At 50.4% G+C, this 144,179-nt stretch overlaps 2 protein-coding genes across 6 annotated transcripts; both read left to right on the top strand.

Moving 5' to 3' along the window:
• Positions 1-4,776: 4,776 nt before the first annotated feature.
• Positions 4,777-73,846, top strand: ANO7 (anoctamin 7). Of its 3 annotated transcripts, XM_069742048.1 has the most exons (25): positions 4,777-4,905; positions 16,691-16,839; positions 16,922-17,030; positions 27,926-28,101; positions 28,184-28,291; positions 28,534-28,670; positions 39,403-39,460; positions 39,551-39,661; positions 40,843-41,008; positions 41,307-41,397; positions 41,483-41,579; positions 41,655-41,798; positions 41,952-42,089; positions 42,285-42,383; positions 42,567-42,669; positions 58,140-58,251; positions 58,500-58,554; positions 58,775-58,872; positions 64,016-64,152; positions 65,987-66,192; positions 66,266-66,408; positions 67,874-67,964; positions 68,499-68,658; positions 69,711-69,731; positions 72,823-73,846. In XM_069742048.1, exons 2-25 carry the CDS (start codon positions 16,714-16,716, stop codon positions 72,861-72,863), a joined length of 2,727 nt encoding a protein of 908 aa, XP_069598149.1. In that variant the 5' UTR covers positions 4,777-4,905; positions 16,691-16,713; the 3' UTR covers positions 72,864-73,846. The 3 variants fall into 3 exon arrangements, with proteins under 3 accessions (XP_069598149.1, XP_069598151.1, XP_069598150.1); XM_069742050.1 differs by lacking the exon at positions 69,711-69,731 and having other exon boundaries at positions 68,499-68,633; XM_069742049.1 differs by lacking the exon at positions 69,711-69,731.
• A 23,150-nt stretch (positions 73,847-96,996) lies between these two features.
• ARHGEF19 (Rho guanine nucleotide exchange factor 19) lies at positions 96,997-142,106 on the top strand. 3 transcript variants are annotated; one of them, XM_069742052.1, is made up of 16 exons: positions 96,997-97,362; positions 113,544-114,034; positions 118,846-119,091; positions 120,867-120,960; positions 122,838-123,004; positions 127,164-127,411; positions 131,816-131,976; positions 132,697-132,849; positions 133,101-133,230; positions 133,629-133,703; positions 135,959-136,048; positions 136,176-136,339; positions 137,905-138,063; positions 138,190-138,269; positions 138,386-138,490; positions 141,472-142,106. In XM_069742052.1, exons 1-16 carry the CDS (start codon positions 97,358-97,360, stop codon positions 141,627-141,629), a joined length of 2,526 nt encoding a protein of 841 aa, XP_069598153.1. In that variant the 5' UTR covers positions 96,997-97,357; the 3' UTR covers positions 141,630-142,106. The 3 variants fall into 3 exon arrangements, with proteins under 3 accessions (XP_069598153.1, XP_069598152.1, XP_069598154.1); XM_069742051.1 differs by having other exon boundaries at positions 97,109-97,362; positions 118,789-119,091; XM_069742053.1 differs by lacking the exon at positions 133,629-133,703 and having other exon boundaries at positions 97,109-97,362; positions 118,789-119,091.
• Positions 142,107-144,179: the final 2,073 nt, after the last annotated feature.

Below are 144,179 nucleotides of genomic sequence, written 5' to 3'. Positions count from 1 at the left end.
CAGCAGACAGTATCACACAGGAGAGGATTAGATACACGGCTCAGCAGTCAGTATCACACAGGAGAGGATGAGATACACGGCTCAGCAGTCAGTATCACACAGGAGAGGATTAGATACACGGCTCAGCAGACAGTATCACACAGGAGAGGATTAGATATACGGCTCAGCAAACAGTATCACACAGGAGAGGATTAGATACACGGCTCAGCAGTCAGTATCACACAGGAGAGGATTAGATACACGGCTCAGCAGACAGTATCACACAGGAGAGGATTAGATACACGGCTCAGCAGTCAGTATCACACAGGAGAGGATTAGATACACGGCTCAGCAGACAGTATCACACAGGAGAGGATTAGATACACGGCTCAGCAAACAGTATCACACAGGAGAGGATTAGATACACAGCTCAGCAGTCAGTATCACACAGGAGAGGATTAGATACACGGCTCAGCAGTCAGTATCACACAGGAGAGGATTAGATACACGGCTCAGCAGCCAGTATCACACAGGAGAGGATTAGATACACGGCTCAGCAGTCAGTATCACACAGGAGAGGATTAGATACACGGCTCAGCAGTCAGTATCACACAGGAGAGGATTAGATACACGGCTCAGCAGTCAGTATCACACAGGAGAGGATTAGATACACGGCTCAGCAGATAGTATCACACAGGAGAGGATTAGATACACGGCTCAGCAGTCAGTATCACACAGGAGAGGATTAGATACACGGCTCAGCAGATAGTATCACACAGGATAGGATTAGATACACGGCTCAGCAGTCAGTATCACACAGGATAGGATTAGATACACGGCTCAGCAGTCAGTATCACACAGGAGAGGATTAGATACACGGCTCAGCAGTCAGTATCACACAGGATAGGATTAGATACACAGCTCAGCAGTCAGTATCACACAGGAGAGGATTAGATACACGGCTCAGCAGTCAGTATCACACAGGAGAGGATTAGATACACGGCTCAGCAGTCAGTATCACACAGGAGAGGATTAGATACACGGCTCAGCAGTCAGTATCACACAGGAGAGGATTAGATACACAGTTCAGCAGTCAGTATCACACAGGATAGGATTAGATACACGGCTCAGCAGTCAGTATCACACAGGAGAGGATTAGATACACGGCTCAGCAGTCAGTATCACACAGGAGAGGATTAGATACACGGCTCAGCAGTCAGTATCACACAGGATAGGATTAGATACACGGCTCAGCAGTCAGTATCACACAGGAGAGGATTAGATACACGGCTCAGCAGACAGTATCACACAGGGGAGGATTAGATACAGCTCAGCAGTCAGTATCACACAGGAGAGGATTAGATACACGGCTCAGCAGTCAGTATCACACAGGATAGGATTAGATACACGGCTCAGCAGACAGTATCACACAGAAGAGGATTAGATACACGGCTCAGCAGACAGTATCACACAGGAGAGGATTAGATACACGGATCAGCAGTCAGTATCACACAGGAGAGGATTAGATACAGCTCAGCAGTCAGTATCACACAGGAGAGGATTAGATACAGCTCAGCAGTCAGTATCACACAGGAGAGGATTAGATACACGGCTCAGCAGTCAGTATCACACAGGAGAGGATTAGATACAGCTCAGCAGTCAGTATCACACAGGAGAGGATTAGATACACGGCTCAGCAGTCAGTATCACACAGGAGAGGATTAGATACACGGCTCAGCAGTCAGTATCACACAGGACAGGATTAGATACACGGCTCAGCAGACAGTATCACACAGGAGAGGATTAGATACACGGCTCAGCAGTCAGTATCACACAGGAGAGGATTAGATACACGGCTCAGCAGACAGTATCACACAGGATAGGATTAGATACACGGCTCAGCAGACAGTATCACACAGGAGAGGATTAGATACACGGCTCAGCAGTCAGTATCACACAGGAGAGGATTAGATACACGGCTCAGCAGTCAGTATCACACAGGATAGGATTAGATACACGGCTCAGCAGACAGTATCACACAGGAGAGGATTAGATACAGCTCAGCAGACAGTATCACACAGGAGAGGATTAGATACACGGCTCAGCAGTCAGTTTCACACAGGAGAGGATTAGATACACGGCTCAGCAGTCAGTATCACACAGGAGAGGATTAGATACACGGCTCAGCAGACAGTATCACACAGGAGAGGATTAGATACACGGCTCAGCAGTCAGTATCACACAGGAGAGGATTAGATACAGCTCAGCAGACAGTATCACACAGGAGAGGATTAGATACACGGCTCAGCAGTCAGTTTCACACAGGAGAGGATTAGATACACGGCTCAGCAGTCAGTATCACACAGGAGAGGATTAGATACACGGCTCAGCAGTCAGTATCACACAGGAGAGGATTAGATACACGGCTCAGCAGTCAGTATCACACAGGAGAGGATTAGATACACGGCTCAGCAGTCAGTATCACACAGGAGAGGATTAGATACAGTTCAGCAGACAGTATCACACAGGAGAGGATTAGATACACGGCTCAGCAGTCAGTATCACACAGGAGAGGATTAGATACAGCTCAGCAGTCAGTATCACACAGGAGAGGATTAGATACACGGCTCAGCAGTCAGTATCACACAGGAGAGGATTAGATACAGCTCAGCAGACAGTATCACACAGGAGAGGATTAGATACACGGCTCAGCAGTCAGTATCACACAGGAGAGGATTAGATACAGCTCAGCAGACAGTATCACACAGGAGAGGATTAGATACACGGCTCAGCAGTCAGTATCACACAGGAGAGGATTAGATACAGCTCAGCAGTCAGTATCACACAGGAGAGGATTAGATACACGGCTCAGCAGACCGTATCACACAGGGGAGGATTAGATACACGGCTCAGCAGTCAGTATCACACAGGAGAGGATTAGATACACGGCTCAGCAGACAGTATCACACAGGAGAGGATTAGATACAGCTCAGCAGTCAGTATCACACAGGAGAGGATTAGATACACGGCTCAGCAGTCAGTATCACACAGGAGAGGATTAGATACACGGCTCAGCAGACAGTATCACACAGGAGAGGATTAGATACACGGCTCAGCAGTCAGTATCACACAGGGGAGGATTAGATACACAGCTCAGCAGTCAGTATCACACAGGAGAGGATTAGATACACGGCTCAGCAGTCAGTATCACACAGGAGAGGATTAGATACACGGCTCAGCAGTCAGTATCACACAGGAGAGGATTAGATACACGGCTCAGCAGTCAGTATCACACAGGAGAGGATTAGATACAGCTCAGCAGACAGTATCACACAGGAGAGGATTAGATACACGGCTCAGCAGACAGTATCACACAGGAGAGGATTAGATACACGGCTCAGCAGACAGTATCACACACGAGAGGATTAGATACACGGCTCAGCAGTCAGTATCACACAGGAGAGGATTAGATACACGGCTCAGCAGACAGTATCACACAGGAGAGGATTAGATACACGGCTCAGCAAACAGTATCACACAGGAGAGGATTAGATACACAGCTCAGCAGTCAGTATCACACAGGAGAGGATTAGATACACGGCTCAGCAGTCAGTATCACACAGGAGAGGATTAGATATACGGCTCAGCAGCCAGTATCACACAGGAGAGGATTAGATACACGGCTCAGCAGTCAGTATCACACAGGAGAGGATTAGATACACGGCTAAGCAGTCAGTATCACACAGGAGAGGATTAGATACACGGCTCAGCAGTCAGTATCACACAGGAGAGGATTAGATACACGGCTCAGCAGATGGTATCACACAGGAGAGGATTAGATACAGCTCAGCAGTCAGTATCACACAGGAGAGGATTAGATACAGCTCAGCAGTCAGTATCACACAGGGGAGGATTAGATACAGCTCAGCAGTCAGTATCACACAGGGGAGGATTAGATACACGGCTCAGCAGTCAGTATCACACAGGAGAGGATTAGATACAGCTCAGCAGACAGTATCACACAGGAGAGGATTAGATACACGGCTCAGCAGTCAGTATCACACAGGAGAGGATTAGATACACGGCTCAGCAGTCAGTATCACACAGGAGAGGATTAGATACACGGCTCAGCAGTCAGTATCACACAGGATAGGATTAGATACACGGCTCAGCAGTCAGTATCACACAGGAGAGGATTAGATACACGGCTCAGCAGTCAGTATCACACAAGAGAGGATTAGATACAGCTCAGCAGTCAGTATCACACAGGAGAGGATTAGATACAGCTCAGCAGTCAGTATCACACAGGAGAGGATTAGATACACGGCTCAGCAGACCGTATCACACAGGGGAGGATTAGATACACGGCTCAGCAGTCAGTATCACACAGGAGAGGATTAGATACACGGCTCAGCAGACAGTATCACACAGGAGAGGATTAGATACAGCTCAGCAGTCAGTATCACACAGGAGAGGATTAGATACACGGCTCAGCAGTCAGTATCACACAGGAGAGGATTAGATACACGGCTCAGCAGACAGTATCACACAGGAGAGGATTAGATACACGGCTCAGCAGACAGTATCACACAGGACAGGATTAGATACACAGCTCAGCAGTCAGTATCACACAGGATAGGATTAGATACACGGCTCAGCAGACAGTATCACACAGGAGAGGATTAGATACACGGCTCAGTAGACAGTATCACACAGGAGAGGATTAGATACACGGCTCAGCGGATGGAATCACATAATAGGCTTGGATACAGTGTCCATATGATGGGGGTGGTACATGTAGCTCAGCATCCTGTGCTGCAGGGAGGAGGTAATGGCCTCTCAGTCTCCGCACTCTTCTCTCCTCCTCCTCATCTTTCCCTGGAGACAGAGTTGCCGCATCTCACAGCCATCAATGCCGGAGCCCAGGTGAGAGGACGCCGCTCCCATCCTCACCCCAGCAGCACCCGGGGGTCTCTATCCCCCCCATACAGCACCGGTCACAGGACCCCTCTATACAGCACCGGTCACAGGACCCCTCTATACAGCACCGGTCACAGGACCCCTCTATACAGCACCGGTCACAGGACCCCTCTATACAGCACCGGTCACAGGACCCCTCTATACTGCACCGGTCACAGGGCCCCTCTATACAGCACCGGTCACAGGGCCCCTCTATACAGCACCGGTCACAGGACCCCTCTATACTGCACCGGTCACAGGACCCCTCTATACAGCACCGGTCACAGGACCCCTCTATACAGCACCGGTCACAGGACCCCTCTATACAGCACCGGTCACAGGGCCCCTCTATACAGCACCGGTCACAGGGACCCTCTATACAGCACCGGTCACAGGACCCCTCTATACAGCACCGGTCACAGGGCCCCTCTATACAGCACCGGTCACAGGGCCCCTCTATACTGCACCGGTCACAGGACCCCTCTATACTGCACCGGTCACAGGACCCCTCTATACTGCACCGGTCACAGGACCCCTCTATACAGCACCGGTCACAGGGCCCCTCTATACAGCACCGGTCACAGGACCCCTCTATACAGCACCGGTCACAGGACCCCTCTATACTGCACCGGTCACAGGACCCCTCTATACAGCACCGGTCACAGGACCCCTCTATACAGCACCGGTCACAGGACCCCTCTATACAGCACCGGTCACAGGACCCCTCTATACTGCACCGGTCACAGGGCCCCTCTATACAGCACCGGTCACAGGACCCCTCTATACTGCACCGGTCACAGGACCCCTCTATACAGCACCGGTCACAGGACCCCTCTATACTGCACCGGTCACAGGACCCCTCTATACAGCACCGGTCACAGGACCCCTCTATACTGCACCGGTCACAGGACCCCTCTATACAGCACCGGTCACAGGGCCCCTCTATACAGCACCGGTCACAGGGCCCCTCTATACAGCACCGGTCACAGGACCCCTCTATACAGCACCGGTCACAGGGCCCCTCTATACTGCACCGGTCACAGGGCCCCTCTATACAGCACCGGTCACAGGACCCCTCTATACAGCACCGGTCACAGGACCCCTCTATACAGCACCGGTCACAGGACCCCTCTATACAGCACCGGTCACAGGGCCCCTCTGTACTGCACCAGTCACAGGGCCCCTCTATACAGCACCGGTCACAGGACCCCTCTATACAGCACCGGTCACAGGACCCCTCTATACAGCACCGGTCACAGGACCCCTCTATACTGCACCGGTCACAGGGCCCCTCTATACAGCACCGGTCACAGGGCCCCTCTATACAGCACCGGTCACAGGACCCCTCTATACAGCACCGGTCACAGGACCCCTCTATACAGCACCGGTCACAGGACCCCTCTATACAGCACCGGTCACAGGGCCCCTCTGTACTGCACCAGTCACAGGGCCCCTCTATACAGCACCGGTCACAGGACCCCTCTATACAGCACCGGTCACAGGACCCCTCTATACAGCACCGGTCACAGGACCCCTCTATACTGCACCGGTCACAGGGCCCCTCTATACAGCACCGGTCACAGGACCCCTCTATACAGCACCGGTCACAGGGCCCCTCTGTACTGCACCAGTCACAGGGCCCCTCTATACAGCACCGGTCACAGGGCCCCTCTATACTGCACCGGTCACAGGACCCCTCTATACAGCACCGGTCACAGGGCCCCTCTATACAGCACCGGTCACAGGGCCCCTCTATACAGCACCGGTCACAGGACCCCTCTATACTGCACCGGTCACAGGGCCCCTCTATACTGCACCGGTCACAGGGCCCCTCTATACAGCACCGGTCACAGGACCCCTCTATACTGCACCGGTCACAGGACCCCTCTATACTGCACCGGTCACAGGACCCCTCTATACAGCACCGGTCACAGGACCCCTCTGTACTGCACCGGTCACAGGGCCCCTCTATACAGCACCGGTCACAGGACCCCTCTATACAGCACCGGTCACAGGACCCCTCTGTACTGCACCGGTCACAGGGCCCCTCTATACAGCACCGGTCACAGGACCCCTCTATACTGCACCGGTCACAGGACCCCTCTATACAGCACCGGTCACAGGACCCCTCTATACAGCACCGGTCACAGGACCCCTCTATACAGCACCGGTCACAGGACCCCTCTATACAGCACCGGTCACAGGACCCCTCTATACAGCACCGGTCACAGGGCCCCTCTATACAGCACCGGTCACAGGGCCCCTCTATACAGCACCGGTCACAGGGCCCCTCTATACAGCACCGGTCACAGGACCCCTCTATACAGCACCGGTCACAGGACCCCCTCTATACAGCACCGGTCACAGGACCCCTCTATACTGCACCGGTCACAGGACCCCTCTATACTGCACCGGTCACAGGACCCCTCTATACTGCACCGGTCACAGGGCCCCTCTGTACTGCACCAGTCACAGGGCCCCTCTATACAGCACCGGTCACAGGACCCCTCTATACAGCACCGGTCACAGGACCCCTCTATACTGCACCGGTCACAGGGCCCCTCTATACTGCACCGGTCACAGGACCCCTCTATACTGCACCGGTCACAGGGCCCCTCTATACAGCACCGGTCACAGGACCCCTCTATACAGCACCGGTCACAGGACCCCTCTATACAGCACCGGTCACAGGGCCCCTCTATACTGCACCGGTCACAGGACCCCTCTATACTGCACCGGTCACAGGACCCCTCTATACTGCACCGGTCACAGGGCCCCTCTATACAGCACCGGTCACAGGACCCCTCTATACTGCACCGGTCACAGGACCCCTCTATACAGCACCGGTCACAGGGCCCCTCTATACTGCACCGGTCACAGGACCCCTCTATACAGCACCGGTCACAGGGCCCCTCTATACAGCACCGGTCACAGGACCCCTCTATACTGCACCGGTCACAGGACCCCTCTATACTGCACCGGTCACAGGGCCCCTCTATACTGCACCGGTCACAGGACCCCTCTACACTGCACCGGTCACAGGGCCCCTCTATACAGCACCGGTCACAGGACCCCTCTATACAGCACCGGTCACAGGACCCCTCTATACAGCAGCGGTCACAGGACCCCTCTATACAGCACCGGTCACAGGGCCCCTCTATACAGCACCGGTCACAGGACCCCTCTGTACAGCACCGGTCACAGGGCCCCTCTGTACAGCACCGGTCACAGGACCCCTCTATACTGCACCGGTCACAGGACCCCTCTATACAGCACCGGTCACAGGACCCCTCTATACAGCACCGGTCACAGGACCCCTCTATACAGCACCGGTCACAGGACCCCTCTATACAGCACCGGTCACAGGACCCCTCTATACTGCACCGGTCACAGGACCCCTCTATACTGCACCGGTCACAGGACCCCTCTATACAGCACCGGTCACAGGACCCCTCTATACAGCACCGGTCACAGGGCCCCTCTATACAGCACCGGTCACAGGACCCCTCTATACTGCACCGGTCACAGGGCCCCTCTATACAGCACCGGTCACAGGACCCCTCTATACAGCAGCGGTCACAGGGCCCCTCTATACAGCACCGGTCACAGGGCCCCTCTATACAGCACCGGTCACAGGGCCCCTCTATACAGCACCGGTCACAGGGCCCCTCTATACAGCACCGGTCACAGGACCCCTCTATACAGCACCGGTCACAGGACCCCTCTATACAGCAGCGGTCACAGGGCCCCTCTATACAGCACCGGTCACAGGGCCCCTCTATACAGCACCGGTCACAGGGCCCCTCTATACAGCACCGGTCACAGGGCCCCTCTGTACAGCACCGGTCACAGGGCCCCTCTGTACAGCACCGGTCACAGGGCCCCTCTATACAGCACCGGTCACAGGGCCCCTCTATACAGCACCGGTCACAGGACCCCTCTATACAGCATCGGTCACAGGACCCCTCTATACAGCACCGGTCACAGGACCCCTCTATACAGCATCGGTCACAGGACCCCTCTATACAGCACCGGTCACAGGACCCCTCTATACAGCACCGGTCACAGGACCCCTCTATACAGCACCGGTCACAGGGCCCCTCTATACAGCACCGGTCACAGGGCCCCTCTATACAGCATCGGTCACAGGACCCCTCTATACAGCACCGGTCACAGGGCCCCTCTATACAGCACCGGTCACAGGGCCCCTCTATACTGCATCGGTCACAGGACCCCTCTATACTGCACCGGTCACAGGACCCCTCTATACAGCACCGGTCACAGGACCCCTCTATACAGCACCGGTCACAGGACCCCTCTATACAGCACCGGTCACAGGACCCCTCTATACAGCACCGGTCACAGGGCCCCTCTATACAGCACCGGTCACAGGGCCCCTCTATACAGCACCGGTCACAGGGCCCCTCTATACAGCACCGGTCACAGGGCCCCTCTATACAGCACCGGTCACAGGGCCCCTCTATACAGCACCGGTCACAGGACCCCTCTATACAGCACCGGTCACAGGACCCCTCTATACAGCACCGGTCACAGGGCCCCTCTATACAGCACCGGTCACAGGACCCCTCTATACTGCACCGGTCACAGGACCCCTCTATACAGCACCGGTCACAGGACCCCTCTATACAGCACCGGTCACAGGACCCCTCTATACAGCACCGGTCACAGGACCCCTCTATACAGCACCGGTCACAGGACCCCTCTATACAGCACCGGTCACAGGGCCCCTCTATACAGCACCGGTCACAGGGCCCCTCTATACAGCACCGGTCACAGGGCCCCTCTATACAGCACCGGTCACAGGACCCCTCTATACAGCACCGGTCACAGGACCCCTCTATACAGCACCGGTCACAGGACCCCTCTATACAGCACCGGTCACAGGGCCCCTCTATACTGCACCGGTCACAGGGCCCCTCTATACAGCACCGGTCACAGGGCCCCTCTATACAGCACCGGTCACAGGACCCCTCTATACAGCACCGGTCACAGGGCCCCTCTATACAGCACCGGTCACAGGACCCCTCTATACAGCACCGGTCACAGGGCCCCTCTATACAGCACCGGTCACAGGACCCCTCTATACTGCACCGGTCACAGGACCCCTCTATACAGCACCGGTCACAGGACCCCTCTATACAGCACCGGTCACAGGGCCCCTCTATACAGCACCGGTCACAGGACCCCTCTATACAGCACCGGTCACAGGGCCCCTCTATACTGCACCGGTCACAGGACCCCTCTATACAGCACCGGTCACAGGACCCCTCTATACAGCACCGGTCACAGGGCCCCTCTATACAGCACCGGTCACAGGACCCCTCTATACAGCATCGGTCACAGGGCCCCTCTATACAGCACCGGTCACAGGACCCCTCTATACAGCATCGGTCACAGGGCCCCTCTATACAGCACCGGTCACAGGACCCCTCTATACTGCACCGGTCACAGGGCCCCTCTATACAGCACCGGTCACAGGACCCCTCTATACTGCACCGGTCACAGGGCCCCTCTATACAGCACCGGTCACAGGACCCCTCTATACAGCACCGGTCACAGGACCCCTCTATACAGCATCGGTCACAGGGCCCCTCTATACAGCACCGGTCACAGGACCCCTCTATACAGCACCGGTCACAGGACCCCTCTATACAGCACCGGTCACAGGGCCCCTCTATACTGCACCGGTCACAGGACCCCTCTATACTGCACCGGTCACAGGATCCCTCTATACAGCACCGGTCACAGGGCCCCTCTATACAGCATCGGTCACAGGGCCCCTCTATACAGCACCGGTCACAGGACCCCTCTATACAGCACCGGTCACAGGACCCCTCTATACAGCACCGGTCACAGGACCCCTCTATACAGCACCGGTCACAGGGCCCCTCTATACTGCACCGGTCACAGGACCCCTCTATACAGCACCGGTCACAGGACCCCTCTATACAGCACCGGTCACAGGACCCCTCTATACTGCATCGGTCACAGGACCCCTCTATACAGCACCGGTCACAGGACCCCTCTATACAGCACCGGTCACAGGACCCCTCTATACTGCACCTGTCACAGGGCCCCTCTATACAGCACCGGTCACAGGACCCCTCTATACTGCACCGGTCACAGGACCCCTCTATACAGCACCGGTCACAGGACCCCTCTATACAGCACCGGTCACAGGGCCCCTCTATACAGCACCGGTCACAGGACCCCTCTATACAGCACCGGTCACAGGACCCCTCTATACAGCACCGGTCACAGGACCCCTCTATACTGCACCGGTCACAGGACCCCTCTATACAGCACCGGTCACAGGACCCCTCTATACTGCATCGGTCACAGGACCCCTCTATACAGCACCGGTCACAGGACCCCTCTATACAGCACCGGTCACAGGACCCCTCTATACTGCACCTGTCACAGGACCCCTCTATACAGCACCGGTCACAGGACCCCTCTATACAGCACCGGTCACAGGGCCCCTCTATACAGCACCGGTCACAGGACCCCTCTATACAGCACCGGTCACAGGGCCCCTCTATACAGCACCGGTCACAGGACCCCTCTATACAGCACCGGTCACAGGGCCCCTCTATACAGCACCGGTCACAGGACCCCTCTATACAGCACCGGTCACAAGGCCCCTCTATACAGCACCGGTCACAGGACCCCTCTATACTGCACCGGTCACAGGGCCCCTCTATACAGCACCGGTCACAGGACCCCTCTATACTGCACCGGTCACAGGGCCCCTCTATACAGCACCGGTCACAGGACCCCTCTATACAGCACCGGTCACAGGACCCCTCTATACAGCACCGGTCACAGGACCCCTCTATACAGCACCGGTCACAGGACCCCTCTATACAGCACCGGTCACAGGACCCCTCTATACAGCACCGGTCACAGGGCCCCTCTATACAGCACCGGTCACAGGACCCCTCTATACTGCAGCGGTCACAGGGCCCCTCTATACAGCACCGGTCACAGGGCCCCTCTATACAGCACCGGTCACAGGACCCCTCTATACAGCACCGGTCACAGGACCCCTCTATACAGCACCGGTCACAGGACCCCTCTATACAGCACCGGTCACAGGGCCCCTCTATACTGCACCGGTCACAGGACCCCTCTATACTGCACCGGTCACAGGACCCCTCTATACTGCACCGGTCACAGGGCCCCTCTATACAGCACCGGTCACAGGGCCCCTCTATACTGCACCGGTCACAGGACCCCTCTATACTGCACCGGTCACAGGACCCCTCTATACAGCACCGGTCACAGGACCCCTCTATACAGCACCGGTCACAGGACCCCTCTATACTGCACCGGTCACAGGACCCCTCTATACAGCACCGGTCACAGGACCCCTCTATACAGCACCGGTCACAGGACCCCTCTATACAGCACCGGTCACAGGGCCCCTCTATACAGCACCGGTCACAGGACCCCTCTATACTGCACCGGTCACAGGACCCCTCTATACAGCACCGGTCACAGGACCCCTCTATACAGCACCGGTCACAGTGCCCCTCTATACAGCACCGGTCACAGGGCCCCTCTATACAGCACCGGTCACAGGACCCCTCTATACAGCACCGGTCACAGGACCCCTCTATACTGCACCGGTCACAGGACCCCTCTATACAGCACCGGTCACAGGACCCCTCTATACAGCACCGGTCACAGTGCCCCTCTATACAGCACCGGTCACAGGGCCCCTCTATACAGCACCGGTCACAGGGCCCCTCTATACAGCACCGGTCACAGGACCCCTCTATACAGCACCGGTCACAGGACCCCTCTATACAGCACCGGTCACAGGACCCCTCTATACAGCACCGGTCACAGGGCCCCTCTATACTGCACCGGTCACAGGGCCCCTCTATACAGCACCGGTCACAGGACCCCTCTATACTGCACCGGTCACAGGGCCCCTCTATACTGCACCGGTCACAGGACCCCTCTATACAGCACCGGTCACAGGACCCCTCTATACTGCACCGGTCACAGGACCCCTCTATACAGCACCGGTCACAGGGCCCCTCTATACTGCACCGGTCACAGGGCCCCTCTATACAGCACCGGTCACAGGACCCCTCTATACTGCATCGGTCACAGGACCCCTCTATACTGCACCGGTCACAGGACCCCTCTATACAGCACCGGTCACAGGACCCCTCTATACTGCACCGGTCACAGGGCCCCTCTATACAGCACCGGTCACAGGACCCCTCTATACTGCACCGGTCACAGGGCCCCTCTATACTGCACCGGTCACAGGGCCCCTCTATACAGCACCGGTCACAGGACCCCTCTATACAGCACCGGTCACAGGACCCCTCTATACAGCACCGGTCACAGGGCCCCTCTATACAGCACCGGTCACAGGACCCCTCTATACTGCATCGGTCACAGGACCCCTCTATACTGCACCTGTCACAGGGCCCCTCTATACAGCACCGGTCACAGGACCCCTCTATACAGCACCGGTCACAGGGCCCCTCTATACAGCACCGGTCACAGGACCCCTCTATACTGCACCTGTCACAGGGCCCCTCTATACAGCACCGGTCACAGGACCCCTCTATACAGCACCGGTCACAGGGCCCCTCTATACAGCACCGGTCACAGGACCCCTCTATACAGCACCGGTCACAGGGCCCCTCTATACAGCACCGGTCACAGGGCCCCTCTATACTGCACCGGTCACAGGACCCCTCTATACTGCACCGGTCACAGGACCCCTCTATACAGCACCGGTCACAGGGCCCCTCTATACAGCACCGGTCACAGGACCCCTCTATACAGCACCGGTCACAGGGCCCCTCTATACTGCACCGGTCACAGGACCCCTCTATACAGCACCGGTCACAGGATCCCTCTATACTGCACCGGTCACAGGACCCCTCTATACTGCACCGGTCACAGGGCCCCTCTATACTGCACCGGTCACAGGACCCCTCTATACAGCACCGGTCACAGGGCCCCTCTATACAGCACCGGTCACAGGACCCCTCTATACAGCACCGGTCACAGGGCCCCTCTATACAGCACCGGTCACAGGGCCCCTCTATACTGCACCGGTCACAGGACCCCTCTATACAGCACCGGTCACAGGACCCCTCTATACTGCACCGGTCACAGGACCCCTCTATACTGCACCGGTCACAGGGCCCCTCTATACTGCACCGGTCACAGGACCCCTCTATACAGCACCGGTCACAGGACCCCTCTATACAGCACCGGTCACAGGGCCCCTCTATACTGCACCGGTCACAGGACCCCTCTATACAGCACCGGTCACAGGACCCCTCTATACTGCACCGGTCACAGGACCCCTCTATACTGCACCGGTCACAGGGCCCCTCTATACTGCACCGGTCACAGGACCCCTCTATACAGCACCGGTCACAGGGCCCCTCTATACAGCACCGGTCACAGGACCCCTCTATACAGCACCGGTCACAGGACCCCTCTATACAGCACCGGTCACAGGGCCCCTCTATACTGCACCGGTCACAGGGCCCCTCTATACTGCATCGGTCACAGGACCCCTCTATACTGCACCGGTCACAGGACCCCTCTATACTGCACCGGTCACAGGGCCCCTCTATACTGCACCGGTCACAGGGCCCCTCTATACTGCACCGGTCACAGGGCCCCTCTATACTGCACCGGTCACAGGACCCCTCTATACAGCACCGGTCACAGGACCCCTCTATACTGCACCGGTCACAGGACCCCTCTATACTGCACCGGTCACAGGGCCCCTCTATACTGCACCGGTCACAGGGCCCCTCTATACTGCACCGGTCACAGGACCCCTCTATACAGCACCGGTCACAGGACCCCTCTATACTGCACCGGTCACAGGACCCCTCTATACAGCACCGGTCACAGGGCCCCTCTATACTGCACCGGTCACAGGGCCCCTCTATACTGCACCGGTCACAGGACCCCTCTATACAGCACCGGTCACAGGACCCCTCTATACTGCACCGGTCACAGGACCCCTCTATACAGCACCGGTCACAGGACCCCTCTATACTGCACCGGTCACAGGACCCCTCTATACAGCACCGGTCACAGGGCCCCTCTATACTGCACCGGTCACAGGACCCCTCTATACTGCACCGGTCACAGGACCCCTCTATACTGCACCGGTCACAGGACCCCTCTATACAGCACCGGTCACAGGACCCCTCTATACTGCACCGGTCACAGGACCCCTCTATACAGCACCGGTCACAGGACCCCTCTATACTGCACCGGTCACAGGACCCCTCTATACAGCACCGGTCACAGGACCCCTCTATACAGCACCGGTCACAGGACCCCTCTATACTGCACCGGTCACAGGGCCCCTCTATACAGCACCGGTCACAGGGCCCCTCTATACTGCACCGGTCACAGGGCCCCTCTATACAGCACCGGTCACAGGACCCCTCTATACTGCACCGGTCACAGGGCCCCTCTATACAGCACCGGTCACAGGACCCCTCTATACAGCACCGGTCACAGGACCCCTCTATACAGCATCGGTCACAGGACCCCTCTATACAGCACCGGTCACAGGGCCCCTCTATACAGCACCGGTCACAGGGCCCCTCTATACAGCACCGGTCACAGGACCCCTCTATACAGCACCGGTCACAGGGCCCCTCTATACTGCACCGGTCACAGGACCCCTCTATACAGCACCGGTCACAGGGCCCCTCTATACAGCACCGGTCACAGGGCCCCTCTATACTGCACCGGTCACAGGGCCCCTCTATACAGCACCGGTCACAGGACCCCTCTATACTGCACCGGTCACAGGACCCCTCTATACTGCACCGGTCACAGGACCCCTCTATACTGCACCGGTCACAGGACCCCTCTATACAGCACCGGTCACAGGACCCCTCTATACAGCACCGGTCACAGGACCCCTCTATACAGCACCGGTCACAGGACCCCTCTATACTGCACCGGTCACAGGACCCCTCTATACTGCACCGGTCACAGGACCCCTCTATACAGCACCGGTCACAGGGCCCCTCTATACAGCACCGGTCACAGGGCCCCTCTATACAGCACCGGTCACAGGGCCCCTCTATACAGCACCGGTCACAGGGCCCCTCTATACTGCACCGGTCACAGGACCCCTCTATACAGCACCGGTCACAGGACCCCTCTATACTGCACCGGTCACAGGACCCCTCTATACAGCACCGGTCACAGGGCCCCTCTATACTGCACCGGTCACAGGGCCCCTCTATACAGCACCGGTCACAGGGCCCCTCTATACAGCACCGGTCACAGGACCCCTCTATACTGCACCGGTCACAGGGCCCCTCTATACAGCACCGGTCACAGGACCCCTCTATACAGCACCGGTCACAGGACCCCTCTATACAGCACCGGTCACAGGGCCCCTCTATACTGCACCGGTCACAGGACCCCTCTATACTGCACCGGTCACAGGGCCCCTCTATACAGCACCGGTCACAGGGCCCCTCTATACAGCACCGGTCACAGGACCCCTCTATACAGCACCGGTCACAGGACCCCTCTATACAGCACCGGTCACAGGACCCCTCTATACAGCACCGGTCACAGGGCCCCTCTATACTGCACCGGTCACAGGACCCCTCTATACAGCACCGGTCACAGGGCCCCTCCGTATTTCGTGCCCCTCCGTGTTTCGTGCTCCTCCTGACCGCTCCTCCGCTCTCTATATCAGGGGCAGGCAGCAGAGCAGCAGACATGTTTCGGAGGAAGCTTTCGGACTGGTCGGACCTGGACACCAGCTCACTGGTTGATCTGGAGACAGAGGGAGGAGAAATACTCGGCGAGTCCCCGGGACCCGCACATAACGGAGGCGGCGGATATGTAAGTATATATATATATATATATAGGTGGTGGGTGAGCGGAAGAGCGTAGAGCAGTATATCACAAATTGTTCTGTGTGCAGTACAGAGAGGAAGATGACGAAGATGAAGATCCAATATACATCCCATGTACGGAGTACTACAGAGCCCAGCACCGCGGAAACTTCTTCAAAGATGGGAAAACAACGATTGGTGAGAGCAATAAGTCAGATATATCAAGAAGAAAGGAAGTGGTACTATGCAGTGTATACAGTATATACAGGATAAGAGGCAGAAGTCTGCAGAATAAGGGGCAGGAGTGTGGAGAATAAGGGGCAGGAGTCTGGAGGATAAGGGGCAGGAGTGTGGAAAATAAGGGGCAGGAGTGTGGAGAATAAGGGGCAGGAGTGCGGAGAATAAGGGGCAGGAGTCTGGAGGATAAGGGGCAGCAGTGTGGAGGATAAGGGGCAGGAGTGTGGAGAATAAGGGGCAGTAGTCTGGAGAATAAGGGGCATGAGTCTGGAGAATAAGGGGCAGGAGTGTGGAGAATAAGGGGTAGGAGTCTGGAGGATAAGGGGCAGGAGTGTGGAGGATAAGGGGCAGGAGTGTGGAGGATAAGGGGCAGGAGTGTGGAGGATAAGGGGCAGGAGTGTGGAGAATAAGGGGCAGGAGTGTGGAGGATAAGGGGCAGGAGTGTGGAGAATAAGGGGCAGGAGTGTGGAGAATAAGGGGCAGGAGTGCGGAGAATAAGGGGCAGGAGTGTGGAGGATAAGGGGCAGGAGTCTGGAGGATAAGGGGCAGGAGTCTGGAGAATAAGGGGCAGGAGTGTGGAGAATAAGGGGCCGGAGTGTGGAGAATAAGGGGCAGTAGTCTGGAGAATAAGGGGCATGAGTCTGGAGAATAAGGGGCAGGAGTGTGGAGAATAAGGGGTAGGAGTCTGGAGGATAAGGGGCAGGAGTGTGGAGGATAAGGGGCAGGAGTGTGGAGGATAAGGGGCAGGAGTGTGGAGGATAAGGGGCAGGAGTGTGGAGAATAAGGGGCAGGAGTGTGGAGAATAAGGGGCAGGAGTGTGGAGGATAAGGGGCAGGAGTCTGGAGGATAAGGGGCAGGAGTCTGGAGAATAAGGGGCAGGAGTGTGGAGAATAAGGGGCAGGAGTGTGGAGAATAAGGGGCAGGAGTGTGGAGAATAAGGGGCAGGAGTGTGGAGGATAAGGGGCAGGAGTGTGGAGGATAAGGGGCAGGAGTGTGGAGAATAAGGGGCAGGAGTGTGGAGAATAAGGGGCAGGAGTGTGGAGAATAAGGAGCAGGAGTCTGGAGAATAAGGGGCAGGAGTCTGGAGAATAAGGGGCAGGAGTCTGGAGAATAAGGGGCAGGAGTGTGGAGAATAAGGGGCCGGAGTGTGGAGAATAAGGGGCAGGAGTCTGGAGAATAAGGGGCAGGAGTGTGGAGAATAAGGGGCCGGAGTCTGGAGAATAAGGGGCAGGAGTGTGGAGAATAAGGGGCCGGAGTGTGGAGAATAAGGGGCCGGAGTCTGGAGAATAAGGGGCCGGAGTGTGGAGAATAAGGGGCCGGAGTGTGGAGAATAAGGGTCAGAAGTCTAGAGAATAAGGGGCAGGAGTCTGGAGAATAAGGGGCAGGAGTCTGGAGAATAAGGGGCAGGAGTGTGGAGGATAAGGGGCAGGAGTGTGGAGAATAAGGGGCAGTAGTCTGGAGAATAAGGGGCATGAGTCTGGAGAATAAGGGGCAGGAGTGTGGAGAATAAGGGGTAGGAGTCTGGAGGATAAGGGGCAGGAGTGTGGAGGATAAGGGGCAGGAGTGTGGAGGATAAGGGGCAGGAGTGTGGAGGATAAGGGGCAGGAGTGTGGAGAATAAGGGGCAGGAGTGTGGAGAATAAGGGGCAGGAGTGTGGAGGATAAGGGGCAGGAGTCTGGAGGATAAGGGGCAGGAGTCTGGAGAATAAGGGGCAGGAGTGTGGAGAATAAGGGGCAGGAGTGTGGAGAATAAGGGGCAGGAGTGTGGAGAATAAGGGGCAGGAGTGTGGAGGATAAGGGGCAGGAGTGTGGAGAATAAGGGGCCGGAGTCTGGAGAATAAGGGGCAGGAGTGTGGAGAATAAGGGGTAGGAGTCTGGAGGATAAGGGGCAGGAGTGTGGAGGATAAGGGGCAGGAGTGTGGAGGATAAGGGGCAGGAGTGTGGAGGATAAGGGGCAGGAGTGTGGAGAATAAGGGGCAGGAGTGTGGAGAATAAGGGGCAGGAGTGTGGAGAATAAGGGTCAGAAGTCTAGAGAATAAGGGGCAGGAGTCTGGAGGATAAGGGGCAGGAGTCTGGAGAATAAGGGGCAGGAGTGTGGAGGATAAGGGGCAGGAGTGTGGAGAATAAGGGGCAGTAGTCTGGAGAATAAGGGGCATGAGTCTGGAGAATAAGGGGCAGGAGTGTGGAGAATAAGGGGTAGGAGTCTGGAGGATAAGGGGCAGGAGTGTGGAGGATAAGGGGCAGGAGTGTGGAGGATAAGGGGCAGGAGTGTGGAGGATAAGGGGCAGGAGTGTGGAGAATAAGGGGCAGGAGTGTGGAGAATAAGGGGCAGGAGTGTGGAGGATAAGGGGCAGGAGTCTGGAGGATAAGGGGCAGGAGTCTGGAGAATAAGGGGCAGGAGTGTGGAGAATAAGGGGCAGGAGTGTGGAGAATAAGGGGCAGGAGTGTGGAGAATAAGGGGCAGGAGTGTGGAGGATAAGGGGCAGGAGTGTGGAGGATAAGGGGCAGGAGTGTGGAGAATAAGGGGCAGGAGTGTGGAGAATAAGGGGCAGGAGTGTGGAGAATAAGGAGCAGGAGTCTGGAGAATAAGGGGCAGGAGTCTGGAGAATAAGGGGCAGGAGTCTGGAGAATAAGGGGCAGGAGTGTGGAGAATAAGGGGCCGGAGTGTGGAGAATAAGGGGCAGGAGTCTGGAGAATAAGGGGCAGGAGTGTGGAGAATAAGGGGCAGGAGTGTGGAGAATAAGGGGCAGGAGTGTGGAGAATAAGGAGCAGGAGTCTGGAGAATAAGGGGCAGGAGTCTGGAGAATAAGGGGCAGGAGTCTGGAGAATAAGGGGCAGGAGTGTGGAGAATAAGGGGCCGGAGTGTGGAGAATAAGGGGCAGGAGTCTGGAGAATAAGGGGCAGGAGTGTGGAGAATAAGGGGCCGGAGTCTGGAGAATAAGGGGCAGGAGTGTGGAGAATAAGGGGCCGGAGTGTGGAGAATAAGGGGCCGGAGTCTGGAGAATAAGGGGCCGGAGTGTGGAGAATAAGGGGCCGGAGTGTGGAGAATAAGGGTCAGAAGTCTAGAGAATAAGGGGCAGGAGTCTGGAGAATAAGGGGCAGGAGTCTGGAGAATAAGGCTAGGTTCACATTGCGATAGTGGGTGTCCGCTGACGGAATCCGTTTCATAGCGGCACTAATGCTATGTAACGGATCCGTTAGCGCACCCATTGACCGCAATTATGTAGCGCATTGCTAACGCATGCCATTATTGGCACGCGTTAGCGATGTGCCGTTATTTTGTGACGAACCTCGAACGCTGTCTGCAGCGTTTTTGGGTCCGTTCTCGCTAGCGCAGATCGGGCATCTGCGCTAGCGCGATCGCTAAACGCGATCCCTTTTTGGACATTGCGTTAACGCAGTCCGTTAGCGTATGCGCTAAACAGACTGCACTAACGCAATGTGAACCTAGCCTAAGGGTCAGAAGTCTAGAGAATAAGGGGCAGGAGTCTGGAGGATAAGGGGCAGGAGTCTGGAGAATAAGGGGCCGGAGTGTGGAGAATAAGGGGCCGGAGTGTGGAGAATAAGGGTCAGAAGTCTAGAGAATAAGGGGCAGGAGTCTGGAGGATAAGGGGCAGGAGTCTGGAGAATAAGGGGCAGGAGTGTGGAGGATAAGGGGCAGGAGTGTGGAGAATAAGGGGCAGTAGTCTGGAGAATAAGGGGCATGAGTCTGGAGAATAAGGGGCAGGAGTGTGGAGAATAAGGGGTAGGAGTCTGGAGGATAAGGGGCAGGAGTGTGGAGGATAAGGGGCAGGAGTGTGGAGGATAAGGGGCAGGAGTGTGGAGGATAAGGGGCAGGAGTGTGGAGAATAAGGGGCAGGAGTGTGGAGAATAAGGGGCAGGAGTGTGGAGGATAAGGGGCAGGAGTCTGGAGGATAAGGGGCAGGAGTCTGGAGAATAAGGGGCAGGAGTGTGGAGAATAAGGGGCAGGAGTGTGGAGAATAAGGGGCAGGAGTGTGGAGAATAAGGGGCAGGAGTGTGGAGGATAAGGGGCAGGAGTGTGGAGGATAAGGGGCAGGAGTGTGGAGAATAAGGGGCAGGAGTGTGGAGAATAAGGGGCAGGAGTGTGGAGAATAAGGAGCAGGAGTCTGGAGAATAAGGGGCAGGAGTCTGGAGAATAAGGGGCAGGAGTCTGGAGAATAAGGGGCAGGAGTGTGGAGAATAAGGGGCCGGAGTGTGGAGAATAAGGGGCAGGAGTCTGGAGAATAAGGGGCAGGAGTGTGGAGAATAAGGGGCCGGAGTCTGGAGAATAAGGGGCAGGAGTGTGGAGAATAAGGGGCCGGAGTGTGGAGAATAAGGGGCCGGAGTCTGGAGAATAAGGGGCCGGAGTGTGGAGAATAAGGGGCCGGAGTGTGGAGAATAAGGGTCAGAAGTCTAGAGAATAAGGGGCAGGAGTCTGGAGAATAAGGGGCAGGAGTCTGGAGAATAAGGCTAGGTTCACATTGCGATAGTGGGTGTCCGCTGACGGAATCCGTTTCATAGCGGCACTAATGCTATGTAACGGATCCGTTAGCGCACCCATTGACCGCAATTATGTAGCGCATTGCTAACGCATGCCATTATTGGCACGCGTTAGCGATGTGCCGTTATTTTGTGACGAACCTCGAACGCTGTCTGCAGCGTTTTTGGGTCCGTTCTCGCTAGCGCAGATCGGGCATCTGCGCTAGCGCGATCCCTTTTTGGACATTGCGTTAACGCAGTCCGTTAGCGTATGCGCTAAACAGACTGCACTAACGCAATGTGAACCTAGCCTAAGGGGCAGAAGTCTATGCGGCCTCCTTTACCCAGGACATGCGGTTTGACCACAGCTACTACTGGTATTCCCAGAAAGTTGTCCACATTCGAAACACCACTTCTGGTAGTTCAACTCACTTGGCGGTACACGGAAGTAGAAAACAGGAACACTGTCTCTTTAAGTCTTCAGTTGGTTTATTATGTGGCAGCATAAACCAACAATAATTGTAAAGTAAACACAGCTCTTCAGGTAAAAACAGGAAAATAGCAAAGGAAACAAAATGCTATAACAGAGTCCATACGTTGCGCGTAATCAGGGCCGGCGTCAGCACCCGGCGCACCTGGGCAAATGCCGGGGCCCTGGGGAGAGAGGGGGGCCCACTCAGGCTGTCATAGATACAGCTGGGAGAGCAGAGCAGGAGATAACGTGCTCTCTCTGCCCACAAAGTCACTGCTGGCTGCGTTCTCTTAACCCCTATGTGCCAGCTCTGACACAAGCATCTTCTCACTCAGTCAGTGCAGCCAGGCAGGCACACATAGGGGTTAACAGAAGGCAGCCAGTGTGACATTGTGGGCGGAGAGAGCACCTTCTCTGCTCTCCCCCCTGGGTGGCTGCAGTGCTGAGCTGAACTTATCAGGCAGATTCTGGAGGAGCTCCTACCAGTGCCTGAGTGAGTGCTATGGTATCCAGCAGTGGTTGCAGTTGGTCTTATGCCTCAGTCTGCTGCTGTCTCCGCTGCCTAAAAATGTGGGTGATGTCTGGAGGAGCAGCTGGTGGGGTGCAGCCTGCAACCTGCAGCCACCCAGCTCTCCCAGAATACATGCATGCTGCACCAAACCTGCACCAGTGGGGTAGGAAGAAGCTTAACCCCTTCCCATCTGTATGAAGGTTATTGCTGAACCTTAAAGATAACAATCCGACCCGCATAAATGGTGTTAACCAGATGCCAGGAGGAAGGGGAGCTGCTGCCATGGATAAAACTGAGCTGTGGGCTGTAGGTTGGGGCCCCGTGGCCCCAGGCTGGTGACTGGAGGGACTCTGCCCAGTGCTGGCATGTGGCTGATTTCTGCTCCGGAGTCTCAGCTTCTCTCCTCCATGTCACACTGTGCAGTCACAGCAACATTGGTTGTCTCTGTCCAGGTCCCAGCAGCTGCCACTGCTCCCACCAAGGACATGGCATCACTTAACCCTTCCCCTGCAGCCATCGGCAACAAATCCACATTATTCCTTGATTAAATCAGGTTCCAACCCAATAAAGGAGCAGACATTTCCTGCTGCCATTAGGTCCGGGAGGGGGTGACATTGGCTGCCCTGCTACTCTGTAGTGGGGGGTGACAAGTGTAACATGGGGTAACGATGAAAGAGAAATGCACAGGATAATAGTGAGAGCGACAGAGGGCAGTGTATGGTATGGAGCAGTCAGGGGGTGGGCTGCAGGATCCCCCCATACTGTACATGACTGCTCGGGACAGGGAGGCGTTTAATGAGGTTCTAATGACGGGGCACTAATTGGGTCATTAGGGTTTGTGGAAAGGATTCAGCATCAGGTCCCTCATTAATGCCCGAGCCGCCTGTTACTTTGTAGCACAGATCTGTTGGGGCCGCAAAACCAAACAACGTTGTTTATGTAGAAAAGTCTTTGTTTCATAGAAAAACTCAAAACAGAAGAGATTTTCTGATACAACAACACCCTGCTCACGACACTGCACAGCACTTCTCCTGTATATATACACTGCACAGCACCTCTCCCCCTGTATATATACACTGCACAGCACTTCTCCTGTATATGTACACTGCACAGCACCTTTCCTCCTGTCCTATATATACACTGCCCAGCACCTTTCCTCCTGTATGCATACACTGCACAGCACCTCTCCTGTGTATATATACACTGCACAGCACCTTTCCTCCTGTATATATGCACACTGCACAATACCACTCCTCCTGTCCTGTATATATACACTGCACAGTACCACTCCTCCTGTCCTGTATATATACACTGCACAGTACCCCTCCTCCTGTCCTGTATATATACACTGCACAGTACCCCTCTTCCTGTCCTGTATATATACACTGCAGAATTTACAATAGCTGTCACTCATGTAAGAAGTGAAATCTGGCATTGTACTATACATTTATCTGCCGTATCTGTGCATCATAAATGTTGTCATAATGTATGTGTTAAAGGGGGGGGCCCACTGAGACTCTTTCGCCCGGGGCCCTCGAAAACCTGGAGCCGGCCCTGCGCGTAACATCCCGATCTGGAGCAATACAGGTTCAGTCTTTCCTCCACAAGGCACAAACCACTGGAGACTCCTCCCTCCGGTTTTGTTGACCAATCACTGCCTCTTAAGCCCAACTATTTAAGCCCCAGACATGTGACTCCTCCCCCATGTGACTGAACACCTGACTGTGACATCACACAGGTCCTGTCAGCACACAGGTCCTGTCAGCACACAGCGGCGTGGGCTCTGCAGGTGGAGATAAGCTGGACATCCTCCCACCCACTCTATAGATGTCCACGTAAAAAAACCAGCTCATTTAGGCACTTGGCTTAATCCATGCAGTGTGCTGGAGGAGAATCCTCGGGGTTTCACATCACTGAAGCCATTAATCGTATTGACACATATCTCTCCTCCGGTACTGTACCACTGACTTTGTCACAGGGGCAGTCACATTTTCACACAGGACCCTGTAGGTTTGGATTTCTTTTTCTCTTAATAATAAACTGCATTTTGTGATTACTTGTGTTAATAATCTAATATTTACATTTATTTGGTGATTGGAAACATTTAAGTGTGATAAACATGCAAAAGAATAGGAAATCAGGAAGCGGGCAAAGACTTGTTCACACCACTCTGCACTTATGAAAATCACCAGATGGATAGACATGGCAATGAAATAATGATATGAAATCGTAAATGGAAACTATATTTTCACAACCTCTGGATTATTCCGTCTGGAATCTGAGTCTCATGCAGAAATCCCGGCCCCTCCGGCCTCAGCTGCCATCACTGAGTTTATTAATGGTCGTCTGAGGACGGTTCTGCGACTGAATGTACAAATCACCAGCTCCTGTGTAATCACTGACCAGTGACCTGCCCGATGTGCTCAATGGAGACAAGTCCGGAGACGCTGCCAGCAGCTCCTGTGTAATCACCGACCAGTGACCTCCCTGATGGGCTCAATGGAGATAAGTCCGGAGATGCTGCCAGCAGCTCCTGTGTAATCACCGACCAGTGACCTCCCTGATGGGCTCAATGGAGATAAGTCCGGAGACGCTGCCTGCAACTCCTGTGTTATCACCGACCAGTGACCTCCCCGATGTGCTCGATGGAGACAAGAACTGAGATGCTGCCTTCAGCTCCTGTGTAATCACCGACCAGTGGCCTTCCCGATGTGCTCGATGGAGACAAGAACTGAGATGCTGCCTGCAGCTCCTGTGTAATCACCAACCAGTGACCTCCCCGATGTGCTCGATGGAGACAAGAACTGAGATGCTGCCTGCAGCTCCTGTGTAATCACCAACCAGTGACCTCCCCGATGTGCTCGATGGAGACAAGTCCTGAGATGCTGCCGGCAGCTCCTGTGTATTCACCGACCAGTGACCTCTCTGATGGGCTCAATGGAGATAAGTCCGGAGACGCTGCCTGCAACTCCTGTGTTATCACCGACCAGTGACCTCCCCGATGTGCTCGATGGAGACAAGAACTGAGATGCTGCCGGCAGCTCCTGTGTATTCACCGACCAGTGACCTCCCCGATGTGCTCGATGGAGACAAGAACTGAGATGCTGCCTTCAGCTCCTGTGTAATCACCGACCAGTGGCCTTCCCGATGTGCTCGATGGAGACAAGAACTGAGATGCTGCCTGCAACTCCTGTGTAATCACCAACCAGTGACCTCCCCGATGTGCTCGATGGAGACAAGTCCTGAGATGCTGCCGGCAGCTCCTGTGTATTCACCGACCAGTGACCTCTCCGATGTGCTCGATGGAGACAAGAACTGAGATGCTGCCTTCAGCTCCTGTGTAATCACCGACCAGTGGCCTTCCCGATGTGCTCGATGGAGACAAGAACTGAGATGCTGCCTGCAGCTCCTGTGTAATCACCAACCAGTGACCTCCCCGATGTGCTCGATGGAGACAAGTCCTGAGATGCTGCCGGCAGCTCCTGTGTTATCACCGACCAGTGACCTCTCCGATTTGCTCGATTGAGACAAGTATCGGGATGTTGCCAGCAGGTCCTGTGTACTCACCGACCAGTGACGTCCCGATGTGCCCGATAATAATAATAATAATAATAATCTTTATTTATATAGCGCCAACATATTCCGCAGCACTTTACAGTTTAACAGTTTCAAACACAACAGACATAAGTAACAACATTAACAATACAATAATTAAAGCACAATAAGCCGCCCCTGCTGGTGAGAGCTTACAATCTACAATGAGGTGGGGGAGATGCAAAGTACAGGTGTGTATTTACAATGATGTATTTACAATGAGGGTCCGGCCATCTTCAGGGGGTGGGGGATAGATGGAGATAGTGAATGGGCTACACACACATAAACATGAGTTTGATTAGTGAACGTGATAGGCTGCTCTGAACAAATGTGTTTTGAGCGAGCGCCTAAAACTATGCAAATTGTGGATGGTCCTATTATCTTTGGGTAGAGCATTCCAGAGGATTGGCGCAGCACGGGAGAAGTCTTGGAGTCGGGAGTGGGAGGTACGGATTAGTGCAGAGGTTAATCGAAAGTCATTTGCAGAGCGCAGTGGTCGGTTAGGCTGATAGACAGAAGTGAGGGAGGAGATGTATGGGGGGCCGTACTGTGGAGAGCTTTGTGGGTGAGAACAAGTACTTTGAATTGTATCCTGTAATGAATGGGCAGCCAGGGTAACGACTGGCGAAGAGCGGACGCGTCCGAGTAACGATTAGCCAGATGGACGACCCTGGCTGCTGCATTAAGGATGGACTGGAGAGGGGAAAGTCGAGTGAGGGGGAGGCCAATTAATAGAGCGTTGCAGTAGTCCAGGCGGGAGTGGATCAGGGCGACAGTGAGGGGTTTTGTTGTTTCCATGGTGAGAAACGGTCGGATTCTAGAGATGTTCTTTAGGTGTAAGCGGCACGAGCGGGCAAGAGATTGTATGTGGGAGGTGAAGGAGAGATCGGAGTCAAACATAACACCCAGACAGCGCACCTGCTGCCGGGGTGTTATTATGGTGCCACCCACGGAGAGGGAAACGTCAGATTTAGGGAGGTTAGTAGATGGTGGGAGCAGAAGAAGTTCAGATTTGGAGAGGTTGAGTTTCAGACAGAGAGCGGACATGATGTTGGAGACTGCGGACAGACAGTCAGTGGCGTTCTGTAGTACAGCGGGGGTAAGCACAGATGGAGACAAGTCCGGAAACGCTGCCTGCATCTCCTGTGTACTCACCGACCAGTGACCTCTCCGATGTGCCCGATGGAGACAAGTCCTGAAACGCTGCTGGCAGCTCCTGTGTAATCACCGACCAGTGACCTCTCCGATGTGCCCGATGGAGACAAGTCCTGAAACGCTGCTGGCAGCTCCTGTGTAATCACCGACCAGTGACCTCTCCGATGTGCCCGATGGAGACAAGTCCAGAGAAGTTGCCAGCAGGTCCTGTGTAATCACCGACCAGTAACGTCCCAATGTGCCCAATGGAGACAATTGGACTTGTGTCCACTGAGCACATAAGGAAGGTCACTAGTTGGTGATTACACAGGAGCTGCCGGCAGCGGATCTGGTGATTTGTACATTCAGCCGCAGAACCTTCCTCAGACGACCATTAATAACCTCTGATCGCAGCCGAGGCCGGAGGGGCCGGGACTTCTGCACAAGGTTCAGACTCAGGACTGAATAATCTAAATGTGAGAATTGTGTTTCCATGTTTCATCATTTGCAGATTAGTGACGCATCCATCTTGTGATTTCGGTCATTCCCGTCTCCATCCCGGGGTCATGGTCCCTATGATGAGGGGTGACTGTATACATAGCCCTGTGTTTACCGTTATTATTATTATTGGGGGATTTTGTGCTGCTGTTTTGTCACCTTTTTGCAGACTTTGTTCTTGTTTGGGAGGAGAAACTTTCTTCCAAGAAGCACAAGACAGAGAAATCCTCAAAAAGACCTGAGCATCGTGGCCACGGGGGCAGAGCAAGGGGCAAAGCCACGTACGAGAATCACCGGAGGCGCTTCCACCGCAACCTGCTGAAGGCTGGCCTCCTGTGTGAGAAGGTGAGGCCAGGGACACATGGAGGGTCCCCTGATTGTGGCCGACACATGAGGCCCCACTCACACTGATCATATCCCCGTACAGGAGCAGACTCTGAGCGAGCGAAGATCTCTGCACTATCTGAAGCTTAGCGCCCCCTGGGATGTGCTGGTGTACTACGCTGAGGAGCTGTGCATGCGGGCCCCGCTACAGGTCAGGCTGCATCAGTTCCTATTCAGTGGCCCCTGGAATATCTGGGAATAGGGCCCGGATTGCTGTGAGCGCCACAAGTAATTTTTTTGGGGGGTGGTAAAATGTAAAATCACAAACCTTTATGCCCGCCATCCAGGGTTGGAGGCATCCTCTGCACCTGCCCAAGGGGGGAGGCAATTGACAACTACTTTTAACAATGTTTGACTGAGGGCAGAGGTTGTCGCTATTGTGTCCTCCATCAGGCCCAGCCAAATCCAGACAACAACACATCGGACAGATTCCTCCAGAGGCTGCACCTGCCCAACCCCATGTACCAGCACGTCCCCAACAAGCCACTGGATTACTACACCTGCACATTCCGCAAATCCAAGCTGCAGAGGTGAGACCCGACCGAATAACCAGGTATCACTGACCCGAGAGGGCGGGAATGGCGAGGAGCAAATCACGACACTGACCCGAAATCCTTACTAAACCGTGCACTTCCATTATGTCACGAGGCTCCCGCGACAGTGCGGAGCCAGAAGGCAGCAGCGTCTGATTGCTCCTACTCCCAACACTGAGAAGAAGCACTTCTCCTTCATTTTAAATGTGTTTATTTCTTCTGGCAGAACAGGGGTTAATCGGCCATGTTGGAAATCCCTGTGCTCACAGCTGAGCTCGGATAGCCACTCCTTTTCCCTTTATAATCTGGGCTCTGATACAAATCCTTGTCAGAGCTAGCATTTGTTGCATGGCTAATGGACGGAGAGGAGCACATATGAGAAGGAGAGTTTGAGGAGTTATCTGTGACTGTTGCTTGGTTTGTATGTGTGGTAATTCCTATCCTTCTCTATTTTGGTTTACTCCCCTACCTCCACACCCCGGTGCATTCCTCTGTTACATGTGCGTGAATGTTTTGTATGCCTGGAGTTTTCTGTTAGCCCTTATCTGTGTTGCATTGTTTGTCGGGTTGGTGTACTACGGTGCAAAGTAGCGCAACCTCTTCCGTGGATGGGGGAGGAGAACAGACGGAGGGTTAACTCAGGAGATAAAGCAAGGGCGGAGACCCGGCATATGCGCCATCTGAAGAATTCAGTGGAGCAGGGTGAGCTACGGTGCCCCCTAGTGTTAGGGACAGGAGAGGAGCCCCTGGTCCTAGGTCACCCAACAGATGTGTGATGACACATTACTGATCCTGAGTTACATCCTGTATTATACTCCAGAGCTGCACTCACTATTCTGCTGGTGCAGTCACTGTGTACATACATTACATTACTGATCCTGAGTTACATCCTGTATTATACTCCAGAGCTGCACTCACTATTCTGCTGGTGCAGTCACTGTGTACATACATTACATTACTGACCCTGAGTTACATCCTGTATTATACCCAGAGCTGCACTCACTATTCTGGTGCAGTCACTGTGCACATACATTACATTACTGACCCTGAGTTACATCCTGTATTATACCCTAGAGCTGCACTCACTATTCTGGTGCAGTCACTGTGTACATACATTACATTACTGATCCTGAGTTACCTCCTGTATTATACCTCAGAGCTGCACTCACTATTCTGCTGGTGCAGTCACTGTGTACATACATTACATTACTGATCCTGAGTTAACTCCTGTATTATACTCCAGAGCTGCACTCACTATTCTGCTGGTGCAGTCACTGTGTACATACATTACATTACTGATCCTGAGTTACCTCCTGTATTATACCTCAGAGCTGCACTCACTATTCTGCTGGTGCAGTCACTGTGTACATACATTACATTACTGATCCTGAGTTACCTCCTGTATTATACCTCAGAGCTGCACTCCCTATTCTGCTGGTGCAGTCACTGTGCACATACATTACATTACTAACCCTGAGTTACATCCTGTATTATACCCAGAGCTGCACTCACTATTCTGCTGGTGCAGTCACTGTGTACATACATTACATTACTGATCCTGAGTTACCTCCTGTATTATACTCCAGAGCTGCACTCACTATTCTGCTGGTGCAGTCACTGTGTACATACATTACATTACTGATCCTGAGTTACCTCCTGTATTATACTCCAGAGCTGCACTCACTATTCTGCTGGTGCAGTCACTGTGTACATACATTACATTACTGATCCTGAGTTAACTCCTGTATTATACTCCAGAGCTGCACTCACTATTCTGCTGGTGCAGTCACTGTGTACATACATTACATTACTGATCCTGAGTTACCTCCTGTATTATACTCCAGAGCTGCACTCACTATTCTGCTGGTGCAGTCACTGTGTACATACATTACATTACTGATCCTGAGTTACCTCCTGTATTATACCCCAGAGCTGCACTCACTATTCTGCTGGTGCAGTCACTGTGTACATACATTACATTACTGATCCTGAGTTACATCCTGTATTATACCCCAGAGCTGCACTCACTATTCTGCTGGTGCAGTCACTGTGTACATACATTACATTACAGATCCGGAGTTACCTCCAGTATTATACTCCCAGAGCTGCACTCACTATTCTGCTGGTGCAGTCACTGTGTACATACATTACATTACTGATCCTGAGTTACATCCTGTATTATACCCCAGAGCTGCACTCACTATTCTGCTGGTGCAGTCACTGTGTACATACATTACATTACTGATCCTGAGTTACCTCCTGTATTATACCTCAGAGCTGCACTCACTATTCTGCTGGTGCAGTCACTGTGTACATACATTACATTACTGATCCTGAGTTACCTCCTGTATTATACCTCAGAGCTGCACTCCCTATTCTGCTGGTGCAGTCACTGTGCACATACATTACATTACTGACCCTGAGTTACATCCTGTATTATACCCAGAGCTGCACTCACTATTCTGCTGGTGCAGTAACTGTGTACATACATTACATTACTGATCCTGAGTTACCTCCTGTATTATACTCCAGAGCTGCGCTCACTATTCTGCTGGTGCAGTCACTGTGTACATACATTACATTACTGATCCTGAGTTACCTCCTGTATTATACCTCAGAGCTGCACTCCCTATTCTGCTGGTGCAGTCACTGTGCACATACATTACATTACTGACCCTGAGTTACATCCTGTATTATACCCAGAGCTGCACTCACTATTCTGCTGGTGCAGTCACTGTGTACATACATTACATTACTGATCCTGAGTTACCTCCTGTATTATACCTCAGAGCTGCACTCACTATTCTGCTGGTGCAGTCACTGTGTACATACATTACATTACTGATCCTGAGTTACCTCCTGTATTATACTCCAGAGCTGCACTCACTATTCTGCTGGTGCAGTCACTGTGTACATACATTACTGATCCTGAGTTACCTCCTGTATTATACCCCAGAGCTGCACTCACTATTCTGCTGGTGCAGTCACTGTGTACATACATTACATTACTGATCCTGAGTTACCTCCTGTATTATACTCCAGAGCTGCACTCACTATTCTGCTGGTGCAGTCACTGTGTACATACATTACTGATCCTGAGTTACCTCCTGTATTATACCCCAGAGCTGCACTCACTATTCTGCTGGTGCAGTCACTGTGTACATACATTACATTACTGATCCTGAGTTACATCCTGTATTATACCCCAGAGCTGCACTCACTATTCTGCTGGTGCAGTCACTGTGTACATACATTACATTACTGATCTTGAGTTACCTCCTGTATTATACCTCAGAGCTGCACTCACTATTCTGCTGGTGCAGTCACTGTGTACATACATTACATTACTGATCCTGAGTTACCTCCTGTATTATACCTCAGAGCTGCACTCACTATTCTGCTGGTGCAGTCACTGTGTACATACATTACATTACTGATCCTGAGTTACATCCTGTATTATACCTCAGAGCTGCACTCACTATTCTGCTGGTGCAGTCACTGTGTACATACATTACATTACTGATCCTGAGTTACCTCCTGTATTATACCTCAGAGCTGCACTCCCTATTCTGCTGGTGCAGTCACTGTGCACATACATTACATTACTGACCCTGAGTTACATCCTGTATTATACCCAGAGCTGCACTCACTATTCTGCTGGTGCAGTCACTGTGTACATACATTACATTACAGATCCGGAGTTACCTCCTGTATTATACTCCCAGAGCTGCACTCACTATTCTGCTGGTGCAGTCACTGTGTACATACATTACATTACTGATCCTGAGTTACATCCTGTATTATACCCCAGAGCTGCACTCACTATTCTGCTGGTGCAGTCACTGTGTACATACATTACATTACTGATCCTGAGTTACCTCCTGTATTATACCTCAGAGCTGCACTCACTATTCTGCTGGTGCAGTCACTGTGTACATACATTACATTACTGATCCTGAGTTACCTCCTGTATTATACCTCAGAGCTGCACTCCCTATTCTGCTGGTGCAGTCACTGTGCACATACATTACATTACTGATCCTGAGTTACATCCTGTATTATACCCCAGAGCTGCACTCACTATTCTGCTGGTGCAGTCACTGTGTACATACATTACATTACTGATCCTGAGTTACCTCCTGTATTATACCTCAGAGCTGCACTCACTATTCTGCTGGTGCAGTCACTGTGTACATACATTACATTACTGATCCTGAGTTACCTCCTGTATTATACCTCAGAGCTGCACTCCCTATTCTGCTGGTGCAGTCACTGTGCACATACATTACATTACTGACCCTGAGTTACATCCTGTATTATACCCAGAGCTGCACTCACTATTCTGCTGGTGCAGTCACTGTGTACATACATTACATTACTGATCCTGAGTTACCTCCTGTATTATACTCCAGAGCTGCGCTCACTATTCTGCTGGTGCAGTCACTGTGTACATACATTACATTACTGATCCTGAGTTACCTCCTGTATTATACTCCAGAGCTGCACTCACTATTCTGCTGGTGCAGTCACTGTGTACATACATTACTGATCCTGAGTTACCTCCTGTATTATACCCCAGAGCTGCACTCACTATTCTGCTGGTGCAGTCACTGTGTACATACATTACATTACTGATCCTGAGTTACCTCCTGTATTATACCCCAGAGCTGCACTCACTATTCTGCTGGTGCAGTCACTGTGTACATACATTACATTACTGATCCTGAGTTACCTCCTGTATTATACCCCAGAGCTGCACTCACTATTCTGCTGGTGCAGTCACTGTGTACATACATTACATTACTGATCCTGAGTTACATCCTGTATTATACTCCAGAGCTGCACTCACTATTCTGCTGGTGCAGTCACTGTGTACATACATTACATTACTGATCCTGAGTTACATCCTGTATTATACCCCAGAGCTGCGCTCACTATTCTGCTGGTGCAGTCACTGTGTACATACATTACATTACTGTTCCTGAGTTATATCCTGTATTATACTCCAGAGCTGCGCTCACTATTCTGCTGGTGCAGTCACTGTGTACATACATTACATTACTGTTCCTGAGTTATATCCTGTATTATACTCCAGAGCTGCGCTCACTATTCTGCTGGTGCAGTCACTGTGTACATACATTACATTACTGATCCTGAGTTATATCCTGTATTATACCCCAGAGCTGCACTCACTATTCTGCTGGTGCAGTCACTGTGTACATACATTACATTACTGATCCTGAGTTACATCCTGTATTATACTCCAGAGCTGCACTCACTATTCTGCTGGTGCAGTCACTGTGTACATACATTACATTACTGATCCTGAGTTATATCCTGTATTATACCCCAGAGCTGCACTCACTATTCTGCTGGTGCAGTCACTGTGTACATACATTACATTACTGATCCTGTGTTACATCCTGTATTATACTCCAGAGCTGCACTCACTATTCTGCTGGTGCAGTCACTGTGTACATACATTACATTACTGATCCTGAGTTACATCCTGTATTATACTCCAGAGCTGCACTCACTATTCTGCTGGTGCAGTCACTGTGTACATACATTACATTACTGATCCTGAGTTACATCCTGTATTATACTCCAGAGCTGCACTCACTATTCTGCTGGTGCAGTCACTGTGTACATACATTACATTACTGATCCTGAGTTACCTCCTGTATTATACCTCAGAGCTGCACTCACTATTCTGCTGGTGCAGTCACTGTGTACATACATTACTGATCCTGAGTTACATCCTGTATTATACTCCAGAGCTGCACTCACTATTCTGCTGGTGCAGTCTCTGTGTACATACATTACATTACTGATCCTGAGTTATATCCTGTATTATACCCCAGAGCTGCACTCACTATTCTGCTGGTGCAGTCACTGTGTACATACATTACATTACTGATCCTGAGTTACATCCTGTATTATACTCCAGAGCTGCACTCACTATTCTGCTGGTGCAGTCACTGTGTACATACATTACATTACTGATCCTGAGTTACCTCCTGTATTATACTCCAGAGCTGCGCTCACTATTCTGCTGGTGCAGTCACTGTGTACATACATTACATTACTGATCCTGAGTTACCTCCTGTATTATACTCCAGAGCTGCACTCACTATTCTGCTGGTGCAGTCACTGTGTACATACATTACTGATCCTGAGTTACCTCCTGTATTATACCCCAGAGCTGCACTCACTATTCTGCTGGTGCAGTCACTGTGTACATACATTACATTACTGATCCTGAGTTACCTCCTGTATTATACCCCAGAGCTGCACTCACTATTCTGCTGGTGCAGTCACTGTGTACATACATTACATTACTGATCCTGAGTTACCTCCTGTATTATACCCCAGAGCTGCACTCACTATTCTGCTGGTGCAGTCACTGTGTACATACATTACATTACTGATCCTGAGTTACATCCTGTATTATACTCCAGAGCTGCACTCACTATTCTGCTGGTGCAGTCACTGTGTACATACATTACATTACTGATCCTGAGTTACATCCTGTATTATACCCCAGAGCTGCGCTCACTATTCTGCTGGTGCAGTCACTGTGTACATACATTACATTACTGTTCCTGAGTTATATCCTGTATTATACTCCAGAGCTGCGCTCACTATTCTGCTGGTGCAGTCACTGTGTACATACATTACATTACTGTTCCTGAGTTATATCCTGTATTATACTCCAGAGCTGCGCTCACTATTCTGCTGGTGCAGTCACTGTGTACATACATTACATTACTGATCCTGAGTTATATCCTGTATTATACCCCAGAGCTGCACTCACTATTCTGCTGGTGCAGTCACTGTGTACATACATTACATTACTGATCCTGAGTTACATCCTGTATTATACTCCAGAGCTGCACTCACTATTCTGCTGGTGCAGTCACTGTGTACATACATTACATTACTGATCCTGAGTTATATCCTGTATTATACCCCAGAGCTGCACTCACTATTCTGCTGGTGCAGTCACTGTGTACATACATTACATTACTGATCCTGTGTTACATCCTGTATTATACTCCAGAGCTGCACTCACTATTCTGCTGGTGCAGTCACTGTGTACATACATTACATTACTGATCCTGAGTTACATCCTGTATTATACTCCAGAGCTGCACTCACTATTCTGCTGGTGCAGTCACTGTGTACATACATTACATTACTGATCCTGAGTTACATCCTGTATTATACTCCAGAGCTGCACTCACTATTCTGCTGGTGCAGTCACTGTGTACATACATTACATTACTGATCCTGAGTTACCTCCTGTATTATACCTCAGAGCTGCACTCACTATTCTGCTGGTGCAGTCACTGTGTACATACATTACTGATCCTGAGTTACATCCTGTATTATACTCCAGAGCTGCACTCACTATTCTGCTGGTGCAGTCTCTGTGTACATACATTACATTACTGATCCTGAGTTATATCCTGTATTATACCCCAGAGCTGCACTCACTATTCTGCTGGTGCAGTCACTGTGTACATACATTACATTACTGATCCTGAGTTACATCCTGTATTATACTCCAGAGCTGCACTCACTATTCTGCTGGTGCAGTCACTGTGTACATACATTACATTACTGATCCTGAGTTATATCCTGTATTATACCCCAGAGCTGCACTCACTATTCTGCTGGTGCAGTCACTGTGTACATACATTACATTACTGATCCTGAGTTACATCCTGTATTATACTCCAGAGCTGCACTCACTATTCTGCTGGTGCAGTCACTGTGTACATACATTACATTACTGATCCTGAGTTACATCCTGTATTATACTCCAGAGCTGCACTCACTATTCTGCTGGTGCAGTCACTGTGTACATACATTACATTACTGATCCTGAGTTACATCCTGTATTATACTCCAGAGCTGCACTCACTATTCTGCTGGTGCAGTCACTGTGTACATACATTACATTACTGATCCTGAGTTACCTCCTGTATTATACCCCAGAGCTGCACTCACTATTCTGCTGGTGCAGTCACTGTGTACATACATTACATTACTGATCCTGAGTTACCTCCTGTATTATACTCCAGAGCTGCACTCACTATTCTGCTGGTGCAGTCACTGTGTACATACATTACATTACTGATCCTGAGTTACATCCTAGATTATACTCCAGAGCTGCACTCACTATTCTGCTGGTGCAGTCACTGTGTACATACATTACATAACTGATCCTGAGTTACATCCTGTATTATACTCCAGAGCTGCGCTCACTATTCTGCTGGTGCAGTCACTGTGTACATACATTACATTACTGATCCTGAGTTACATCCTGTATTATAGCCCAGAGCTGCGCTCACTATTCTGCTGGTGCAGTCACTGTGTACATACATTACATTACTGACCCTGAGTTACATCCTGTATTATACCCAGAGCTGCACTCACTATTCTGCTGGTGCAGTCACTGTGTACATACATTACATTACTGATCCTGAGTTACCTCCTGTATTATACTCCAGAGCTGCGCTCACTATTCTGCTGGTGCAGTCACTGTGTACATACTTTACATTACTGATCCTGAGTTACATCCTGTATTATACTCCAGAGCTGCACTCACTATTCTGCTGGTGCAGTCACTGTGTACATTTATTACATTACTGATCCTGAGTTACATCCTGTATTATACCCAGAGCTGCACTCACTATTCTGCTGGTGCAGTCACTGTGTACATACATTACATTACTGATCCTGAGTTACCTCCTGTATTATACTCCAGAGCTGCACTCACTATTCTGCTGGTGCAGTCACTGTGTACATACATTACATTACTGATCCTGAGTTACCTCCTGTATTATACTCCAGAGCTGCGCTCACTATTCTGCTGGTGCAGTCACTGTGTACATACTTTACATTACTGATCCTGAGTTACATCCTGTATTATACCCAGAGCTGCACTCACTATTCTGCTGGTGCAGTCACTGTGTACATACATTACATTACTGATCCTGAGTAACCTCCTGTATTATACTCCAGAGCTGCACTCACTATTCTGCTGGTGCAGTCACTGTGTACATACATTACATTACTGATCCTGAGTTACATCCTGTATTATACTCCAGAGCTGCACTCACTATTCTGCTGGTGCAGTCACTGTGTACATTTATTACATTACTGATCCTGAGTTACATCCTGTATTATACCCAGAGCTGCACTCACTATTCTGCTGGTGCAGTCACTGTGTACATACATTACATTACTGATCCTGAGTTACCTCCTGTATTATACTCCAGAGCTGCACTCACTATTCTGCTGGTGCAGTCACTGTGTACATACATTACATTACTGATCCTGAGTTACATCCTGTATTATACCCCAGAGCTGCACTCACTATTCTGCTGGTGCAGTCACTGTGTACATACATTATGGATCCTGAGTTACACCCTGTATTATACCCCAGAGCTGCGCTCACTATTCTGCTGGTGCAGTCACTGTGTACATACATTACATTACTGATCCTGAGTTACATCCTGTATTATACTCCAGAGCTGCACTCACTATTCTGCTGGTGCAGTCACTGTGTACATACATTACACTACTGATCCTGAGTTACCTCCTGTATTATACTCCAGAGCTGCACTCACTATTCTGCTGGTGCAGTCACTGTGAACATACATTACATTACTGATCCTGAGTTACACCCTGTATTATACCCCAGAGCTGCGCTCACTATTCTGCTGGTGCAGTCACTGTGTACATACATCACATTACTGATCCTGAGTTACCTCCTGTATTATACCCCAGAGCTGCACTCACTATTCTGCTGGTGCAGTCACTGTGTACATACATTACTGATCCTGAGTTACCTCCTGTATTATACCCCAGAGCTGCGCTCACTATTCTGCTGGTGCAGTCACTGTGTACATACATTACATTACTGATCCTGAGTTACATCCTGTATTATACTCCAGAGCTGCACTCACTATTCTGCTGGTGCAGTCACTGTGTACATACATTACACTACTGATCCTGAGTTACCTCCTGTATTATACCCCAGAGCTGCACTCACTATTCTGCTGGTGCAGTCACTGTGTACATACATTACATTACTGATCCTGAGTTACATCCTGTATTATACCCCAGAGCTGCACTCACTATTCTGCTGGTGCAGTCACTGTGTACATACATTACTGATCCTGAGTTACCTCCTGTATTATACCCCAGAGCTGCACTCACTATTCTGCTGGTGCAGTCACTGTGTACATACATTACATTACTGATCCTGAGTTACATCCTGTATTATACCCCAGAGTTGCACTCACTATTCTGCTGGTGCAGTCACTGTGTACATTACATTACTGATCCTGAGTTACATCCTGTATTATACTCCAGAGCTGCGCTCACTATTCTGCTGGTGCAGTCACTGTGTACATACATTACATTACTGATCCTGAGTTACCTCCTGTATTATACTCCAGAGCTGCACTCACTATTCTGCTGGTGCAGTCACTGTGTACATTACATTACTGATCCTGAGTTACCTCCTGTATTATACCCCAGAGCTGCGCTCACTATTCTGCTGGTGCAGTCACTGTGTACATTACATTACTGATCCTGAGTTACCTCCTGTATTATACTCCAGAGCTGCACTCACTATTCTGCTGGTGCAGTCACTGTGTACATACATTCTCCCATCTGCAGCCTCTGAGTGTCTTCGGTTTTGGGTTGCCAGGTTCCTGGGCAGCGAGTGTCCGGCCTCGTACTTCACTAACACTCAGAGAAGTCGGATTGTGAGTGGATTCTCCTCCGTGCAGACGTTGTCCGGATGGTGTCGGATCCTCCGGTGACTTTCCCATGTCTTCCCCTTTGTTCGGTCGCAGCTTTATGAGATCCTTTCTCGCACTCTTTATGGAAAACGCAAACACGCGGAGGTCGGTGTCGAGCGGATGGTGAAGGAAGGGATTTACACCGCAGCATTTCCCCTTCATGAGGTGAGCAGCGCCGACACATTGTCAGAGGATAGCAACCAAGAAATGGCCAGAAAGGTGACGAGCCAGGAGCAATGTATGGTGGATGGGCAGGACGATAGGATGACACTTGGCTCGTAGTCTGTAATCATGGAGAAACATAACTCTGCATTGGAGCTGCAGACATAAAACGAGAGCAGTGGGGTGTTTCTTCAGTAAAGACTAATTTCACATTTAGCTGCAGTGGAGGCAGCCAAACTTAGATACAGTTGTGCTAAGAAGTTTACACACCCCGGCAGAATTTTTGCTTTCTTGGCCTTTTTTCAGAGAATATGAATGATGGCACCAAACCTTTTTCTCCACCACGGTTAGTGGTTGGGTGAAGCCATTTAGGGTATGTTTCCACGTTCAGGAAACGCTGCGTGTTTGACGCTGCGCAGAGCCGCAGCATCCAGATGTTACAGCATAACGGAGGGATTTCATGAAATCCCGTCTCCACTATGGATTAAAAGACGCATGCGGCAGACCCGCGAAAACGTACACATGCGGCGCATCTTTTAAGAACGCAGCATGTCCTTACAATGCAAGGACGGCGCAGGTGACCTGCCAGTCACCTCAGGTGCAGATTTGGTCAGGATTTTACCTACGTAAAATCCTGACCAAATCCTGATGCAATCCTGAATGTGGAAACATACCCTTCTTGTCAGACTTCTGTGTTTTCTCTTTATAAATCATAATGACAACCCAAAACATCCAGATGACCCTGATCAAAAGTTCACATCCCCTGGTGATTTTGGCCTGATAACACGCACAGAAGTTGACACAAATGGGTGTGAATGGTTACTAAAGGTAACATCCTCACCTGTGACCTGTTTGCTTATAATCAGTGTGTGTGTATAAAAGCTGAGTGAGTTTCTGGGATCCAGACAGACTCTTGCATCTTTCAGCCAGCCACTGATGTTTCTGGATTGTGAGTCATGGGGAAAGCAAAAGAATTGTCAACAGATCTACGGGAAAAGTTTTGGTGTTCTAATTCATATTCTCTGAAAAAAGGCCAAGAAAGCAAAAAATCTCCCTGGGTATGTAAACTTTTGAGCAAAACTGTATCCTTCTAGATGCTCTTAACACCAGGACCGGCCGAACTTGTATCTCAGCACATACGACCACTAGACCTTATGATACCATCCATTGTTTTCTTCTCACAGGGCCCTTATGAGCTACCGGAGTACGAGGTGGCCCCAGAAAGCCTGAACCCACGACAGATCCTCTACCAGTACTGGTCCCGTTGGTCCCAGTGGTACAAGTATCAGCCCTTGGACCACATTCGGGAGTATTTTGGGGAGAAGGTGGCTATATACTTCGCTTGGCTGGGTACATCTCATGTATTCACTCAATTCTAGAGTTCACATTTCTTTAAGAGAGTGTCCACAATCCTAATAGTGCTCACCGGAGGGTGCCACATGCATCGACACTGGATCCAGACACATCATTTGGGGGTGATCTCCTCTCTGTTCCTCAGGTTTATCCATAATTCCGGTAGATCCAGAGGTGGAGATCATTCACCCCATATTCGTATCCTACATCCAGCTTAGGGCTGAGTCATCACGTGTACCTGCAGTGATGATGGGGATTTTGAGTGTGATGTCTCAGTGTTCTTCTCACTTTACAGGGTTCTACACGGCCTGGTTGCTTCCAGCTGCTGTGATTGGGACAGGCGTCTTCATCTCTGGCATCCTGACCATGGGTAGTAACACTGCAGCGTGAGTGTGAGGGCATGGACAGTCTCGGGCCCTGTGGGTCACACCAAGGGTAGAGTCATAGAAAGCTGTGTGTTGTGTTCCACAGGCAGGAAATATGTCAGAGTGAGAAGAAGTATCTGATGTGTCCATTATGTGACACCTGTAAGAACTGGTACATCTCCGAAATCTGCCCCATGGCTAAGGTACGAAGTCGCCCATCACTCCTAACAATTACTAGGACTCTTAGTTTCAGAATTACCTATCTGTGCCCTATTCAGGTCGGGTATCTGTTTGACCACCCTGGGACTGTCTTCTTCAGCATCTTCATGTCCTTCTGGGCAGTAACCTTCTTGGAGTACTGGAAAAGAAAGAACGCCACACTGGCTCATCACTGGGACTGTATGGACTTCCAGGAGGATGAGGTGATAACGGATGGTCCTCTAGTGGGTGGGCATCGGTTAATGATCATTGCAGGCTTACACAACTGCCAGCTGGCATGATTCCCATGGGTCAGGACCTCCTTGTCTCAGTCTTTTCTTGGAGCTCATGACGTCCTCTCTTCTCTCTTTCACAAGGAACGACCTCGACCAGAGTTTGCTGCGATGGCTCCGCAAATGGAGCAGAATCCGGTTACTGGAGTCAAAGAACCATATTTTCCAGAGAGGGACCGGCTCTCCAGGATCCTTACTGGTTCCATGGTTATTGTGATCATGGTGAGACTATATGGCATAAAGCCTTTCTGACTGTAAGTTATAGGTGATCCAACATCATCAGCACTAACATACTGTAGGTCCTCAGTCATTGTTATGAGGGGGCGATCGCTCTCCTAGTCCTCTTGTGGTCAGGACCATAATGAGGTGGACTGGGATACACTGGGGAGTCACTGGACAATGCTCTTGTCTTCGCAGCTGTGTGTGGTCATGATCTTTTTGGTGTCGGTCATCATGTATCGAGGGATCATCAGCATGATGATGTATCACACAGGAAACAGCATCCTCATGACACAGGTAGGACACACGGACGGTCGGGGCACAATGCCAACCAAATCTCTCCTGTAGATGATACCTGGATGGTGTGTACCATCCCATTAATATAAGTAACATGAGATATCGCCCCATTAATACAAGTGGCATTGTACGTCGCCCCATTGATGAGGGGGAGTCTCACGTCTTGTGATTTTTGTATTTCAGGCTGGGAACATCGCGAATATCAGCAGCTCGATGGTGAATTTAGTCCTCATCCTTCTAATGAGCCAGGTCTATACCTCCCTGGCTGAGAAGCTGACCCGATGGGGTGAGGAGTGTATACATATATATTTCTATAGTATGATCATGTATTATATGATGGGAGGGTAATATAAAAATGAAGGATGATGGGAGAGTAGTATACAAGTAATGGATGATAGGGTTGTAGTATGGCACTTACAGCTGGAGACTTGTCCACACTGAACACATCAGCTCTGCTTACACTTCCTAAGAAGTCACATCTCCTAACCTGGAAAGTCAGGAAAGAGGCACAAATACTATAAAACTATTTGCTGCACTTGTTATTTTACGAAGCTCAATAATGTTCCTTTCATGGTCCCCACACAGTATGATGCCCCCACAGTACATTCCCCCCGCACAGTATGATGTCTCCACAGTACATTCCCCCCACACAGTATGGTGCCCCCACAGTACATTCCCCCCGCACAGTATGATGTCTCCACAGTACATTCCCCCCACACAGTATGATGTCCTCACAGTACATTCCCCCCGCACAGTATGTCTCCACAGTACATTCCCCCCACACAGTATGATGTCCCCACAGTACATTCCCCCCACACAGTATGATGTCCCCACAGTACATTCCCCACACACACAGTATGATGTCCTCACAGTACATTCCCCCCTCAAACAGTATGATGTCCTCACAGTACATTCCCCCCACACACAGTATGATGCCCCCACAGTACATTCCCCCACACAGTATGATGTCCCCACAGTACATTCCCCCCACACAGTATGATGTCCCTACAGTACATTCCCCACACACAGTATGATGTCCCCACAGTACATTCCTTACACACAGTATGGTGCCCCCACAGTACATTCCCCCCTCAAACAGAATGATGTCCCCACAGTACATTCCCCCCACACACAGTATGATGTCTCCACAGTACATTCCCCCACACACACAGTATGATGCGCCCACAGTACATTCCCCCACACACAGTATGATGTCCCCGCAGTACATTCCCCCCACACACACAGTATGATGTCCCTACAGTACATTCCTCCACACACAGTATGATGTCCCCACAGTACATTCCCCCACACAGTATGATGTCCCCACAGTACATTCTCCCACACAGTATGATGCCCCCACAGTACATTCCTCACACACAGTATGATTTCCTCACAGTACATTCCCCCCACACAGTATGATGTCCCCACAGTACATTCCCCCACACACAGGATGATGTCTCCACAGTACATTCCCCCACACAGTATGATGTCTCCACAGTACATTCCCCCCACACAGTATGATGCCCCCACAGTACATTCCCCCCACACAGTATGATGCCCCCACAGTACATTCCCCCCACACAGTATGATGTCTCCACAGTACATTCCTCCCACACAGTATGATGTCTCCACAGTACATTCCCCACACACAGTATGGTGTCCCTACAGTAAATTCCCCACACACAGTATGATGCCCCCACAGTACATTCCCCCACACAGTATGATGTCTCCACAGTACATTCCTCACACACAGTATGATTTCCCCACAGTACATTCCCCCCACACAGTATGATGTCTCCACAGTACATTCTCACACATAGTATGATGTCTCCACAGTACATTCCTCACACACAGTATGATGTTCCCACAGTGCTTTCCTCATACACAGTATGGTGTCCCCACAGTACATTCCCCCCACACACAGTATGATGTCTCCACAGTGCATTCCCCCCACACAGTATGATGTCCCTACAGTACATTCCCCCACACAGTATGATGTCCTCACAGTACATTCCCCCACACAGTATGATGTCTCCACAGTACATTCCTCATACACAGTATGATGTCCCTACAGTACATTCCCCCCACACACAGTATGATGTCCCCACAGTACATTCCCCCACACACAGTATGATGTCCCTACAGTACATCCTCACACATAGTATGATGTTTCTACAGTACATTCCCCCACACACAGTATGATGTCCCCACAGTACATTCCTCACACACAGTATGATGTCCCCATGATACATTCCTCACACACAGTATGATGTCCCCATGATACATTCCTCACACACAGTATGATGTCCCCACAGTACATTTCTCACACACAGTATAATGTCCCCACAGTACATTCCCCCCACACACAGTATGATGTCCTCACAGTACATTCCCCCACACACAGTATGAAGTCCCCACGGTACATTCCTCACACACAGTATGATGTCCCCACAGTACATTCCTCCACACACAGTATGGTGTCCCCACAGTACATTCCCCCACACACAGTATGATGTCCCCACAGTACATTCCTTACACACAGTATGATGTCCCCACAGTACATTCCCCCACACACAGTATAATGTCCCTACAGTACATTCCCCCACACACAGTATGATGTCCCCACAGTACATTCCTCACACACAGTATGATGTCCCCACAGTACATTCCTCCACACACAGTATGGTGTCCCCACAGTACATTCCTTACACACAGTATGATGTCCCCACAGTACATTCCTCACACACAGTATGGTGTCCCCACAGTACATTTCTCACACACAGTATGATGTCCCCACAGTACATTCTCACACATAGTATGATGTCCCCACAGTACATTCCCCCACACACAGTATGAAGTCCCCACGGTACATTCCTCACACACAGTATGATGTCCTCACAGTACAGTCCCCCACACACAGTATGAAGTCCCCACGGTACATTCCTCACACACAGTATGATGTCCCCACAGTACATTCCTCCACACACAGTATGATGTCCCCACAGTACATTCCCCCCACACACAGTATGATGTCCCCACAGTACATTCCCACACACAGTATGATGTCCCCACAGTACATTCCCCCACACACAGTATGATGTCCCCACAGTACATTCCTTACACACAGTATGATGTCCCCACAGTACATTCCCCCACACACAGTATGGTGTCCCTACAGTACATTCCCCCACACACAGTATGATGTCCCCACAGTACATTCCTCACACACAGTATGATGTCCCCACAGTACATTCCTCACACACAGTATGGTGTCCCCACAGTACATTCCTTACACACAGTATGATGTCCCCACAGTACATTCCTCACACACAGTATGGTGTCCCTACAGTACATTCCCCCACACACAGTATGATGTCCCCACAGTACATTCCTCACACACAGTATGATGTCCCCACAATACATTCCCCCACACACACAGTATGATGCCCCCACAGTACATTCCCCCACACACAGTATGATGTCCCCACAGTACATTCCTCACACACAGTATGATGTCCCCACAGTACATTCCCCCCACACAGTATGATGTCCCTACAGTACATTCCCCCACACACAGTATGATGTCCCTACAGTACATCCTCACACATAGTATGATGTTTCTACAGTACATTCCCCCACACACAGTATGATGTCCCCACAGTACATTCCTCACACACAGTATGATGTCCCCATGATACATTCCTCACACACAGTATGATGTCCCCACAGTACATTCCCCCCACACAGTATGATGTCCCCACAGTACATTCCCCACACAGTATGATGTCCCTACAGTACATTCCCCCACACACAGTATGATGTCCCTACAGTACATCCTCACACATAGTATGATGTTTCTACAGTACATTCCCCCACACACAGTATGATGTCCCCACAGTACATTCCTCACACACAGTATGATGTCCCCATGATACATTCCTCACACACAGTATGATGTCCCCACAGTACATTCCCCCCACACACAGTATGATGTCCCTACAGTACATTCCCCCATACACAATATGATGTCCCCACAGTACATTCCTCACACATAGTATGATGTCCCCACAGTACATTCCCCCACACACAGTATGATGTTCCCACAGTACATTCCTCACACACAGTATGATATCCCCACAATACATTCCCCCACACACACAGTATGATGCCCCCACAGTACATTCCCCCCCCCCACACACAGTATGATGTCCCCACAGTACATTCCTCACACACAGTATGATGTCCCCACAGTACATTCCTCACACACAGTATGATGTCCCCACAGTACATTCCCCCCACACAGTATGATGTCCCCACAGTACATTCCCCCACACACACAGTATGATGCCCCCACAGTACATTCCCCCCCCACACAGTATGATGTCCCCACAGTACATTCCTCACACACAGTATGATGTCCCTACAATACATTCCTCACACACAGTATGATGTCCCTACAATACATTCCTCACACACAGTACGATGTCCCCACAGTATATTCCCCACACACAGTATGATGTCCCCACAGTACATTCCTCACACACAGTATGATGTCCCCACAGTACATTCCCCCCACACAGTATGATGTCCCCACAGTACATTCCCCACACACAGTATGATGTCCCCACAGTACATTCCCCCCACACAGTATGATGTCCCCACAGTACATTCCCCTGTCACGATATGGTATGAAATATCATATAAGTTTAGTTGCTCTTCAGCTCATGAGGTGGGCTAAACCCCCCCCTTCACTAGCTGACTCTACTTGTTTCTCTCTTTACAGACTGTATGCTAGAAGGGGGTTTTATTGCTCTGGGGTCGTAAATTCCAGGCTCAGAGGAAAGTCCCTCACCCCTCCCACCTTCACCAGTCAGAACTGGTAAAGTGGCTCCAAAATTCATGAAAGATTCTTTGTTTAGTTTTTGTTAGATATTAGGCCAACGATTTAAGCCAGAAATACGAAAATATATATTCGTAGCCTCACTCGGTGTATTTACACATCCCATGAATCTCGGGTTTCTAACTCCATCTGGTAAAGAAGTAGGGTTTTCTCTGTAAATATGTATCCCAGATAGGACATATTTGATCTCATTAGAATGCTCACGTTAATCTGAGATGAATGATGAGCTTTTTAGGACGCTGACATGTTTTGTAGTGAAGTTATAGAAATCAGAGAGAATAGTTTAAAGTTTAGGCAGAATGTAGAGAGAGGAGGGTCTGGATAAGCCAGCCTTTCTGTGATGTCACAGCCTTAATGTTTTAAGTGTCTGGCAGGCTCTGAGGAGTCACTTTTTGCTGATTTCTCCTTCTGGACGGCTTTGTCCTATTGTCCTGGAAGAGCCGAGTACATCCCATGGACTGGGATGTATGGAAACTGCACTAGCCTGGATGCCTGCAATGCTTTTAATATGTGAGTGTTATCTTTTCTCATTTATTCCCTTTATGTTATAATTACCCATGTACATATTTGCAATTGTCTCATTTGTAACATCTTTATAAACTATTTTTGATAAAGCACGGCCTAATTATTTTTAAGGGGACATACTATTATATGTTAGTTCAGTTCTCCATGCTCTACACTTACCCAGTCTTCTGAAGTGAAATACGCTACTGTTACTGTTGTGTTGGGTTAGCTTCGGACCCGTTTAATCGAAGCTGGTGGCAGTGATACCGATAGTGTGCAGACTTTTGGGTTATGTGGTAGCGGCTGCGGCTTTAATAATTATTGTTCCTGCCTGAGTGGGAGTAGTTATCGCGTCGCTGCAGCGTGCCCAATAGCCAGTACATAGCAGGCAGCCTTTCTGGCGACTAATTACCCAGGGTGCAGTACCTAATCTGACCTGAGAGTAAGGGGGCGCCAGAGAGCTGCAAGTGTTAAGTGGAACTGTAAGCAGGATATACATAAATCCCTGCAGTTCGTGGTATATAGAAAAGCAGTGGGATACCTAGAATAAGCCCCTGCTGTAAACTAAGAGGTCAATAGCCTTGTGTGTGGTTTTTCATCACATTGTTAGCAGTGGAGGGATAACTAAGATAAGCCCCCTGCACATGTGATAGCCGTCTGTTGGCCTAAAGTCACCCTGATCCGTGACGTAGGGGTGACGGTCACGGTGTGAATCCTGACCCAGTGGTGACAGCGGTCAGGGGAATCGTGACAATTGGTGGCAAGGCGGTGGGATATCTTAGAGCATTAGTGATTTGGTTTGAGTAATCATTCCTCTCACTAAAAACTTGCAGAAAGTTCTTGCGAGGACTCTGCGCAAATAAGTTTGGAGAACGAACTCAGTGCTTTTTAGTTGTGAGACAATTGTGTACTGGTAATTATCCCCTCCCTTTCTCTTCGTTTTTCTATCCTATCTTTTATTTGGCAACCATGGTTGGGCTGGGAGAAACCTTTTATGAGCAGCAGACCAGAGACACCCTTGTTGCCTTATGCAAGACACAGCACATTGACTTTGCAAGCAAAAACAAAGCCCAACTGGTCGCAGATCTGGTGCAATGGGAAGCCGCTCGAGACCAATCTCAGAGCTCAGAGGCCGCAGAAGCCAGCACCAGCGAACATGGTGCTGCAGCAGAGGTCCAACCACTGAATGCTGGCCCTGTTAGCAATCCGGGCGAATTGGACCCCCACCTGCAGGCGGCCTTGAAAGAATTCCCCATTGACGACCATGAGAGACGTCTGCAGCTGATCCAGCAATACCAGGAGCGAGCCGAGAGAGAGGCCCGAGCTGAGAGAGAGGCCCAGCGAGCCGAGCGGCAAGCTGAGCGGGAGTACCAGCTGCAGTTAGCCCGACTGCAAATGCAGGGGTTGTCTCAGACCAACCGTGAGCCTAGCAGCGCTCAGACACCGAAGCCCCGGCCTGATCACTTTCCTGTTATGGAGAAGGACGGAGATTTGGACACTTTTCTGCGGGCCTTTGAGAAAGCCTGCAGGCAGTACCAGCTGCCTACAGATGAATGGGCCCGATACCTGACACCAGGGCTGAAAGGTAAAGCTCTGGAGGCGTTTGCTGCCCTCCCTCAAGAACAAGATGGTGACTATGAGGCCATCAAGCAGGCCCTGATAGCCAAGTACCAGCTTACACCCGAGGTGTACCGTAGAAAGTTCCGGACCCTCCAACGTGGCCCACACGACAGTTACAGTGATGTGGTGCATGGACTGGGGACCCACTTTGACCAGTGGACCCAAGGACTGTCAGTGACCACCTTTGCACAGCTGCGAGACCTGATGATCAAAGACCAGTTTTTTCATCTTTGCCCAGCTGAGGTGCGACAGTTCGTGATGGACAGAGAACCCAAAGACGTGACGAAAGCAGCGCAGATTGCCGATGCCTATGAGGCCAACCGTAGATCGGAAGCGCGGAAGCCAGTCACCACCAGCTGGAGAGGGGGTAAGCCTGCAACCAACGCCAGTGCCCCTGCCAGCCAGCACACCCGAGGTCCTGGCCCTGTGGCCAACAGCACCAGACCTACCACCGAACCTCGCACGTGTCACACCTGCAAGCGGCCTGGGCATATCAGTACCTTCTGTCCAGACAGGCCGAAGAACCCCCCAGCCAAGGCCCCAGGGCCTAATGCAGCAGTTCTTTTTGTGGGTGGTGTGGTTGGGAGGGTGTGTGACAACGTACAGCCCGTCACTGTGGGAGGCCATGTTGCTACAGGCCTCAAGGACACCGGGGCTGAACGAACCCTCATCCGACCCGAACTGGCGGCCCCTGAAGAAATCATTCCGGGGAAAACCCTAACTGTCACTGGGATTGGGGGCATCAGCTGTCCCTTACCAATGGCCCGGGTTTTTATTGATTGGGGTGCTGGGAGCGGGGTGAAGGAAGTGGGGCTGTCGGATAATCTGCCCACTGATGTTTTGTTGGGAACTGATTTGGGGAGGATGTTTGCATACTACGTCCCTGACACCCCTCCCCAATCTACTAATAAGGGTAACGTTAACCCTGATGATGATGATGATGATGGGAAATTGCATGTGTTACCTGACCATGCTTTATCTTGTAATGATGCATCTAATAACCATTTTTTCCCTAGGATTGATGGTGAAAATGTTGTACCTGTGCCAGCAGAACCTGATAATGATTTTTCTGTGAAGGTTAATGTGTCCATAGGTACAGGTGTGCCCAGCCACGTCGCTCTGCGGAGTGAGACGGCTGAGGAACCCCTAACAGGGGCAAGTGTCGGTGCTACAGGAAATGGGGAGATGCATGGGAACCGTGAGGAAGGTGACGCCATGAAAGTGACCAGTGCCACCGAGGAAGGTAACTGGCCCATAAGTAGCACAGCCCCTGGAGTGTTGGGGGTGGATGGGGAGGTAGAGCCCATAGCAGCGCCGGCTGATGGGCCTGTAGAAACCCCCGGGGAGACAGCCTACGTAGCTGCTGTCACCCGCAGTCAGAGTGCCCGGAACGCAGATAACTGTCTGCCTTCCGGACCCTCCTCAGTCACCACTGTGACTGAACCAGAGGTGGACCCAGAGCAGGTCCAAGAGGGTTCCCGTGGGGAAGGGACCCTGACGTCGCTTTTGGCTTCCCCTAGCCAGGAGTTTCAGGCCGCTCTGCACACAGATGCGAGCCTAGAGAGTTTGAGACAACTCGCCGAGACGCCCCCCTCCGTGACTGATAAGGAGAGGGTGTTCTGGGAACAAGGAAGGTTGTACCGGGAGACAGTACCCGGAGAATCACAAAAGGAGTGGTTGAGGGAAAGACAGCTGGTCGTCCCACAGCAATTCCGGGGTGAGTTGTTGCGGATTGCCCATGAGATCCCGCTAGCTGGACACTTGGGGATCAGCAAAACTAAGGCCCGGCTGTCTCAACACTTCTATTGGCCTAAGATGGGGACAGATGTGTCAAACTACTGCCGCTCCTGTGTCACCTGTCAAAGAGTGGGGAAGGCAGGGCCTGCTCTTAAGGCTCCCCTGATCCCTTTGCCAGTGATAGAGGAGCCTTTCCAGAGGATCGCGGTGGACATTGTGGGCCCGCTGGCCGTCCCCAGCAGCTCTGGAAAGCAATACATCCTTACTGTGGTAGACTATGCTACCCGGTACCCAGAGGCAGTAGCTCTGTCGTCAACTAGGGCAGATAAGGTGGCGGATGCCCTGTTGGCCATCTTTTCACGTGTAGGATTTCCCAGGGAAATGCTTACTGATCAAGGGACCCAATTTATGTCTCGCCTAATGGAGGCTCTCTGTAAGAAAATGCAGGTGAAGCACCTGGTATCGAGTGCGTACCACCCACAGACCAATGGCTTGTGTGAACGCTTCAATGGTACCCTCAAACAGATGCTACGCATGCTGGTTGAGACTCAAGGGCGCGACTGGGAGCGGTACCTCCCACACCTGCTGTTCGCTTACCGAGAGGTTCCGCAGGCCTCGACGGGGTTCTCCCCCTTCGAGCTCCTGTACGGCAGGCGAGTTCGGGGACCCCTTGGGTTGGTAAGAGAATCCTGGGAAGAGGAGCCGAACCCTTCTGAAGTGTCCATAGTGGAGTATGTCATGCACTTCCGTGACAAGATGCAGACCTTGACGCAGTTGGTGCATGACAACATGACGCAGGCTCAGGCTGATCAGAAGCACTGGTACGACCAGAACGCCCGGGAGCGGACCTACCACGTGGGTCAAAAGGTGTGGGTGCTGGTCCCCGTACCAACGGATAAGCTTCAGGCAGCCTGGGAGGGCCCGTACGTCGTCCACCAACAGCTCAACCCGGTCACGTACGTGGTCACGCTTGACCACGCTCGGGGTAGGCGAAAGGCCTTTCACGTCAACATGATGAAGGCTCATCACGAACGTGAACCTTTCGTCCTCCCGGTCTGCAGCTTGCCCGAAGACGGTGAGGAAGACACCCTCCTGGACATGCTGGCCCAAGCCAAGGCCAATGGGTCCATCGAGGATGTGGAGGTAAGCGCCTCGTTAACTGAACCCCAGCGGGTGCAGTTGCAAACCACCCTGGAACCTTTCCGGGTCGTGTTCTCCAACCGACCTGGGAGGACTGAGTTAGCAGTCCACGAGGTGGACACCGGGAATCACGCCCTACTACGGCGAACACCCTATCGAATCTCTGACCAGGTGCAGCAGACTATGCGCCAAGAGATCGATGAGATGTTACAGCTGGGGGTGATTCGACGGTCAAAGAGCGCGTGGGCATCGCCTGTAGTTCTCGTGCCAAAGAAGGACCGGACCACACGGTTCTGCGTGGACTACAGGGGGCTCAACGCCATCACAGCCTCGGATGCGCACCCAATGCCGCGCATCGAGGAGCTGCTTGAGAAGTTAGCTGGCGCAAAATACCTGACAATAATGGATTTGAGTAGAGGATACTGGCAGATTCCCCTGAGCCCCGAGGCGCAGGAGAAGTCCGCCTTTATCACACCCTTTGGACTGTACGAGTCCACGGTCATGCCCTTCGGCATGAAGAATGCCCCTGCCACTTTCCAGCGGATGGTCAACCTCCTGCTTCAGGGACTGGAGACGTACGCCGTGGCGTACTTGGATGACATTGCCATCTTCAGTTCCTCCTGGGAGGAACACCTGCAGCATCTTGAGGAGGTGCTCAGGCGAATTCACCAAGCAGGACTGACTATCAAGCCGGGAAAGTGTCAGATGGGCATGAGGGAGGTTCCCTACCTGGGGCACCGGGTAGGCGATGGCACCATGGAGCCAGAGCATGGCAATGGTGATGGACTCTCCCGCCAGGGTGAACCTACTGAGGTGCCCATGGAGGCATACCGTCGGGTTCTACCTCCCTAGCGCACACCAAAAGGGGGAGGTGTCACGATATGGTATGAAATATCATATAAGTTTAGTTGCTCTTCAGCTCATGAGGTGGGCTAAACCCCCCCCTTCACTAGCTGACTCTACTTGTTTCTCTCTTTACAGACTGTATGCTAGAAGGGGGTTTTATTGCTCTGGGGTCGTAAATTCCAGGCTCAGAGGAAAGTCCCTCACCCCTCCCACCTTCACCAGTCAGAACTGGTAAAGTGGCTCCAAAATTCATGAAAGATTCTTTGTTTAGTTTTTGTTAGATATTAGGCCAACGATTTAAGCCAGAAATACGAAAATATATATTCGTAGCCTCACTCGGTGTATTTACACATCCCATGAATCTCGGGTTTCTAACTCCATCTGGTAAAGAAGTAGGGTTTTCTCTGTAAATATGTATCCCAGATAGGACATATTTGATCTCATTAGAATGCTCACGTTAATCTGAGATGAATGATGAGCTTTTTAGGACGCTGACATGTTTTGTAGTGAAGTTATAGAAATCAGAGAGAATAGTTTAAAGTTTAGGCAGAATGTAGAGAGAGGAGGGTCTGGATAAGCCAGCCTTTCTGTGATGTCACAGCCTTAATGTTTTAAGTGTCTGGCAGGCTCTGAGGAGTCACTTTTTGCTGATTTCTCCTTCTGGACGGCTTTGTCCTATTGTCCTGGAAGAGCCGAGTACATCCCATGGACTGGGATGTATGGAAACTGCACTAGCCTGGATGCCTGCAATGCTTTTAATATGTGAGTGTTATCTTTTCTCATTTATTCCCTTTATGTTATAATTACCCATGTACATATTTGCAATTGTCTCATTTGTAACATCTTTATAAACTATTTTTGATAAAGCACGGCCTAATTATTTTTAAGGGGACATACTATTATATGTTAGTTCAGTTCTCCATGCTCTACACTTACCCAGTCTTCTGAAGTGAAATACGCTACTGTTACTGTTGTGTTGGGTTAGCTTCGGACCCGTTTAATCGAAGCTGGTGGCAGTGATACCGATAGTGTGCAGACTTTTGGGTTATGTGGTAGCGGCTGCGGCTTTAATAATTATTGTTCCTGCCTGAGTGGGAGTAGTTATCGCGTCGCTGCAGCGTGCCCAATAGCCAGTACATAGCAGGCAGCCTTTCTGGCGACTAATTACCCAGGGTGCAGTACCTAATCTGACCTGAGAGTAAGGGGGCGCCAGAGAGCTGCAAGTGTTAAGTGGAACTGTAAGCAGGATATACATAAATCCCTGCAGTTCGTGGTATATAGAAAAGCAGTGGGATACCTAGAATAAGCCCCTGCTGTAAACTAAGAGGTCAATAGCCTTGTGTGTGGTTTTTCATCACATTGTTAGCAGTGGAGGGATAACTAAGATAAGCCCCCTGCACATGTGATAGCCGTCTGTTGGCCTAAAGTCACCCTGATCCGTGACGTAGGGGTGACGGTCACGGTGTGAATCCTGACCCAGTGGTGACAGCGGTCAGGGGAATCGTGACATCCCCCATACAGTATGATGTCCCCACAGTACATTCCCCCACACACAGTATGGTGTCCTCACAGTACATTCCTCCACACACACAGTATGATGTCCCCACAGTACATTCCTCATACACTTTATGATGTCCCCACAGTACATTCCTCACACACAGTATGATGTCCCCACAGTACATTCCCCCACACACAGTATGGTGTCCTCACAGTACATTCCTCCACACACACAGTATGATGTCCCCACAGTACATTCCTCATACACAGTATGATGTCCCCACAGTACATTCCTCACACACAGTATGATGTCCCCACAGTACATTCCTCACACACAGTATGATGCCCCCACAGTACATTCCTCACACACAGTATGATGTCCCCACTGTACATTCCTCACACACAGTATGGTGTCCCCACAGTACATTCCTCACACACAGTATGATGTCCCCACTGTACATTCCTCACACACAGTATGATGTCCCCACTGTACATTCCTCACACACAGTATGATGTCCCCACAGTACATTCCTCACACACAGTATGATGTCCCCACAGTACATTCCTCACACACAGTATGATGTCCCCACTGTACATTCCTCACACACAGTATGATGTCCTCACAGTACACTCCCCCCACACAGTATGATGTCTCCACAGTACATTCTTCACACACAGTATGGTGTCCCCACAGTACATTTCTCACACACAGTATGATGTCCTCACAGTACATTCTCCGACACACACATTATGATGTTGTCACGATTCACGGGGAGGATACCTTTATCATCCCGACCAGTCACACCAATTTGGCATAATAAAGAAAACTTGGCACTCAAATTCTAGATTGTTTTTGGATTTTTTTATGCAGTCATCAGTGATGCGGTATCCACTACTGGACAGCTGACCAGCGGTGGATACCGCGTCACTGATGACTGCACGCTGGCACCCCCACCCACCCAGGTACTATCTTATACAGGCTCCATGCCCAGCGCCTAGTGCATGACCAGACACATTTAAAGTGCTATGGTGTCACTCCTATTATTGCACTGAACGCGATTAACCATTATACTGCAGTCCGTTACTGATGAAGGCCAGTGAGGCCAAAACGTCTATATTATTTTCTGGCTGCATTAAAAAAATCCAAAAATATTCTAGAAGTTGAGTGCCAAGTTTTCTTTACTATACATGTATGGTGTGGGGCCCTACTTGAGCACCTTCTGAGGTTGTGCCCTTGAGCACCTACTGAGGTTGTGCATACGGTGTTTTTCCTTTACACCAATTTGTCATGACCCGGGGTTGTTTAGTTGCCTCTGGTTCTTTCTGAAGGGGAGTTATCTATATCCCACTTCCCAGTTCCAGTTTGGAACTTGCAGCTCTCTTGCTCTCCCCTTACCCTCAGGTCAGACCGAGTACTGCACCTAGTATAATTAGTCGCCAGAAAGGCTGCCCTACTTTGCACTGGCTAATGGGCGCACTGCAGCAAGGTCGATATAAGTACTCCCACTCAGGCGGGAACAATAATTATCAATGCCACCGGCCACTACAAAGCCTCCCAATCCCACAGGGCAAATCCTGCTGCCACCAGCTCCGATTTCTTAATTATTAACGGGTCCGGAGCCAACCCAGATTAGTAGTGTAATTCACTTCTGAGGATGTGACAATACGTTATAGAGCAAGGAGAGACAAGCTAGTAATTTTATATTTTACTCCAAAAAAGGTAGGCAGTGTTTACAGAAGTATAAAAATATATTATAAAGAAGACAAATATCATATGTACAATACAATTACAAATAAAATGGGATAAAAGTTAAAAAACACATTTCTTTATGTCATGTCATCTGTGGGGGAAGGGCGAGCATATTTCCAGATGCATCACCCCTGTATAGCAGCTAGACCTCAGACCCCTGTGCAGTAACATAAAGAACTAGGCACTCAACTTAGTATGTCACTAAAGACTGCAAAAATTATTTTAAAAAATACTTTTGCAATGACATACTAAGTTGAGTGCCAAGTTCTTTATTTTACTGCACATTGGTTTTGGTAACCTACTTGATCACCTCACGGTAGTGCCATACTATACTTCACATTAAGACCCCAGACAAAGACACATGAAGACTGCTGCTTCACTCACTTATTTCCTAGCCTAAAACCGAGGCACTTCCCCTGTGGTGACCTTATTTAGAGGCCGAAATTTCCCCTTTACTTAGAGTTATGGCAACCATTTTTATGCCTAGCTCTCTGTATGAATCTCGTATACGAAAGACACAATGATCAGGATGTGCCCCATCAGGGGGATTCTTTTAAGTGTAAACATGGTGTAATTACATGACCCACTTACAGAGAAACCCGCTCTTTGCACTCATTGAGTTTAGCTTCTAGCGATTTCAGGGAGTTATGGATTCCTCGATGGACATCCAGAATATATAATTCTTATATCTCTAGCCCTGATCGGTGCCAATAGACATAACCTTTAGAGAACAATAGAATCTCATGCTTTCTGTACCAGTTTTAACCAGTATCAGGTGGGAGGGGGGAATGAGTAGTGTAGGGAGGCCTGCACGGAGCCATATAAATTCTTGAGGGAGGGGGAAAATGAGGGGTTTAGGATTACACAGGCAGAGGGAGAAAGAGTGGCTCAGAATTCCAGCCATGTGTTGGCAAGCAGGGGAAAATGCAGCTGAGAGCTCTGTATGCGTAAGTGAAGTTGTCATGGATCCCACCAATATGTCACGGATCCCACCAATCTGTCACGGTTCACGAGGAAGACACCTTTATCATCCCCACCACTCACACCAATTTGTCACAAACCGGGGTTGTTTGGTTGCCCCTGGTTCCTTCTCAAGGGATTTATCTATATCCCACTTCCCAGTTCTGGTTTGGAGCTTGCAGCTCTCTGGCGCCTCCCTTACCCTCAGGTCAGTCAGAGTACTGCACCTAGGGTAATTAGTCTCCAGAAAGGCTGCCTGCTATGTACTGGTTATTGGGCACGCTGCAGTGAGGGTGATTTAACTACTCCCACTCAGGCGGTAACAAAAATTATCAACGCTGGATGTGCAGCGAGGGATAGACCTGTAGGGGGCGGTGTGCGCTGTGGATGTGCAGCGAGGGATAGACCTGTAGGGGGCGGTGTGTGCTGTGGATGTGCAGCGAGGGACAGACCTGTAGGGGGCGGTGTGCGCTGTGGATGTGCAGCGAGGACAATCTGCAACTTTATTACTACACCGAGGACGCACATTCACAGTCCGCAACTTTATTACCACACCGAGGACGCACATTCACAAGCTGCAACTTTATTTTCACACTGAAGACGCACATTCACAGTCTGCAACTTTATTAGCACCGTCATTATGAGCAAAGCCCGGCCTCACGTAGGGGGCATATGTCAGGCCACATAACAGCCCACAGTGGGTAAACCTGTTCACCCGCACACAGGAGACCCCCAGATGGGTATACAGGGGCTGCAGCCTGGGCCGCCCTGCACTTCTGACATGTGTGTTATTCCTCCGCAGAGATGCATCGCACGCAGTCCTTACACGAAGACGCCTTCACCTTCAAGGTTTTCATCTTCCAGTTTGTGAATTTCTACTCTTCCCCGTTCTACGTGGCTTTCTTCAAGGGCAGGTGAGACGATGAAGGGGAATATCCCCTGGAGGGGGCGTCCATCAGTGCGGGGTCAGAACACCTGATATCATACCTGAGTCCTCGCACACACAGGAGGATTCTGGGTAATATTGCTGCTGGATGGAGGCTGAGTATTGTGGCACTGCAGTAAAGCATCGCTCTGCAGCGCGGACCCTCATATGTGATGGCCGCTCTCGCTTTGTGTGACACGGAGGAGATGTTACTTGGGATCTGTCTGTGTCTTTCAGATTTGTGGGATATCCTGGGGAGTATGGCAAACTGATGGGCATGAGGAACGAAGATGTGAGTAGAGCGGGAAGCAAAGCCGCCATTTCTTCCCTCTCGTATGTAGGTGGTACATTTCCCAGGATATGTGGAGCTTACGAGTCGTTCATTAGGAGGCGAATCTGCTTCATGTCCAGAAACAGCTCCTGTCCATGGCTGAGCCCCAGATTCGTGGACATAAGGTTAGACACGATGGGTGGAGTAGTCCTGTAACGTGCCGTCTCTCTGTCCGGTGCAGTGCGGTCCTGGCGGATGTCTGATAGAACTCGCTCAGCAGCTCTTCATTATTATGGTGGGGAAACAGATCGTCAGCAACGTGCAGGAATTCCTCGTCCCGTAAGTTTTCTCAGTGACATCAAGTGCAGCCGCATCGGGGGTCTCCATGCTGCTCCACGGGGGAGGGTCTCCGTGCTGCTCCAGGGGGAAGGTCTCCGTGCTGCTCGGGGGGAAGGTCTCCGTGCTGCTCCAGGGGGAGGGTCTCCGTGCTGCTCCGGGGGGAGGGTCTCCGTGCTGCTCCGGGGGAGAGGGTCTCCGTGCTGCTCGGGGGGAAGGTCTCCGTACTGCTCCGGGGGGAAGGGTCTCCGTGCTGCTCCGGGGGGAGGGTCTCCGTGCTGCTCCAGGGGGAGGGTCTCCGTGCTGCTCGGGGGGAAGGTCTCCGTGCTGCTCCGGGGGGAAGGGTCTCCGTGCTGCTCGGGGGGAAGGTCTCCGTGCTGCTCGGGGGGAGGGTCTCCGTGCTGCTCGGGGGGGAAGGTCTCCGTGCTGCTCGGGGGGGAAGGTCTCCGTGCTGTTCCGGGGGGATGGTCTCCGTGCTGCTCCGGGGGAAGGGTCTCCGTGCTGCTCCGGGGGGGAGGGTCTCCGTGCTGCTCCGGGGGGAGGGTCTCCGTGCTGCTCCGGGGGAAGGGTCTCCGTGCTGTTCCGGGGGGGAGGATCTCCGTGCTGCTCCGGGGGGAGGGTCTCCGTGCTGCTCCGGGGGGAGGGTCTCCGTGCTGCTCCGGGGGAAGGGTCTCCGTGCTGTTCCGGGGGGGAGGATCTCCGTGCTGCTCCGGGGGGGAGGGTCTCCGTGCTGCTCCGGGGGGAGGGTCTCCGTGCTGCTCCGGGGGAAGGGTCTCCGTGCTGTTCCGGGGGGGAGGATCTCCGTGCTGCTCCGGGAGAGAGGGTCTCCGTGCTGCTCGGGGGGGAAGGTCTCCGTGCTGCTCGGGGGGGAAGGTCTCCGTGCTGCTCGGAGGGAAGGTCTTCGTGCTGCTCGGGGGGAAGGTCTCCGTGTTGCTCCAGGGGAAGGGTCTCCGTGCTGTTCCGGGGGGGGAGGATCTCCGTGCTTGCCGGGAGAGAGGGTCTCCGTGCTGCTCGGGGGGGAAGGTCTCCGTGCTGCTCGGGGGGAAGGTCTCCGTGCTGCTCGGGGGGAAGGTCTCCGTGCTGCTCGGGGGGAAGGTCTTCGTGCTGCTCGGGGGGAAGGTCTCCGTACTGCTCCGGGGGGAGGGTCTCCGTGCTGCTCCGGGGGGGAGGGTCTCCGTGCTGCTCCGGGGGGGAGGGTCTCCGTGCTGCTCCGGGGGGGGGGGGGGGGGTCTCCGTGCTGCTCTGGGGGGGGTCTCCGTGCTGCTCCGGGGGGAGGGTCTCCGTGCTGCTTGGGGGGGAGGGTCTCCGTGCTGCTCGGGGGGGAGGGTCTCCGTGCTGCTCGGGGGAAAGGTCTCCGTGCTGCTCCGGGGGGAGGATCTCCGTGCTGCTGCGGGGGGAGGGTCTCCATGCTGCTTCACCGTCCTGTGTCGTTGATGCATTATATACTGCCCCCTCCATTATATATCTGACAGTATAGTGACACCCTCTGTCATGGATCCCACCAATCTGTCACGGTTCACGGGGAAGATTCCATTATCACTCCCACCACTCACATCAATTTGTCACGAACCGGGGTTGTTTGGTTGCCCCTGGTTCCTTCTGAAGGGGATTTATCTATATCCCACTTCCCAGTTCCGCTTTGGAACTTGTAGCTCTCTGACGCCCCCTTTACCCTCAGTCAGGGTACTGCACCTAGGGTAAATAGTCGCCAGAAGGGCTGCCTGCTATGTACTGGCTATTAGGTACGCCGCAGCGAAGGCGATATAACTACTCCCACTCAGGCGGTAACAATAATTATCAACGCCGCCGGTCGCTGCAAAGATTCCCAATCGCACAGAACAAAGTATGCTGCCACCAGCTCTGATTTTCCAAGGATTAACGGGTCCGAAGCCAACCCAAATCAGTAGCTGTCACGAATCGTTGGTGACCATTGGCCAGTACACAGCTATCACATGGAGGGGGGCTTATCTTAGTTATCCCACAACTGCTACAATGTGATGAAAACACAAGCAAGGCTATTGACCTATCAATTTACCGCATGGGCTTATTTTAGTTATCCCACTGCTGCTACAGTATAATACGAACTGCAGGGATTTATGTATATCCCGCTTTCCAGTTCCGCTTTGGAACTTGCAGCTCTCCAGCGCCTCCCTTACCCTAAGGTCATTCAGGGAACTACACCTGGGATAATTAGTCGCCGGATGGGCCGCTTCACTGTGGACTGGCTAGCAGGCACACTGCAGCGATGGAATTATAAATGCTCAGGCCGCATCCAAACAATAGCTTATAAAACCCTATTCCATCGCTGCCAGCGGCACCCACCTAGCCCAGAACACACTTCACTGCCACCAGCTCAGATTTCTCAGAGGGGTTTGAGCCAACCCAAATTAGTAGCGTAATTAACTTCAGAGGACTTAGGGCACGTTTTAGAGCAAGGAAAACTAAGCTAGTAATTATAACTTTTACTCCAGAAAGATTAAGCAGTGTTTTACAAAAGGTCTACAAAGATTTTAAAATATGAGACAAAGTATATACCAGCAATTACATAAAAAAACGGGGATTAAAGAAGAACAACACTCACATGCTGCTTAGATGTTCCTAGCTAACCATGCTGGTGGGGGGGAACCAGATATCCCAATTCATCAGGAAGTCTTGATGTTGTGATTTCCCAGGCAAGAATAAAGGCTGGGTTGAGTGGCAGTAACTTATACTTGTAGGCTGTGACATCACTAAAGGGGCTGGACCCTCCTCTAGCTGCCAGGGTGCACAATTTGGTAAGAAACTTCTAACACTCCTAAATGGGCTTGAGAACCTAGCAGAGTCACAGCACACACATCATTCAGCTTATATTAAAATTAGCTTTCTAATGAATCTAAACTCGGCCTAGCTATTCCACTTTGTTTAGGAGAAATCCATTTCTCTGGTTCTCTTGGTGCCAGACCCCAGCAAAAGGCCCCGTTGTGAAGCTATACCAAAGCATGTTCCGAATATGTATCTGGAATATTTCTATCATACGCTGGTGGCGCATTATGGCTTATTTAATATCTCCCATATATACAAACGGAAAAGCACATGTTTCTTAGACAAAGTCGTCTCTGGGCTAATTAACATTCCTGAAGGAGGAGGGAAAGGAAGGAGTGAGGAGAAAGTGTAGTGTTACAGGAGCCAGGGACTGATATCCCCTAGTGCAGACTCTGCGAGGGGGGCCACATGCAGCGTGTGTGATGACAAGGGAAAATTATACGCCATTTTGTACATTAACGTGACAGTAGCGTAATTCACTTCAGAGGATGTGACAGTTCATTTATTTTAGAGCATGGAGAGACAAGCTAGTAATTGTATATTTTACTCCAAAAAAAGGTAGGCAGTGTTTACAAAGTATAATAAGAAATTATAAAGCAAACAATATCATATGTACAATACAAATTACAAATAAAATGGGATTAAAATTGAAAACAACACTTGCGGGTCATTATGTCATTGTATCATCTTGACTGGCCGTGTGCTGGGGGGAAGAGTGAGCATATATCCAGATGCATAGCACCCCTCTGTACAGCAGCTGGAGCCTAGACAAAAGATACTGCATGAATGCTGTCTCACTAAGTTATTCCTAGCCCAAAACCCAGGCTCTCCCTCTGTGGTGACATCACTTAGAGGCTGACACCTCCCCTTTACATAGAATATGAAAACTATTTTTACGCATATCTCGCTGTATGAACCTCGTATAAGAAAGACACAATGATCAGAATGTGCCCCACATCATGGGGATTCTATTAAGTTTACACACGGAGTAATTACCTTAACCGCTTATGAAGAAATCCACACTTTGCCCTCGTAGCGTTTAGCTGCTAGCGCTTTCAGTGAGTGATAGATCTATCGATGGTCATCCGGAATATATAATTCTTATATCCCTAGCCCGGATCGGTGCCCATATATATCACGTTAATAGAACAAATGATCTCATGCAGTTTGGAAAGGGCTATACCAGTTTGGGCTGGTATTGGTTGGGAGGAGGGAATGAGTAGTTTTAGGGAGATTTGTCTGCTTCAGCTAAAAGCCATAAACTGCTCACACAATGGTATCAAGTCGCACAGAGTGTCTGCCATAGGGCTTTGTCTTTGTATGAGCGAATGCAGAGGGGGAGAAAGGAGGGTCAAATCTGCAGCGTGTGTCTGGAAAGCCATGTAACCTTCTGAAACTAAACTCACAATATGACATTTTTACATTATCGCGACACCCTGTGTCAGTGATACATTATATACTGCTCCTCCATTATATATCTGACAGTATGGTGACGTCCTGTGTCGGTGATACATTATATACCACCCCTCCATTATATATCTGACAGTATAGTGGCATCCTGTGTCGATGATACATTATATACTGCCCCTCCATTATATATCTGACAGTATAGTGACGTCCTGTGTCAGTGATATATTATATACTGCCCCCTCCATTATATATCTGACTGTATAGTAACGTCCTGTGTCTGTGATACATTATATACTGCCCCTCCATTATATATCTGACAGTATAGTGACGACCTGTGTCGGTGATACATTATATACTGCCCCCTCCATTATATATGTGACAGTATAGTGACGTCCTGTGTCGGTGATACATTATATACTGCCCCTCCATTATATATCTGACAGTATAGTGACGTCCTGTGTCAGTGATACATTATATACTGCCCCTCCATTATATATCTGACAGTATAGTGACGTCCTGTGTCGGTGAAACATTATATACTGCCCCTCCATTATATATCTGACAGTAAGGTGAAGTCCTGTGTCTGTGATACATTATATACTGCCCCCTCCATAATATATGTGACGGTATAGTGACGTCCTGTGTCGGTGATACATTATATACTGCCCCTCCATTATATATCTGACAGTATAGTGACGTCCTGTGTCGGTGAAACATTATATACTGCCCCCTCCATTATATATCTGACAGTATAGTGACGTCCTGTGTCAGTGATACATTATATACTGCCCCTCCATTATATATCTGACAGTATAGTGACGTCCTGTGTCGGTGAAACATTATATACTGCCCCCTCCATTATATATCTGACAGTATAGTGACGTCCTGTGTCAGTGATACATTATATACTGCCCCTCCATTATATATCTGACAGTAAGGTGAAGTCCTGGCGGCAGCGGAGGCAGCTGGCTAAGGTGCGAGGTGACCAGATCTTGGAGGAACCGCAGCGCTGGGAAGAGGACTATGAGCTGATTGAATGTGAGGGTCTCTTCGAGGAGTACCTAGAGATGGGTGAGTAGTAGGGTGGCACATTGTGCCAGGTACGGTAATGTCACCAGCCTGCACTGGTGTGGTTGGCATCGGCCGTGCCCATAAGCAGCCATGTCACAATGCCCCCTCTGTTCACTCCCTGACAGAAGTTATGTCGCCTATCCATGTTACGTAAATAAAAGCTTATAACTTGATGTTAAATTCATCCATTGGTTGTATAAATTGTTTTGAAAGCTGAAACCCTCCGAAATGTGGTTTAGGCTTAGGTTAGGTTAGGATCAGTTAATGGACACAGAATGGTCAGATTTTGGCAAGACAAAAGTTTTGTCGCCCACAGAAAGTAATGTGATATTCAAACAAATAATTAACTTAAAATACAAATATATGTTGCAGAACATTGGTGAATGAAGTTGTGGTGCTATTAGAGTCATATTTCATATTTTGTGTGACTTCCATGAGCGTGAAGGACTGCATCCATGCGGTTCAACAATGATTCATACAATTTATTAATGAAGTCATCAGGAATAGCACAGAATGCAGTCTTCCATGCCTCCCAGAGTTCTTCTAGATTCTTTGGTTTTGTCTTCCAAGCTTCCTCTTCCATCCTACCCCAAACACGCTCAATGATGTTCATGTCTGGTGACCGGGCTGGCCAGTCCTTGGGCACCTTGATCTTTTTTGCCTGGAGGATCTTCATTGTAGAGAGGGTGTATGAGATGGAGCACCTTCCTGCTGCAGAATTTGACCCCTTTTATGATTTGGAATATAAGAGGTAGCTAATATTATTGATATTTTAGGCTATTGATATTGCCTTCCACCTTGCAAATGTTTTGAACACCCCCATACTGAATGTATCCCCGGACCATGATCTTTCCACCACCAAATGTAACTGTTTTCTAGGTGTATTTTGGATCCATACGGGCTCCAGTAGGTCTCCTGCAGTATTTGTGGCGGCTGTGGTGTAATTCTACTGAAGATTCATCAGAGAAATCCACCTTCTGCCACTTTTCCAGTGTCCATCTGTTTAGCAGCTGTGGGACTTTGCAAATGCCACACGGTTTTTTATTTGCCCTTTGTTTAATGCTGGCTTCTGGGCACTGATTCGACCATTTAGGCCATTTTGAGACAGAATCCTACAAACTGTTCTAGTTGACACAGGGACTTGAGGTGACCAGGCCTGTTGGAGCTCTGCTGCAGTGGAAGAGGGGCTTGCTTTGGATTTTCTAACCAACAAACGTTCCTCCTGAGCAGTTGTCTTGCAGGGTCTGCTGGACCTGGGCTTGTCAAACACATCTCCAGTCTCCTTAAATCTTTTTTTAATTCTTTGTACTTGACGCTGAGACACATTAAAGCTGCCAGCCACCTCTGCAGTGGATCTGGTCTTCAGCCTCTTGATAATCCAGGCTTTGGTCGCAGGGTGGATTTTTGGCATGTTGTCAGAGCTCAAGTTGCAGTTGAAGTGAAGGTCTGGGGTGCTGGGTTTCTTTTTATACACACACACTAATTAACCGATCATTTACTGAGCACAGGTGAGGATGTAAACTAGGATTGGGTGCATTATATGACCAGGCGACAAAACTTTTGCCTTGCCAAAATCTGACCATTCTGTGTCCATTAACTGACCAATATTTTTGCATTGATGACAATATATTTTCTTAACCTAAACCACATTTTGGAGGGTTTCAGCTTTCAAAAGAATAATTTCTAAAACCAATGGATGAATTTAACATCAGGTTATAAGCTTTTATTTACATAACATGGATGAGCAACATAACTTCTGTCAGGGAGTGTAGAGACCCCGCTGTGGGTGGGTGGGTGCTCATATGGATTCTCTGACTGGCCAGTTCTGTCTCAGTCATACAGTTCGGCTTCATCACCATCTTCGTGGCTGCCTTCCCCCTGGCTCCTCTATTCGCTCTACTCAATAACTGGGTGGAAATTCGACTTGATGCTCATAAGTTTGTGTGTGAATACCGGCGCCCGGTGGCAGAGCGGGCGCAGCATATCGGGGTCTGGTTTCTGATTCTGGAGGCGTTGTCTCAGATTTCAGTTATAGTCAATGTAAGTACCAATCATGGAGACACGTGATGCAAAGTCCCATCATCCAGACAACGGCCATCTTTCCTCATTCCAGGCTTTCCTCATTGCCTTCACCTCGGACTTCCTCCCACGTCTCCTCTACCATTACGAGTACGACAGCCACCTGGAGGGATACCTAAATTTCAGCTTGTCCTACTCTCCACACAGCTATGTTTCAGAAAACCATACTATGTGCAGGTGAGGCTGGTGGAGTGCGGGTGAGGCTGGTGGAGTGCGGGTGAGGCTGGTGGAGTGCGGGTGAGGCTGGTGGAGTGCGGGTGAGGCTGGATGGTGCGGGTGAGGCTGGAGGGTGCTGGTGGGGGCAGGTGAGGCTGGTGGACAGCGAGTGGGCCTGGTGGGGACAGGTAAGTAGGGTGGATCTGGTGGAGTGCGGGTGAGCCTGGTGGGGACAGGTAAGTAGGGTGGACCTGGTGGAGTGCGGGTGAGGCTGGTGGGGACAGATAAGTAAGGTGGGCGTGGGTGGGCCTGTGGAGTGCGGGTGGACCTGGTGGGGACAGATAAGTAGGGTGGACCTGGTGGAGTGCGCAAGAGCATGGTAGAGTGTGGGTGAGCCTAGTGGGGACAGATAAGTAGGGTGGACGCTGGTGGAGTGCAGGTTAGCCTGGTGGAGTGCGGGTGGGTGTGGTTGGGACAGATAAGTAGGGTGGGCCTGGTGGAGTGCGGGAGAGCATGAGTGGGGACAAATAAGTGGGTGGATCTGGTGGAGTGGGGGAGAGCTGGGTGGAGTGTGGGTGAGCCTGGTGGGGACAAATAAGTAGGGTGGCCCTGGTGGAGTGCGGGTGGGTGTGGTGGGGACAGATAAGTAAGGTGAGCGAGGTTGGGCCTGGTGGAGTGTGGGTGAGGCTGGTGGGGACAGATAAGTAAGGTGGGCGTGGGTGGGCCTGTGGAGTGCAGGTTGACCTGGTGGGGACAGATACGTAGGGTGGACCTGGTGGAGTGCGGGAGAGCATGGTAGAGTGTGGGTGAGCCTGGTGGGGACAGATAAGTAAGGTGGACGCTGGTGGAGTGCAGGTGAGCCTGGTGGAGTGCGGGTGGGCCTGGTGGGGACAGGTAGGTAGGGTGGCCCTGGTGGAGTGCGGGTGGGTGTGGTGGGGACAGATAAGTAAGGTGAGCGAGGTTGGGCCTGGTGGAGTGTGGGTGAGGCTGGTGGGGACAGATAAGTAAGGTGGGCGTGGGTGGGCCTGTGGAGTGCAGGTTGACCTGGTGGGGACAGATAAGTAGGGTGGACCTGGTGGAGTGCGGGAGAGCATGGTAGAGTGTGGGTGAGCCTGGTGGGGACAGATAAGTAAGGTGGACGCTGGTGGAGTGCAGGTGAGCCTGGTGGAGTGCGGGTGGGCCTGGTGGGGACAGGTAAGTAGGGTGGCCCTGGTGGAGTGCGGGTGGGTGTGGTGGGGACAGATAAGTAAGGTGGGCGAGGGTGGGCCTGGTGGAGTTCGGGTGGGGACAGATAAGTAGTGTTGGCGCAGGCGGGCCTGGTGGGCTCAGGTGACCTGGTGAGTGTGGGTGGGGTGGGGTGTGGTTGAATCTGGTGGGTGTGTGACCTCCGTGACTGGCAGTTCTCAGAAGCAGCCATGCTTCTCTGCGCTCTGTGGGGCTGTAGAGATTTCCCCGTCTCCCCAGTATCCTGCTCTTTATTCTTCAGGTACAAAGCTTTCCGGGATGAGGATGGGAAGTACACGCTCTTCTTCTGGAAGCTCCTCGCTGTCCGGCTCGGATTCATAATTGCGTTTGAGGTCGGACACTGCCGCTCACTTTATTTCTTACGTGACTTTTCTTTTTTGTCTGTGTTGCTGATTTTTGCACCAAATTCTTCATGTAGGTTGATGAATTTTGCACAAAATCAAAGATGTTCTTTCTTCTTAACTTTATCCTTTTTTGGGGCCTTATTAAAGCTAAAAAGTTGAAAGATTCTTTAACATATTGTATATTAGTGTTCACCTGCAAAAAAATGATTAGACGGCTTGTGCTCCAGACGGCAGCGGTGATGAGGCTGAAACCTCTGGATACCAGACTCCGAGGCCACCCTGTCGGTCAAAAAACAAAAGTGACGGTGACTTTAAAAAGCGCAGATAGCATAACGAATACGACGCAAACATCGGGGTCAGTGATAGAAACATTTTTAACTCTAGAAAAGAAATCCGCAAAGACAACGATGAATCTGTGACTACTGTGATCTTGAGGCCTACAGTCATGGACGGATCGGGCACCAGCTGCGGGGAGCTTTGGCTTCTCGATCTTCTGACTCCATCTTGTGTCTCCTTTTCTAGCACGTGGTCTTCTTCAGTCTGAGTTGTATAGACTGGATGGTCCCAGATATTCCCGAGTCGGTGGAGATAAAGGTGAAGAGAGAGCGGTACTTAGCTAAGCAGGCGTTGGCAGATAACCAGGAGGTACTGATGACGGTGAGTCCGTCCTCCAGCTCTCCAGGTCAGTCAGCGGCACCGTGTGTGTCTCAATGTTGTGTGGCAAACCTTGTGGATTGTGGTTGGATCACTCATTGTGGTTGTGTCACGGTCTTGTGGTTGTATCACACATTGTGGTGGTGTCACGGTCTTGTGGTTGTATCACACATTGTGGTGGTGTCACGTTGTGGTTGCATCACACATTGTGGTTGTTACATTATGGATGTATCACATTGTGGTGGTGTCACTGTGTTGTGGTTGTTTCACACATTGGTGGTGTCACGGTGTGGTTGCATGACACATTGTGGTGGTGTCACGGTGGTTTCACACAGTGTGGTGGTGCTGTGGTTGGATCCCACATTGTGGTAGTGTCACGGTGGTTTCACAGTGTGGTGGCGCTGTGGTTGGATCACGCATTGTGGTAGTGTCACGGTGTTGTGTCAGTGTCATGTAGGACCCTCTTCTCTGAACCTGGAGGGGGTTCTTCCACCGTCTCCTGGAATCGGCTGAGTCCTGTTGTGGATTTCAGTATTCCCGAGACATAAACGTGCCTAACGTCTTCAGTGTGGACACTGTCACCCACACTTGTGCCCACTCCAGTAAATGCAGAGACGTGGAATTCACAGAAGTGGACGGTCCGATGTTGTCACCGTCAGCGTCCATCACAGCAGCTTCACCCACAGAGAAGATCCATCATCAGGACACCGGATGATACTTTTGTGTCTCCACTGATATTCTCTGGGTTTTTTTTTACTGGCATAATGCCACTTTTGCGAATTCTGCGATTTGTGTTTTTTTTTTTTTTTTAAAGGGCCGGTCCCGTCTTCTAGAAAGGTTTAGTCAATTTGTAGACGACGTCTCGGCTTTTCAGGATCTCTGCTTTCTCGCAGTGATTACAAGCGCTGAGGTCTGCAGTAATAGTTCTCGCAGCTGCTGATTTGTTACAATGTGGACCATCCTCTGTGAGCTGCACACATCCATTAGACTGTCATCTCCAACCTGCACTGACACACAGTACCAGACCCCCAGCAAGCTGTACAGTAATGGAAGCAATAAATGATTTCCATTCTTTCCTAGCAAGCAGAGATCTTCAAATTGGTGAGGATTTTTTAAGTTAAAAATAAAACTATAATGTTGTGCAGGAGACCGGCCCTTTAAGCATATGGTGTTTTATGTATTTCATTTTCCACAAATTAAAGGGCACCTTATATACTACATATAGTGAAAAAAGGGGCAGGAATCCTACGAGGGTCACTATGGGGGGGTCCTCCAGAACTTCTGCACTCCGCTCGGCACAGTTTGCCGCTTTCATAGACACTTTTAGGACAAACAGATTACCATAAATTAGATGCGAAGGGACGGACGGACAATGGGGCCGAGCGAGGCAGCGCGGCACGCAGGAATGCTGAGCGCACCATCGGGTGACGGCATTATTCCGCTAATCCTATTCTCTTCAGCTCTGGCGTTTTGCAGGGTCCCGCGCGCTCGGAGGACGCATTGTGCGCTCCGCTCCTCGCACTCTGACTCCTCTTTTGTTTTTTTGAGAATTTAAACATTCACTTTCCATATCCTATAATGGAAGCTCATTCCCCACCCCCGCACATTCCTCCTCCGGGTCTGTTCACAGGTGCCCGATTCTTGGAGAGATCAGCGGTTGTGGGCCCCAAACATTGTCCCTCAATATGGCCGCACTCAGATCTGCACGGTTACACAGCCGCAGCCTCACTAACCGCATACATACCGTATATACCCCCAGGAAGGACCAGGGCGACAGCTTCTTTGTCAACAGCTGAAAAAACATTGATTGTTCTCATTGGCAGAAAAAAGAAAATCATCTTGTAGTGAGGAGACCTAATGGCCGACAGGTCTCAGTGAGGTCACCACGCGGCCTGCAGACTGCGGAGGTCTCGTCATCAGGTAGAAGAAAGGAGCTGATCAAACACAAATCTGTATGAAGAGCAGAGAGCTGATATTATATTGTTATATTTGTGTATATAGTTGTTTCTTCACATACTTTGTTATACCGTACCTGATGACAAGACCTCCGCAGTCTGCAGGCCGCGGGGTGACCTCACTGATATCTGTCGACCATTAGGTCTCCTCACTACAAGGTTGTTATGTAGTTTCTGCCACTGAGAGCAATAATTTTTCTTAGTTATTAGTTTCAGATTTAGCACATCCTCTGTGCACACGGGGTGCGGTATACACTGAGGGCACGAGACGAGATACACTGTGGGTACAGGGCGCTATACCCTGAGGGCACGAGACGAGATACACTGTGGGTACAGGGCGCTATACGCTGAGGGCACGAGACGAGATACACTGTGGGTACAGGGCGCTATACGCTGAGGGCACGAGACGAGATACACTGTGGGTACAGGGTGCTATACGCTGAGGGCACGAGACGAGATACACTGTGGGTACAGGGTGCTATACACTAAGGGCACGAGACGAGATACACTGTGGGTACAGGGTGCTATACGCTGAGGGCACGAGACGAGATACACTGTGGGTACAGGGCGTTATACGCTGAGGGCACGAGACGAGATACACTGTGGGTACAGGGCGCTATACGCTGAGGGCACGAGACGAGATACACTGTGGGTACAGGGTGCTATACGCTGAGGGCACGAGACGAGATACACTGTGGGTACAGGGCGCTATACGCTGAGGGCACGAGACGAGATACACTGTGGGTACAGGGCGCTATACGCTGAGGGCACGAGACGAGATACACTGTGGGTACAGGGCGCTATACGCTGAGGGCACGAGACGAGATACACTGTGGGTACAGGGCGCTATACGCTGAGGGCACGAGACGAGATACACTGTGGGTACAGGGCGCTATACGCTGAGGGCACGAGACGAGATACACTGTGGGTACAGGGCGCTATACGCTGAGGGCACGAGACGAGATACACTGTGGGTACAGGGCGCTATACGCTGAGGGCACGAGACGAGATACACTGTGGGTACAGGGCGCTATACGCTGAGGGCACGAGACGAGATACACTGTGGGTACAGGGCGCTATACGCTGAGGGCACGAGACGAGATACACTGTGGGTACAGGGCGCTATACGCTGATGGCACGACACGAGATACACTGTGGGTACAGGGCGCTATACGCTGAGGGCACGAGACGAGATACACTGTGGGTACAGGGCGCTATACGCTGAGGGCACGAGACGAGATACACTGTGGGTACAGGGCGCTATACGCTGAGGGCACGAGACGAGATACACTGTGGGTACAGGGCGCTATACGCTGAGGGCACGAGACGAGATACACTGTGGGTACAGGGCGCTATACGCTGAGGGCACGACACGAGATACACTGTGGGTACAGGGCGCTATACGCTGAGGGCACGAGACGAGATACACTGTGGGTACAGGGCGCTATACGCTGAGGGAACGAGACGAGATACACTGTGGGTACAGGGCGCTATACGCTGAGGGCACGAGACGAGATACACTGTGGGTACAGGGCGCTATACGCTGAGGGAACGAGACGAGATACACTGTGGGTACAGGGCGCTATACGCTGAGGGAACGAGACGAGATACACTGTGGGTACAGGGCGCTATACGCTGAGGGCACGAGACGAGATACACTGTGGGTACAGGGCGCTATACGCTGAGGGCACGAGACGAGAAACACTGTGGGTACAGGGCGCTATACGCTGAGGGCACGAGACGAGATACACTGTGGGTACAGGGCGCTATACACTGAGGGCACGGTGCGGGATACACTGTGGGTACAGGGCGCTATACGCTGTGCTCACGGTGTGGGATACACTGTGTGCGGACAGAACGATGGGTGGTGCGATGTGCCCATCCCGCTAGCACATTGTTGGCAGCACATCCTCTGTGTACATGGGGCAATGTGCTGCCTAGAACGGTTCTGTCCTCCTGGCATAGAAGCTTCGATCACCTGCAGCTGATGGGTGCCATGTTTATGGCGCTTACTTATGAGCCCTTGTTTGCTGATTTTCGGCCCCGTGTGGATGGGCCTTTAGGAAGCCGGGCTGTAATGGTGGCCACCTTGGCCGCTGGTGAGGAGCTCCGGCGGGACCTGTGAGCAGAGCGGCCCTTTAATATTGACTCCTGGCCGAATGTCTCAGGAGCTGGTGGGAGTCGTTACGTTTCCTTCACGAGTCTTTTCTTCTTTTTCTTGTTTTCTATCCTGACAGCAAGTTGCGTTTCACCCTGCGGCCTGAATGACCGGATCTGACCGGCGGTGAGGACGGCTTCCCCCGAGATCATGTGGCGTCATCGAGGAGTCATGGCTGCGTCCGCACGCGTCTGCACCGCCGATCATCCGGAGTCTTCCAGCCTAAGCACAAGACACTTTCCCCCACTCCCTGAGCTCATCGACATCACGTCCATGATTAATTTCATGGCGATTCATTATTAGAAAGCACAACGACCTTATAGTAATCATCCGGGCAATCACCGGCCACAGCCGGAAGCTTCTGCACCGCACTAGTCGCACCCCCAAAGCACAGAGCGACCTTACACATTGGCAGTCATCCGCATCATTAGTTCCTGGGGCAGCTGCACAAACAATCTCAAAAGAAAACTATTGGACAGTGCCAATTCCCTGCCCCGCCACAACCCGAAAACACCTATAAACGCCAACTTATAGTGAGAGCAGCGCAGGTCAGGAGACACCAAAGCAAAACCAAGTGCTGAGAGGCTCCGCCCACAAGGAGCAACTGAGGCTCCGCCCACAAGGAGCAACTGAGAGGCTCTGCCCATGAGGAGCAACTGAGAGGCTCCGCCCCCACACAGAGCACCTGAGAGGCTCCGCCCATACAGAGCACCTGAGAGGCCCCGCCCATGAGGAGCAATTGGGAATGAGAGCAGTTCAGCACCCCCTGAACCTCAGAGCTATGGCGGATCTACTGCTCCATCTGACATGTACAGTATGTAGTCCCTTGTGGTCAGGGGAAACCTTAACTCATGTTTTCACCCTTTTGGGATGAGGGAATTAATGAGTGGATGGCCCACAACTATTCTATTCCATTGTCTGTATAGCCTTCTCACATCAATGAGGCAGTGGACCCGGCGCACCACACGGCGTGGTGGTGGACCCTGTGATATCGGCAGGACCTGCGGAGAATGATCAGTGTGCTATACTGGGATCTGCTCACTAATGCGCAGTCATTTCATTTATCAACCAAATAAAAAAATGTAATAAAGTAATTAAAAAAAGTGGAAAAAGTGTTTATTTATGCATTAACGTCAGGTTGACTCTTTCTTTTCTTGCTTTAGTCACTGATACAATTTTGGTACAAAACTTACAGAATCGTATTTTCTACCCCAAAAAAAGTGCAGAAAAGAAAGTGGCACCAAGGTAAGAATCTGAGGTAACGAGCTACGGTAAAGGAGGTATCCACCTGTGGTAAAGGAGGTAACGAGCTACGGTAAATCAGTTAACCACCTCCAGTAACAGGCAACGATCTGCGGTAACGAGCTACGGTAACAGGTAACCACTTGCGGTAATGAGCTACAGTAACGGAGTTAACGAGCTATGGTAAAGGAGGTAACGACCTGCGGTAACGAGCTACGGTAACGGAGGTAACCACCTCCAGTAACAGGCAACGATCTGCGGTAACGGACGTAGCGAGCTACGGTAACAGGTAACCACCTGCGGTAATGACCTACGGTAACGGAGTTAACGAGCTACGGTAAATGAGTTAACCACCTCCGGTAACAGAGGTGCAGTAATAGCGGTAACCATCGGCGGTAATGATGTTCAATAACAATCTGTGTCAGGTTTTGGTTTTTTTCTGGAATCACAGTAAAGTTTTAACACAATTTTTGAAAAAATGTGAATGCCACCTAAACGATCGGAGGTAATAGTCTGCAGTAACCATCTGCAGTAACGCTCTATTACTGATGGTCGGTAATGACTCGGAGTAACGGTCTGCGGTGTCACACTTGTGAGGGTTGTTTCAGGCAGAGTCGCCATTTCTCTGCTCGTTGTGGGCGCAGTCGCTGCAGCGTTGGCGGACATCCATACCCTTAGGACCGAGGATTGGTTGGGGTCTCCTCGGGGTGATGGTCGCATTCGCTCTTAACTTCTTATCGTTTGTTCTGATATTTTATCTGGAATAATCCATTGTGGGGTCGAGGCGTCAGCTGGCCGTGCGGAGTGAGACATCACAGTGATCCGCTGCTGACACCCTGTCACATTCACGGCCAAGTTGCTGCTTCTGATCCTGTTGCAGGTTATAACAGCCCCCCTGCGCCGCCCACTCCACAATGTCACCGATGTTACACTGAGACCTGGAGTCTCACTGACGGCAGCTGACAGGTATCGGCAGCTGACAGGTATCGGCAGCTGACAGGTATCGGCAGCTGACAGGTATCGGCTGGTGGAGGCTGGGAGTTGTCATCCAGGCCTGGTGGGACAGAGCGCTGCTACGCCGGTCACAGACGGGGTCATTAATAGGATTTCGTACACCTCCACACACGATCTGTCCACGCCGCGGTTATCTCACGTCTCGCCTCTCCACACATCATCGTCACCTAGGATTGTCCACCCCCAATATCCGCACACAAGGAATATAACAAGTGCTTTCTCCACACTCAGCAATGACACTTTTACTGACTACTGCAGTCTCAGAATTATTCATCCCTGATGACGAGCGTCTTAAGTACTTACTACAGCTCCTCTGGCTGTTGTAACCTGCTGCAGACGTGATGTATAGCCAGACACCAGCTACTGGCAGCGTTAGTGAGCAGTCGCCATGGGCAATGGCCTCCAGGTCACTAATGATCTTGGCTCTACTGCGGCCGCCTTTGACGGCTGCTCTAAAACTTTACTGGAATTCTGAAACCTACGTGGACAGTGAGGTGCATGGGATGAATGCCCTGTAGGAAGGTCCAGTGACACCCGAGCTCCAGCTCCTCATATTTACGTTTTCTTCTCCTAGGATTTCCTGATACTTCATTAAATCCATCTTGTCTTTCACAAGTTGCAGGTTTCCAACCTTAGAGCATCACCGAGCCCCCTCTGTACCTCACTGCAGACCTCACCTAGCCCCCACCATTCTTCATTGCAGAAATCACAGAGGACCCGCCATGCTTCATTCTAGACATCACCGAGCCCCCTCTGTACTTCACTGTAGACCTCACCTAGCCCCCACCATTCTTCATTGGAGAAATCACAGAGGACCCGCCATGCTTCATTCTAGACATCACCGAGCCCCCTCTGTACTTCACTGTAGACCTCACCTAGCCCCCACCATTCTTCATTGGAGAAATCACAGAGGACCCGCCATGCTTCATTCTAGACATCACCGAGCCCCCACCGTGCTTCACTGTAGGCATCACCAAGCCCCCACCATGCTTCACTTCACACATCACTGCGCCCCTTTCATGCTTCACTCTAGACATCACCGAGCCCCCACCGTGCTTCACTGTAAGCATCACCAAGCCCCCACCATGCTTCACTTCACACATCACTGCGCCCCTTTCATGCTTCACTCTAGACATCACCGAGCCCCCACCGTGCTTCACTGTAAGCATCACCAAGCCCCCACCATGCTTCACTTCACACATCACTGCGCCCCTTTCATGCTTCACTCTAGACATCACCGATCCCCCACCGTGCTTCACTGTAAGCATCACCAAGCCCCCACCATGCTTCACTTCACACATCACTGCGCCCCCGCCATGCTTCACTTCACACATCACTGAGACCCCATCATGCTTCACTGTAAGCATCACCAAGCCCTCACCATGCTTCACTTCACACATCACTGCGCCCCCACCATGCTTCACTTCACACATCACTGCGCCCCTTTCATGCTTCACTCTAGACATCACCGAGCCCCCACCGTGCTTCACTGTAAGCATCACCAAGCCCCCACCATGCTTCACTTCACACATCACTGCGCCCCTTTCATGCTTCACTCTAGACATCACCGATCCCCCACCGTGCTTCACTGTAAGCATCACCAAGCCCCCACCATGCTTCACTTCACACATCACTGCGCCCCCGCCATGCTTCACTTCACACATCACTGAGCCCCCACCATGCTTCACTGTAAGCATCACCAAGCTCCCACCATGCTTCACTTCACACATCACTGCGCCCCCGCCATGCTTCACTCTAGACATCACCGAGCCCCACCGTGCTTCACTGTAAGCATCACCAAGCCCCCACCATGCTTCACTTCACACATCACTGCGCCCCCGCCATGCTTCACTCTAGACATCACCGAGCCCCACCGTGCTTCACTGTAGGCATCACCAATCCCCCACCATGCTTCACTTCACACATCACTGCGCCCCCGCCATGCTTCATTCTAGACATCACCGAGCCCCCACCGTGCTTCACTGTAAGCATCACCAAGCCCCCACCATGCTTCACTTCACACATCACTGCGCCCCTTTCATGCTTCACTCTAGACATCACCGAGCCCCCACCGTGCTTCACTGTAAGCATCACCAAGCCCCCACCATGCTTCACTTCACACATCACTGCGCCCCCGCCATGCTTCACTTCACACATCACTGAGACCCCATCATGCTTCACTGTAAGCATCACCAAGCCCTCACCATGCTTCACTTCACACATCACTGCGCCCCCACCATGCTTCACTTCACACATCACTGAGCCCCCACCATGCTTCACTGTAAGCATCACCAAGCTCCCACCATGCTTCACTTCACACATCACTGCGCCCCCGCCATGCTTCACTCTAGACATCACCGAGCCCCACCGTGCTTCACTGTAGGCATCACCAATCCCCCACCATGCTTCACTTCACACATCACTGCGCCCCCGCCATGCTTCATTCTAGACATCACCGAGCCCCCACCGTGCTTCACTGTAAGCATCACCAAGCCCCCACCATGCTTCACTTCACACATCACTGCGCCCCTTTCATGCTTCACTCTAGACATCACCGAGCCCCACCGTGCTTCACTGTAAGCATCACCAAGCCCCCACCATGCTTCACTTCACACATCACTGCGCCCCCGCCATGCTTCACTCTAGACATCACCGAGCCCCACCGTGCTTCACTGTAGGCATCACCAATCCCCCACCATGCTTCACTTCACACATCACTGCGCCCCCGCTATGCTTCATTCTAGACATCACCGAGCCCCACCGTGCTTCACTGTAAGCATCACCGAGCCCCCACCATGCTTCACTTCACACATCACTGCGCCCCCGCCATGCTTCATTCTAGACATCACCGAGCCCCACCGTGCTTCACTGTAGGCATCACCAAGCCCCCACCATGCTTCACTTCACACATCACTGCGCCCCCGCCATGCTTCATTCTAGACATCACCGAGCCCCACCGTGCTTCACTGTAGGCATCACCAAGCCCCCACCATGCTTCACTTCACACATCACTGCGCCCCCGCCATGCTTCACTCTAGACATCACCGAGCCCCACCGTGCTTCACTGTAGGCATCACCGAGCCCCCACCATGCTTCACTTCACACATCACTGCGCCCCCGCCATGCTTCACTCTAGACATCACCGAGAACCCACCATACTTCATTTCAGACATTGCAGCGCCTCCACTATGCTTCAGTGTAGACTTCACCTAGCCCTTGCCATTCTTCACCATAGACCACCCAGCTCCCATCCCATAGCCCTCGCTATTTTTCGTAGACATCACCAAGCTCCCACAATGCTTCACTATAAGCATCAAAGTGCCACCTCCATGCTTCACTGAAGACCTCATCATGCTTTACCATAGACATCTCCAAAGATCTTGTTACTTATGACTGTTTTGTTTGAAACTGTTAAGCTGTAAAGCGCTGCGGAATATGTTGGCACTATATAAATAAAGATTATTATTAAACTAAAAGCAAAAAAACAAGGCACTAACAGGTACATAAGGAGGGAGGACCCTGCCCGCGAGGGCTCACAGTCTGCAGGGGATGGCTGTGGAAACACTAGGAGAGGGTAGGGCAGGTTGCGCGGCTGTTCAGTAGGTTGAGGATCACTACAGGCTGTAGGCTTGTCGGAAGAGGTGAGTCTTCAGGTTCTTTTTGAAGGTTTCTATGGTAGGCAAGAGTCTGATGTGTTGTGGTAGAGAGTTGCAGAGTATGGGGGAAGCACGGGAGAAGTCTTGGATGCGGTTGTGGGAAGAAGAGATAAGAGGGGAGTAGAGAAGGAGATCTTGTGAGGATCGAAGGTTGCGTGTAGGTAAGTACCGGGAGACGAGGTCACAGATGTATGGAGGAGACAGGTTGTGGATGGATTTGTATGTCATGGTTAGGGTTTTGTACTAGAGTCTCTGGATAGGAAACCAGTGAAGGGCTTGGCATAGGGGAGAGGCCGGGAAATAGCGGGGAGACCGGTAGATTAGTCAGGCAGCAGAGTGTAAGATGGATTGAAGTGGTGCCAGAGAGCTAGAGGGGAGGCCAGAGAGTAGGAGGTTGCAGTAGTCAAGGCGGGAGATGATAAGGGCATGCACTAGTGTTTTTGTTGTTTCATGGTCAAGGAATGCGCGGATCCGGGAAATATATTTGATTTTGAGACGGCAGAAGGAGGCAAGAGCTTGAATATGTGGCTTGAAAGAGAGGGCAGAGTCAAGGATCACCCCAAGGCTCCGAGCATGCGGGACTGAGGAAAGTGAGCAGCCATTGATGGATAGGTCTGGTGGAGGGGTAGAGTGAGATGGGGGAAAGATGATGAATTCTGTTTTGTCCATGTTCAGTTGTAGAAAGCGAGCAGAAAAGAAGGCCGATAGCAGACAGACAGTGTGGGATTTTGGTGAGTAAGGAGGTGAGGTCAGGTCCGGATAGGTAGATCTGCGTGTCATCGGCGTAGAGATGGTACTGCATACCGTGGGATTCTATGAGCTGTCTCAGGCCGAAGGTGTAGATGGAGAAGAGTAGGGGTCCTAGAACCTTGACGAACACCGACTGACAAGGGGCAAGGTGAGGAGGTGGTGTGGGGGAGGGAGACACTGAAAGTTCAGTCTTTTAGATATAACGAGATCTCAGAAAATGAAATCAGTGACCACAAGGGAACCTGCTCTTCCTTTTCATGACCTGCCGGTGGGTACTGATAGGCATATTGATGACCTACCCATCAGGTAACTCTATGGTGGCTCAGTGGTTAGCTCGATTACTTTTCTATGCTTGGGTCATTAGTTCAATTCTGGCTAAGGTCGGAGTAATTCTACATCTTAGTTGTACTTTAGAAATTGCAAATAGACCCGATCTAGTTGTTCATGACCTGTTGGTGGGCACTGATAGACATATTGATGACCTAGCCATCAGGTGTTTATCAGGTAGCACGGTGCCTCAGTGGGTAGCTTGAAGACCTTTCAATGCCTGGGTCCTTAGTTCAATTCTGACTGAGGTCTGAGTAATTCTGCCTCTCAGTTGTACTTTAGAATCTGCAAATGGACCTGCTCTAAGTTTTCCTGATCGTCCCATTGGTGCTGCGAGTCATATCAATGATTTTGCCAAGGATTAGCTACTGAGCAGCACGGTGGCCCAGTGGAAATCACTTGTGCTTTTCAGCATGGGAGTCCAAGGTTCAAATCCCACCATGGGATATTGCAAATGGACCTGTTCTAGTTCTTCTTGATCTTCCCATTGGTGCTGGTAGTAATAACAATGACTTTGCCAAAGACTCATCCGAGCAGCACGGTGGCCCAGTGGAAAGCCTCTGTCTCTGTGCCTGCTACCATTACATTTTGCTGCAGGTCTTGTGCAGTAACTTGAGGAGTCTTGAGCACCTGCCTTCTCAGAAATCTGGTGGCAGCTGGTGACAGCCTCCTCTTTATGCCACGTCCACATCCTGCCGGTGCTCCCATGTGAACTATTGCTTCCAGCTGTATAATAATAATCTTTATTTTTATATAGCGCTAACATATTCCGCAGCGCTTTACAGTTTGCACATATTATCATCGCTGTCCCCGTTGGGGCTCACAATCTAAATTCCGTATCAGTTTCTTTGCAATGTGGGAGGAAACCGGAGAACCCAGAGGAAACCCACGCAAACACGGGGAGAACATACAAACTCCTTGCAGATGTTGTCCTTGGTGGGATTTGAATCCAAGACTCCAGTGCTAACTACTGAGCCACCGTGCTGCCCAGCTGTATCTCTAGGAACACTCAATGCCACTGTATCTTGTATCCTTCTTGGTTGTACAATATCTTTTTGGGCCATTCTCCTAACGTTCCAAGAAGTTTAGTGACCTGGAAGCCGCTGCTTTTCAGGAATGCTTCTGGAAGCTGGTGTCTGGCTAAACATCACGTCTGCAGCAGGTTATAACAGCCAGAGGAACTTCACTAACAAAGGCGCTGGTCATGAAGGGGAGAATAATCCCAAGATTGCAGGAACTGGTAAAGGTATCATTTTGTGGTGAATCTGGAGAAACCACTTGTTATATTACTTGCGTTCAGATATTTACAGTGTTCCAAATTATTATGCAAATAATATTTCCTCATATTTTCTGTAAATTACCTCTCTGAATCGCCGTCATTGTTATTTTCCAGTCATCTACTATTCTAGTATCATTGCAATGTTTTGGAACAAACTGCCTATGAAAACTATCTTTTAAAAAAAAACACTCAAAATGCATGTTCCAAATTATTATGCACAGCAGAGTTTTCAACCTTTTTTATTTAATTTTGAACAAAAAAAATGGTTAATTGTGAAGTTATAGCATCATCAGCTTATTAGAAAATGAAATCAATCAGTTTTCAGTTAAATCATTATTCTCGATGATGTTATGTTTGCACATAGGACCCCTTGTTGGAAAGAAGCTTCTGAACTCTCTCGTCCATAGAATTTGTCAGATTTCGGATGGTTTCTGCTCTCTCGTCCATTGAATTTGTCAGATTTCGGATGGTTTCTGCTCTCTCGTCCATTGAATTTGTCAGTTTTTGGATGGTTTCTGCTCCAATTGTTTTGCCTGTGGACAGAATCCCCTCCCAGAGCTGTTGCTTAGACATGATCTGCCTCCTGCCATCATAGACTCCTTTTGATGATGCTCCCGAGGTTCTCAATGGGGTTGAGGTCAGGGGAAGATGGTGGCCGCACCATAAGTTTGTCCTCTTTTATGTCCATAGCAGCCAGAGATGCAGATGTGTTTTGCAGCATGAGACGGTGCATTATCGTCCATGAAGATGATCTTGCTGCGGAAAGCGCGGTTCTTCCTCTCGAACCATGGCAGGAAGTGTTGTTTTAGAACCTCCACATCGATTATGGAGTTCATCTTTACCCCTTCAGGGATCATAAAGGGGCTGACAATCTCTCTCCCCATGATTCCAGCCCAAAACATTACTCCACCTCCTCCTTGTTGGTGCCTTAGCCGTGTTTTCATGGGGTGTCCATCAACCAGCTGTCCTCCACTCCATCCATCTGGACCATCGAGCGTTGCACGGCACTCATCGGTGAGCAAAACAGTTTGGAAGTCAGTCTTCATGTATTGTTTGGCCACTGGAGCCGTTTCTGCTTGTGTGCAGTGAATAGAGGTGGTCTTCAGGATGGCTTATGTACAAACCTCTGAAGGACCCTGCATCTTGTTGTTCTGGGGACGTTGGAGGCTTCACAAACTTGTCTGCTGCTATGACGAGGCATTTGTGCAGCTGCTCTTTTAACCTTACGCACTTCCCTGTTGGAAAGAGTCCTCGATTCTTCCTTATCAGCACGCACACGTGTGTGCAGGGAATCAGCGACAGACTTCTGGATTGTGTGATGATCACGAGGAACTATCTTGGCAATGTTGATGGTAGACATACAACAAGTTTGTAACTTCCACTGCCCCAGATTTCTGATGAGGGGTCCATGAGCTCGGTGACGTCCTGGGTGGTGTGCGACCTCTGATTCCGTGTGATGTGCACAGACACAATGTACAGAGAACAAGTTCCTGCGGAGCCCCCAGGACCAGGTGCTGCTCTGTGCGTCCTCATGTGACCGCCCCGGGCAAATACTTCTAACATCATCATAATAAAAATATTAACTTGTGCATAGAATCACCGGCTCTAGATCTTCACAGCCGTCGCCCTGGAGGACTGCAGCGCCATCATGGATCTCTCCAGACAACATTCTATCTCCCTGTCCGAAGAGTTCGCTACAATGTATCAGTGTAAAGATTGCACAGCTCACACTGTCCAGAATGGAGACAATTGTAGCAAACCCTCCACAGTGAGGTATTCTGGTTCTCTACAATGCTGCCATTCACTGACAGCAAGGTGAGATAGTTATAGATAGATAGATACCCCAGTCCTCTACTGAAGGGGTGTAATGGAAAACAAACATAAATGTGTGGTGAGAAGTCTGCGCCCCAGAGCGCACCCCAATCTCTGACGCGCCTTGTGATCGCAGCCTTCACATTGCCATTTTTGCCTTTATGTGCAGAATGGTTTTAGTTCAGATTTTTCAGAGGTTTTCAGGCTCCTGACTGGAGCCTTCACTGGTATCTGCCGCGTCCCAATCCCCGGAGAAATGGCTGAAGATATCGAGCACAAAAATAAAACCCAAACTACAGAACGACACAAGAGCAGAAACGAAGATTCCCCCCATCTACTACTGTCAGCGACCCAACGGGGACAGAGCAGTCACACAAAGAACACAGAGCCTGCCCCACAGAGCAACGGAGGCTGGAGCGCAGCTCTGGAGCTTCTAGAAGAGTGATTGCAGCTCTGTAATGTGTGCGCACAGTGACTGCACCAGCAGAATAGTGAGTGCAGCTCTGGGGTATAATACAGGATGTTACTCAGGATCAGTAATGTAATGTATGTACACAGTGACTGCACCAGCAGAATAGTGAGTGCAGCTCTGGAGTATAATACAGGCTGTAACTCAGGATCAGTAATGTATGTACACAGTGACTGCACCAGCAGAATAGTGAGTGCAGCTCTGGAGTATAATACAGGATGTAACTCAGGATCAGTAATGTAATGTATGTACACAGTGACTGCACCAGCAGAATAGTGAGTGCAGCTCTGGGGTATAATACAGGAGGTAACTCAGGATCAGTAATGTATGTACACAGTGACTGCAGCAGCAGAATAGTGAGTGCAGCGCTGGGGTATAATACAGGATGTAACTCAGGATCAGTAATGTAATGTATGTACACAGTGACTGCACCAGCAGAATAGTGAGCGCAGCTCTGGGGTATAATACAGAAGGTAACTCAGGACCAGTAATGTAATGTATGTACACAGTGACTGCACCAGCAGAATAGTGAGTGCAGCTCTGGGGTATAATACATGATGTAGCTCAGGATCAGTAATGTAATGTATGTACACAGTGACTGCACCAGCAGAATAGTGAGTGCAGCTCTGGGGTATAATACAGGAGGTAACTCAGGATCAGTAATGTAATGTATGTACACAGTGACTGCACCAGCAGAATAGTGAGTGCAGCTCTGGGGTATAATATAGGATGTAACTCGGGATCAGTAATGTAATGTATGTACACAGTGACTGCACCAGCAGAATAGTGAGTGCAGCTCTGGGGTATAATACAGGATGTAACTCGGGATCAGTAGTGTAATGTATGTACACAGTGACTGCACCAGCAGAATAGTGAGTGCAGCTCTGGAGTATAATACAGGATGTAACTCAGGATCAGTAATGTAATGTATGTACACAGTGACTGCACCAGCAGAATAGTGAGTGCAGCTCTGGGGTATAATACAGGATGTAACTCAGGATCAGTAATGTATGTACACAGTGATTGCACCAGCAGAATAGTGAGTGCAGCTCTGGGGTATAATACAGGCTGTAACTCAGGATCAGTAATGTAATGTATGTACACAGTGACTGCACCAGCAGAATAGTGAGTGCAGCTCTGGAGTATAATACAGGATGTAACTCAGGATCAGTAATGTAATGTATGTACACAGTGACTGCACCAGCAGAATAGTGAGTGCAGCTCTGGGGTATAATACAGGATGTAACTCAGGATCAGTAATGTAATGTATGTACACAGTGACTGCATCAGCAGAATAGTGAGTGCAGCTCTGGGGTATAATACAGGATGTAACTCAGGATCAGTAATGTAATGTATGTACACAGTGACTGCACCAGCAGAATAGTGAGTGCAGCGCTGGGGTATAATACAGGATGTAACTCAGGATCAGTAATGTAATGTATGTACACAGTGACTGCACCAGCAGAATAGTGAGTGCAGCTCTGGGGTATAATACAGGATGTAACTCAGGATCAGTAATGTAATGTATGTACACAGTTACTGCACCAGCAGAATAGTGAGTGCAGCTCTGGAGTATAATACAGGATGTAGCTCAGGTCAGTAATGTAATGTATGTACACAGTGACTGCACCAGCAGAATAGTGAGTGCAGCTCTGGAGTATAATACAGGATGTAACTCAGGATCAGTAATGTAATGTATGTACACAGTGACTGCACCAGCAGAATAGTGAGTGCAGCTCTGGAGTATAATACAGGATGTAACTCAGGATCAGTAATGTAATGTATGTACACAGTGACTGCACCAGCAGAATAGTGAGTGCAGCTCTGGAGTATAATACAGGATGTAACTCAGGATCAGTATTGTAATGTATGTACACAGTGACTGCACCAGCAGAATAGTGAGTGCAGCTCTGGAGTATAATACAGGATGTAACTCAGGATCAGTAATGTAATGTATGTACACAGTGACTGCACCAGCAGAATAGTGAGCGCAGCTCTGGAGTATAATAATACAGGATGTAACTCAGGATCAGTAATGTAATGTATGTACACAGTGACTGCACCAGCAGAATAGTGAGTGCAGCTCTGGAGTATAATACAGGATGTAACTCAGGATCAGTAATGTAATGTATGTACACAGTGACTGCACCAGCAGAATAGTGAGTGCAGCTCTGGAGTATAATAATACAGGATGTAACTCAGGATCAGTAATGTAATGTATGTACACAGTGACTGCACCAGCAGAATAGTGAGTGCAGCTCTGGAGTATAATACAGGATGTAACTCAGGATCAGTAATGTAATGTATGTACACAGTGACTGCACCAGCAGAATAGTGAGTGCAGCTCTGGGGTATAATACAGGAGGTAACTCAGGATCAGTAATGTAATGTATGTACACAGTGACTGCACCAGCAGAATAGTGAGTGCAGCTCTGGAGTATAATACAGGATGTAACTCAGGATCAGTAATGTAATGTATGTACACAGTGACTGCACCAGCAGAATAGTGAGTGCAGCTCTGGAGTATAATACAGGATGTAACTCAGGATCAGTAATGTAATGTATGTACACAGTGACTGCACCAGCAGAATAGTGAGTGCAGCTCTGGAGTATAATACAGGATGTAACTCAGGATCAGTAATGTAATGTATGTACACAGTGACTGCACCAGCAGAATAGTGAGTGCAGCTCTGGAGTATAATACAGGATGTAACTCAGGATCAGTAATGTAATGTATGTACACAGTGACTGCACCAGCAGAATAGTGAGCGCAGCTCTGGAGTATAATAATACAGGATGTAACTCAGGATCAGTAATGTAATGTATGTACACAGTGACTGCACCAGCAGAATAGTGAGTGCAGCTCTGGAGTATAATACAGGATGTAACTCAGGATCAGTAATGTAATGTATGTACACAGTGACTGCACCAGCAGAATAGTGAGTGCAGCTCTGGAGTATAATACAGGATGTAACTCAGGATCAGTAATGTAATGTATGTACACAGTGACTGCACCAGCAGAATAGTGAGCGCAGCTCTGGAGTATAATAATACAGGATGTAACTCAGGATCAGTAATGTAATGTATGTACACAGTGACTGCACCAGCAGAATAGTGAGTGCAGCTCTGGAGTATAATACAGGATGTAACTCAGGATCAGTAATGTAATGTATGTACACAGTGACTGCACCAGCAGAATAGTGAGTGCAGCTCTGGAGTATAATAATACAGGATGTAACTCAGGATCAGTAATGTAATGTATGTACACAGTGACTGCACCAGCAGAATAGTGAGTGCAGCTCTGGAGTATAATACAGGATGTAACTCAGGATCAGTAATGTAATGTATGTACACAGTGACTGCACCAGCAGAATAGTGAGTGCAGCTCTGGGGTATAATACAGGATGTAACTCAGGATCAGTAATGTAATGTATGTACACAGTGATTGCACCAGCAGAATCGTGAGTGCAGCTCTGGAGTATAATACAGGATGTAACTCAGGATCAGTAATGTAATGTATGTACACAGTGACTGCACCAGCAGAATAGTGAGTGCAGCTCTGGAGTATAATACAGGATGTAACTCAGGATCAGTAATGTAATGTATGTACACAGTGACTGCACCAGCAGAATAGTGAGTGCAGCTCTGGAGTATAATACAGGATGTAACTCAGGATCAGTAATGTAATGTATGTACACAGTGACTGCACCAGCAGAATAGTGAGTGCAGCTCTGGAGTATAATACAGGATGTAACTCAGGATCAGTAATGTAATGTATGTACACAGTGACTGCACCAGCAGAATAGTGAGTGCAGCTCTGGAGTATAATACAGGATGTAACTCAGGATCAGTAATGTAATGTATGTACACAGTGACTGCACCAGCAGAATAGTGAGCGCAGCTCTGGAGTATAATAATACAGGATGTAACTCAGGATCAGTAATGTAATGTATGTACACAGTGACTGCACCAGCAGAATAGTGAGTGCAGCTCTGGAGTATAATACAGGATGTAACTCAGGATCAGTAATGTAATGTATGTACACAGTGACTGCACCAGCAGAATAGTGAGTGCAGCTCTGGAGTATAATAATACAGGATGTAACTCAGGATCAGTAATGTAATGTATGTACACAGTGACTGCACCAGCAGAATAGTGAGTGCAGCTCTGCAGTATAATACAGGATGTAACTCAGGATCAGTAATGTAATGTATGTACACAGTGACTGCACCAGCAGAATAGTGAGTGCAGCTCTGGGGTATAATACAGGAGGTAACTCAGGATCAGTAATGTAATGTATGTACACAGTGACTGCACCAGCAGAATAGTGAGTGCAGCTCTGGGGTATAATACAGGAGGTAACTCAGGATCAGTAATGTAATGTATGTACACAATGACTGCACCAGCAGAATAGTGAGTGCAGCTCTGGGGTATAATACAGGATGTAACTCAGGATCAGTAATGTAATGTATGTACACAGTGATTGCACCAGCAGAATCGTGAGTGCAGCTCTGGAGTATAATACAGGATGTAACTCAGGATCAGTAATGTAATGTATGTACACAGTGACTGCACCAGCAGAATAGTGAGTGCAGCTCTGGGGTATAATACAGGATGTAACTCAGGATCAGTAATGTAATGTATGTACACAGTGACTGCACCAGCAGAATATTGAGTGCAGCTCTGAGGTATAATACAGGAGGTAACTCAGGATCAGTAATGTAATGTATGTACACAGTGACTGCACCAGCAGAATAGTGAGTGCAGCTCTGGGGTATAATACAGGATGTAACTCAGGATCAGTAATGTAATGTATGTACACAGTGATTGCACCAGCAGAATAGTGAGTGCAGCTGTGGAGTATAATACAGGATGTAACTCAGGATCAGTAATGTAATGTATGTACACAGTGACTGCACCAGCAGAATAGTGAGTGCAGCTCTGGGGTATAATACAGGATGTAACTCAGGATCAGTAATGTAATATATGTACACAGTGATTGCACCAGCAGAATAGTGAGTGCAGCTCTGGAGTATAATACAGGATGTAACTCAGGATCAGTAATGTAATGTATGTACACAGTGACTGCACCAGCAGAATAGTGAGTGCAGCTCTGGGGTATAATACAGGATGTAACTCAGGATCAGTAATGTATGTACACAGTGACTGCACCAGCAGAATAGTGAGTGCAGCTCTGGGGTATAATACAGGATGTAACTCAGGATCAGTAATGTATGTACACAGTGACTGCACCAGCCGAATACTGAGTGCAGCTCTGGGGTATAATACAGGATGTAACTCAGGATCAGTAATGTAATATATGTACACAGTGATTGTACCAGCAGAATAGTGAGTGCAGCTCTGGAGTATAATACAGGATGTAACTCAGGATCAGTAATGTAATGTATGTACACAGTGACTGCACCAGCAGAATAGTGAGTGCAGCTCTGGAGTATAATACAGGATGTAACTCAGGATCAGTAATGTAATGTATGTACACAGTGACTGCACCAGCAGAATAGTGAGTGCAGCTCTGGAGTATAATACAGGAGGTAACTCAGGATCAGTAATGTAATGTATGTACACAGTGACTGCACCAGCAGAATAGTGAGTGCAGCTCTGGAGTATAATACAGGATGTAACTCAGGATCAGTAATGTAATGTATGTACACAGTGACTGCACCAGCAGAATAGTGAGTGCAGCTCTGCGGTATAATACAGGATGTAACTCAGGATCAGTAATGTAATGTATGTACACAGTGACTGCACCAGCAGAATAGTGAGTGCAGCTCTGGGGTATAATACAGGAGGTAACTCAGGATCAGTAATGTAATGTATGTACACAGTGACTGCACCAGCAGAATAGTGAGTGCAGCTCTGGGGTATAATACAGGAGGTAACTCAGGATCAGTAATGTAATGTATGTACACAATGACTGCACCAGCAGAATAGTGAGTGCAGCTCTGGGGTATAATACAGGATGTAACTCAGGATCAGTAATGTAATGTATGTACACAGTGATTGCACCAGCAGAATCGTGAGTGCAGCTCTGGAGTATAATACAGGATGTAACTCAGGATCAGTAATGTAATGTATGTACACAGTGACTGCACCAGCAGAATAGTGAGTGCAGCTCTGGAGTATAATACAGGATGTAACTCAGGATCAGTAATGTAATGTATGTACACAGTGACTGCACCAGCAGAATAGTGAGTGCAGCTCTGGAGTATAATACAGGATGTAACTCAGGATCAGTAATGTAATGTATGTACACAGTGACTGCACCAGCAGAATAGTGAGTGCAGCTCTGGAGTATAATACAGGATGTAACTCAGGATCAGTAATGTAATGTATGTACACAGTGACTGCACCAGCAGAATAGTGAGTGCAGCTCTGGAGTATAATACAGGATGTAACTCAGGATCAGTAATGTAATGTATGTACACAGTGACTGCACCAGCAGAATAGTGAGCGCAGCTCTGGAGTATAATAATACAGGATGTAACTCAGGATCAGTAATGTAATGTATGTACACAGTGACTGCACCAGCAGAATAGTGAGTGCAGCTCTGGAGTATAATACAGGATGTAACTCAGGATCAGTAATGTAATGTATGTACACAGTGACTGCACCAGCAGAATAGTGAGTGCAGCTCTGGAGTATAATAATACAGGATGTAACTCAGGATCAGTAATGTAATGTATGTACACAGTGACTGCACCAGCAGAATAGTGAGTGCAGCTCTGCAGTATAATACAGGATGTAACTCAGGATCAGTAATGTAATGTATGTACACAGTGACTGCACCAGCAGAATAGTGAGTGCAGCTCTGGGGTATAATACAGGAGGTAACTCAGGATCAGTAATGTAATGTATGTACACAGTGACTGCACCAGCAGAATAGTGAGTGCAGCTCTGGGGTATAATACAGGAGGTAACTCAGGATCAGTAATGTAATGTATGTACACAATGACTGCACCAGCAGAATAGTGAGTGCAGCTCTGGGGTATAATACAGGATGTAACTCAGGATCAGTAATGTAATGTATGTACACAGTGATTGCACCAGCAGAATCGTGAGTGCAGCTCTGGAGTATAATACAGGATGTAACTCAGGATCAGTAATGTAATGTATGTACACAGTGACTGCACCAGCAGAATAGTGAGTGCAGCTCTGGGGTATAATACAGGATGTAACTCAGGATCAGTAATGTAATGTATGTACACAGTGACTGCACCAGCAGGATATTGAGTGCAGCTCTGAGGTATAATACAGGAGGTAACTCAGGATCAGTAATGTAATGTATGTACACAGTGACTGCACCAGCAGAATAGTGAGTGCAGCTCTGGGGTATAATACAGGATGTAACTCAGGATCAGTAATGTAATGTATGTACACAGTGATTGCACCAGCAGAATAGTGAGTGCAGCTGTGGAGTATAATACAGGATGTAACTCAGGATCAGTAATGTAATGTATGTACACAGTGACTGCACCAGCAAAATAGTGAGTGCAGCTCTGGGGTATAATACAGGATGTAACTCAGGATCAGTAATGTAATATATGTACACAGTGATTGCACCAGCAGAATAGTGAGTGCAGCTCTGGAGTATAATACAGGATGTAACTCAGGATCAGTAATGTAATGTATGTACACAGTGACTGCACCAGCAGAATAGTGAGTGCAGCTCTGGGGTATAATACAGGATGTAACTCAGGATCAGTAATGTATGTACACAGTGACTGCACCAGCAGAATAGTGAGTGCAGCTCTGGGGTATAATACAGGATGTAACTCAGGATCAGTAATGTATGTACACAGTGACTGCACCAGCAGAATAGTGAGTGCAGCTCTGGGGTATAATACAGGATGTAACTCAGGATCAGTAATGTAATATATGTACACAGTGATTGTACCAGCAGAATAGTGAGTGCAGCTCTGGAGTATAATACAGGATGTAACTCAGGATCAGTAATGTAATGTATGTACACAGTGACTGCACCAGCAGAATAGTGAGTGCAGCTCTGGAGTATAATACAGGATGTAACTCAGGATCAGTAATGTAATGTATGTACACAGTGACTGCACCAGCAGAATAGTGAGTGCAGCTCTGGAGTATAATACAGGAGGTAACTCAGGATCAGTAATGTAATGTATGTACACAGTGACTGCACCAGCAGAATAGTGAGTGCAGCTCTGGAGTATAATACAGGATGTAACTCAGGATCAGTAATGTAATGTATGTACACAGTGACTGCACCAGCAGAATAGTGAGTGCAGCTCTGGAGTATAATACAGGGTGTAACTCAGGATCAGTAATGTAATGTATGTACACAGTGACTGCACCAGCAGAATAGTGAGTGCAGCTCTGGGGTATAATACAGGAGGTAACTCAGGATCAGTAATGTAATGTATGTACACAGTGACTGCACCAGCAGAATAGTGAGTGCAGCTCTGGGGTATAATACAGGAGGTAACTCAGGATCAGTAATGTAATGTATGTACACAGTGACTGCACCAGCAGAATAGTGAGTGCAGCTCTGGGGTATAATACAGGATGTAACTCAGGATCAGTAATGTAATGTATGTACACAGTGACTGCACCAGCAGAATAGTGAGTGCAGCTCTGGAGTATAATACAGGATGTAACTCAGGATCAGTAATGTAATGTATATACACAGTGACTGCACCAGCAGAATAGTGAGTGCAGCTCTGGGGTATAATACAGGATGTAACTCGGGGTCAGTAATGTAATGTATGTACACAGTGACTGCACCAGCAGAATAGTGAGCGCAGCTCTGGGGTATAATACAGGAGGTAACTCAGGATCACGCTATTAAAGTGTAACACTTTACCGTTCTCTAGTCTGGCTGTCTCACCAGTAAATTTTATATACTGTATATTTACAGCTGCCAGAAGGGGAAGGAGACTGGTGGTGATGTGGAGCAGAAGGAAGTCCAAGACCTATGGAGTAAATGGAAAGGATTTTGTAGGCAGATAACAGAGAGGAGTCATGTGACTGCTCAGTAGCCTCTTCCCTCAGTAGCAGGGATTAGTTGTGGTGCTGAGAGCTGCACAGAAGAGAAGAAATATGAAAACCCTGTGTGTTATGTTGAAACTGCAGTAAAGAGCTGACAAAAGCCGTTAATTGTCTTTATGGGACTTTCCCTGTAATCAGCAGCTGACTTGGGGATGGGGGGCTGAGTTGGGGATGGGGGGGCTGAGTTGGGGATGGGGGGGCTGAGTTGGGGATGGGGAGGCTGAGTTGGGGATGGGGGGCTGACTTGGGGATGGGGGGCTGAGTTGGGGATGGGGGGGCTGAGTTGGGGATGGGGGGGCTGAGTTGGGGATGGGGAGGCTGAGTTGGGGATGGGGGGCTGACTTGGGGATGGGGGGCTGAGTTGGGGATGGGGGGGCTGAGTTGGGGATGGGGGGGCTGAGTTGGGGATGGGGGGCTGAGTTGGGGATGGGGGGCTGAGTTGGGGATGGGGGGGCTGACTTGGGGATGGGGGGCTGAGTTGGGGATGGGGGGGGGCTGAGTTGGGGATGGGGGGGCTGAGTTAGGGAAGGGGGGTCTGACTTGGGGATGGGGGGCTGACTTGGGGATGGGGGGCTGACTTGGGGATGGGGGGTCTGACTTGGGGATGGGGGGTCTGACTTGGGGGTGGGGGGACTGAGTTAGGGATGGGGGGCTGACTTGGGGATGGGGGTCTGACTTGGGGATGGGGGGCTGACTTGGGTTTGGGGGGTCTGACTTGGGGGTGGGGGGACTGAGTTAGGGATGGGGGGCTGACTTGGGGATGGGGGGTCTGACTTGGGGGTGGGGGGACTGAGTTAGGGATGGGGGGCTGACTTGGGGATGGGGGGTCTGACTTGGGGATGGGGGGCTGACTTGGGGATGGGGGGTCTGACTTGGGGGTGGGGGGACTGAGTTAGGGATGGGGGGCTGACTTGGGGATGGGGGGTCTGACTTGGGGATGAGGGGACTGAGTTAGGGATGAGGGGACTGAGTTAGGGAAGGGGGGACTGAGTTAGGGAAGGGGGGACTGAGTTAGGGAAGGGGGGTCTGACTTGGGGATGGGGGGCTGACTTGGGGATGGGGGGTCTGACTTGGGGGTGGGGGGACTGAGTTAGGGATGGGGGGCTGACTTGGGGATGGGGGGTCTGACTTGGGGATGAGGGGACTGAGTTAGGGATGAGGGGACTGAGTTAGGGAAGGGGGGACTGAGTTAGGGAAGGGGGGTCTGACTTGGGGATGGGGGGCTGACTTGGGGATGGGGGGCTGACTTGGGGATGGGGGGTCTGACTTGGGGGTGGGGGGACTGAGTTAGGGATGGGGGGCTGACTTGGGGATGGGGGTCTGACTTGGGGATGGGGGGACTGAGTTAGGGATGAGGGGACTGAGTTAGGGAAGGGGGGACTGAGTTAGGGAAGGGGGGACTGAGTTAGGGAAGGGGGGTCTGACTTGGGGATGGGGGGCTGACTTGGGGATGGGGGGTCTGACTTGGGGGTGGGGGGACTGAGTTAGGGATGGGGGGCTGACTTGGGGATGGGGGGTCTGACTTGGGGATGAGGGGACTGAGTTAGGGATGAGGGGACTGAGTTAGGGAAGGGGGGACTGAGTTAGGGAAGGGGGGACTGAGTTAGGGAAGGGGGGTCTGACTTGGGGATGGGGGGCTGACTTGGGGATGGGGGGTCTGACTTGGGGGTGGGGGGACTGAGTTAGGGATGGGGGGCTGACTTGGGGATGGGGGGTCTGACTTGGGGATGAGGGGACTGAGTTAGGGATGAGGGGACTGAGTTAGGGAAGGGGGGACTGAGTTAGGGAAGGGGGGTCTGACTTGGGGATGGGGGGCTGACTTGGGGATGGGGGGCTGACTTGGGTTTGGGGGGTCTGACTTGGGGGTGGGGGGACTGAGTTAGGGATGGGGGGCTGACTTGGGGATGGGGGGTCTGACTTGGGGATGGGGGGCTGACTTGGGGATGGGGGGTCTGACTTGGGGATGGGGGGTCTGAGTTGGGGATGGGGGTCTGACTTGGGGATGGGGGGCTGAGTTGGGGATGGGGGTCTGACTTGGGGATGGGGGGCTGACTTGGGGATGGGGGGTCTGACTTGGGGATGGGGGGTCTGAGTTGGGGATGGGGGTCTGACTTGGGGATGGGGGGCTGAGTTGGGGATGGGGGGCTGACTTGGGGATGGGGGGTGTGACTTGGGGATGGGGGGTCTGAGTTGGGGATGGGGGTCTGACTTGGGGGTGGGGGGACTGAGTTAGGGATGGGGGGCTGACTTGGGGATGGGGGTCTGACTTGGGGATGGGGGGCTGAGTTGGGGATGGGGGTCTGACTTGGGGATGGGGGGCTGAGTTGGGGATGGGGGGCTGACTTGGGGATGGGGGGTCTGACTTGGGGATGGGGGGTCTGAGTTGGGGATGGGGGGACTGAGTTAGGGATGGGGGCTGACTTGGGGATGGGGGTCTGACTTGGGGATGGGGTGTCTGACTTGGGGATGGGGTGTCTGAGTTGGGGATGGGGGTCTGAGTTGGGGATGGGGGGCTGACTTGGGGATGGGGGGTCTGACTTGGGGATGGGGGTCTGAGTTGGGGATGGGGGGCTGAGTTGGGGATGGGGGGCTGACTTGGGGATGGGGGGTCTGACTTGAGGATGGGGGGTCTGAGTTGGGGATGGGGGGACTGAGTTAGGGATGGGGGGCTGACTTGGGGATGGGGGTCTGACTTGGGGATGGGGGGCTGAGTTGGGGATGGGGGGGCTGAGTTGGGGATGGGGGGACTGAGTTGGGGATGGGGGGCTGAGTTGGGGATGGGGGGCTGAGTTGGGGATGGGGGGGCTGACTTGGGGATGGGGGGCTGAGTTGGGGATGGGGGGGCTGAGTTGGGGATGGGGGGGCTGAGTTAGGGAAGGGGGGTCTGACTTGGGGATGGGGGGCTGACTTGGGGATGGGGGGCTGACTTGGGGATGGGGGGTCTGACTTGGTGGTGGGGGGACTGAGTTAGGGATGGGGGGCTGACTTGGGGATAGGGGGCTGAGTTGGGGATGGGGGGGCTGAGTTGGGGATGGGGGGCTGAGTTAGGGAAGGGGGGTCTGACTTGGGGATGGGGGGCTGACTTGGGGATGGGGGGCTGACTTGGGGATGAGGGGACTGAGTTAGGGAAGGGGGGACTGAGTTAGGGAAGGGGGGTCTGACTTGGGGATGGGGGGTCTGACTTGGGGGTGGGGGGACTGAGTTAGGGATGGTGGGCTGACTTGGGGATGGGGGTCTGACTTGGGGATGGGGGCTGACTTGGGTTTGGGGGGTCTGACTTGGGGGTGGGGGGACTGAGTTAGGGATGGGGGGTCTGACTTGGGGATGGGGGGCTGACTTGGGGATGGGGGGGCTGACTTGGGTTTGGGGGGTCTGACTTGGGGGTGGGGGGACTGAGTTAGGGATGGGGGGTCTGACTTGGGGATGGGGGGCTGACTTGGGGATGGGGGGTCTGACTTGGGGATGGGGGGTCTGAGTTGGGGATGGGGGTCTGACTTGGGGATGGGGGCTGACTTGGGTTTGGGGGGTCTGACTTGGGGGTGGGGGGACTGAGTTAGGGATGGGGGGTCTGACTTGGGGATGGGGGGCTGACTTGGGGATGGGGGGTCTGACTTGGGGATGGGGGGTCTGAGTTGGGGATGGGGGTCTGACTTGGGGATGGGGGGCTGACTTGGGGATGGGGGGCTGACTTGGGGATGGGGGGTCTGACTTGGGGATGGGGGGCTGACTTGGGGATGGGGGGTGTGACTTGGGGATGGGGGGTCTGAGTTGGGGATGGGGGTCTGACTTGGGGGTGGGGGGACTGAGTTAGGGATGGGGGGCTGACTTGGGGATGGGGGTCTGACTTGGGGATGGGGGGCTGAGTTGGGGATGGGGGTCTGACTTGGGGATGGGGGGCTGAGTTAGGGATGGGGGGTCTGAGTTGGGGATGGGGGGACTGACTTGGGGATGGGGGTCTGACTTGGGGATGGGGTGTCTGAGTTGGGGATGGGGTGTCTGAGTTGGGGATGGGGGTCTGAGTTGGGGATGGGGGGCTGACTTGGGGGTGGGGGGTCTGACTTGGGGATGGGGGGTCTGACTTGGGGATGGGGGGACTGAGTTAGGGATGGGGGGCTGACTTGGGGATGGGGGTCTGACTTGGGGATGGGGTGTCTGAGTTGGGGATGGGGTGTCTGAGTTGGGGATGGGGGTCTGAGTTGGGGATGGGGGGCTGACTTGGGGATGGGGGGTCTGACTTGGGGATGGGGGTCTGAGTTGGGGATGGGGGTCTGACTTGGGGATGGGGGGTCTGACTTGGGGATGGGGGTCTGACTTGGGGATGGGGGGCTGAGTTGGGGATGGGGGGCTGACTTGGGGATGGGGGTCTGACTTGGGGATGGGGGGTCTGAGTTAGGGATGGGGGTCTGACTTGGGGATGGGGGTCTGACTTGGGGATGGGGGGCTGAGTTGGGGATGGGGGGCTGACTTGGGGATGGGGGGCTGACTTGGGGATGGGGGGCTGAGTTGCATGTTTTGCTTTCAGCCTTTTGTTTGCATAGAAAGTTTCAGCCTGTTTGTGGAGTTTGCTGGCAGCTGAGCCCCCTTAACCCTCTGCTGGCCGGAGCTGAGCCCCCTCCTCCCGGCCTGGCACTGCTCCTCTTCCTCCAGGATCCTCCTGTTATTTGCGGAGCTGCCAAACCAGTTCTTCTTCGCCTGTGCGCGCGGCAGAGACTTGTCTGGGGGACTGGGGCAGGAGGAGGGGGCTGGACGTGTCTGCACAGCACTCGCCGGCCGTCTCCTCCCCCTGCACCAGTGCAGCCCGGGCCCGATGAGCGGCAGGTGCGGAGGAGGAGGATGCGCTGAGCCGCGGCCCGGGAGATGCAGCAGCAGCAGCAGCCACACCGCCCCCGGGAGGGGATGCCAGAGGCCGCAGAGCACCTGCTGCAGAGGACCAGACCCCCAGGACAGTGAGGCCACCCCGGGAGCGGCAGCGGCAGCCCCTCTGCCATGTGTCGTCTGAAGACCCCCAGGAAGGAGGAGCCGCACAATGAGGTACTGTGGGCCCCATGACTGACCCCTGTGTGTGGGGCTCTCTCCTGTGTGTGGGGCTCTCTCCTGTGTGCGGGGTCTCCCGAGTCCCTGCAGCCGACACTTGTTGATCGCAAACTTCCAGCAAGTAGTCGGAGGGGCCTGGAGTTAGTGGAGGATGGGGGGCAGCGCTGCAGACTGGTCACTGTGCCCGGCTCTCTCCCTTTGTTTCTCTGCTGGGACAATGCAGAGGGGTCGCTGATCCCGGGACTGGGGGGCTACACTGGGGTGGGGGCCGGAGCCAGCGTGCCGCACTATGGGGCCTACAGGTTGGTGACTGCTGTGGATGAGGAAGACCTACAGATCCTCTGCTGGCTGTCAGTGAATGCAGGGACTATCCAAAAGACCTCTGCTGGCTGTCAGTGAATGCAGGGACTATCCATAAGACCTCTGCTGGCTGTCAGTGAATGCAGGGACTATCCATAAGACCTCTGCTGGCTGTCAGTGAATGCAGGGACTATCCAAAAGACCTCTGCTGGCTGTCAGTGAATGCAGGGACTATCCATAAGACCTCTGCTGGCTGTCAGTGAATGCAGGGACTATCCATAAGACCTCTGCTGGCTGTCAGTGATTGCAGGGACTATCCATAAGACCTCTGCTGGCTGTCAGTGATTGCAGGGACTATCCATAAGACCTCTGCTGGCTGTCAGTGAATGCAGGGAATTCCTCTCAGATCCATTCATTATCTGCAGGTGACGGGCTGCAGCCTCTACCCCCAGTCTCCGCAGTCACCAGCACCTGTCATGGGATTAGTTATTGGGAGGTAAGAAGGGGCCGTGGGCTCACAAGCCGCGCGATGGCCAAAATATGTCAGCAGTGATGTCACAAATATCTAGCCGGGGTTGGGGAATTTGAGCTATAAAGTAGCGTTCACCTGCAAGACTCCATACGGGCCGACCGTCCTAACGACATGGTGTGGGAGCGGAGGTGTGGGAGCGGAGGTGTGGGCCGCAGCATCCAACCTGACCGGCTATCATCCCTCCACACAACCGTACAGAATGGAGTCAGATCTGATTGGTTGCTTTGTACAACATATATTTGCTATCTATCTTCCGTACCATTGGGTGAATACTGGGTGCCGCAGGCGCTCTCTAGTAATGTCATCAGGCTGCAGAATAAAATGCCGGTGGCGCAGGGGGCCGGTGGCGAAGGGGGCCGGTGGCGCAGGGGGCCGGTGGCGCAGGGAGCCGGTGGCGCAGGGGACCGGTGGCGCAGGGGGCCGGTGGCGCAGGGGGCCCATGGTGCAGGGGGCCGGCCGCTCCACCCTGGTATTCATCTGGATCTGCACCTGTACACATACCCTGCCCTCCAGGAACGGCCTTCCTATGCTCTCCCTCTAATTTTTGATGTTTTTACAGTTGATGTGTGATGATTGAGTGCACAGATATATAGTACTACGCTGAAGTTGTAGAAAAATGCTGCGGAGGAAGAAACCGTCTACAATAGAAGGGTTAATAGTTTATTTTTATCAGTCAACAAAATGCAAAGTGGATAAAGAAAATTCGACAGCGCCTTGAGCTTTTTCACGTTACACCACAAACTTAGCTATATTTTATTGGGATTTTCTGTGAGAAAAACACAAAGTAACAAGTATCTGTGATGTGTAAAGGAAATGATGCAGGGGTGTACTAATTATTGTAAAAATATAAATGACAATTGTCAGGTGCATTAGTATTCAGCCCCCCGGAGTCTGATGTCCCTAAATAAAATCCTGAGTGACCAATCACCCCCAGAAGTCACATAATTAGTACACTGCGTCACTCTGTGTGTGATTTCTTCAATATAACTACAGCTGTTCTGTGAAGGCCTCAGAGGATTGTGTGAGAACATTAGGGATCAGTGAGCCCACCAGACAGGTCAGGGATAAAGTTGTTCAGAAAAGGAAAGCAGGGTTAGGTTATAAAAAAATAGCCCAAGCTCTGAACATCTCATGGAGCACTATTTAACTCATAATCCAAAAATGGAAGGAGTATGGCACAACTGCAAACCTCCCAAGACATGGCCGTCCACCTAACCTGACCTCCCAAGACATGGCCGTCCACCTAACCTGACCTCCCAAGACATGGCCGTCCACCTAACCTGACCTCCCAAGACATGGCCGTCCACCTAACCTGACCTCCCAAGACATGGCCGTCCACCTAACCTGACCTCCCAAGACATGGCTGTCCACCTAACCTGACCTCCCAAGACATGGCCGTCCACCTAACCTGACCTCTCAAGACATGGCCGTCCACCTAACCTGACCTCCCAAGACATGGCCGTCCACCTAACCTGACCTCCCAAGCAAGGAGAGCACTAATAAGAGAAGCAGCCAAGAGGCCCATGGTCACTGGAGGAGCCGCAGATCCACAGCTCAGGGGGAGAATCTGTCCACAAGACGACTATTAAGCCACCCTCACACATTCAGTATTTGGTCTGTATTTTACATCAGTATTTGTTCCACTCCTAGTTACAATCAGAAGAAAGGTATCATAGATTGGTATTTAATAGGAAGCAATGCAAGATTCTACATCTGGGCAAGAAAAATGAAAATTACATCTATAGAATGGGAAGAATAGTACTAAGAAACGGCACGTGTGAAAGAGACTTGTGTATACTAATAGATCACAGACTGCACAAGAGTCAACAGTGTGATGCAGCAGCAAAAAGGCAAACACAGTTCTAGGATGTAATAAGAGCTTAGATCACGTGAAGTGATTACCCCCCTCTAGTCCTCCTTTTTTTTTTTGTCCATTCCTGGTTTTGGATTACAAATACTAATAAAATACTGAACGTGTGAACATGGCCTTAGTCATATCCTCCAAAAATCTGGCTATTATTTCTATAGTAGGATTGATTCCATGGTGCTGTACATGAGAAGGGGTTACATACAAACTACAGATATCACTTACAGTAAACCAACAATGACAGACTGATACAGAGGGGCGAGGACCCTGCCCTTGGGGGCTTATATTCTACAGGATTATGGAGAAGGAGACAGTAGGTTGAGGGTTGCAGGAGCTCTGGTGTTGGTGAGGCGGTAGCTCCGGTGTTGGTGAGGCGGTAGCTCCGGTGTTGGTGAGGCGGTAGCTCCGGCGTTGGTGAGGCGGTAGCTCCGGTGTCGGTGAGGCGGTAGCTCCGGTGTTGGTGAGGCGGCAGCGGGGTCAGTGCAGGCTGTAGGCTTTCCTGAAGAGGTGGGATTTCAGGTTCCGTCTGAAGAATCCGAATGTGGTTGATAGTCGGATGTGTTGGGGCAAAGAATTCCAGATGATGGGGGATATTCGGGAGAAGTCTTGGAGGCGGTTGGGTAAGGAGCGAATAAGTGTGGAGGAGAGAAGGAGGTCTTGGGAGGACCGGAGATCACGTGAGGGAAGATATCGGGAGATTAGTTCAGAGATATATGGAGGAGACAGGTTATGGATGGCTTTGTAGGCCAGTATTAGTAATTTGAACTGGATACGCTGAGGGAATGGGAGCCAGTGAAGAGATTTGCAGAGGGGGGAAGCGGAGGAGTAGTGAGGAGAGAGATTAGTCGGACAGCAGAGTTAAGGATGGACTGGAGAGGTGCAAGGGTGTTAGCAGGGAGGCCGCAGAGGAGGATGTTGCAGTAATCGAGGCGGGAGATGATGAGGGCATGCACAAGCATTTAGTAGATTGACTGTTGAGGAAAGGACGGATTCTGAAAATATTTTTGAGCTGGAGGTGACAGGAGGTGGAAAGAGCTTGGATGTGCAGTTTGAAGGGCAGAGTCAAGGGTTACTCCGAGGCAGTGGAGAAAGCGTGATGTCGTTAATTGTGATAGGTCAGGTAAGGAAGATCTATGAGATGGAGGAAAGATGATGAGTTCAGATTTGTCCACATTGAGTTTGAGGAAGCGAGAGAAGGAGGATATGGCTGATAGACACTCCGGGATTCTGGACAGCAGAGCTGTGACGTCTTGGCCAGAGAGGTAGATCTGAGTGTCATCAGCATAGAGGTGGTACTGGAATCCATGGGACTTTGAGTTGTCCCAGGCCAAGTGTATAGATTGAGAAGAGTAGGGGTCCTAGAACAGAGCCTTGGGGGACTCCAACAGAGAGAGTGAGATGAGGCGGTAGTGTGGGAGTGGGAGACACTGAATGTGCGTTTGGAAAGGTACGAGGAGATCCAGGATAGGGCGAGGTCTTTGATGCCAAAGGAGGAGAGGATCTGTAGTAAGAGGCAGTGGTCAACCGTGTCGAAAGCAGACGACAGGTCTAGAAGGAGGAGTACAGAGTATTGTCCGTTAGCTTTGGCTGTAAGTAGGTCGTTACTGATTTTGGTCAGGGCTGTCTCAGTTGAGTGATGGGGGCGGAAACCAGATTGTAGATTGTCAAAGAGCAAGTTAGATGAAAAGTGGGAGGAAAGTTCAGTGTGGACGTGCTGCTCCAGAAGTTTGGAAGCGAATGGGAGCAGCGATATTGGGCGATAGCTGGACATAGCAGTTGGATCGAGGGTTGGCTTTTTAAGGATAGGCGTGATTGTGGCATGTTTGAAAGCGGAAGGGAAGGTGCCAGAAGTTAGTGATAGGTTGAAGAGGTGGGTTAGGGTTGGGATAAGTGTGGTGGTGAGGTTGGGGAGGAGGTGGGATGGGATGGGGTCGAGCGCACAGGTGGTGAAATGCGATTTGGAGAGGAGACAGTTAAGCCACCCTTCAGTGATGTTGGATAGGGAGGTTATGGGGTTTGGGCATTGGTCTGGTATACAAAGGGGTTGTGGTGGTTGAACAATGAAGACTTGCCTTGTCTGGTTGATCTTATTTTTAAAGTGTGTGGCAAAGTCCTCAGCAGAGATGAGGGAGGTTGGAGGAGGGAGTTAAAAGTTTTGAATAACTGTTTGTGGTTGTAGGATAGGGAGGATACGAGGGTTGTGAAGTCGCCTGTTTAGCAGAGGTGAGAGCAGATTTAAAAGCGAGTGTTGCCTGTTTGAATGCAGTTAAGTCATCTTGCGAATGTGTTTTCTTCCAAAGCCGCTCCGCAACCCTGGACACTTGCCGGAGCTTTTTAGTGGTGTCATGGTGCCAGGGTTGTCTGTTGATATGTCGCACTCTGCCATGAATGAGAGGGGCAATCGTGTCAATAGCTGATGCGAGAGTGGCAGTGTAGAAAGCAGTGGCACCGTCTGTGTCGTGGAGTGAGGATATGGATGTCAGTGTATGGATAGTCAGAGAGCGTGTGGGTGTTTAGGTGTGCAAGGTTCCTGTGTGGGTTCGCATGTTGCTGGACATGGGTGACAGGTAAGGAGGACAGGGATGATAAAGTAGATGGTGGTCGGATAGAGGGAGAAGGGAGGTGGTGAAGTTAGATAGGGAGCAGAGACGGGTGAAGACCAGGTCTAGGGTAGATCCGCCTGTGGGTGGCTGCGGAGGACCACTGAGTAAGTCCAAGAGATGAAGTAAGGGACAGAAGTTTAGAGGCTGCTGACTGAAGGGTATAAGTGGGGATGTTGAAGTCACCCATGATGATGGTGGGAATGTCAGCAGAGAAAGTGAAGAAGCCAGGAATGGCAAGAAGCAGCCATGAGAAATCCCATGTAGGGGACACAGTAAGGATGTGGAAGAAGCGGCTCTGGTCAGATGAGACCACAGGAGAACTTTTTGGGCAATGTGTGGCAGAAAACTAAAACTGCCTATCACTCTGAAAACTCCATCCCTGCTGCAGGATGCTGCTGTGGGGAGGCTTATCTTCAGCAGGGGCAGGGAAACTGGTCAAAGGTGATGGGAAGATGAATGAAGCTGAATACAGGACAATCCTGGAGAAAAATGTGTTAAGGTACCTTCACACATAACGATATTGTTAACGATATCGTTGCTTTTTGTGACGTAGCAACAATATCGTTAAGGAAATCGTTATGTGTGACAGCGACCAACGATCAGGCCCCCGCTGGGAGATCGTTGGTCGCTGAACAAAGTCCAGAACTTTATTTCGTCGCTGGATCTCCCGTGGACATCGCTGGATCGGCGTGTGTGACACCGATCCAGCGATGTCTTCACTGGTAACCAGGGTAAACATCGGGTAACTAAGCGCAGGGCCGCGCTTAGTAACCCGATGTTTACCCTGGTTACCAGCGTAAAAGTAAAAAAAAAACAAACAGTACATGCTTACCTACCGCTGTCTGTCCCCGGCGCTCTGCTTCTCTGCACTCCTCCTGTACTGGCTGTGAGCGTCGGTCAGCCGGAAAGCAGAGCGGTGACGTCACCGCTCTGCTTTCCGGCCGCTGTGCTCACACAGACAGTACAGGAGGAGTGCAGAGAAGCAGAGCGCCGGGGACAGACAGCGGTAGGTAAGTATGTACTGTTTGTTTTTTTTTACTTTTACGCTGGTAACCAGGGTAAACATCGGGTTACTAAGCGCGGCCCTGCGCTTAGTAACCCGATGTTTACCCTGGTTACCCGTGGACTTCGGGATCGTTGGTCGCTGGAGAGCTGTCTGTGTGACAGCTCTCCAGCGACCAAACAGCGACGCTGCAGCGATCCGGATCGTTGTCGGTATCGCTGCAGCGTCGCTTAATGTGAAGGGGCCTTTAGAGACTACACAAGACTTCAGCCTGGGGCCTAGATTTACCTTCCAGCAGGACAACGACCCTCAACATCCTGGCGAGCTACAATGGAGGGTGTAGATCAGAGCATATTCCTGTCTGTGAACAGCGCAGTCACCGTCCAGACCCAAATTCCAGAGAATCTGTGATGATGTGAAAATTACAGATCACAGACGTCTCCATCCAATGTCACGGAGCGAGGGGGCAAAAAAGGGACAAAAATGTCACCTCTAGATGTGCAAGAGACAGACCCCAAAGGACTGCAGCATTAATTACAGTAAAAGAGGGTCCCAGATAAAGTAACCTCCTATTATTTCCTTTACACGTCACAAATATTTGTTACTTAGTGTTTGTGTCACAGAAAATCCCAATAAACATTATACAGGTGAAACCAGAAGTTTCCATCCACTGTATATAAAGACACATCTGCAGGTTTTCCTCAATATCTGGCATGAAATCAGAATAAACCTTTCCCATTTTTAGGTCCGGTAGGATTACCATAATTATTAATATTTACCAAATGCCAGAATAATGAGAGAGAGAGAATGTTTAAGGCATTTTTATTACTTACTGCAAAGTCAAAGGTTTCCATCTATTTCATTAGTATTTGGTGCCATCGCCAGTTTGTGGATGTAATGAGAGAAATGAACAAAAGTTCACTGGGTCTGAAGACTTTTTTTCAAGGCACGATATATCCGATCAGTATCTGGTGACCGCCCGTCGCCTCCATCATCAGTATCTGGTGATCGCCCCCATCATCAGTATCTGGTGATCGCCCCCATCATCAGTACCTGGTGACCGCCCTTCACCTCCATCATCAGTATCTGGTGACCGCCCGTCGCCTCCATCATCAGTATCTGGTGACCGCCTCCATCATCAGTATCTGGTGACCGCCCGTCGCCTCCATCATCAGTATCTGGTGACCGCCCGTCGCCTCCATCATCAGTATCTGGTGATCGCCCCCATCATCAGTATCTGGTGACCGCCCGTCCCCTCCATCATCAGTATCTGGTGACCGCCCCCATCATCAGTATCTGGTGACCGCCCGTCGCCTCCATCATCAGTATCTGGTGACCGCCTCCATCATCAGTATCTGGTGATCGCCCTTCGCCTCCATCATCAGTATCTGGTGACCGCCTCCATCATCAGTATCTGGTGACCGCCCGTCGCCTCCATCATCAGTATCTGGTGACCGCCCGTCCCCTCCATCATCAGTATCTGGTGACCGCCTCCATCATCAGTATCTGGTGATCGCCCTTCGCCTCCATCATCAGTATCTGGTGACCGCCCGTCGCCTCCATCATCAGTATCTGGTGACCGCCTCCATCATCAGTATCTGGTGACCGCCCGTCGCCTCCATCATCAGTATCTGGTGACCGCCTCCATCATCAGTATCTGGTGATCGCCCGTCGCCTCCATCATCAGTATCTGGTGACCGCCTCCATCATCAGTATCTGGTGATCGCCCTTCGCCTCCATCATCAGTATCTGGTGACCGCCTCCATCATCAGTATCTGGTGACCGCCCGTCGCCTCCATCACTTCTTCTCATCACTTGTACATGTTAGTCTACGTTCACACTAGCGTTATGCTAGTTTGCGTCGGGCGACGCAGCGGCGACGCATGCAGTCATGCGCCCCTATATTTAACATGGGGGACGCATGCGTTTTTTTTTGTTGCGTTGTGCGACGCATGCGTCTTTTTTGCCGCTAGCGTCGGACCAAGAAAACGCAACAAGTTGCATTTTTCTTGCGTCCAAATTTCGGCAAAAACCGACGCATGCGTCGCAAAACGCAGTGTTTTTGCATGCGTTTTGCTGCGTTTTTGCGTGCGTTGCGTCGCCGACGCAGCGGCGCACAACGCTAGTGTGAACGTAGCCTTATGGAGGATCTTGGCAGGAGGTTGTTCCAAACATCTTGGAGACCTGACCCCAGATCTTCTGTGTGTGATTCTTGTGCAGATCCTTCATGTGATCCCAGACAGACGGGATGATGTGAGGTCAGGGCTCCAGGGCCGGATCATTCCCCTCCATCACTCCTCGTTCTTTCTGATATTGGCTGGAAGTTGAAGGTCGTTGTCCGGCTGCAGGATAATTCTGGGGACGATCAGACGCCTCCTGATGGTGTCACATTATGGTCAGTTCATGTATCGGTTGCTGATAGTTCTGTGCTGATGACACTGCTGGAGATCTTCTTCTGATTTTGAAGTGTATGATGTCCTTTTATCTGCAGTTTTGTTGACCGACGTTGCCCATTTCTTGGTTTCTCTTCTTGAACAGCCCGGTCGCTGTGACATCTTTCTTTCCTGGGAGAGACCTCGCTGCTGCAGTATAACTACCTGGTGTCTTGTTGCTGCGCTCAGTCTCATCACCTCTGATCTGTCCTCCACACCCTCACTTTTTTATTTGTTTGGCTGTTGCTCTCCCACTTTTATGCCTCCTACATGGCTGTTTGTGTCTGTTAATGACTGAGTGTTTCAACCTCGATATGAAAATGCTGATTATCGCTTGTATTGATGAGCCATCATCTGCCTAACACTTTTGCATAATTTTAATAAATCTAGAAATAAATGAGATTTTTCCTGACCTCTCTCCATAGTGGTTGGTTCTCTTGAGCCATAATGTCTCCTCCTTTCTGAAGGACTTCTTCTCCTCCTTGTAAGGCAATGCTTTTTAATGTGCAACGTTTAGATACGTTTTCTGGACCATCCGTGATTTCCCCGGCTGTAAGTTTTGGAGACATAAGTTTGTGATATTATATATGGGTAGAAGCTGCGGTGGTAGGCGGTGAAACGCGCGTCGAGGCTCTTCAGTACCCCCCCCCCCCCCTCCCTGCATGCACCATGGCTACAGGTGATATAACAAATTTCTATGGTTATCATACTTTTTTTTTTGCAAACTTGGATCCCAGTATTACTCTTTAAATTCGGTAGTTTGAAAAAAAAAATTATTACAAATCATTAGTAGTAATATAGAATCTAATAAAGATTTCCAGAGATCTGTATTTAATCCTATCATGTGTGATATGTCCGTGTTAGCACAGCCCCCAGGACGTCCTCCATGCTTCTCGTCCTGTGCAGGTGAGCGTCTTGTCACCTGACACGGGGTGGGGGCCACACATTCTTCAGTCTATAACATGCCAGGGGCCGCACTTTTATCTTGTCCTCAGGCCGCGATGCATGAAACCTCAGAATCTGCAGCCTCTAATTCCTCCATAGTCACAATCATTATCCACGACTGAGTGAGCCGCTGATAAACACGTCGCTGGGTCGCCCCGATTACACGGCTGCTGCGTATTTATGTCGTAGACTTTCTCCTGAGTCTCATGCAGCAGTGAGAATGGGGAGATGCGCGGAGAGGGGACGCATTTCATCTGCGCACAACAGACTTCCTGTCAGGAACCAACTTGGATGACAGCGCACAAAGCTGGGTATCAGTGTACACGCAAAGAACATGAAACTCCCGACACCTGTAATATCGCACGTGTAACACTGGTCTTCCCGTGTAATATTGCACGTGTAACACTGGTCCCCGTGTAATATCGCACGTGTAACACTGGTCCCCCGTGTAATATCGCACGTGTAACACTGGTCCCCCGTGTAATATCGCACGTGTAACACTGGTCCCCCGTGTAATATCGCACGTGTAACACTGGTCCCCCGTGTAATATCGCACGTGTAACACTGGTCCCCCGTGTAATATCGCACGTGTAACACTGGTCCCCCGTGTAATATCGCACGTGTAACACTGGTCCCCCGTGTAATATCGCACGTGTAACACTGGTCCCCCGTGTAATATCGCACGTGTAACACTGGTCCCCCGTGTAATATCGCACGTGTAACACTGGTCCCCCGTGTAATATCGCACGTGTAACACTGGTCCCCCGTGTAATATCGCACGTGTAACACTGGTCCCCCGTGTAATATCGCACGTGTAACACTGGTCCCCCGTGTAATATCGCACGTGTAACACTGGTCCCCCTGGATAATTTTGCACGGGCAATATCACATGTGTAATACAGACACCCACCCTAACCACTCTTCCCCCCCCCCCCCGGGTAATATCGCAGGAGTAATATCACACGTGTATTACAGACACCCCCCTCTGGATAATATCACACGGTAATGTCGCATGTGTAATACAGACATCCCCTCCCCGGATAATATCGTAAGGCTAAAAACCTGACCTGCACCTCCATATAGTATGAACAGGTGTGTACTGCAATGAATAATACATAACTTGCAAACCGGAGGAACGCAGCAGCACTCTGTAGAGACCAATACATGTGTATTGGCCTCTACAAAGTGCTGCTGCGTTCCTCCTTTTTGCCCCGGGTAATATCGCACGTGAAATACAGACACCCCCATCCCCCCCCAATGTAATATCGCATGTGTAATATGACACGTGTAATGCAGACTGAGCCTTGATCGTGGTTCACCTGCCTGCTCAGTTATGTTCTGTAGCCAGCTGGGCCGTGGAGTTGGAGTTGGTATGAAATGGCGCTACTCCGACTCCTATCATATATAACACATTGGGGGCAGTAGTACAATGCAGAATGTGCTGTAAATGTTTCCATAAGAATTTGGGAAAGTTCTGAAATGTCCTATAAATGTCTGTTGTGTTCCTTATCTCGGCTTGTAGTTGAGATGAATCTGTGCTGCACTTTCTGTCCAGGTCCGTAGTGACCGGGGCTGTGGGGTCCGAGTCATGGAGTCGGAAGTCAGGGAAATGGTGGTGGTTTGCCTTACCCACTCCACAGCCCTGGTAGCCAGGGTGAGGGGAGGATGAGGACGCGGGTGGTGATATGATGCACCCCAATTCATGTGACCATAACGCTCAGCAGAGGACTGTCTCAGTAGTGCAGCCTCAGGCATTGAGCCTGAAGGGAAATGGAAGCAGCTCAGAACTAGAGATCCCGAACACAATGAGGTTCACTTTGTTCCAGTAATTTTCACACATTTTGGTACAATTCTGGAGCACCGGCTACAGCCATAACACTGAGACTGCGGGGAGCCGGCGCTGGACCTGGGGAGGGTGGTACTGGTTGTTAATTCAGGTATTTTACAAAGTTTAGGAGCAACTTTCCTGAATGTGGACAATATCTCTAACTCTATATGGTGTTTGCTAAGAATGGGACCTGCACTATACATTATGTCTTTGAATCCTCTCATTTTATCCTGTGGATTGGTTACACTTATTTTAGGTAGGACTGTATGTGTGTTTTTTACATATATTTATATTGGACCACCTATATCTCAGGAGGGGTCTCCCTGGGCCTCGTTTTGGCGCCATTGAGCTCCGTGTTCCCAAAATAATGCTTCTGTTTACTTGATTAGAGGCTGAGATCCTAAAAACAAATTGTTACATGTGCAGCTTTCATTGAGTGCGTTCTGCCCTGTCCCCGCTCTGCTGTCTTGCTCTGCTGTCCCCCGCTCTGCCGTCTTGCTCTACTGTCCCATGCTCTGCAGTATTGCCCTGCCCCCCGCTCTGCCATCTTGCTCTGCTGTCCCCCGCTCTGCCGTCTTGCCCTACCGTCCCACGCCCTGCAGTATTGCCCTGCCCCCCGCTCTGCCATCTTGCTCTACCGTCCCCCGCTCTGCTGTCTTGCTCTGCCTTCCGCTCTGCCGTCTTGCTCTACCGTCCCCCGCTCTGCCGTCTTGCTCTACCGTCCCCCGCTCTGCCGTCTTGCTCTACCGTCCCCCGCTCTGCCGTCTTGCTCTACCGTCCCCCGCTCTGCCGTCTTGCTCTACCGTCCCCCGCTCTGCCGTCTTGCTCTACCGTCCCCCGCTCTGCCGTCTTGCTCTGCCGTCTTGCTCTACCGTCTTGCTCTACCGTCTCCCACTCTGCCGTCTTGCTCTACCGTCCCCGCTCTGCCGTCTTGCTCTACCGTCCCCCGCTCTGCCGTCTTGCTCTACCGTCCCCCGCTCTGCCGTCTTGCTCTACCGTCCCCCGCTCTGCCGTCTTGCTCTACCGTCCCCCGCTCTGCCGTCTTGCTCTACCGTCCCCCGCTCTGCCGTCTTGCTCTACCGTCCCCCGCTCTGCCGTCTTGCTCTACCGTCCCCCGCTCTGCCGTCTTGCTCTACCGTCCCCCGCTCTGCCGTCTTGCTCTACCGTCCCCCGCTCTGCCGTCTTGCTCTACCGTCCCCCGCTCTGCCGTCTTGCTCTACCGTCCCCCGCTCTGCCGTCTTGCTCTACCGTCCCCCGCTCTGCTACCGTCCCCCGCTCTGCCGTCTTGCTCTACCGTCCCCCGCTCTGCCGTCTTGCTCTACCGTCCCCCGCTCTGCCGTCTTGCTCTACCGTCCCCCGCTCTGCCGTCTTGCTCTACCGTCCCCCGCTCTGCCGTCTTGCTCTACCGTCCCCCGCTCTGCCGTCTTGCTCTACCGTCCCCCGCTCTGCCGTCTTGCTCTACCGTCCCCCGCTCTGCCGTCTTGCTCTACCGTCCTCGCTTCGCCGTCTTGCTCTACCGTCCCCCGCTCTGCCGTCTTGCTCTACCGTCCCCCGCTCTGCCGTCTTGCTCTACCGTCCCCCGCTCTGCCGTCTTGCTCTACCGTCCCCCGCTCTGCCGTCTTGCTCTACCGTCCCCCGCTCTGCCGTCTTGCTCTACCGTCCCCCGCTCTGCCGTCTTGCTCTACCGTCCCCCGCTCTGCCGTCTTGCTCTACCGTCCCCCGCTCTGCCGTCTTGCTCTGCCGTCCCCCGCTCTGCCGTCTTGCTCTGCCGTCCCTCGCTCTGCCGTCTTGCTCTACCATCCCCTGCTCTGCTCTTACTCTGCCGCCTTGCTCTACCGTCCCCGCTCTGCCGTCTTGCTCTACCGTCCCCGCTCTGCCGTCTTGCTCTACCGTCCCCCGCTCTGCCGTCTTGCTCTACCCTCCCCCGCTCTGCCGTCTTGCTCTACCGTCCCCGCCTCTGCTGTCCCGGTCACAGGGGATAATTTTGCACCTTCTATCTACTCAATTTTCTACTGGTGATTATTTGGCGACCGTCCTCCGGGCCCTCTGGCAGTGTGGCTCTGTACATTTCCTGTAGCGGGCCAGAGCGGTGAAGACATGCCACTGGACCATGGCACCACCCTGCGCCCCGCTACATCTGCACACAGCCATCATCTGCCATTTTCCATCCATGGTGGTGTAAGAAGCCAGAGAACGCACCTTCAGCCTGCCACATCCTGAGAGGAATCTTGTTTTTGTCCCCTGTGGCTACAATCCTAGAAGCTGACGCTCGTAGAGTCCGTGAGTCAGCACAGCCTCGGGATTCAGGATTTCTGAGTATTTTCCGACCTGACATTTTCCTGTCTAGTTAATGACCATGACCTGGAGAAGGTGCTGCCCTCACTTCCTGCACTTTCACCTCAGCCCCGTACGACAGGTGTGGAGACTGGCGACGTCCTTCCAGAATGGCCGCTCTAATGAGCGGTGTCCTGTGTGGAGGGTGACAGACGATCACTGTCAGAAAGCTACCGAACGTCTGCAGGAGAAGAGTATTATTCAGGCGCAAAGTTTTATAGATTTATACAGGACGGGACTACGGTGCGGCACAATGTATCCGAGTACTGGATGCAGGAAGATGTGTCTTGATGTGGGATGCGGGATGGACGGTGTGTCTGGGTGTCGGATGCGGGATGGACGGTGAGTCTGGGTGTCGGATGAGGGATGGACAGTGTGTCTTGGTGTGGGATGCGGGATGGACGGTGAGTCTGGGTGTCGGATGAGGGATGGACAGTGTGTCTTGGTGTCGGATGAGGGATGGACGGTGAGTCTGGGTGTCGGATGCGGGATGGACGGTGAGTCTGGGTGTCGGATGAGGGATGGACAGTGTGTCTTGGTGTCGGATGAGGGATGGACGGTGAGTCTGGGTGTGGGATGCGGGATGGACGGTGTGTCTGGGTGTCGGGTGAGGGATGGACGGTGAGTCTGGGTGTGGGATGCGGGATGGACGGTGTGTCTGGGTGTCGGGTGAGGGATGGACGGTGAGTCTGGGTGTCGGATGCGGGATGGACGGTGTGTCTGGGTGTCGGGTGAGGGATGGACGGTGAGTCTGGGTGTCGGATGCGGGATGGACGGTGTGTCTTGGTGTCGGATGAGGGATGGACGGTGAGTCTGGGTGTGGGATGCGGGATGGACGGTGTGTCTGGGTGTCGGGTGAGGGATGGACGGTGAGTCTGGGTGTCGGATGCGGGATGGACGGTGTGTCTGGGTACTGGCTACTGACAAACCATTATAAACATTCCAGAAGTTGATACTTTTTATTGACAAATCCCTGAACTTTCTGAGACTCCTCAATATTCCCAGTCCTGCCCCCTTACTCTCCAGGTCCCCCCCCCCCCCCCCTTACTCTCCAGGTTCCTACCCTCTTGCTCTCCGGGCTCCCGCCCCCTCGCTCTCCGGGCTCCTCCCCCCCCCTTACTCTCCAGGTTCCTGCCCCTTTCCTCTCCGGGCTCCTCCCCCCTCCCCCTTACTCTCCAGGTTCCTGCCCCTTTCCTCTCCGGGCTCTCCCCCCTCCCCCCCCTTACTCTCCAGGTTCCTGCCCCTTTCCTCTCCGGGCTCCTCCCCCCTCCCCCTTACTCTCCAGGTTCCTGCCCCTTTCCTCTCCGGGCTCCTCCCCCCTCCCCCTTACTCTCCAGGTTCCTGCCCCTTTCCTCTCTGGGCTCCTCCCCCCCCCCCTTACTCTCCAGGTTCCTGCCCCTTTCCTCTCTGGGCTCCCCCCCCCCCTCCCCCTTACTCTCCAGGTTCCTGCCCCTTTCCTCTCTGGGCTCCTCCCCCCTCCCCCTTACTCTCCAGGTTCCTGCCCCTTTCCTCTCTGGGCTCCCCCCCCTCCCCCTTACTCTCCAGGTTCCTGCCCCTTTCCTCTCTGGGCTCCTCCCCCCCTTACTCTCCAGGTTCCTGCCCCTTTCCTCTCTGGGCTCCCCCCCCCCCTCCCCCTTACTCTCCAGGTTCCTGCCCCTTTCCTCTCTGGGCTCTCCCCCCCCCATTACTCTCCAGGTTCCTGCCCCTTTCCTCTCTGGGCTCCTCCCCCCCCCCCCCTTACTCTCCAGGTTCCTGCCCCTTTCTTCTCTGGGCTCCCCCCCCCCCCCTCCCCCTTACTCTCCAGGTTCCTGCCCCTTTCCTCTCCGGGCTCTCCCCCCCCCCCCCCCCCCTTACTCTCCAGGTTCCTGCCCCTTTCCTCTCTGGGCTCCTCCCCCCCCTTACTCTCCAGGTTCCTGACCCTTTCCTCTCCGGGCTCCCCCCCCCCCCTTACTCTCCAGGTTCCTACCCTCTTGCTCTCCGGCGTCCCGCCCCCTGGCCTCTCCGGCGTCCCGCCCCCTGGCCTCTTCGGCGTCCCGCCCCATGGCCTCTCCGGCGTCCCGCCCCATGGCCTCTCCGGCGTCCCGCCCCCTGGCCTCTCCGGCGTCCCGCCCCATGGCCTCTCCGGCGTCCCGCCCCCTCGCTCTGCGGCCTCCCGCCCCCTCGCTCTCTAGGCTCCACATCCTGAGCATCACGCTTGTTGTGCAGCATGCTGCCCTATCGATAGATGACACCCTGCACGGTCATTGCCCCCGGACCGCTCTCTCTGTGGTCACTGTATATTTCGCACTATACATTTTTGCTATCCCTTATCCTGTTTTTGTCTTTTTTTCACAGGCCCGGTCTCCCTAACACGATATTCATGGATTATAAAGCCCTCTCTGACTTCCAGCCACACCACAGCCCGATACCGTACGGGCGTGAAAGCAGTATGGTGTCCGGCATTGGAGACGCGCCCCCCAGAGAGAGGCATCGGCTGGTGATGTACCAGCAGGAGAGCTTGGCTTTTGGCGCTGTTCCCCCTCTGTGCACGGAGAGACAGTTTGGGTTCAGTACTGTGCAGAGTCCTCTCAAAACCGGGATCCCGGGAGTCACAAACCATATACCGGATCACTGGACCATGGGCTTCCACAACAAAGGACAAGAGCAAGTCATGGAGCCCCAGAGCCCACACAGAGACCAACATGAGGACCTTACCCTGCAGGACGGGAGGAATACCAGCACGGAGAGTGATGGTGACCTTCGCGAAACTCCATCTGCCCCCATCGGGGAGGGTCTGCGACCTGTCTGCAGAACATCACACAGCTCAGACAGAGCCAAATCCGCCTGTAAGTGATCGACCACCATCACTGACAGATCCCCCCCATAAATGTGTCACTGATGCTTAGCAGATTGCTGTACGTTATACCTGGTAATCATAGAATATAATGTCACAAGACTTAACGCATCCAAGGTTCTGTCCTAGCCGAAATGTCGCCATCACTACTCGTGGTTATGAAATGTGGATAGTGGGGAAGATAAGTATTGGATACTCTGCCGATTTTGCACATTTTTCCATTAACAAAGAATAGAGGTCTGTAATTTTTATCGTAGGTACACTTCACCTGTGAGAGACAGGACCTAGAAATAAAAACCAGAAAATCACATTGTAGGATTGTTACAGAATTTGCATTTTATTGCATGAAATAAGTATTTGATACAATAGAAAAACAGGACTTAATATTTGGTGCAGAAACCTTTGTAATTACAGAGGTCAGACATTTCCTGTAGTTCTTGCCCAGGTTTGCACACACTGCAGCAGGGATTTTGGCCCCCTCCTCCATACAGATCTTCTCCAGATCTTTCAGATTTCGGAGCTGTCACTGGACAACATTGAGTTTCAGCTTCCTCCAAAGATTTTCTATTGGGTTCATGTCTATAGACTGGCTATGCCACTCCAGGACCATGAAACTCTTCTTGCAGAGCTGCTCCTTAGTTGCCCTGGCTGTGTATTTGGGGTCATTGTCATGCTGGAAGACCCATCCATGACTCATCTTCAATGCTCTTACTGAGGGAAGGAGGTTGTTGGTCACAATCTCACGATACATGACCCCATCCATCCTCCAATCATCCTGTCCCCTTTGCAGAAAAGCACCCCCACAGTACGATGTTCCCCCACCATGCTTCATGGTTGGGACGGTGTTCTTGGGTTTGCACTCTATTTTTTTTCTCTCCAAACATGGCGAGCAGAGTCGGTACCAAAATGTTCTGTTTTGGTCTCATCTGACCACATGACCTTCCATGTCTCCTCTTGATCATCCAGATGGTCATTGGCGAACTTGAAACTGGCCTGGACATGTGCTGGTGTAAAAGGGGGACCTTGCGTGTCCTGCAGGATTTTAGTCCATGACGGTGTAGTGTATTCCAATCTGTAATGTTTGAGACTGTGGTCCCAGCTCTCTGTATGTCATTGACCAGGTCCTCCCGTGTAATTCTGGGCTGATTCCTGACCTTTCTCAGAATCCTCTTTAGCCCACGAGGCAAGATCTGTCATGGAGCCCCAGACCGAGGAAGATTGACAGTCATCTTGTGTTTCTTCCATTTTCTAATAATTGTGCCAACAGTTATCGCTTTCTCACCAAGCTGCTTGCCTATTGTCCTGTTGCCCATCCCGGCCTTGTTCAGGTCTATAATTTTGTCCTTTGTGTCCTTAGACAGCTCTTTGGGCTTGGCCATGGTGGAGAGGTTGGAGTGTGATTGTGTGTGGACAGGTGTCTTTTTTATACAGGTAACGAGGTCACATAGGAGCAATTAATCTTGGTAATGAGTGCAGAGTAGGAGGCTTCTTACAGAAAACTAACAGGTCGGTGAGCGGCAGAATTCCTGCTGGTTGGTCGGTGATCAAATACTTATTTCATGCAATAAAATGTAATATAATTATGTTACAATCATACAATGGTATTTTCTGGTCTTTGTTAGATTCTGTCTCTCACAGGTGAAGTGTACCTACGATACAAATTACAGACCCTCCATTCTTTGTAGGTGGGAAAACTTGCAAAATCGGCAGAGAATCAAATCCTTATTTTCCCCACTGTATAATCACTAGTGGGGATGAGTGAATAGCTGCATCGGTAACCCGGATACCTGGAGCGCTCCAGTAATCGGCTGTTCCGCAGCTGCCTGTGTCACGGGTCCGTGGCAGTCACAACACCTGAGCCCTAATCACTAGATGAGGCGGATCTGCCCAAAATGACCACAAAGGTAAATGCTGTAGGATGAACTTCATCACCTCTTGATGGTCCCATTAGACACATTGACTTATGATCTCTCTCTGCTGACTTGCCACCATGTTTTGTGCCAAAATATTTGGTAAATTCTATTATTATTATTATAAAGTGTCTATTATGATTCCTCCTAGACAAAGCTTCTTTTCTAGCCTCCTCTACTCCTACAGGAGGCAGCAGGGTTGAAAAGCAAATAATCTGCAGGGAAGAAAGCACCTGTCACCCACCCAACTATTGTCACCTCCAGACACTTCTGTTCCCTTCCACAGCTCTGTTCCCATCTGTTCTCTTTTCTCCACCTTCAGACTCCTTTGTAACATTTATAGTCTTCTGTCTTCACCTGACATGTTTACCCATCTCCAAACGTTTTTGGCCTCCTTCCTCCATCTTCTGGCCTCCTTCCGACCTCTTCTGACCTCCTTCCTCGATCTTCTGGCCTCCTTCCCGACCTCTTCCGCCCTCTTCTGGCCTCCTTCCTCGATCTTCTGGCCTCCTTCCCGACCTCTTCTGACCTCCTTCCACCCTCTTCTGGCCTCCTTCCGACCCTCTTCTGACCTCCTTCCACCCTCTTCTGGCCTCCTTCCGCCCTCTTCTGACCTCCTTCCGCCCTCTTCTTACCTCCTTCCGCCCTCTTCTGGCCTCCTTCCTCGATCTTCTGGCCTCCTTCCCGACCTCTTCTGGCCTCCTTCCGACCCTCTTCTGACCTTCTTCCACCCTCTTCTGGTCTCCTTCCGACCTCTTCTGGCCTCCTTCCGACCCTCTTCTGGCCTCCTTCCGACCCTCTTCTGGCCTCCTTCCGACCCTCTTCTGCCCTCCTTCCGACCCTCTTCTGCCCTCCTTCCGACCCTCTTCTGCCCTCCTTCCGACCCTCTTCTGCCCTCCTTCCGACCCTCTTCTGCCCTCCTTCCGACCCTCTTCTGCCCTCCTTCCGACCCTCTTCTGCCCTCCTTCCGACCCTCTTCTGGCCTCCTTCCGACCCTCTTCTGGCCTCCTTCCGACCCTCTTCTGGCCTCCTTCCGACCCTCTTCTGCCCTCCTTCCGACCCTCTTCTGCCCTCCTTCCGACCCTCTTCTGCCCTCCTTCCGACCCTCTTCTGCCCTCCTTCCGACCCTCTTCTGGCCTCTTTACAAACCCCGGTGAACTTTTTGGTTCCATGAAAAATACCCACAGAAAAAAGCCCACACACGAATGCCCACAAGCGGAAAATCGCCGTCAATGACAAAATAAGTTTATTAAAACAATTTATTAAAGAGAGCTAAGCCTGTATTCACACATGGAAAATTGGGCACATGCCGGTACAGCTGGGATCACAGCGTACACAGGCTCTGGAGTAATATAACATATTACAGGTTGTGGGGTGGTTGGATTTGATAACTTATTTTGTCTGCGTGGCTTTTTTTCTGGTCAACAAAACTCCTCTGTCCTCCTTCAGACCTCTGTAAATGCCTTTGTCCATCTCTTCCTTCCAGACCCCTGTAAACTGCTCTGTCCTTTTTCCAGAACCCTATAAATTCCTCTGTCCTACTCCTTCCAGACCCCTGTAAACGCCTGTGTCCTCCTTCCAGACCCCTGTAAACGCCTGTGTCCTCCTTCCAGACCCCTGTAAACGCCTGTGTCCTCCTTCCAGACCCCTGTAAATGCCTGTGTCCTCCTTCCAGACCCCTGTAAGTGCCTGTGTCCTCCTTCCAGACCCCTGTAAGCGCCTGTGTCCTCCTTCCAGACCCCTGTAAACGCCTGTGTCCTCCTTCCAGACCCCTGTAAACGCCTGTGTCCTCCTTCCAGACCCCTGTAAACGCCTGTGTCCTCCTTCCAGACCCCTGTAAACGCCTGTGTCCTCCTTCCAGACCCCTGTAAACGCCTGTGTCCTCCTTCCAGACCCCTGTAAACGCCTGTGTCCTCCTTCCAGACCCTTGTAAACGCCTGTGTCCTCCTTCCAGACCCCTGTAAACGCCTGTGTCCTCCTTCCAGACCACTGTAAACGCCTCTGTTCTACTACTCCTTCCAGACCCCTGTAAGTGCCTGTGTCCTCCTTCCAGACCCATGTAAATTCCTCTGTTCTACTACTCCTTCCAGACCCCTGTAAGTGCCTGTGTGCTCCTTCCAGACCCCTGTAAGTGCCTGCGTCCTCCTTCCAGACCCCTGTAAGTGCCTGTGTCCTCCTTCCAGACCCCTGTAAGTGCCTGTGTCCTCCTTCCAGACCCCTGTAAGTGCCTGTGTCCTCCTTCCAGACCCCTGTAAGTGCCTGTGTCCTCCTTCCAGACCCTTGTAAGTGCCTGTGTCCTCCTTCCAGACCCCTGTAAACTCCTCTGTCGCACGGCAGTCTCCTTTGTCTCCACCCTCCCCCCATCCAGACCACTATATCAGCAGCGTATCTGGGTGGAAGCCCCTACACACATTAAATGGTTGGTTTCTTAGTATCACGTTTCATGTGTGTAGAACTGGAGATATTACATACAGTAAATTCTGTAAATTGGAATTGTCGCTCTCTTGATCCGCTGTGAATGTCTCGGATATGTATATAGTTACCTGCATGGTTTAGGGGATGGGGACTAATGTGCACGGACGACCGCTGGGGCTTGTCCAATACCCTGATCATTGTGCTTTTTAGAGCGGTAGTTCTTGGTCAGTGGTCATCTTGTGCTTTTCCTCCTCATTAGTCCCGGTTACTTGGTGGTCACTCAATATGGCAGATTGTCTTCCCGTTTACCATCTATAGCCTGACTATAGAGCATCACACTGATCTGCAGCCACCGGTGTCTTTTACCACCACATGTCAATACTTCAGGCAGCTGACAGAACCACCAACTTATTTCCTACAGGGCGTAAACTCCGTTTGTACCTCCCTGATTCCAGCAGCTCCCTACCTTCTCCATCAGGTGTAGAGGATTCCGTGTTTTCTGAACTTGAAGATCCCAGTCCTCCAGTGGCTGAGGTGAGAGAGGTCCCGGAGGTGACGCCGGCCCCCGGTAAAGTGGAGCAGGAGAGGTGGAGGTTCTCTGCCACGGAGCTCATCTCCAAACTACAGCTCACTCAGCGGAGGAACAACTTCACTGCTAGGATCGGCAAGTCCCTGTCCACCAAGATCACACTGAGAGAACGAGGGGCGTCTGCTGGCCAGGAGGGTGCGTATACAGGCGGTCAGGGCAACTACTAACATGTCCTAGCATGGGATTCTTCTATATACAGTTAAAACCAGAAGTCTCCATCCACTATATATAAAGACACAACTGCAAGTTTTTCTCTCTACCTGAAATGAAATCGGAATAAACCTTTCCAGTTTTAGGACAATTAGGATTATCATAATTATTAATATTTGCCAAATGCCAGAATAATGAGACAGAGAATGTTTTAAGGCATTTTTATTACTTACTGTAAAGTCAAAAGTTTCCATCTATTTCATTGGTATTTGGTGCCATTGCCCTTAAACTGAATTACTTGGGTTAGACGTTTGGGATCTCCTTCCACAAGGTTCTCACAATAGTTGGTGGGAATTTGGGCCCATTCCTCCTGACAAAACTGGTGTAACTGATCCAGGTTTGTAGGTCACCTTGCTCGCATCGGTATTTTCAGCTTGGCCCATACATTTTCAATACGATTGAGATCAGGGCTTTCTGCTGGCCGCTCCAAAACACTGATGTTATCCTGAAGCCTCTTTGGTACCGTTTTGGCAGTATGCTTCGGGTCATTGTCCATTTGGAAGACCCATTTCCGCCCAAGCTTAAGCTTCCTGGCTGATGTCTTGAGATGTTGCTTCAGTATTGCCACATAATCTTCTTTTCACATGATGCTATCTATTTTGTGAAGTGCACCAGTACCTCCTGCAGCAAAAAAAACCCCCACAACATGATGCTGCCTCCCCCCATGTTTCACAGTGGGGATGGTGTTCTTAGGCTTCCAATCTTCTTCCTTTTTCCTCCAAACATGACAATGGTCATTATGCACAAAAAGTTCAATGTTCTCTTTATTAGGCCACAGGACATGTCTCCAAACTTAAGGTCTTTGTTCCTGTGTGCATTTGCAAACATTAAACTGGCTTTTTGTATTTCTTTTGGAGTAATTGCTTCTTCCTGTCAGAGTGGCCTTTCAGCCCATGTTGATACTGTGCTCGTTTCACTGTGGATATTGACACAATCTTACAGCTTCTGCCATCATCTTCACAAGCTCTTTTGCTTTTGTCCTTGGCTTGATATGCATATGTTGGACCAAAGCACGTTCATCTCTGGGACACAGAACCAGTCTTCTCCCTGAGCGGTATGATGGCTGGACATTCCCATCTTGTTTGTACTTATGTATAATTGAACAGATGAATGAGATGCCTTCAGGTATCTTAAAATTGTACCCAAGGATGAGCCAGACTTGTGCAAGTCCAACAATTCTGTCCCTGATATCTTGGCTGATTTCTTGAGACTTTCACATGATGTTACACAAAGAAACTGTGTTTCAGATGTGCATTAAAATACATCTACAGATGTGCCTCTAACTCAGATGTTGCCAAAAAACCACCATCAGAAGCTTCCAAACACCTGACCTCATAATATGGGCAGTCCAGAATTGTTTAAAGACACTAGTGTCTTAGTGTATGGAAACTTTTGGCTTTGCAGTAACTAATAAAAATCTTAGAACCATCTGCCTCTAATTATTCTGGCATTTGGCAAATATTAATAATTATGGTAATCCTAATTGTCCTAAAACAGGAAAGGTTTTATTCTGATTTCATGTCAGATATTGAGAAAAACCTGCAGATGTGTCTTTTTATATAGTGGATGGAAACGTCTGGCTTCACCTGTACATGATGGCATGAGATATACGAGCAGTGTATGATGGTGAATGAAGTATTACATGATGGGGGGTGTAGTGTTGTCCGCTTCACTGACACCAACTATTTCTCAATCTATAGGAAAATCTGGTAGAAGGGAGAGAAGATGCAACAGTGCTGGCGTGACGGGTCTTCACCAGCCGGCCACAGTGGACACTGACCCCTCATGGCTCAGGTAAATGAAAAACTCAACTGAGTTCCAAATCTAGAACCTCATTCTGAAGGGGGATCTCTTTCCTTATCCAGCGGCGTCCAATGAGGGCTCCTAAAACGTTCTATACTAATGGTGGACATGTCCTGTCATGGCACTGAATCCCCTTCAGCACAACCCAAGCCTCATCAGAGGCACCATGTCTCTGGAATCCTCGCTAGACGTGATCATTAGATGTCATCTTATCCGGACTTGCTTGGTCTGTGCTCCCATCAAACATTCACCCCATTTCTTGACCATCACAGTCAACTTCCTTACTTGGTCTCGGGCGGTCTCTACAGTCAGGCACTGACATGAAAAAACTGACATCAACCACAAACCATACTTTTTCCCGATTGCCGACCATTGATTGGGCACTTTCTTTAGGGAATCCATTAAATCAAAAACAAAAACTGAATCCCACAATTGGGAGATAATGTTATGAATTGTTCATTTACGTCCTGTTAACGCTGAGAATTAATGTATCTGACAACCTCTAAACAGGGATGTGAATGAGTATATTAGCCAAAGCAAGTTTGTACAAGTGATCAGTCCTCCCTCTGATGGACTGTCCCATCTCTCCTCGCTCTGACGGATGGTTCCTTGTTTTCTCCTCGCTCTGCCGGATGGATGGTCCCTTCCTTTCTCCTCAGGCTTGTGGATGGGTCGGTCCCTTCTTTTCTCCTCACTCTGTCGGATGGATGGATCCTTCTTTTCTCCTCGCTCTGTCTTATGGTTGGTCCCATCTTTTGTCCTCACTCTGTCGGATGGACATTCCCTTCCTTTCTCTTCAGTCTCCTCAGGCTTGTGGATGGGTCGGTCCCTTCTTTTCTTCTTGCTCTGCCAGATGGACGGTCCCTTCTTTTCTCCTCGGTCTGTCGGACTTTATCCTTTTCTCCTTAGTCTGGCTGATGGTTGATCCCTTCTTTTCTCCTCAGTCTGGTGGATGGTCGGTCCCTTCCTTTCGCTTCAGTCTGGTGGATGGTCGGTCTCTTCTTTTTTGCTCGGACTGTCGGACTTTCTCCTTAGTCTGGCTGATGGTCGGTCCCTTCTTTTCTCCTCGCTCTGTCTGATGGATGGTCCCTTCCTTTCTCTTCAGTCTGGCGGACGGTCGGTCCCTTCTTTTCTCCTTGGTCTGTCGGACTTTCTCCTTTTCTCCTCAGTCTGGCTGATGGTCGGTCCCTTCTTTTCTCCTTGTTCTTCTGGTCTGGATAGTCGGTCCCTTCTTTTCTCCTCCGTCTGGCGGATGGTCGGTCCCTTCTTTTCTCGTCGCTCTGTCGGATGGACAGTTCCTTCCTTTCGCTTTGCTCTGTCGGATGGATGGTCGGTCCCTTCTTTTCTTCTCGCTCTGTCGGATGGACGTTCCCTTCCTTTCTCTTCAGTCTGGAGGATGGTTGGTCTCTTCTTTCTGCTCGGTCTGTCGGACTTTCTCCTTGGTCTGTTGGACGGTCCCTGTTGCTCCTCGGTCCATCGGATGGTTTTATTTAATGTCTGTGTTCAGTCTAAAGAGAAGCCTGATGGAGCAGCTACAGATGCAGACAGATAAGAGACGATGGTGTTGTCACATTACATCCACTTATCTGTATGTGCCTGTGATTTTTGCCTTCTGCAGATGAACCTCTCATAATACATACTACTTGCTACATTTCAGACCTCGCATCCACAGGTCTGATGTGGGGGAGTTTTCTGCATTTGAAGGATTTGTTCATTATGTTTCCTTGTCTCAGTGTTTGCAGAACAGACTCTTTGTTTGCTTCATTTAAAGGAATTTTTCGCACTTGCCCTTCAATTGTGTCCCCGCAGCCTCCACTCCCTACGTCCCCCGGCCACTGAGGCCTCACTGAGTCTTTTCACCCTTTCAGGAACAAATTGACAGATGGTGCAGAGTCCAGTCCAGCAAGACCACCCAGCCAGGAGGCCGAGAGTGGCAGCCACATGAGACGGTCACCCACAAGTCACAGTGACGCAGACCAGACAGACAGAAGACAGTCATACTGTGAAAGGAGACAGTCTCGTTTCCTACTGAGCTGTAAGACTTCATTAGTATTTGTCTCTATGTGATGGACACATCCATAGGTAATTGTGAATATGTCTTGTCAATATATGAGACATAACAAGAACTCATCCAGCAATTACATGCCCCAAAACCCGAGTCTGGAATTTATGTACATCCCAGAGCTGCGCTCACTATTCTGCTGGTGCAGTCACTGTGTACATACATTACATTACTGATCCTGAGTTACCTCCTGTATTATACCCCAGAGCTGCGCTCACTATTCTGCTGGTGCAGTCACTGTGTACATACATTACTGATCCTGAGTTACCTCCTGTATTATACCCCAGAGCTGCGCTCACTATTCTGCTGGTGCAGTCACTGTGTACATACATTACATTACTGATCCTGTGTTACCTCCTGTATTATACCCCAGAGCTGCGCTCACTAGTCTGCTGGTGCAGTCACTGTGTACATACATTACATTACTGATCCTGAGTTACCTCCTGTATTATACCCCAGAGCTGCGCTCACTATTCTGCTGGTGCAGTCACTGTGTACATACATTACATTACTGATCCTGAGTTACCTCCTGTATTATACCCCAGAGCTGCGCTCACTATTCTGCTGGTGCAGTCACTGTGTACATACATTACTGATCCTGAGTCATGTAATGTACATACACTGTCACTCCACTAGCAGAATAGTGAGTGCAGCTCTGGGGTATAATACAGGAGGTAACTCAGGATCAGTAATGTAATGTATGTACACAGTGACTGCACCAGCAGAATAGTGAGTGCAGCTCTGGGGTATAATACAGGAAGTAACTCAGGATCAGTAATGTAATGTATGTACACAGTGACTGCACCAGCAGAATAGTGAATGCAGCTCTGGGATATAATACAGGATGTAGCTCAGGATCAGTAATGTAATGTATGTACACAGTGATTGCACCAGCAGAATAGTGAGTGCAGCTCTGGGGTATAATACAGGAGGTAACTCAGGATCAGTAATGTATGTACACAGTGACTGCACCAGCAGAATAGTGAGTGCAGCTCTGGAGTATAATACAGGATGTAACTCAGGATCAGTAATGTAATGTATGTACACAGTTACTGCACCAGCAGAATAGTGAGTACATTACTGATCCTGAGTTACCTCCTGTATTATACCCCAGAGCTGCGCTCACTATTCTGCTGGTGCAGTCACTGTGTACATACATTACTGATCCTGAGTCATGTAATGTACATACACTGTCACTCCACTAGCAGAATAGTGAGTGCAGCTCTGGGGTATAATACAAGAGGTAACTCAGGATCAGTAATGTATGTACACAGTGACTGCACCAGCAGAATAGTGAGTGCAGCTCTGGGGTATAATACAGGAAGTAACTCAGGATCAGTAATGTAATGTATGTACACAGTGACTGCACCAGCAGAATAGTGAATGCAGCTCTGGGATATAATACAGGATGTAGCTCAGGATCAGTAATGTAATGTATGTACACAGTGACTGCAACAGCAGAATAGTGAGTGCAGCTCTGGGGTATAATACAGGAGGTAACTCGGGATCAGTAATGTAATGTATGTGCACAGTGATTGCACCAGCAGAATAGTGAGTGCAGCTCTGGGGTATAATACAGGAGGTAACTCAGGATCAGTAATGTAATGTATGTACACAGTGACTGCACCAGCAGAATAGTGAATGCAGCTCTGGGATATAATACAGGATGTAGCTCAGGATCAGTAATGTAATGTATGTACACAGTGACTGCACCAGCAGAATAGTGAGTGCAGCTCTGGGGTATAATACAGGAGGTAACTTAGGATCAGTAATGTATGTACACAGTGACTGCACCAGCAGAATAGTGAGCGCAGCTCTGGGGTATAATACAGGATGTAACTCAGGATCAGTAATGTAATGTGTGTACACAGTTACTGCACCAGCAGAATAGTGAGTACATTACTGATCCTGAGTTACATCCTGCATTATACTCCAGAGCTGCACTCACTATTCTGCTGGTGCAGTCACTGTGTACATACATTACTGATCCTGAGTTACCTCCTGTATTATACTCCAGAGCTGCACTCACTATTCTGCTGGTGCAATCACTGTGTACATACATTACTGATCCTGAGCTACATCCTGTATTATATCCCAGAGCTGCATTCACTATTCTGCTGGTGCAGTCACTGTGTACATATATTACATTACTGATCCTGAGCTACATCCTGTATTATATCCCAGAGCTGCATTCACTATTCTGCTGGTGCAGTCACTGTGTACATACATTACTGATCCTGAGTTACATCCTGTATTATACCCCAGAGCTGCACTCACTATTCTGCTGGTGCAGTCACTGTGTACATAAATTACATTACTGATCCTGAGTTACCTCCTGTATTATACCCCAGAGCTGCACTCACTATTCTGCTAGTGGAGTGACAGTGTATGTACATTACATGACTCAGGATCAGTAATGTATGTACACAGTGACTGCACCAGCAGAATAGTGAGCGCAGCTCTGGGGTATAATACAGGAGGTAACTCAGGATCAGTAATGTAATGTACACAGTGACTGCACCAGCAGAATAGTGAGCGCAGCTCTGGGGTATAATACAGGAGGTAACTCAGGATCAGTAATGTAATGTATGTACACAGTGACTGCACCAGCAGAATAGTGAGCGCAGCTCTGGGGTATAATACAGGAGGTAACACAGGATCAGTAATGTAATGTATGTACACCGTGACTGCACCAGCAGAATAGTGAGTGGAGCTCTGGAGTATAATACAGGATGTAACTCAGGATCAGTAATGTAATGTATGCACACAGTGATTGCACCAGCAGAATAGTGAGTGCAGCTCTGGAGTATAATACAGGATGTAACTCAGGATCAGTAATGTATGTACACAGTGACTGCACCAGCAGAATAGTGAGTGCAGCTCTGGAGTATAATACAGGATGTAATTCTGTAACGGAAGAGTAGTTGAAAGGATTGCAGCAGCTTTGGGCAGTGATCTGGTGCAGCTTTGGGCAGCGCTCTGGTGCAGCTTTGGGCAATGCTCTGGTGCAGCTTTGGGCAACGCTCTGGTGCAGCTTTCGGCAGCGCTCTGGGTGCAGCTTTGGGCAGCGCTCTGGGTGCAGCTTTGGGCAGCGCTCTGGGTGCAGCTTTGGGCAGCGCTCTGGGTGTAGCTTTGGGCAGCGCTCTGGGTGCAGCTTTGGGCAGGGCTCTGGGTGTAGCTTTGGGCAGGGCTCTGGGTGCAGCTTTGGGCAGCGCTCTGGGTGTAGCTTTGGGCAGCGCTCTGGGTGCAGCTTTGGGCAGCACTCTGGTGCAGCTTTGGGCAATGCTCTGGTGCAGCGCTCTGGGTGCAGCTTTGGGCAGCGCTCTGGGTGCAGCTTTGGGCAGCGCTCTGGGTGCAGCTTTGGGCAGCGCTCTGGGTGCAGCTTTGGGCAGCGCTCTGGGTGCAGCTTTGGGCAGCGCTCTGGGTGCAGCTTTGGGCAGCGCTCTGGGTGCAGCTTTGGGCAGCGCTCTGGGTGCAGCTTTGGGCAGCGCTCTGGGTGCAGCTTTGGGCAGGGCTCTGGGTGTAGCTTTGGGCAGGGCTCTGGGTGCAGCTTTGGGCAGGGCTCTGGGTGTAGCTTTGGGCAGCGCTCTGGGTGCAGCTTTGGGCAGGACTCTGGGTGCAGCTTTGGGCAGGACTCTGGTGTAGCTTTGGGCAGCGCTCTGGGTGTAGCTTTGGGCAGGACTCTGGTGTAGCTTTGGGCAGGGCTCTGGGTGCAGCTTTGGGCAGGACTCTGGTGTAGCTTTGGGCAGCGCTCTGGGTGTAGCTTTGGGCAGGACTCTGGTGTAGCTTTGGGCAGCGCTCTGGGTGCAGCTTTGAGCAGCGCTCTGGGTGTAGCTTTGGGCAGGGCTCTGGGTGCAGCTTTGGGCAGGACTCTGGTGTAGCTTTGGGCAGCGCTCTGGGTGTAGCTTTGGGCAGGACTCTGGTGTAGCTTTGGGCAGCGCTCTGGGTGCAGCTTTGAGCAGCGCTCTGGGTGCAGCTTTGGGCAGTCCCATGGCCTCTCGTATGGTGGTTGTTCTCTATCCGGATTAACCATAGCTGTCTGTATCTGTGCTGACTCTCCAGTAACCCCCGGCTGATGATTCACCCCCTTGTGTGCTCCCCAGTAATATTGCTGGTGCTGTCTTGTCTTCAGCAATCCTGTATCAGGAGTACAGTGACGTGGCCATAAACCGAGAGCTACAGAGGCAGAAGCGAGAGGACAACACTGTGGAGGAAGACGATGTGTCCGCAAGTCCTAAGAGCAACCTGTCACCCAGCAGCTCCTTCCGCTCCCAGCGCTCGTCCCGAGGTTCTACGTTCTCTCTATGGCAGGATATCCCGGATGTAAGGGGCAGTGGCCTGCTGAACACGCTGTCCATCCAGGAGAGGAAGCTGCAGGAGGTACTGTGTGTACGCCGTATGTGCTGCCCATGATCGCCTCCGTGGAGTCACACTGACGGGCAGGGCTGAGTGACGTTACTGCAGCAGCAGCTGTAGCACAAGAACAGCTGGACCATAATCTGCTCTCAAGTTTTGTCTTCTACTGTAGACACCAGAGCTGCATTCCGTGTTCTGCTAGCTAGCACTGGAAAATTAGCTCCCAGCCGCACCCTGAGCAGCATAGCATCCTATGTTACACTGCCATGTGTTGCATTATATTGTGGATGAAATGGTCGCTTTCACACCACTGTATAGTCAAATCCTGTCGCTCTCCTCTCTCTTAATGCACCACGTCAAGGCAAAGGGAAAGGTGAAGCCCACTAGAAGCCAGCAGAATTGTGACTGCAGCTCTGGATGTTGGTTGAGCACAAGACGTAATGTGAGGCAGATAATTTGTCGCTATATCTGGGTACTTGCTGATCATTATTGGATTGTAGGATGCAAACCCAGCTTTCTGACACTGTACACTACATTGCTACCCAAAATCCTTTGTTAATCTTCATATTTCATGATGCCTTGCACCCAGTGGCAAAGGCAGCAAAACATCCCCCAAACCTCTCTGAACTTCCACTATACGTGACTGTAGGTACTGTGTTCTCCTCTTTGTAGGCCTTATTTCGTTTTCGGTGAATAGTAGAATGATGTGCTTTTCCAAAAAGCTCTATCTTAGTCTTATCTGTCCACAAGTCGCTTTCCCAGAAGGATTTTAACTTACGCACATTTTGGCAAACTTCAGTCTAGCTTATTTATTTCTCTGTGTCAGCAGCGGGGTCCTCCTGGTGGTCCCACCATTAGCATTTCATTTCATTCCATTCACATGTGGATGGATAGTTTGCTCCGACACGGATACACCCTGAGACTGCAGGACATCTTCAATTCCTTCACTGTGGCTTTTTATCCACCTTCCGGACAATCCTGTGTTGCAACCTTTTATCAATTTTTCTCTGTTGTCCACGTCTAGGTAGATTAGCTACAGTGCCAAGGGGTTGTAAACTTCTTCATTATGTTGCACACCATGGACAAAATAACATCAAGATCTCTGGAAATGGACCTGTAACCTTGAGATTGCTGATATCGCTCAACAATTTTGGTTCTTAAATCCTCAGACAGTTCTCTTCTCCTCTTTCTGGTCTCTATGCTTAGTGTGGCACCCACAGAGACACAATACAAAGATTGAGTCGACTTCTCCCATTTTTACCTGGTTTCAGGTGTGATTTTCACATTGCCCACACCTTTTACTTGAACGAGCATCACATGCTTGAAATAAGATTGTTTACCCACAATTTTGGAAAGGTGCCAACAATTGTGTCCAGCCCATTTTGGGGGTTTTGTGTAAAATTATGTCCAATTTGCCTTTTTTTTTCACTGTTTTATGTTGTTCCAATACACACAAAGGGTATAAACCTGTGTATAACAAAACGTGGAGTTGCAACAATTTTCTGGGAGAAATGCTTCATTTTCTGGAACAATTTCAAGGGTGCCAACACTTTTCGCCCTGACTGTATGCAGATAAAATAATGCTCTCAGTGTGGAAATCCACTGAGAGCATTATTTTTTTTAACTGGCTAACATGGTACTAAACCCCCCCTATTTTTTTTTTTTTTTTTAACTGTATGTAGATAGTAATATCATGCGCTCAATACCCACTAAGACCACGACGGTCATGAGTATCTGGTGCCTGGTCTATAGTGTCATGTGTGTTGTGTGACTCCTCACTGGTGTGTCCTTGCCTCCATCAACCCGTCTCTCTTCTCATGTTCCCTGTCTTTTCTCACCATTCCGGCTATGTTTCGTGTTCCCCTTCTCACCATTCCCGGCTATGTTTCGTGTTCCCCTTCTCTTCTCACCATTTCCCGGCTATGTTTCGTGTTCCCCTTCTCTTCTCACCATTCCTCGGCTATGTTTCGTGTTCCCCTTCTCTTCTCACCATTCCCGGCTATGTTTCGTTCTCCCCTTCTCTTCTCACCATTCCCGGCTATGTTTCGTTCTCCCCTTCTCTTCTCACCATTCCCGGCTATGTTTCGTGTTCCCCTTCTCTTCTCACCATTCCCCGGCTATGTTTCGTGTTCCCCTTCTCACCATTCCCCGGCTATGTTTCGTGTTCCCCTTCTCACCATTCCCGGCTATGTTTCGTGTTCCCCTTCTCACCATTCCGGCTATGTTTCGTGTTCCCCTTCTCACCATTCCCGGCTATGTTTCGTGTTCCCCTTCTCTTCTCACCATTTCCCGGCTATGTTTCGTGTTCCCCTTCTCTTCTCACCATTCCTCGGCTATGTTTCGTGTTCCCCTTCTCTTCTCACCATTCCCGGCTATGTTTCGTTCTCCCCTTCTCTTCTCACCATTCCCGGCTATGTTTCGTTCTCCCCTTCTCTTCTCACCATTCCCGGCTATGTTTCGTTCTCCCCTTCTCTTCTCACCATTCCCGGCTATGTTTCGTGTTCCCCTTCTCTTCTCACCATTCCCCGGCTATGTTTCGTGTTCCCCTTCTCACCATTCCCCGGCTATGTTTCGTGTTCCCCTTCTCACCATTCCCGGCTATGTTTCGTTCTCCCCTTCTCTTCTCACCATTCCTCGGCTATGTTTCGTGTTCCCCTTCTCTTCTCACCACTCCCGGCTATGTTTTGTTCTCCCCTTCTCTTCTCGCCATTCCCGGCTATGTTTCGTTCTCCCCTTCTCTTCTCACCATTCCCGGCTATGTTTCGTGTTTCCCTTCTCTTCTCACCATTCCCCGGCTATGTTTCGTGTTCCCCTTCTCTTCTCACCATTCCCCGGCTATGTTTCGTGTTCTCCTTCTCTCCATTCGCCAGCTCTCTCCTCATTTGTCTGGACTCCTCTCACGACTCCCAGTTATGTTTCATGTTCCCCTTCTCTTCTCACCATTCCTCGGCTATGTTTCGTGTTCTCCTTCTCTCCATTCGCCAGCTCTCTCCTCATTTGTCTGGACTCCTCTCACCACTCCCAGTTATGTTTCATGTTCCCCTTCTCTTCTCACCATTCCTCGGCTATGTTTCGTGTTCTCCTTCTCTCCATTCGCCAGCTCTCTCCTCATTTGTCTGGACTCCTCTCACCACTCCCAGTTATGTTTCATGTTTCCCTTCTCTTCTCACCATTCCTCGGCTATGTTTTGTGTTCCCCTTCTCTTCTCACCATTCCCGGCTATGTGTCGTGTTCCCCTTCTCTTCTCACCATTTCCAGGCTATGTTTTGTGTTCCCCTTCTCTTCTCACCATTTCCCGACTCTCTCCTCATTCACCCGGTCTCATCTCACCATTCCCCGGCTATGTTTCGTGTTCCCCATTCGCCGGCTCTCTCCTCATTTGTCTGGACTCCTCTCACCACTCATAGTTATGTTTCATGTTCCCCTTCTCTTCTCACCATTCCACGGCTATGTTTCGTTCTCCCCTTCTCTTCTCACCACTCATAGTTATGTTTCATGTTCCCCTTCTCTTCTCACCATTCCCCGGCTATGTTTCATGTTCCCCTTCTCTTCTCACCATTCCCCGACTATGTTTCTTGTTTCCCTTCTCATCTCCCCATTCTCCGGCTATGTTTCGTGTTCCCCTTCTCTTCTCACCATTCCCCGGCTATGTTTCTTGTTTCCCTTCTCATCTCCCCATTCTCCGGCTATGTTTCGTGTTTCCCTTCTCTTCTCCCCATTCGCCAGCTCTCTCCTCATTTGTCTGGACTCCTCTCACCACTCATAGTTATGTTCCCCTTCTCTTCTCACCATTCCCCGGCTATGTTTCGTGTTCTCCTTCTCTTCTCACCATTCCCCGGCTATGTTTCGTGTTCCCCTTCTCTTCTCACCATTTCCCGGCTATGTTTCATGTTCCCCTTCTCTTCTCACCATTTCCTGGCTATGTTTCGTGTTTCCCTTCTCTTCTCCCCATTTCCTGGCTATGTTTCGTGTTTCCCTTCTCTTCTCACCATTCGCCGGCTCTCCTCATTTGTCTGGACTCCTCTCACCACTCATAGTTATGTTCCCCTTCTCTTCTCCCCATTCCCCGGCTATGTTTCATGTTCCCCTTCTCTTCTCACCATTCCCCGGCTATGTTTCTTGTTCTCCTTCTCTTCTCACCATTTCCCGGCTATGTTTCGTGTTTCCCTTCTCTTCTCACCATTCCCCGGCTATGTTTCGTGTTTCCCTTCTCATCTCCCCATTCGCTGGCTCTCTCCTCATTTGCCTGGTCTCATCTCACCATTGGCTGGCTCGATGTCTCATGATCTCCTTCTCTTCTCACCAGTCACCGTCTCTCTCATCATTCGCCCGGTCTCATCTCGCCATTTGCCGGCTCCACGTCTCATGTTCCCGGTCTATTCTCACCATTGGTCTATTCTCACCATTTATGTGTTTTTGTCTCTTCAGGCTAAATTCGAGTTGGTGACGTCAGAAGCTTCATACGTTAATAGTTTGTCCATAGTTGTGGATCATTTCCTGAACTCTCCAGAGCTCAATGAATGTCTAGGGGCTCAGGAGAAGCAGTGGCTTTTCTCTAAACTTCCAGAAGTCAAGGAAATCAGTGAGAGGTGAGAATATTTTAAAGCTTTTCCTTGACTTTTCTATTGTCCTTCACCATCATTTCAGACAGAGTGGGGTATGTGTGACTTATTTCAGGTCACCATAGAGGACTGTTGTTCTCCACCCACTGCATTCAATTTTTGGTGACTCTCCCTGTACATTCCAAAATCCGTGTAAAAAAAAAAAAAAAAAATTGCATGTATGATTTTCTTTGAGAGTCTGGGAGCCTGTATTGTGATAGTGATGGTAATAATCATTTATAGATTGCTCTGTCCATAGCCGCAGTTTGGCCTGTAGACCCATTGTACGTTTCCCTTTGAACTTGTATGTCCTGTCCTGGTTTAGGACCTGCAGAACCCACTGGGGCAGATTAAGGTTGGTTTTCTTTATGCCTGTCTAAAACATGACAATCATTGGAGAAAATTTCTCTCCAGTTATTGCGTGATTTCACGGTACTTACATTTGCTGCAGGTTTAGACTATCCTAAAGTCAGAAAATGAAATCCACAAATCCCACGGGAGGTTGCAGATTTGCACCAAAATTTGCTACATTATTCTAGTGTAAAACTTTACTAATGTATAACTTTTCGGAGGCTTAATTAACATGAAAAACTGTTGAGACTTGCGTGATAAATGTGGTTAAAACCATTTTCTATCCAAAGAATATTAATTGTAAAGGATGCATGCTTATGTGATGTGATACGGTTCTCCCTTGCACCACATCCACAGGTTCCTGGAAGACCTGGAGGAACGTCTGGAGGAAGACATCCTGAGATTTGATGTTTGTGACATTGTGTTACTGCACTGTCCGGAGCTGCGTAGAGTTTATCTTCCCTATGTCACCAACCAGGCCTATCAAGAACAGACCTACCAGCGGCTGCTGTAAGTGTCCCCTCCCGTCACAATCAGCATGGCCGAGCCGAGACGTCTTCATGTACTGGACAGTGTTGTCACAAGAGATGAATTATTAGGATGATCTGAACATGGTGGATGATGATCGCCTGCACTGGTAACACCCGGAAAGACAAAGTGCAGGCAATCGGAGTTTGCTTGAGGGTGACGATCAATGTTGCAGTGTGAACACGGCTCTGCTTGTGGTGTAATATGGTGCTATGTATATGTCGCCCCTACAGATTGGATAACACTCGCTTTCGTGGAGTCCTGGCCAAGCTGGAAGAAGACCAAGTGTGCCAGCGACTGCCCCTGACCTCCTTCCTTATCCTGCCCTTCCAGAGGATCATGCGTCTGAAGATGTTGGTGGAGGTAGGTGACGGGGATGTGCTCGGCCATGATCGGCCTCATATGTGCCCCTTATCTTCTCTGTAAAGACACATTTACATAAATGGACGCTCACTGATGAGCCTGGATGATCGGCTATTACATGATGCGAACGATGGATGGTTAATATGGCCGCTCGGTACATTCTCCATGTGCAGGACGACCGTGCTCCCGACAAGTCCCATAAAAGGTGCAATCCTCCATCACGAGCGTTTTCTCACTGCAGTCTCCAGGTCAATCTTTTGCTTTCTGTTATCAGGTTGGGGAGGCGCTGACTGTAGGACGTATGACTGCGACATAGGAAATCATGTCTTAGGAAAGATTTATTACCAAGCTTTCCCCTTCCCCACTGTCGGAGTTGTCATGTGTTCCTTTCTTTGCAGAACATCTTGAAGCACACGGCCCCCGGGTCCCATAATGAAGAGACAGCGAGCCAAGCCTTCACTGAGCTCAAGAAGGTGAGCGGAGGGTGGGAATGGGCAGGTCACACTGGGGGTGATGGAGAAATGGCGCCATGTAATCGTAGATAACTGCCGCCCAGGTGACGTGCCGCTCAGAGACCATGCATGTGTCCCATCCTGCTGACATCAATGTCTGTGCTCAGGAGCTTACAATCTAATGGCCGTACAGGGGAGCGTGCTCACGAAGCCAGAGATGCAGGTTTATGGGCCGCGGTCAGACATCTCGTCATTGCTGCCTCTGTGTACTCGGCGCAGTGTTGTAGACTGGGTGGTGGCACTGGAGGTGACAGGCGGCTGAGATGTGACACCCGGGTGTGATTATTGGGGAGGGGAGTGTTGGATGTGGCAGGACTGCTGAACATGTGGGGCCCACCTGGACTCAGTGTGACTGCGGCAGACGGGTGCAAATTGTGTTATAGTATCAACGGAAGAGCGAGGTGAGGGCACATTGCGAGGACCGGTCTGTGGAGGGAGGTGAGGTTTTATTCACCAGTGGGTTGCAAAAGCATTCTTGGCTTTTTACCCATTTTGTTACATTACAACTTTTGTAATCTGATTTGTGTGTGACACATCAGCACAAAATAGTCTTAAGTTGGTGAAGTGAGAAAAATATAAGCAGAATTTGAGATCAAATAACTAAAAATTGGCAGGTGCGTATGTATTCACGACTTTTGCCATGAAGCCCCTAAAAATTTCTGGTGTGATCAGTTCCTTTAGTCCAATGCTTAGTGACAGGACGTCCCCCTGTGTGCAATCGAAAGGTTGCATCTCTGTCAGTATATACACTTTACCTTTTCTGAAAGGCCGGAGGCTGCAACACCATGAACAAGAGGCACCACTGACCAAACACCATGAAGACCAAGGAGATCTCCAAACAACACCACAAAGACCAAGGAGATCTCCAAACAACACCACGAAGACCAAGGAGATCTCCAAACAACACCACGAAGACCAAGGAGATCTCCAAACACCACGAAGACCAAGGAGCTCTCCAAACAACACCACGAAGACAAAGGAGATCTCCAAACAACACCACGAAGACCAAGGAGATCTCCAAACACCACAAAGAACAAGGAGATCTCCACACAACACCACGAAGACCAAGGAGATCTCCAAACAACACCACGAAGACCAAGGAGATCTCCAAACAACACCACGAAGACCAAGGAGATCTCCAAACAACACCACGAAGACCAGAGGAAATCTCCAAACAACACCACGAAGACCAAGGAGCTCTCCAAACAACACCACGAAGACCAAGGAGATCTCCAAACAACACCACGAAGACCAAGGAGATCTCCAAACAACACCACGAAGACCAAGGAGATCTCCAAACAACACCACAAAGACCAAGGAGATCTCCAAACAACACCACAAAGACCAGAGGAGATCTCCAAACAACACCACAAAGACCAGAGGAGATCTCCACACAACACCACAAAGACCAAGGAGATCTCCAAACACCACGAAGACCAGAGATTTCCAAACAACATGAAGGCCAAGGAGATCTCCAAACAACACCACTGGTGCTAGTGAAAAGCGTCTCTCAGCTTGTCAGTTGTGAGCGAGTGTGGTGTCACATCAGTGGCTGTGTGGGCCACATCCTCTCACTCCCTGGGCCTCCCTGAACCTGTGTGCTCAGGGGGTATGTTGGTAAAACTGGGCCAAGCTCACTTTAGCTGTCCTCAGGGAATGCAGAATGTCACAATGGTGCAAGTGAGGAAACCATATGACATGAGCTTGCTGATGTAAAAAGTGACGTAAGGCGGGGTGGTGAGGTGTGGATTCGTCACATGTGGAGGGATTCTGTGTGATCTCTCGTGTCATCCTTCACAGGGGGTGAATAGTTATGCACTCTGAAGTTTTCAGTTATTTTGTCCCATTTGCTTCACAATAAAAAGAAAACCAAATATTTAAAGGAGTAGGTATGTTCTTTACATGAACTGATGCAAATCCTCAAAAAAAAAAAAACCCTCTAAAATTCCAGGTTGTGTGGTAGCATTTTCCATGTTTTGCTAAGGGGTGAATACTTTTGCAAGACACTGTAATTAAATGTTCATCCATCTCTATTGCCTGTTGACCCACCACCAAGACTGAGAGGCGAGTTCTCCTGCCTGATTACATTGTATGTTCACATTCATAATACATCAGTGATGTCGGTAAGGTGGGGAGGCGCTGACAACCTGTCACGTGGTGTATAGGCTGGTTGTCGGCAGGAATAGGTGGCTGAAGTATATTCTCTTCTTGCTCAGCTGGTGAAGGAGTGTAATTCCAGCGTACAGTCCATGAAGAGAACCGAGGAGCTCATTCATCTCAATAAGAAGATCCACTTTGAGAGTAAGGTGAGGACCTGTGGGCCGGTGACCTGTGGGCCGGTGATCGCCCCCGAGGCCGGTGATCGCCCCCGAGGCCATGCTCATGGATGCGGTAACGTGTCACTCTACACCTTGTATCTTGGCCTCTCTGCAGATTTTCCCGCTGATCTCGCAGTCTCGCTGGTTGGTGAAGCACGGAGAACTGACAGAACTGGACATGCAGATTCCGAACGCAGCCGGGTCACGGTTTAAGCTCAGCCCAAAACCGGTGTATCTGCATCTGTTTAATGACTGCCTCCTGCTGTCCAGGAAGAAGGAGTGAGTGTCCCGTCAGCCAGACCGACACGGGCGCCATTACCGTACATCGGTGCCCCCCACACACCTGTGTATTACAGGACCGTCTGCCGTCGGTGCCCGCACACATTTCTGCTGGTTGGGCTTCTGTTGTACGTGATCAGCCCCTCTTCCTTATTGCCGGCAGCACATTCCCGGTTTACAGTAGAAGTGCTGCCGAAAACAGTGATATTTGGGACTGTATGAACCAGGGGGTGATCCGATGCTCAGCATGTCCACACGGGTCAATGATGGGGAACGAGCGGTCCACGAAATAAAGGCCCATGTAGGCGAGCGGGTGATCGGAAACAAGCGTTACGGGCACGATGATTTATAATCTTAGAAAACCTTGTTCTCGGCAGCACATCTTCCTGTGTATCCGGTCTGTGCTGCCGAGAACCCAATGTTCTGTGCAGACTGAATAATCGCGTTACCAACTGTTCTGTGGGTGTGGAAGTGCGGTCAGCCGGGGGGTCAGCCAGGGTCATCACCGTATTAAACGCCCCCCCCTTCCTATCGGTTGACAGGTTGTGGTCGACAAGTGTAAACCCAGCAACCCAGCATAAGTGTGATGCGTGTGCACAACGACAGAGACCCCCAACCACGTAAAATGAGGAGAAAGCCGGGGGGCCACCTCTGAAAGGTGGAGGACATGGAGTTCTCTACAATTCGGATAGAAATGAGCAATGAGGGCCCCCTGCAGCCCCGAGGGGCCCCGCTCCATGCATCCACACAGTGTCCACGGGTCACTCACGCACCAGTAACAAAAATGGCGCTGGGGACACTACTGTCCATGTAGATTCCCAGAGGAAGTCGTATATAAGAGTGGCCCCGGGGTCCGTGTCAGTGGGGGAGGGAGGCTTCTACATTGCATCCTGCTCCTTTGCTCAGGGTGTAAATAGGTGAGAAGTTAAAAGTAGCAGAAGTCCTAACCAGTGACGTCCGCACTCGGCCCCCTGGTCCCCTACAGTTCTGGATTGCTAAGAAACGGCTAAAATGACCCCAAAAATGATAATCTAATAAATGCGTGACTGAGAACAAAGCTGATCATTCCCTATACCTCCACCACGTGGCACAGCGGGTGTCAAGTGTGGCCCAGAGGGCGTCCGGCATGGCCCAGAGGGCGTCCGGCGTGGCCCATGGTGTCCAGCGTGGCCCATGGCGTCCAGCATGGCACAGTGGGTGTCCGGTGTGGCACGGGGGTGTCTGGTGTGGCCCATGGTGTCCAGCATGGCACAGTGGGTGTCCGGTGTGGCTCAGGGCATCGAGTGTGAAACTGGGGGGTGTCCAGCGTGGCACAGAGGGTGTCCGGTGTGGCACAGGGCGTCCAGTGTGGCAGGGAGGGCATCGAGCATAGCATGGGGGCGTCTGGCGTGGCACAGGGGCCATCTGGTGTGGCACAGAGGGCGTCCGGTGAGGACTCCGGGGGTCACTGTCCTCTTCAAGCTGCTCCCGGGTTTCCGCTCCGTGGTCTCCGGTTCACTGCTTGCTTTGTACTGTCAGCTGATACATCTTCCTTTCTTTGGGTCACTGTTCTCTGCGCTCCGCAGGTTGGGCCGCTTTGCCGTGTTCGCGCACGCTCAGGTGTGTGACCTGAAAGTGACGGATTTGAGCTGGAAGTTGCAGGAGGTTCCTGGGGAGGTGTTCCACGTCCAGCTGTGCCACGAGCAGAAACCAAAGCACCAGATACTGCTGCGAGCGCAGAGCGAGTGAGTGCGGGGGGAACACTGCGCTACACCAGTGTTATGGGGTCACCATTACATGACCGCAGAATAACTGCAAACATCACCCGTCTCTCCTCCATATATGCTGGTTCTCACTGTCTGTCCTTTCAGGAGCCAGAAGCAGCGCTGGATCTCGGCCATGTGTCCCTCCAACCCACTCAGTGACCTCGAGAACCTGACGGAAAGTGAAGGTGAGATCACCGGGAATAATGAGAACGTTAGCGCCTCGCCCCCCGCTAATGTGCTGCTGCGCCCCCCGAACACGCAAGACGCGCGCTACCACCTTATACTCTGCCTCTCCTTACAGACGCCCCACAAGTGCAGTGCATCAAGGCTTACACGGCACAGGAGCACGACGAGCTCACCCTGGAGAAAGCCGACATCCTCCGCCTCACCGCCAAGACCACCGATGGTGAGAGCGCCGCACACCGAGCGATGACTGCTGGTCTGTCACCACAGATCTCCTCTCCTTCATATTCTCAAACATAGCAGCAGTATTATAGTAGTTATATTCTTGTACATAGGAGCAGTATTATAGTAGTTATATTCTTGTACATAGGAGCAGTATTATAGTAGTTATATTCCTGTACATAGGAGCAGTATTATAGTAGTTATATTCCTGTACATAGGGGCAGTATTATAGTAGTTATATTCTTGTACATAGGAGCAGTATTATAGTAGTTATATTCTTGTACATAGGGGCAGTATTATAGTAGTTATATTCTTGTACATAGGAGCAGTATTATAGTAGTTATATTCTTGTACATAGGGGCAGTATTATAGTAGTTATATTCTTGTACATAGGAGCAGTATTATAGTAGTTATATTCCTGTACATAGGGGCAGTATTATAGTAGTTATATTCTTGTACATAGGAGCAGTATTATAGTAGTTATATTCTTGTACATAGGGGCAGTATTATAGTAGTTATATTCTTGTACATAGGGGCAGTATTATAGTAGTTATATTCTTGTACATAGGAGCAGTATTATAGTAGTTATATTCTTGTACATAGGGGGCAGTATTATAGTAGTTATATTCTTGTACATAGGGGCAGTATTGTAGTAGTTATATTCTTGTACATAGGGAGCAGTATTATAGTAGTTATATTCTTGTATATAGGAGCAGTATTATAGTAGTTATATTCTTGTATATAGGGGCAGTATTATAGTAGTTATATTCTTGTACATAGGGGCAGTATTATAGTAGTTATATTCTTGTACATAGGGGCAGTATTATAGTAGTTATATTCTTGTACATAGGAGCAGTATTATAGTAGTTATATTCTTGTATATAGGAGCAGTATTATAGTAGTTATATTCTTGTACATAGGGGCAGTATTATAGTAGTTATATTCTTGTACATAGGGGCAGTATTATAGTAGTTATATTCTTGTACATAGGAGCAGTATTATAGTAGTTATATTCTTGTATATAGGAGCAGTATTATAGTAGTTATATTCTTGTACATAGGAGCAGTATTATACTAGTTATATTCTTGTACATAGGGAGCAGTATTATAGTAGTAGTTATATTCTTGTATATAGGGGCAGTATTATAGTAGTTATATTCTTGTACATAGGGGCAGTATTATACTAGTTATATTCTTGTACATAGGAGCAGTATTATAGTAGTTACCGTATATTCTTGTATATAGGGGCAGTATTATAGTAGTTATATTCTTGTACATAGGGGCAGTATTATACTAGTTATATTCTTGTACATAGGAGCAGTGTTATAGTAGTTATATTCTTGTACATAAAGGCAGTATTATACTAGTGATATTCTTGTACATAGGGGCAGTATTATAGTAGTTATATTCTTGTACATAGGGCCAGTATTATACTAGTTATATTCTTGTACATAGGAGCAGTATTATACTAGTTATATTCTTGTACATAGGAGCAGTATTATAGTAGTTATATTCTTGTACATAGGGGACAGTATTATAGTAGTTATATTCTTGTACATAGGGGCAGTATTATAGTAGTTATATTCTTGTACATAGGAGCAGTATTATAGTAGTTCTATTCTTGTACATAGGAGCAGTATTATAGTAGTTATATTCTTGTACATAGGGGCAGTATTATACTAGTTATATTCTTGTACATAGGAGCAGTATTATAGTAGTTATATTCTTGTACATAGGGGGCAGTATTATAGTAGTTATATTCTTGTACATAGGGGCAGTATTATACTAGTTATATTCTTGTACATAGGAGCAGTATTATAGTAGATATATTCTTGTACATAGGAGCAGTATTATAGTAGTTATATTCTTGTACATAGGAGCAGTATTATAGTAGTTATATTCTTGTACATAGGAGCAGTATTATAGTAGTTATATTCTTGTACATAGGGGCAGTATTATAGTAGTTATATTCTTGTACATAGGGGCAGTATTATAGTAGTTATATTCTTGTACATAGGGGCAGTATTATAGTAGTTATATTCTTGTACATAGCAGTATTATAGTAGTTATATTCTTGTACATAGGAGCAGTATTATACTAGTTATATTCTTGTACATAGGAGCAGTATTATAGTAGTTATATTCTTGTACATAGGGGCAGTATTATAGTAGTTATATTCTTGTACATAGCAGTATTATAGTAGTTATATTCTTGTACATAGGAGCAGTATTATAGTAGTTATATTCTTGTACATAGGAGCAGTATTATAGTAGTTATATTCTTGTACATAGCAGTATTATAGTAGTTATATTCTTGTACATAGGGGCAGTATTATAGTAGTTATATTCTTGTACATAGGGGCAGTATTATAATAGTTATATTCTTGTACATAGGGGCAGTATTATAGTAGTTATATTCTTGTACATAGCAGTATTATAGTAGTTATATTCTTGTACATAGGAGCAGTATTATAGTAGTTATATTCCTGTACATAGGGGCAGTATTATAGTAGTTATATTCTTGTACATAGGGGCAGTATTATAATAGTTATATTCTTGTACATAGGAGCAGTATTATAGTAGTTATATTCTTGTACATAGCAGTATTATAGTAGTTATATTCTTGTACATAGGGGCAGTATTATAGTAGTTATATTCTTGTACATAGGGGGCAGTATTATAGTAGTTATATTCTTGTACATAGGGGGCAGTATTATAGCAGTTATATTCTTGTATATAGGGGGCAGTATTATAGTAGTTATATTTTTGTACATAGGGGGCAGTAGTTGCTTACTAGGGGAAGTAACAAGGATCACAGGTAAAAATTACTTGTAGGGTAAAGAAAATGTGTTTTGTGTCCAATGTGATATTTAGTTTTTGTGAATGTTTAGGCTGTTTTTCTGCTTCTGTCCTCGTTTGACATGCCCATGTCTGTGTCTCGATGCTCGGGGCCATTGTATAACCAGTGTCTTACTTTTTGGCAGGATGGATGGAAGGTATTCGACTTTCGGATGGAGAGAGGGGTTGGGTGCCAGCAACTCATGTGGAGGAAATCACCAGTAAGAACGCTCGGCTGCGCAATCTCCGGGAGAACAAGAGGATCAATCACGCCACTAGTAAACTGGAGATGAAGCCCCCGTAGCCCAGAGACCACGCAATGACGTACCCTGGGGGTTGTGGTCCGCACAGAGAACATTTCAATGTCCTGCACATTTCAGCAGTCTCCTGTAGTTCACCTTTTCCTTGTTTGCTCACGTGGCCCCGTCCTATCTTCTGGGGCCCTTGACCTTGTCACACAGGACTGCTGCGCTTTACTTCACCTGCTCCCCCCCAAGCCGCCGTGTTACAGGGGGCGACTATACCCATCAGATCTGGGCCCCGGCTGTCCAGGATCACCGGGCAGAAGATCTGCAGCACGATAGTGACAAGGGCTGAGAGTTTCCAGTACCACACGACGTTCCGGCCTATGGTTTCCATATTGGGGTGCAGAAGATCCCGAGAGACATGGAAAGTGTGTAATCTAGATATGTGGTGGTCACAAGGCTCCTTATGGCCCCGCAAGACGTGGCCCCGCCGGAGCGTTCTGTACATAGTTGTGTAATTACATTTCTTCAGATTAGCGTCTGTGTTATTTCCCCAGACTGCGGCGTTGGTGATGCCAGAACACGACCACTTCACAGGATTCCTCACCAGATCTGTGCCGGAGGCGCCACGTATTACTGCACCGACACGGCATCATTAGGATCCTGCCACGGGGGGCTTCCATTACTGATTCACAGGGGCGGCGGTACACACACCAGACATGGGGATCTTTGTATGGTGCTTCATTCAGAGGCCATTGTAGGAAAACTCATCAGTGTGAACATCTACCAGGAGACCTGTTGGGCACACAATAAGTCAGGGCGAGCGCCGCTCCGTAATATTAAGATTGCATCAGCGGGTGAGGAGGAGTCGTGGGGTAAGTAACCAGACAGAGATGGAAAATGGAGGCTTCACTCCTGTATTTAGTCAGGATCATGTATCTGTAGACGTCCCGGCACCTCCGGCCTCGGCTGCTGTCACCGAGGTTAGTGATGGTTGTCTGAGGACACTTCTAAGGCTGTGTGCCCACGTTGCGTTTTACCCATGGCAAGGAGTTGCGGAAAGGCAGTGGACGTTTCCGCAGCATTTCTGCAACGTGGGCACACGGCCTGACACTGAATCTAAGAATCGCCAGGACCCCCTGCCGGCAGCTCCGGTGTGATCACTGCCCAGGCCCGTCCATGCTAGGAGACAAGTCGGGAAATCCTGCTGTCACAAATCACAGGGAGGATATTTTTACCATCCCACCCCGCTGACCCCAATGTGCCATGAACCGGGGTGGTTTGGTTGCCCCACTTCTTTTCTGAAGGAGATTTATCTATATCCCACTTCCGGTTTGGAACTTGCAGCTCTCTGGCGCCCCCTTACCATCAGGTCAGACTAGATACTGCACCTAGGGTAATTAGTCGCCAGAAAGGCTGCCTGCTATGTACTGGCTAATGGGGCACACTGCAGCGAGGGCAATATAACTACTCCCACTCAGGCGGGAACAATAATTATCAACGCCGCTGTCACTACCAGGTTTCCCAAAAGCGCAGGACAAATCTGCTGCCACCAGCTCCGATTTCTTAACTAATAACGGGTCCGGAGACAACCCAAATTAGTAGCGCAATTCACTTCAGAGGACGTGACAGTACGTTATAGAGCAAGGAGAGACAAAGCTAGTAATTTTACATATTTTACACCAAAAGGTAGGCAGTATTTACAGATGGGTAAAAAGATATTATAAAAGACAAGTATCATATGTACAGTACAATTGCAAATAAAAAGGGATTAACGGTGAAAATCAACTTACAGTTCTTTCATGTCATTCAATGGTACACCATGTGGGGGGAGGGGGGAACCTTCCCCAAAATCTTCAGGTCAGATTGCAAAGCCTGTCGTAGCTGAATTCCTCGGCAAAAGACCCTCCCCTTTGTTTGGGTATCTGAGTTGTATACAGTTACGTCCATATATATTTGGACAGAGACAACATTTTTCTAATTTTGGTTACAGACATTACCACAATGAATTTTAAACAAAACAATTCAGATGCAGTTGAAGTTCAGACTTTCAGCTTTCATTTGAGGGGATCCACATTAAAATTGGATGAAGGGTTTAGGAGTTTCAGCTCCTTTACACGTGCCACCCTGTTTTTAAAGGGACCAAAAGTAATTGGACAATTGACTCCAAGGCTATTTCATGGACAGGTGTGGGCAATCCCTTCGTTATGTCATTCTCAATTAAGCAGATAAAAGGCCTGGAGTTGATTTGAGGTGTGGTTTTGGCATTTGGAAGGTTTTTCTGTGAAGTAAACATGCGGTCAAAGGAGCTCTCCGTGCGGGTGAAACAAGCCATCCTTAGGGCATGTGCACACGATGCGGTTTTTGCTGCGGATCCGCAGCGGATTTGACCGCTGCGGATCCGCAGCAGTTTTCCCAAAGTTTACAGTACCATGTAAACCTATGGGAAACAAAAACCGCTGTGCCCACGATGCGGAAAAATCCGCGCAGATTCGCTGCGGAAAAAAAGGAGCATGTCACTTCTTTGTGCGGATTCCGCAGCGGTTTTCAACATGCACCAATAGGAAAGTGCTGTTGAAAACCCGCAGAGGAATCCGCAGAAGAAACCG

This window comes from Ranitomeya imitator, chromosome 10 (assembly GCF_032444005.1).
Source record: "Ranitomeya imitator isolate aRanImi1 chromosome 10, aRanImi1.pri, whole genome shotgun sequence".
Taxonomy (NCBI): domain Eukaryota; kingdom Metazoa; phylum Chordata; class Amphibia; order Anura; family Dendrobatidae; genus Ranitomeya; species Ranitomeya imitator.
This window is presented reverse-complemented; position numbering and strand designations above follow the sequence as displayed.

Coding starts and splice junctions, on each gene's coding strand:
- ARHGEF19 (XM_069742051.1), top strand. Junction 114,035..118,788: donor AGACAGAGCCAAATCCGCCT/GTAAGTGATCGA, acceptor TATTTCCTACAG/GGCGTAAACTCCGTTTGTAC. Junction 127,412..131,815: donor AGGAGAGGAAGCTGCAGGAG/GTACTGTGTGTA, acceptor TTGTCTCTTCAG/GCTAAATTCGAGTTGGTGAC.
- ANO7 (XM_069742048.1), top strand. CDS start 16,714: ATGTTTCGGAGGAAGCTTTCGGACTGGTCGGACCTGGACACCAGCTCA. Junction 39,461..39,550: donor ACACTCAGAGAAGTCGGATT/GTGAGTGGATTC, acceptor GTTCGGTCGCAG/CTTTATGAGATCCTTTCTCG. Junction 41,580..41,654: donor AAATCTGCCCCATGGCTAAG/GTACGAAGTCGC, acceptor TGCCCTATTCAG/GTCGGGTATCTGTTTGACCA.